Here is a 132,055-nt window from a genome sequence, read left to right on the forward strand (position 1 = left end):
TGTGCGGTGCCCCCCTCCACGATATTACACCTCGGTCATATTGTAGCGGTGCTTAGGCGAAGCCCTGCGACGGTTGAACATCAAGATCGTCACCACGCCGTCGTGCTGACGGAACTCCTCCCCGAAGCTTTGCTGGATCGGAGCTTGGGGTGTGTCTCGAGCTATACGTGTGTCAAGAACTTGGAGGTGCCGGAGTAACGGTGCTTGGATCGGCTGGACCGGGAAGACGTACGACTACTTCCTCTATGTTGCGTCAACGCTTCCGCTTCGGTCTAGGAGGGTACGTAGACAACACTCTCCCCTCTCGTTGTTATGCATCACCATGATCTTGCGTGTGCGTAGGATTTTTTTTGAAATTACTATGGTCCCCAACAGGTAGATCCAGGATAAGAAGGAAATATCCTGACAATGCAGAAATATTGACTTTGATTAAAGTCTCGGAATTGCTCTTCAACCATGTACTCGGGATACCAATGGTATCCAGCCTCAGTCATTACCCGAACCAACATGGCAGTATGGCCGGGTACATTTAGGCATCAAGTCAGGCGAACCACTTGATTCTGAGGACGGGAAGCCATCTGGAACATGATATAATACAAAGGCATTAGAATTTCTAGCAGAAATTGGACAACATAACGGCTGTAAATGCTCAAAAAGGATTTTAAGGCATTTTGCAAAGAATTGCATAGACACTCAACAACATCATATCAAGGTTCTGGGTCCATCTTAGCAACATAATGGGGTAGTAGAACTGAACTAGGCTTGTATCCATCAAACCTATAAGGTACTACTGATTAGTAACACATGAACCTGATAGAGAGAAGAGATCCTAATTCCTTAACCCCCGGTGGAAGAATATACTGACTCAAATTAGAATGCCATGATGTAAAGGAGTAAAAAGAGCCTTACGTTCCATCCCACAATCAATTCCCCTACATATAACTAAAGCATTTCTAGACTCAACATCGACCAGTTTGGCTTGGAGAACCTACAGGCAATCCGGCTCTGATGCCAACGCTGTCAGGACCCCGATCCTAAGTCACACCGATCTAGCATGTAACACATCATATCACTTTGCGGCCTCACGCACGGTATTCCCACTGGTGCCACCTTACCTGGCCCGAGACTGTTTGCACCTTTTGGCTCACGTATATGATAGTGCCGCTAGCATCCATATGACAAAGAACCCGGGCTGACATGGGTAGTCGTGAACCCGAAGTGGCGCAAACTTACAGGGACAGGCATCCATGACCCAGCATCGAACGTGTCGGTCATCAATGAGTGAATCCGGGCTGTAGCGCTGGGCTAGCAGGACTCCGGTGAACCGGGCTGTAGCGGGCTAACAGGACTCCGGTATCCATCACGTGACATTTCCCCGAAGGGACAGACACAGGAACGAAGAAGGACACATGCCGGCCAGCCTAAGTGTTCCGGAGCAGTAGCAAGCTACCATGGCTCAATGGAATCACTAGGAGACATTTCCCGGTAAGAGAGGCTACTAAGAATAAACAACTAGATAGTCAGATCCCACACATACCAAGCATTTCAATCATACACACAATATGCTCGATATGTGCAAATACAACAAGGCATCACAACATGACTCTACGACACAAGTACTTTATTTAAAGGCTCAGAGAGCCATACATATCATACACACAAGTACGGGTCACACGACCTAGCATTCAAGTCATACAATCATACAAGCCAACAGCGGAAGAGACATGTCTGAGTACAGACATCTAGTAAAATAAAAGAGGCTTGGGGAAGCCTGGCTATACTACATGGTTCTTCATAAGCTCAGGATCACCACTTGGGCCTCAGTCTACTCATCGATGTCAACGTCTACGAAGAACCCAGCAGAAGGGGTTGCAGCGTCTTCTGTAAAATGTAAATTAAAGCAACATGAGTACAAAGGTACTCAGCAAGACTTACATCAGACCCTACATACATGCACATTATCAAGAAGGGTTGGTGGGGTTATTGCAGCAAGCCAGCTTTGACTCTTGGCTAAGCTATCCTACGAGACGCCAACTTGAAATGGTTTTGCGCACTCGAGTCCACTACTCACCACTTCAATACACCACCGAGGATCCACCTCCGTCATCCTACGGAAGAGCCATCCTCGGCACTCACGCTTATCTTGAGGCTTTTAGTAGTATCCATTTACTTGTCTATGAACTGTATAGGCAACCAAGTAGTCCTTTACCGCGGACGCGGCTATTCGAATAGATGATGTTAACCCTGTAGGGGTGTACTTCTTCATACACGCTCTCACCACTTACCGCCGTTTACACGACATGTACTCGGCAACCTTCAAGCGGAAGCCCAACGTGGGTGTCGGCCACGACCTACCTAAACACCTAAGTCTCTAGTCCAGGTTTATCGCCTATTCAGGTTCCATCCGCAGGGAGCCCGACCGAGGTTTCCACATACGGCCCCAAATGATGTGTGTAGGGTTCACGAGATATGTAACGGGCATCCGGTACACCGTGCCACGTACCTACCGCATCACAGCCCACCCCGCGGGTCAGCGCTGCCCACGGCCTCCAGTAAGCTACAAACACCAGAAACTACTTGCAACTCTTGGACAGAGGACTAGGGTGAATAAGAAGCCGAGAGGGTCCATTGGTTTCGGGCCCAATGCATGGTAGTAGCTGAATCTTAAATCACACATACAGATCTCAGTGCTTAAGGTCGGCTTCAATGAAACAACCCACCATGTACTCCTACATGGCCTCTCATCGATACCTTTACCAAATCGTGTTCAACACACCAGTCTCATTACTGGCATGATCATTTCACTCTAGCCCATCACCCAGATGAACCAGACTTGACACGACTCTAAGCATAGCAGGCATAGCAAGGTAGGAACAACACATACATATGGCTCAATCAACTCCTACACATGCTAGTGGGTTTCATCTAGTTACTGTGGCAATGACAGGTCATGCAGAGGAAATGGGTTCAACTACCGTAGCACACAGCAGTTTGAATCGCGTTGTCTTAATGCAGTAAAAGAGAGCAGAAACGAGAACATGGGATTGTATCGATATGATCAAATGGTTGGTTGCTTGCCTGATGGGTCGATGCACTGATATTGTTCTTCGTTAGGGTAATCGTGGTACTCCTCGGAGGCAGATCCTGCCGCAAAGAGCACCGATACACAAACATCACCAAACAATATGCAACAATATGATGCATGCATGAGACATGGCAAAATGAGTGTATTGGGCTAATGCAACTAAGACCAGATGGGTTTGAACCATTTTGAATCAAAGATTCAAGTTTCAAACTCAAAAATGGCCCTTTTAAGTGCTTTATCTTGTTCTGCACTAAACATCAGGTTAGCTTGCTTAAACATGCATGAAACCAGTACAGATGGATAGATTGGATTTTTCTGATCATTTTTCATATATAACACTTTGCATTTGGAGCTACAGATTAATTTCTATGATTTTTTGAAGTTTGTGGTATTTCCTGGAATTTCCTATACAAAAATAATTCCAGTAAATAAATTATTACATAAGCATTACGTCAGGATGACGTCAGTGGTTCACGGAACAGTCCAGGTCAAACCTGACTAGTGGGTCCCGCGTGTCAGTGTAATTAGTTTAACTAATTATTAGTTAATACTAATCCTAATTAGTTAACAGGGCTGGGCCCCACCTCTCATTGACACAGGGGGGTCAAACTGGGCCCACCCGTGGTCAAACGAGGGGTCAGCGCGGTCAACTCACCGGCGTTTAGCCGCCGGTGAGGCCGAACGCGGCGGCGAGAGTGCATTTGTGCGTTCCGGCGACCAAATGAGCGGCGGAGGGCATCTACGTGTAGCTGGGAGCAAGCCGCAGCTCTTGGTGGTGATGGTTGAGCTCGGGGTGGCCGGAAACGGCGCCGGCGACGACCTTGGCGGTCGCCGGAGTTCGGCCGAGGTCAAACACGACGCTAGGGGCACGGTGAGGCGCGTGGAGTGGTGCTACGGGTTCCTGCGAGTGCGGTGAGTGAGTTGGACACGGTGGTGTGGCCGGTGGGTGGCCGGAGTCACGTTGGCGACGAGCTCGGCGGTGGCGCATGCGGTGAAGCTTCATGTGCTCGCTGTGATGCACGAGAGCGAGAAAGGAAAGGGTGGAAAGGTAGCTGAGCTCACGACGGTCTCGAGGAAGCAGACGGCGCGGTCGGGGACGAGTTGGTGCGGCGGTGATGGCAAAGGGGATCTCCGGCCATGGCGGAGTCGGGCGAGGTTGGTGCAGAGGCCTCGGGGCAACCGAGCGCTCGGGGCTTGGCTAGCTCGAAGAGGAGGAGGGCGGCGGAGCTCCTGGACACGGCGGCACGGCGCAGGGACGACGGAGAGCGCGACTACAGCGACTATGCGGCTGCGGCGGCGTCGGCCATGGCGCGGGAGAGCGAGGGAGAGAGGCAGGAGGAGAATGGATGTGTCCACGGGGTTCGGGGCGCGACGTGGTGGTCGTACCGGCCAGCAGAGAGGCGAGGAGAGGAAGCAGGGCGACGGGCAGCTGCGTGGCGCGCGCTAGTGCTGCCGTCGAGCACCTGCCTGCCTGCTTGGCGAAGGCAAGCAGCTCGCTGGAGCGGCTGCTGGGCTGGGCCGGCTCGGTGGGCTCGCTAGTGGGCTGCCAGTTTGTTCTCTCTCTCTTTCTTTTATTTCTCTTTTCTATTTATTCTGTAACTTTGTGGACTTTCTAAAAATACCTAGACAACTCGAAAAATCACCAAACTGCTCATGGCCACTAACTGGAATATATCCAGCATGGAACATTTTAGTTTCGGATTATTTGGGCATTCGAAATATTTTATATAGTTAAAATGCCCAAACTCAAATACTTACGATTTAATTCAAAGACCTTAGGATGACCTAGAAAATTGTGCACCACTTTTGGCAGAGGTTCTGAACCAAGACAAAAATGATGGACATTTTAGAAGGGCATTTCAAGTTCATTGAAATTATTTTTAGTAAACCCTAGTTGGTTTCAGAGGGGGCTGGGGGTTCTGTCATCCCCATTTCAAGTTTCTGTTGAAAAAATAGACATGATGCAACACTCTAATGCATGAACTAGCTAGGGTGTGACAGGTGAAATTTGAGGTTTTCAAATCAGTGGTTATGTGGGATCCCGTGGGACTTTACGGTGGTCACGCATTGCAATGCTTGGGTAGTCGATACCCTTTGCCCTTCGTCGCGGCTCACTGCTTGAGGGTCCGGCTAGCCTTCAGTTCGGCTCCTTTGTTTGCCAACCATGACTGCGATCATAAACCCTCATACTTTTATGGTGTGCGCATCGGAGTCCCCCTTTTCTCAAAAAAACCCTCCCGCACTTACCATCATTTTCCAATCGCTTGCTACAACCAAATTGCCAAGTCTTAAAAAAATTTAATGTGAGCGTGCTGATGGTAACACCCTGTGGTCGTGATTTTTTTTACAGCTAGGTTTGAAGATGGCGGAATATTCCATGGTGAAATTAAATGCCAAGAACGGTGGTGCCTTGTCGCTCCACTGTGGCAGCTGCATCTGGTGAACGCTGACCCGCCGTTAAGCTTCATTAGCTGATCTGGTAGGAGGATGATGAGGACCTGCATTCTGGCCGTTTTGTGTGTTGGATGCATCTACAATGACAATTATGGTGTTGATTGTAGTTACCTCTTGTTTTCAGAGCGGGATGGTATAATAATTTACTAGTATTGCCTAAAACCCATAAGAAGCCAAATGTCAGTGTTTATCTGGTCAAGCAAGTGAAGTTGTGTTGTTGTTACTGTTAATAGGTGATGATGGGTTTGTCAGAAACTTCAGACTAAAGAAGCAAATAGAAATTAGCAATATGTTGATGTGTACTCGTGCTTTAATACGTGATGTTATGTGTGTGGTCCATTTCGAATGTGTTTGTGTGGGAGTCTTCGCGTTTGCTCCCTTCTGAAGAAGTGGAATGACACACGAGTTAAGTTTAGTCACGTAGTCGCACTTTGCCGCGTTGGTGAAATTTGAGCGATTCAAATATTTTTTAAATCAAGTGACATTTGAGTTATTACAATCAAAGGTCACACAAGATCCCATTAGAATTGATGGTGGTCACCAATTGCAATGCTTTGTAGTCGATCCCCTTTCCCCTCCGTTGCGGCTCGTTGCTTGAGAGTCGGGCTAGCTTTCAGTTGCGCACCCTAGTTGGCAAACCATGACGGCGGTCATCCAACCTCATAATATTATGGATGTGTGCATCGAAGGCCAGGGGTGATCCTCCTTTTCTAAGAAAAAAAATACAATCCTACAGCAATCACAATTTGCCAATTCCTTCCAACAACCTAATTGCTATGCTTGCCAAAGTTAATATATGCGTGCTGAAGAAAACACCTTCTGGTCATGTTTTTTTACAACTTGTGGAGAAGATGATGGGATAGTCCAAGGAGAACGTCAACACCAAGAAGGGTGGCGCTCTCTTGCGGCACTGCGGTAGCTGCATCCGGTGAACAGTGATCCGGCATTCAGCTTCTACAGTCGTTCTAGTAGGAGGACCGGCATGACTTGCATTCTAGCTTTTTTGTGTTTTTGATGGAGCTGCAACAATAATTATGGTGTTGATAATAGTTACCTTTTTTCGGAGCGTGATGGTATGGTAATTTACTAGTAGTACCTAAAACCCATAAGGAACAAAATGTCAATATTTATGTGGTCAAGCAAGTGAACTTGTGTTGTAGTTACTGTTATTAGATGATGATGGGTTTGTGAGAAACTTCAAACAAATGGAACAAAAGGAAATTAGCAATATGTTGATGTGTACTTGAGTTTTAATATGGCGTGATGCTATGTGTGTGGTCCATTTTAGATATGTGCGGGAGACTTCACCTTTCCTCTCTTGTGAAGAAGTGGAGATGACACACAAGTTGAGTTTAATCAAGTAGGCACACTTTGCCGCAGCGGTGAAATTTTAGTCATTAAAACAGTTCTTGGGTAGTCCATCCACTTTCCCCCTCCATCGTGACTTGCTACTTGATGGTACGACTAGCCTTCAGTTGTGCTCCCTCGTTGGCCAACCATGATAGCGATCATCAACCCTCATACTCTTATGGCTGTGTGCATCGGAGTCTAGGGGTGATCCTTCTTTTCCAAGAAAAAAACCCTCCCACACTTACCATAACTTGCCAATTGCTTGCAACAAAATAATTACCTAGTCTTAAAACAGTTAATGTGAGCGTGCTAATGGTAACAACTTTTGGTCTTGATTATTTTTATAGCTGGTGGAGAAGATGATGGAATAGTCCAGAACGTCAACAACAAGAAGGTGATGCCCCGTTGCGGTGCTACGATAGCTGCATCTTGTGAATGTTTGGCGCTTTGGCAGCTCCCTATCTATCTAGTACGAGACGAACGATCTACTATATATCTATCTATCTAGAGCTCACCTTTTTTACCAATCACATGAATTTAATAGCTACTTAATGCTTTAATTGATGCTTATCTCTTGCATACGGCAGGCTATAAATAGGGTGTCACGACGCACAAGACTAAACCACACACCACAAGCATGCAAGAGCATACGTAGAGACCATAGTGGAGAGATAGGATGGCGTCAGAGATGAGCACAGACATGAAGTTCTCCGAGGACGAAGTTAGCTCACACCCGTGCATTTTCGAAGGTGAGGAGTAGACGGTTGCGCCAGCGCTATAGTCTTTGATCTTCACGCTGACGCTGGACGAGCTGCAATACTTGGCGTGCGAGGTGGGTGGGGGGGGTATTTTGGGTCCATGAACATGGATGAGTTCATGAGCAACATATGGAATGTCGAGGAGTTCCAAGCGGCCATCGGTGGTGGCTTGGTGGGAATGGAGGAGGCTCCTCTGGTGGGTGCTAGTGGAGGCGGAGGTGGCGGGGATGCAGGATGAAGTGGCGTATGCCGGCAGATGTCCTTCTCCTTGCCTCCCCCGCTGTGCCGAAAGACGGTGGAGGAGGTATGGGCTGAGATCAACAGGGATCCCCAACCAGTGCATGCCCAACCTCAGGTTGCATGTCCCGCACAGCAGCTTCCTGTCCAGCCAATGGTGGGGAATGGCAAAAAGACTTTTTGCACGATGATGCTACCTAGCGGCAACAATGGTGGGGAATGGCAAAAAGACTTTTTGCGCGATGATGCTACCTAGCGGCAACAAATCTGCCATTGATTGCTTGCATCAAGATGCGTGCAGGTGGGACCACTTTATTCATATTTTCTACTATACACTAGTATACATCAGCAAAATATAGCTAGTGGTCCCCATTATTTGTCTTTGGCGTGGATGCATGGCAGAAATATGACAGTGGTCTCTCTCTCTCTCTCTGTGTGTGTGTGCGTGTCTCTCTGTCTCTCTCTCTCTCTCAACCTTTTATTTCACCTTTACTAAATTAGATCATCCCCATCTTTTAAACCATAAGTTCCTATTTGAATTTTCTTCATATATTTGAACTTGTTATGACCGGTGCTACGTCTTGAGCTTGCATTGGTTTTTCCTTGAAGAGGAAAGGGTGATGCAGCAATAGTAGCGTAAGTATTTCCCTCAATTTTTGAGAACCAAGGTATCAATCGAGTAGGAGGCTCCTCAAAAGTCCCATGCACCTACACAAACAAACAAAGAACTCGCAACCAACGCAATAAAGGGGTTGTCAATCCCTTCACGTCCACTTGTGAAAGTCAGATCTGATAGAGATAGTACGATAAGATAAATCTATTTTTGGTATTTTATGATATAGATTGGAAAAGTAAAGATGCAAATAAAAGTAGATTGAAAGCTTATATGATAAAAGATAGATAGCATAAGTATTACGGTGGGTGAACAAATTACTGTCGAGCAATTGATAGAAAAGCGAATAATTATGAGATTATCTAGGCATGATCATGTATATAGGCATCACGTTCGTGACAAGTAGACTAACACCTGCCTGCATCTACTACTATTACTCCACACATCGACCGCTATCCAACATGCATCTAGAGTATTAAGTTCATAAAGAACGGAGTAACGCATTAAGAAACATGACATGATGTAGAGGGATAAACTCATGCAATATGATATAAACCCCATCTTTTTATCCTCGATGGCAACAATACAATACGTGCCTTGCTTCCCCTGCTGTCACTGGGAAAGGACACTGCAAGATTGAACCCAAAGCTAAGTGAGGGAATCCTAGATTAAGGGGTCCTCGGACAGCCGGACTATATACTTTGGCCGGACTGTTGGACTATGAAGATACAAGATTGAAGACTTCGTCCCATGTCCGGATGGGACTCTCCTTTGCGTGGAAGGCAAGCTTGGATATTCGGATATGTAGATCTCCTTCTCTATAAATGACTTTATGTAGCCCTAGCCCCTCCGGTGTCTGTATAAACCGGAGGGTTTAGTCCGTAAGACAACAACAAACATAATCATAGGCTAGCTCCTAGGGTTTAGCCTATACGATCTCGTGGTAGATCAACTCTTGTAATACTCATATCATCAAGATCAATCAAGCAGGAAGTAGGGTATTACCTCCATCGAGAGGGCCCGAACCTGGGTAAAACATCATGTCCCCTGCCTCCTGTTACCATTAGCCTTAGACGCACAGTTCACGACCCCTACCCGAGATCCGCCGGTTTTGACACTGACATTGGTGCTTTCATTGAGAGTTCCACTGTGCCGTAGCTGTAAGGCTTGATGGCTCCTTCAATCATCTTCAACGATGCGGACCAGGGGGAGGTTTTTTCTTCCCGGATAGATCTTCGTATTCGGCGGCTTCGTACTGCGGGCCAACTCGCTTGGCTATCTGGAGCAGATTGACAGCTACGCCCCTGGCCATCAGGTCAGGTTTGGAAGCTTAAACTATACTGCCGACATCCGTGGAGACTTGATCTTCGATGGATTCAAGCCCATGACAGGTGTGCCAAACGGTCACAATGGGCATGACCTTGATCTACCATCGGACAGTATTCGGGAGTTCGCGCCAGCGCGGGCACCAAGAATCAATTCGGAGCAGATCGTGACTTCCAAGGGCGGGTGGATGGCCCCCGCCATGGAAGCCACACACTCATCGACGTCGGAGCCGAACACTGATTCCTCCTCCTATGAGAGTGGTGTCATCGGACCCTCAGACTCGTCTCTGGCCACAGGAACCGAACCGCGTGCATCCGTGCCTATCGAATCTGATTGGGCACCGATCATGGAGTTCACCGCCGTGGATATTTTTCAGCACTCGCCCTTGGGTGACGTGCTAAATTCATTAAGGTCTCTTTCCTTGTCAGGAGATTCTTGGCCAAACTATGTCCGGCTCGAGCGGGGTGCGGACGACGAAGAAATTCGTCTCCCACCCACCACCCACTTTATAGTCACTGTCGGTCACTTAACCGACGTGCTTGACTTCGACTCCGAAGACATCGATGGTATGGACGACGATGCTGGAGAAGAACAACAACCACTGCCTATAGGGTGCTGGAAAGCCACCTCATCATATGATATTTATATGGTGGACACCCCTACAGAAAACAATGGCGATGAGGCAACGGAAGATAACCCCTTGGAGAAGCAATGTAGACACCGGTGTCATCGGCGCCGGTCCAAGCCCCGCCACAGCAAAAATAGTGATATCGGCACAAGAGATAACAATCCGGATGGTGCCAAAGACAAATACAATCTTGCCCAGCCAGGCTTCGAGCAGGCCGCGCAAGAGGATGGGCAAGCTAGCCCTAAAGAACAGGCAACTGATGGAGAATCAGAGGACGATAATTACATGCGTCTCTCCGAAGACGAAGTGAGCCTTGGCGATGAAGAATTCATCCTGCCTGAGGATCCCGTCGAGCAGGAGTGCTTCAAACGCCGGCTTATAGCCACTGCAAAAAGCCTGAAGAAAAAGCAGCAAGAGCTTCAAGCTGATCAAGATCTACTAACCGACAGATGGACCGAGGTCCTGGCTGCCGTGGAATACGGACTCGAGCGCCCTAGCAAAAGCTACCCAAAGCACAGGCTGCTACCTCAACTCGAGGAAGAGGCTTTAAAGCCCACGCTACCGGTGCATGATGCGGCTGACCGGCCACCCCATGGCCGAGACAAAGCGGCGTACCAGCCCGAAGTCCTGACCGCATCCCGCCTCCAATCAAACGATAATACTAGGGCCAGGGGCTACACGAAGGACCTGCGAGATGTATTGGAAAACAAAGCAAGACAGTCAAGATAGATCTACGGATCACGGGGACGCGCCCCAACACATGACAAGGATCGTCACGCCGGATACACTAACAAATCCAGCTGGGCCAAATTCAATGAAGCCTAGCACAGAGGCGCCGCACATCCCCTATGCTTCACGGATGAAGTAATGAATCATGAATTCCTGGAAGGGTTTAAACCCATGAACATTGAATCATACGATGGTACCACAGACCCCCGCAGTATGGATATAAGATGTTTTCCTCCACATTCACATGGCCCGCGGAGATGACCTACATGCCATCAAGTACCTCCCACTAAAACTAAAGGGACCGGCTCAGCATTGGCTGAATAGCTTGCCGGTGAACTCCATCGGGAGTTGGGAGAAGCTGGCAAACGCATTCCTTGACAACTTCCAGGGCACTTATGTGTGACCACCGGATGCTGATGATCTAATTCACATAACCCAGCAGCCCGGAGAGTCACCCAGGAAATTTTGGACCCGGTTCCTAACTAAAAAGAACCAAATCGTCGACTGCCCGGATGCCGAAGCCCTAGCGTCCTTTAAGCATAACATCCGTGACGACTGGCTTGTCCGACATCTCGGCCAGGAGAAGCCAAAGTCCATGGCAGCCCTCACAACACTCATGCCCGCTTTTGCGCAGGCGAGGATAGCTGGTTGGCTCGTAGCAACAATTCAACAAGCAATCCCGGCACATCGAAAGCCAAGGATAGCAATGACAAATCACGATGCAAAAAACACAAGCGCCGCAAAAACGGTGATAATGCCGAAGACACGTCAGTCAATGCCGGATTTAGCGGCTCTAAGTCCGGTCAGCGGAAGAAACCATTCAACAAAAACAATTCAGGCCCGTCCAGTTTTGACCGCATACTCGACCGCCCATGCCAAATTCATGGCACCCCTGGAAAACCAGCCAACCACACCAATAGAGAATGCTGGGTCTTCAGACAAGCTGGCAGGACAGACACCGAAAACAAGGGGAAGGGGTCTCAAAGTGAGGACAACGCCGAAGAGCCCCGATCACCGAATACTGGAGGACAGATGAAATTCCCTCCCCAGGTGAAAATGGTGAATATGATATGCACAAGCCACATTCCCAAGTGGAAACGTGCACTCAGGGAGGTCTGTACAATCGACCCAAAGTCCAACCCGTGGTCCTCTTGCCTGATCACTTTCGATCGCAGGGACCACCCTACCAGTATCCGTCATGACGGACCGACCGCATTGGTCCTCGACCCTATCATCGACGGATTCCATCTCACACGAGTACTCATGGACGGAGGCAGCAGCCTGAACCTGCCTTACCAGGATACAGTGCGCAAAATGGGAATCAACCCCTTAAGGGTCAAGCCCACAAAAACCACCTTTAAAGGATCATACCAGGTGTAGAGGTCTGTTGCACGGGCTCAATCACACTGGAAGTGGTCTTCGGATCTCCGGACAATCACCGTACCGAAGACTTAGTTTTCAACATCGCCCCCTTTCGTAGTGACCATCAGGCCCTGCTCGGACGAACCGCATTCGCTCGGTTCAATGCGGTGCCACATTATGCCTACCATAAATTAAAGATGCCCGGTCCACGCGGCGTCATCATGGTTAATGGCAGGTCCAAACTCTCCCTCACGGCCGAAGAGTCTACCACCGCTTTAACAGCAAGAACAACGGACGGCACCTTACAGTCGAACCTCGAGTCGAAGACTAAGCTCCCGAACACTATCAAAGGAGTCCGAACTACCGCGCGGCAGGACAGCCCCGCCCGCCCGGAGATTAATTAAAAACACTCCGGAAAAGGATAATACAAGACACATACTGTGGCTCAACCGCCAGGTGCCGCAACACCATTTCTTATGTTTTCTTTACAGGTTCACCTTTACGTAGACTATGATGGATGGTGTGGGAACAGTTCGAGCGCGTCAGGGAATCTCTAGATATTCCCCTATAATCATCCGAATACACCTCGGATCCGAAGGAAACTTCCTCACGCCGGGTATCAGCAGTTTCCGCAATCATATTTATTTTTATCACATCATCTGTACTCATATGCATTGACGTATTATGCAAATACAACATGTGGATTTACGTGATGCTCACCTACTCCTATTTATTATTTAAAACTCTTTTGTTAAAAGGCGGCTGCTTATTGCGATATGCCTTAATATGCCAGGGGCTTCGTCATGCCCATACTACGGCAAAAAAGTCCGAACACCTTTACGGTAGTCCGGCAACCCGAACTTATAGGATTATATGCATCAACTCCGAATCATGTCTTGGGTCAATAGTTGGGTTTGCCCGGCTCATATGTTTTGGTACCTTACGTTCTGCTACATCGGCTAAGGTATCACTGGGAGAATTATTGCGATTGTGTCCCGGTTCTTCCGGACGAGCACCTCAGTAGAGAAAGCCGAAAACTGATTGTCATGATGTAGCAAGAGCTGGTCAGCTGTTCAAGAGGTTCTAAAATGTTTAAGGATTCCTTCCGCATAATGCTATAAACAATGCAGCGTGTGATGGATCAGCCTTTTCCGATCAGGCGCTTATAAAGCCCCTAGTGCGGTCTTCCGAACACCAGGGGCTGCGCCTACCTTCCTTGTAACAACTCCTATGGCTAAGTGAGAGCGATAAAGCCCTATTGTCTGATTGCCTGGTTCGCTGTGCTGAACACCTCCTTTAGGGACCCAAAATTGGGATAAAGAGTGCTCAGGTTTATCCCGAACACCCCCGTACTCACTACTTGGGGGCAGAAGCCGACGACTGGCTGACTCTCAGGAATATATAAAACGGCCGCACAAGAGGAAAAACTTTCAAACAACAAGCAATAGATGATAAGAATGTCCTTGTTCAAATATTACAAAGGATGAACATGACGGTATTTATGGAAATATAATGTCCTTGGTGCATTGCTCCGCTGCAAGGTGGGCCCCTTTCAAGTCACCTTCATAATACAGTCCGGGCTTGCAGTGCTCCTTCCCCGGCCCTCCGGCGGTCCCTCGGTCATCAGCTTTTCATCCATCTTCACCCAATGCACCTTGGCACGGGCGAAGGCCATTCGTGCACCTTCTATGCAGACCGACCGCTTGATGACTTCAAGTCGAGGGCAGACACTTACAAGCCGCTTCACGAGTCCGAAGTAGCTGCTTGGAATCGGCTCAGTAGGCCACAACCGGATAATTAAATCCTTCATGGCTAACTCGGCCGCCTTATGCAGCTCGACCAGCTGCTTCAGCTGATCGGAGAAAGGCACCAGATAATTCGGTGCCAGATTCTGCATCCAGAAGAGCTTATCTGCAGTATTCCCACCTTTGGCTCGGTAGAATTGGGCTGCGTTAGATATGCTGCGCGGCAGCTCCGCAAATACCCCTGTATACATGAAAACTCAAGTTGTCAAATTTGATTTTTTTTTCATCTCCAATACTTGCTAAGTACAGAAAAAGCCTTACCAGCCGCAATCTTCCTCGCCTCCTGGATTTCCTTTAGGGCACCTTGGGCTTCCCCCGAGGCATCACTTGCGGGTTGGCGAGCCTGGGAGAGTTCGGATTCTTTCCCTGCTAAACTTTGCTCCAAGGTCTCGCATTTCTGCATGGCCTCTTGAAGCTCTCGCTCAGCCTCAATAACTCTAGCCTGATGTTTCCCACGACGAGCCTGCTCTGCCGCTGCCTTCTTCTCGGCTTCGGCCACAACCCTCCTGAGAGCCTCAATTTCGGCCATCGCTCCTAGAGCACATTATAAACAAATTTTCATCATGTACACTTATTCATTTGTGCTACATAAACAAGGTCTCTACATACCTTGAGTATCCTCCAGCTATCTCTTCACTTGGCCAAGTTCTCCTTCGGCCCGCTCCAGACTATGGCTCAGCCCGGATACTTCCACAACTTGAGAGGCGACAGTCGCTACAGATGCCTACTGGTTAAAAAGAGTGATAAATGTCATCAAGTGAGTCTCCTGCGAACATGAATTTGATCCTCTATTCGGTTGTTTCTTTTACCGAACAGTGTATCAGGGGCTACTATCTATACCATGACACTCTCCCAAAAACTCATAAAACATACCTCAAAGCCTCTTATGAGGCTGATACAGGATTCATTCAGTCCACTCTCAGCGGACTAAATCTTCTCGATCACCGCACCCATGAGGGCATGGTGTTCATCAACGATGGAGGCACCCCTCAGCGCCGGCAATAAAGTATCTGGCACCTCTGGTTGGACAGAGGCGGCTGGTGGAGCAGGCATACCTCCTCCAGTTGGCGGAGGCTGTCTGTCTGACTCGAGGACATTATGGGTCTCTAGAACCGTGTTCGGCTTGGGTCCGGATTCAATATGACCCCCGCCATCGACACCCACGAGAGCTTTCTCTCCCGTGTGACCGGCCCCAGAAGTATGGCCTCCTAGCGCCGCCTTTGCGACCTTCTCCCCTCCTCCGTGGCCTGGGTTTTTTCTGGGACGAAACCTCAGTTTCATTCCAACGTTTGGACGAGGAGGCCTTCGGGGGTGTCCTTCTCTCCATAGCGTCCGAACCCAGAAGATCTTCTGACGAGGATTGTTCGGCACGGGGCTTCGGGCTGAAAAGAATAAGCACGGCTCAGATTAGAATGTGATGCCATGACAAGTCAGGACACATGTGTGTGTTTGGATTTTATACTTACGAGTTCACCAGGGGCTCGGCCCTGGGACCCCACTCCGGGCTACTATCGGTGGCGCCAGTGGACTCCTCTTGAAGAGGAGTTTTTCCCCTCTTAGGCGAATAGGCCTCCAAGTAGTTGGAGGACGTTCTTTTCTTGTTTCCCCCTACGGGGGATTCGTCCTCCTCCTCCCCGTCCTATTCAAAGGAAGAATGGGCATTGGAGTCTTTGGATTTTGTGTCCGGGGCACCACGGCAATGGAGGCCGCCCTGGTCTTCTTGGCCTCCTTTTCGGTCTTCTTCTTCGGTGCTTTATATGGTGCTGGGACCAACATCTTCATCAGAAGTGGCCCGGCTAGTTCTTCTGGCAGAGGGGCTGGACAGTAGATCCGCCCCGCCTTGTTCGCCCAGCCCTAGGAAAATGATGGGAGATACGTTAAGTATTTTCGTCAGGATGTACGGATAGAACACATGAATTATCAAACATTCAGTTGCTTACCGAACTTGCGGGGCGGGACAGTTGGTAGCCCCGGTCCTCAGTGGAGTCCGGCCATGGTTTGTCGGACTTAAAAAGCACCTTCCAGATGTCTTTGTGCATAGAGCCAAAGAGTTCTAGGAGGGTCTGGTGCTTGGCCGGGTCGAACTCCCATATATTGCAAGCTCGGTGTTGACATGGTAGAATCCGACGAACCAACATCACCTGGACTACATTGACGAGCTTGACGCTCTTGTCTCCCATCTCTTGGACGCGCGTCTGGAGCTCTGATAGCTCGTCAGATGAAGCCCAGCACAATCCCTTCTTGTGCCAGGACGTAAGTCGCAGGGGGGACCAGATCTGAACTCCGAAATGGCGGTCAACTCCTTGCCACGCGGCTCGGTGATGTAGAACCACTGCTGCTACCACTCCTTGACGGAATCATTGAAAGTCCCTGTCGGCCATGTAACATTGGGCATCTTACTCACCATGGCACCTCCGCATTCGGCATGCTCACCGCTCACTACCTTGGGCTTTACATTAAAAACCTTTAGCCATAAGCCGAAGTGTGGTGGAACGCGGAGAAAGGCCTCGCACACGACTATGAATGTCGAGATGTTGAGGAAGGAATTTGGGGATAGATCATGGAAATCAATATCATAGTAGTACATGATGCCGCGAACAAATGGGTGGAGGGGAAACCCTAGCCCGCGGACAAAGTGAGGGAGAAATACCACCCTCTCGTGGGGTTCCGAGGTGGGGACGATCTGTCCCGCCGTCGGAAGACGGTGGCCAATTCTCTTGGCCAGATACCCGCCCCCTGAAGCTTATTGATATCCTTCTCCCGGACGGTAGAGGCCATCCACTTGCCTCCTGCTCCAGATCCGGACATCTTCGGGAAGCCTTTTTTGGCGGAGAAGAGGAGCGCTTGGGCACTAGGGCTCGAGCGGAAAGGAATGGATGAGTAGAGAAGGGCATGGGTGAAAGGGAAGGTTCTTATCCCCTTATAAAGGCAGCAAAGATCCTGCGCCTCCCCACTTGCCCTCTAAAAACGCTTATTTCTCCAAGCGCCACGATGATGGCACGGTTGGGTTACTCGCACCCATATTAATGAGAATCCCGCAATGAGGGGACACGATCTCTGCTTCGACAGGACGTGCTGATAAAACCGCCTCGCGATATGTGCGTCAATAGGTTATGAAAACAGTTGGAATAATGACTGGGCCATGGCATGACGTCATGCTATAAAAAGCTGTTAGCAGATTGGATCTGTGGAATATTGTATTCTCTTCGGTGGTATGTGGAATTTGTTTTGCAGAGCCGGACACGATTCCCGTGTTATAAATCGTCTATGGAGTATTCGGAGAAGAACACGCCTTGCAATGTCGACGACAATCTGTGCGCCGGACTCATCGTCATTGAAGCCTGGTTCAGGGGCTACTGAGGGAGTCCTGGATTAAGGGGTCCTGGGACAGCCGGACTATATACTTTGGCTGGACTCTTCGACTATGAGGATACAAGATTGAAGACTTTGTCCCGTGTCCGGATGGGAGTCTCCTTTGCGTGGAAGGCAAGCTTGGATATTCAAATATGTAGATCTCCTTCTCTGTAACCGACTTTATGTAATCCTAGCCCCTCCCGTGTCTATATAAACCGGAGATTTAGTCCGTAGGACAACAACAATCATAATCATAGGCTAGCTCCTAGGGTTTAGCCTCTATGATCTCGTGGTAGATCAACTCTTGTAATACTCATATCGTCAAGATCAATCAAGAAGGAAGTAGGGTATTACCTCCATCGAGAGGTCCTGAACCTGGGTAAAACATCGTGTCCCCTGCCTCCTGTTACCATTAGCCTTAGACGCACAGTTCGGGACCCCCTACCCGACATCCGCCGGTTTTGACACCGACACTAAGCACTTCTCCCGTTGCAAGAAAGATCAATCTAGTAGGCCAAACCAAACTGATAATTCGAAGAGACTTGCAAAGATAACTTAATCACAAATAAAAGAATTCAGAGGAGATTCAAATATTTCTCATAGATAAACTAGATCATAAACCCACAATTCATCGGATCTCGACAAACACACCGCAAAAAGAGTTACATCGAATAGATCTCCAAGAAGATCGAGGAGAACATGGTATTGAGATCCAAAAAGAGAGAAGAAGCCATCTAGCTAATAACTATGGACCCGAAGGTCTATGGTAAACTACTCACAACTCATCGGAGGGGCTATGGTGTTGATGTAGAAGCCCTCCATGGTCGATTCCCCCTCCGACGGAGCACCGGCGAAGGCTCCAAGATGGGATCTCGCGGATACAGAAAGTTGCGTCGGTGGAATTAGGTTTTTGTGGCTTGTTCTGATGTTCTCGGGGTACGTGGGTATATATAGGAGGAAGAAGTAGGTCGGTGGCCGTCCGAGGGGCCCACGAGATAGGGTGGGCGCTCCTAGTAGGGGTGGGCGCACCCTACACCCTCGTGGCCGCCTCGACTGCTTCTTGACATACACTCCAAGTCCTCTGGATCACGTTCGTTCCAAAAATCACGCTCCTGAAGGTTTCATTCCGTTTGGACTCCGTTTGATATTCCTTTTCTTCGAAACACTGAAATAGGCAAAAAAACAGCAATACGGGCTGGGCCTCCGGTTAGTAGGTTAGTCCCAAAAATGATATAAATATGTAAAGTAAAGCCCATAAACATCCAAAACGGGTAATATAATAGCATGGAACTATCAAAAATTATAGATACGTTGGAGACGTATCAAGCATCCCAAGCTTAATTCCTGCTCGTCCTCGAGTAGGTAAATGATAAAAAACATAATTTTTGATGTGGAATGCTACCTAGCAAAATTCTCAATGTAATTTTCTTTATTGTGGCATGAATGTTCAGATCCAAATGATTCAAAATAAAAGTTCATATTGGCATAAGAAATAATAATACTTCAAGCATACTCATCAAAGCAATCATGTCTTCTCAAAATAACATGGCTAAAGAAAGTTATCCCTACAAAATCATATAGTCTGGCTGTTGCTCTATCTTCATCACACAAAGTATTTAATCATGCACAACCCCGATGACAAGCCAAGCAATTGTTTCATGCTTTAGTAATCTCAAACTTTTTCAACTTTCACGCAATACATGAACGTGAGCCATGGACATAGCACTATATGTGGAATAGAATGGTGATTGTGGAGAAGACAAAAAGGAAGAACATAGCCTCACATCAACTAGGCGTATCAACGGGCTATGGAGATGCCCATTAATAGATATCAATGTGAGTGAGTAGAGATTGTCATGCAACGGATGCACTAGAGCTATAAATGTATGAAAGCTCAACAAAGGAAACTAAGTGGGTGTGCATCCAACTTGCTTGCTCATGAAGACCTAGGGCATTTTGAGGAAGCCCATCATTGGAATTTACAAGCCAAGTTCTATAATGAAAAATTCCCACTAGTATAGGAAAGTGACAACATAGGAGACTCTCTATCATGAAGATCATGGTGCTACTTTGAAGCATAAGTGTGGTAAAAAGGATAGTAGTATTGTCCCTTCGCTCTTTTTTTCTCATTTTTATGTTTTTTTTTTTCATTTTTTGGGCCTCCTCTTTATTTGGCCTTTCTTTTTTTATTTTTCTCTTTCTTATTCTTTTAAAGTCCGAAGTCTCATCCCGACTTGTGGGGGAATCATAGTCTCCATCATCCTTTCCTCACTGGAACAATGCTCTAATAATGAAGATCATCACACTTTTATTTACTTACAACTCAAGATTACAACTCAATACTTAGAACAAGATATCACTCTATATGAATGCCTCAAGTGGTGTACCGGGATATGCAATGAATCAAGAGTGACATGTATGAAAATTATGAAGGTGGCTTAGCCACAAATACGATGTCAACTACATGATCATGCAAAGAGCAATATGACAATAATGATGCGTGTCATATAAACAGAACGGTGGAAAGTTGCATGGCAATATATCTCGGAACGGCTATGGAAATGCCATAATAGGTAGCTATTGTGGCTGTTTTGAGGAAGGTATATGGTGGGTGTATGGTACCGGCGAACGTTGCGCGGCACAAGAGAAGCTAGCAATGGTGGAAGGGTGAGAGTGCATATAATCCATGGACTCAACATTAGTCAAAAAGAACTCGTGTACTTATTGCAAAAATCTACAAGTCATCAAAAACAAAGCATTACACGCATGCTCCTAGGGGGATAGATTGGTAGGAAAAGACCATCGCTCGTCCCCAACCGCCACTCATAAGGAATACAATCAATAAATAAAATTGTGCTCCAACTTCATCACAAAGCGGTTCACCATACGTGCATGCTACGACAATCACAAACTTCAACACACGTATTCTTTAAATTCATAATCACCCAACTAGCATGACTCTAATATTACCACCTCTAATATCTCAAAACAATTATCAAGTTTCAAATTGATCATAGCATCCAGTTCACTTTCTATGATAGTTTTTATTATACCGAACTTGGATGCCTACCATTCTAGGACCAATTTTATAACCATAGCAAATACCATGTTGTTCTAAGAGACTCCCAAAATAATATAAGTGAAGCATGATAGACTAGCAATTTCTACAAAATTAAGCCACCGCCGTGCTCTAAAAGATATAAGTGAAGCACTAGAGCAAAAACTATCAAGGTCAAAAAATATAAGTGAAGCACATAGCGTATTCTAATAAATTCCAATCAAGTGGGCTTCTCCCAAAAGGTGTGTACATCAAGGATGATTGTGTAAAATTAAAAGCAAAAACTAATATCATACACGATGCTCCAAGCAAAACACGTATCATGTGGCGAATAAAAATATAACTCCAAGTAAAGTTACCAATGAACGAAGACGAAAGAGGGGATGCCTTCCGGGGGCATCCCCAAGCTTAGGCTTTTGGCTATCCTTGAATATCTTGGGGAGCCATGGGCATCCCCAAGCTTAGGCTTTTTCCACTCCTTATTCCACAGTCCATCAAATCTTTACCCAAAACTTGAAAACTTCACAACACAAAACTCAATAGGAAATCTCATAAGCTCCGTTAGTGAAAGAAAGCAAAACCACCACATAAGGTACTGTAATGAACTAATTCTTTATTTATACTGGTGTTAAACCTACTATATTTCAAGTTCTCTATGTTTCATACTACTTAATACTAGCCATAGATGCATCAAAATAAGCAAACAACACACGAAAAACAGAATCTGTCAAAAACAGAACAGTCTGTAGCAATCTGTAACCCTCGAATACTTCTGGAAGTCTAAAAACTCCTACCAAAATAGGAAGTCCTGGGCAATTTGTCTATTGATCTACAGCAAAACGAATCAACGCAAAATCACGTTTCTGTTAATTAACAAAACTAAGTTCGTGCGCGCAAAGTTTCTGTTTTCAGCAGAATCAAATTAACTATCACCATAGGTTATCCTATAGGTTCTACTTGGAACAAACACTAATTAAAACATAAAAACACATCTAAACATAAGGTAGATGCAAAATTTATTACTAAACATGAACAAAAACAAAAAAAACACAAATAAAATTGGGTTGCCTCCCAACTAGCGCTATCGTTTAACGCCCCTAGCTAGGCATAAAAGCGAAGATAGATATAAGTAGTGCCATCTTTGGCACTCAATTCATAAGTAGCTCACATGATAGATTCATAAGGTAATTTAACTTTCTTTCTTTGAAAGTGCTCCATGCCTTTCCTTAATGGAAATTGGAATCTAATATTCCCTTCCTTCATATCAATAATCACGCCAATCGTTCTAAGGAAAGGTCTACCAAGAATAATAGGGCAAGAAAGATTGCAATCTATATCAAGAACGATAAAATCTACGGGCACCAAATTTATATTTGCAACAATGAGAACATCATTGATTCTTCCCATTGGCTTTTTAATGGTGGAATCCGCAAGGTGCAAATTTAAAGAGCAATCATCAAGATCATGGAAACCTAGAATATCACATAAAGTTTTCGGAATCATGGAAACACTAGCACCCAAATCACATAAAGCATAACACTCATGATATTTAGTTTTAATCTTTATAGTAGGTTCCCACTCATCATTAAGTTTTCTAGGTATAGAAACTTCCAAATTAAGTTTTTCATCAAAAGATTGCATCAAGGCATCAAAAATATGTTTGGTAAAAGCTTTATTTTGACTATAAACATGAGGAGAATTCACAACGGATTGCAACAAGGAAATACAACCTTCTAAAGAACAATTATCATAATTAAATTCCTTGAAATCCAAGATAGTGGGTTCAATGCTATTTAAAGTCTTGACCTCTCCAATCCCACTTTTACCAAATTTAGCATCAAGATCTAAAAACTCTGAATCATTGGGACGCCTTTTAACTAAAGTTGACTCATCTCTAGTCCCGTCATTATTAAGATTCATATTGCAAAACAAAGATTTAATAGGGGACACATCAATAACTTTAAGATCTTCATCATTATTTTGATGGAAATTAGAAGAACATGCCTTTATAAAGCAATCTTTCTTAGCACGCAATCTAGTGGTTCTTTCTTTCCACTCATCAATGGAAATTCTCATAGCTTTGAGAGACTCATTGATATCATGCTTAGGAGGATTAGATCTAAGTTTCAGAGAATCAACATCAAGTGAAAGTCTATCAATGTTCCTAGCCAAATCATCAACTTTGAGCAATTTTTCTTCAAGCAAGGCATTAAAATTCTTTTGGGAGATCATAAATTCTTTCACACTATTCTCAAAATCAGAGGGCATCTTATTAAAATTACCATAAGAATTATTGTAGGAATTACTAGGTAACGGTCTAGGATTAAAGTTTCCTCTACAAGCATTGTTTCCAAAACTATTCCTACCAACAAAATTCACATCCATAGATTCATTACTATTCTCAATCAAAGTAGACAAAGGCATATCATTGGGATCGAGAGGAGAACTCTTAGTTCCAAACAAATTCATACGTTCATCCATCCTTCCATTCAAAACATTAATTTCTTCTATAGCATGCACTTTTTGACTAGTATATCTTTCGGTGTGCCATTGACAATAATTAGCCATAATATTCTCAAGAAGTTTTGTAGCATCTACTAAAGTGATTTCCATAAACGTGCCTCCCGCGGCCGAATCTAAAAGATTTCTAGAAGCAAAATTCAATCCGGCATAAAAAATTTGTATGATCATCCATATATTCAAACCATGAGTAGGGCAATTGCAAATCATCAATTTCATTCTTTCCCAAGATTGGGCAACATGCTCATGATCAAGTTGTTTAAAATTCATAATATCGTTCCTAAGAGTGATGTTCTTAGCGGGAGGAAAATATTTAGAGATAAAAGCATCTTTGCACTTGTTCCAAGAATCAATACTATTTTTAGGAAAAGACGAAAACCAAATTTTAGCATGATCTCTAAGTGAAAACAGAAATAACTTCAATTTAACAATATCGTTATCCGTATCTTTCTTCTTTTGCATCTCACACAAATCAACAAAGTTGTTTAGATGGGTAGCGGCATCTTCACTAGGAAGGTCGGCGAATTGATCTTTCATAACAAGATTCAGCAAAGCAGTATTGATCTCACAAGACTCAACATCATTAAGAGGAGAAATCGAAGTACTAATGAAATCATTATTATTGGTATTGGAGAAATCACACAATTTGGTATTATCTTGCGCCATGGCGACAAGTAATCCAACGCACAAGCAAACAAAAGCGCAAACGAAAGAGAGAGGAGAAGATTGGGAAAGAGAGGGCGAATAAAACGGCAAGGGTGAAGTGGGGGAGAGGAAAACGAGAGGCAAATGGCAAATAATGTAAATGCGAGGGAGATGAGTTTGTGATGGGTACTTGGTATGTCTTGACTTGAGCGAAGACCTCCCCGGCAACGGCGCCAGAAATCCTTCTTGCTACGTCTTGAGCTTGCGTTGGTTTTCCTTGAAGAGGAAAGGGTGATGCAGCAATAGTAGCGTAAGTATTTCCCTCAGTTTTTGAGAACCAAGGTATCAATCCAGTAGGAGGCTCCTCAAAAGTCCCACACACCTACACAAACAAACAAAGAACTCGTAACCAATGCAATAAAGGGGTTGTCAATCCCTTCACGGCCACTTGCGAAAGTGAGATCTGATAGAGATAGTATGATAAGATAAATATATTTTTGGTCTTTTATGATATAGATTGGAAAAGTAAAGATGCAAATAAAAGTAGGTTGAAAGCTTATATGATAAAGGATAGACCCCGGGGCCATAGGTTTCACTAGTGGCTTCTCTCAAGATAGCATAAGTATTACGTTGGGTGAGCAAATTACTATCGAGCAATTGATAGAAAAGCGAATAATTATGAGATTATCTAGGCATGATCATGTATATAGGCATCACGTTCGTGACAAGTAGACTGACTCCTGCTTGCATCTACTACTATTACTCCACACAACGACCGCTATCCAGCATGCATCTAGAGTATTAAGTTCATAAAGAACGGAGTAATGCATTAAGAAAGATGACATGATGTAGAGGGATAAACTCATGCAATATGATATAAACCCCATCTTTTTATCCTCGACGGCAACAATATAATACGTGCCTTGCTGCCCTTGCTGTCACTGGGAAAGGACACCGCAAGATTGAACCCAAAGCTAAGCACTTCTCCCATTGCAAGAAAGATCAATCTAGTAGGCCAAACCAAACAGATAATTCGAAGAGACTTGCAAAGATAACTTAATCACACATAAAAGAATTCAGAGGAGATTCAAATATTTCTCATAGATAAACTTGATCATAAACCCACAATTCATCGGATCTCGACAAACACACCGCAAAAAGAGTTACATCGAATAGATCTCCAAGAAGATCGAGGAGAACATGGTATTGAGATCCAAAAAGAGAGAAGAAGCCATCTAGCTAATAACTATGGACCTGAAGGTTTGTGGTAAACTACTCACAACTCATCGGAGGGGCTATGGTGTTGATGTAGATGCCCTCCGTGGTCGATTTCCCCTCCAGCGGAGTGCCGGCGAAGGCTCCAAGATGGGATCTCACGGATACAGAAGGTTGCGGCGGTGGAATTCGGTTTTCGTGGCTTGTTCTGATATTCTCGGGGTACGTGGGTATATATAGGAGGAAGAAGTAGGTTGGTGGCCGCCCGAGGGGCCCACGAGATAGGGGGGGCGCCTAGTAGGGGTGGGCGCGCCCTCCACCCTCGTGGCCGCCTAGACTGCTTCTTGACTTGCACTCCAAGTCCTCTGAATCATGTTCATTCCAAAAATCACGCTCCGGAAGGTTTCATTCCGTTTGGACTCCATTTGATATTCCTTTTCTTCGAAACACTGAAATAGGCAAAAAAACAGTAATACGGGTTGGGCCTCCGGTTAGTAGGTTAGTCCCAAAAATGATATAAATGTGTAAAGTAAAGCCCATAAATATCCAAAACAGGTAATTTAATAGCATGGAACAATCAAAAAGTTATAGATACGTTGGAGACGTATCAACCGACATATTAGGGGCTTAGCCCAGTTAGTTGTGGCCCGTTTTGGAATTAAGAAAGAACTAATCAAAATTGCTCGGCTTCCTTAGGGAGTCGGGGTACCTAACCCTAGCCTCCTCCACTGCGCCATCTTCCTCTCAGCCGTTGCCTTCTCCGGCGCAACTACGGCGCCGACGCGCCACCGCCAGCGCCCATCTCCTCGCCAACCAGCCTCCCACCCCTACAACCTATGGTTCAGGCCAGGTAGGGCCCAAGATCCTACCAGTTTGGTATCAGCTAGCTTCAGTCTGATCATGTCTTCACCGCCGCCCAACCCGTCTCTCCCACTACTGGTCACCTTGTTGCCTACCACCACAACCATTGCCCACTCCTGCCCGTGCCGGGATCCTCCATCGCCCCCGCCCCCGCCGCCCTCACCATGGAGGAGGTGTCCGGGGTGCCGCGGGACCTGACCCAGGTGGTCCAAGAGATCGGCATGTTCTTGGCCGGGTCCTACGGGCCGCACCCAGATGCGCCGCCCATCGCTGCCTCCGCACCGCCGAGGTTGCCGTGGCAGCCACCGCACCAGGTGGCTTCCGCCGCGCTCGCCGGGCCGCTGCAGCTGCCATTCATCCCCACCACCGGCCAACCTTGGCTGAAGTGGCAGCCGTCGCTCCAGGCGGCCCCTGTGCCCAGCACTCCGTCGCCGCAGCAGCTGCCGCTGCAGCTGCAGCAGCCACCGTTAGTCAGCTCCGGCCCCGCATCGACCATGTCGGCAGGAGTCCCGATCCACGAGATTTGGTTCCCTCCCTCGCCGTCCCCGCTACCGGCTTGGTTCACCGAGTCATTGTCTCAGCCGGTCTACACGATTGCCTCGGGACCGCCGCACGTGCCGCCCAACAGGCGCAGTACGACGGGTCCTCCAGTTTTGCGAGTCCCTATGTTGGCCTCGACGTGACGTAGTTCCACGGGGCCCCCCCTGTGATCACTGACCCGATGCCACTACTCCGCACCACCGAGCCGTACCCCCACGACGGTCATACCCAGATGGTGTCGCACTTCGCCAAGCTTGCCTTCGCCACCTACGACGGCACCGAGGACCCCCTTAACTGGCTTAATCAGTGTGACCAGTTCTTTCGGGGGCAACACATGCTTGGGTCGGACCGCACCTGGCTCGCTTCATATCACCTTTGAGGCACCGCACAGACTTGGTATTACGCTCTTAAGAAGGACGAGGGCGGCATGCCTCCATGGGAGCGTTTTCGCGAGCTCCGCCTCCTTGGCTTCGGGCCGCCGGTACGCAGGAGCCGGTTGGCGGAGTTGGGCCGTCTTCCCTTCACCTCTATGGTGCAGGACTTCACCGACCGCTTTCTGGCCCTGGCATGCCACGCGCCCGGCGTGACGGCTCGCCAACGGGCTAGGCTCTTCATCGACGGTCTGCCGGATCATATCCGCGTTGAAATGGAGCTGCGGGGACCCCAGGACCTCCAAACGGCCATGTACTACGCCCGCGCGTTCGAGAGCCGCGTAGTGGCCATCTAGCAGGCGTCACCATCCCGGTCCGCTGGGCCGCCACCCTGGCCGGACGTTCACGCATAGGGTCGGCCTGCTTAGGCTTCCACGGCACCCCTCCCCGCGACCGCTGCACCCCTGTTCCGCCGGCTCACCCCGGCCGAGCAACTCAAGCGTCGTCGCCGCCAAGGGTTGTGCTTCAACTGTGACGAGCCCTACGTGCCCGACCATGTCTGCTGATGACTCTTCTACCTGGAGGCTGTCTATATTGAGGAGGATGCCGCCGCCCCTGGGCTCGGTGACCTGCCCGCCCCAGCTGCCGCGAAGTTGCTTGGCGACGGTTGATCACCTCGGAGAGTTTCGCAAGCGCTTCCCCGCCTTCCAGCTCGAGGAAGAGCTGTTTGTGCAGGTGGGGAGAAATGTGATGACCGGCATATTAGGGGCTTAGCCCAGTTAGTTTTGGCCCAGTCTAGCTTATCGTTATTAGGGGCTTAGCCCAATTATCTTATTAGGAGGATTATATAAACTCGTGTAGGGATCCGTTTTGAAATTAAGCAAGAAGCAATCATATTTGCTCGGCTTCCTTAGGGAGCCGGGAGACCTAACCCTAGCCTCCTCCCCTGCGCCATCTTCTTCTCAGCCGCCGCCTTCTCCCACGCTACTACGGCGTCGACGCGCCGCCACCGGCGCCCATCTCCTTGCCAACCAGCCTTCCACCCCTATAACCTACGGTTTAGGCTAGGTAGGGCCCAAGCTCCTACCAGAACTCCTGGCGCCAAGGCCTTTTAAACAAGACCTGGTCTCGCCTAGTCTACCACTGCACGACGGCATGCCCATGCTTGCTGGTAGCTGGCCCGGTAGCGTGCAAGTGCTCCCTTTGCCTGACTTGCACCTACTGTTGTTGGCTGCTGCACCAGCCAGCCTGACCACCCTAGACACTGAACATATGAATTTTTCTCTACTGAACACTTCTAATGGAATAAGACATGACTAAAAATAATTATAACTCCCTGATACAGTTGTACTCGACAGGTCATAATGCGAGGAGGTTAAAGAGGGCTGGTTATATCTAGCACCTGAAGAAGCAAGGGAAGTATTGACTGGTCTGAAGGTAATCATGCTAGGCACTATTGATGTTAATGAAGTTCGTTCTATGATTGTGTCGGTTATTTAAGTTATACATGCGGCATGATGCCAAGATGTGATACTGGACGGTACTAGTACTAGAGTACAAGTAGGATCATATTCTGTTGCATGATGCCAAAATGTGATGGTCACACTAGCTGCTACTATTACATACACTAGTCTAAAAGTAGGGTCATATGCGTGAGTGAGGCTGCTAGTAATCTTGAATGTAGAAATATGAGGTTATTTGACATGATACTTCAAATTACTATATCAGAGGGGTTGTTCAGTAGGTATAAAAATGGAATTTCTTCTGGACGACCGGTATCAAGCATTTTTCAAGGGATACATCAAGGTTGACGCACCAGGATCATAGATAGAATAGGTGGCCAAAAGAAAAGGCCATTGTTGTTAGTACAACCAACCCTACGGCTGCTACAGCCCTAAAGAATCTACATCCGGATTACTCACTCTCGTCCCACCTATCTACCATACAAATGACTAATCCACATTCACGCAGCCAGCCGCTCTCCAGTCCTGAGCCTCTAACTTGATCTTAACAAGCATATCGTCCGCCGATGCCGATGCTCCATTGAAAACAATGTCATTTCCGTGCTTCCACAGCATCCATAGCACCAGTGTTATCACCATCCATGCCTACTTTCGAAATTGCTTTTGGGGGTTGAGTGTTGTCCACCATTCAACTAGTTTTGAATCTGCAGATGGCGTCCACTCCATCCTACTCCAAGTGTTCATGATCTTGGCCCATACCTGTCGTGCTAGAATGCATCCGAGAAGCAAATGATCCAATGTCTCTCGCAGTTGATCACAGAAGGGGCATGCCGACGGGTGCGGCAACTGCCGTCGCTGAAGCCTATCCGTTGTTCAGAATCGGTTCCTTGTCATGATCCACATGAAGAACTTGCATGCGGGAGGGGGGTGTGGGGAGGGGCGGCATCTCCATACCTGCACTGCTCCCGCGCTCTCTATTCTTCCCGCAAAGTGGGCACGATATGCCAATCGCGCTGAGAATTGCCTCATGCTCTCCCAAGTCCTGGAAATGGCATCCTCAATGCCCCGCCGCAGTTCCACATGTTGGGTTAGGTCCACCAGTGCAAGGAACTCGGACAGGGCCTGCATGTCCATGTCCGGGGACATCTCATGCCATCATCCGACGATGAGGGCATGCTTGACGGTGATCTGCCGCCCATGTTTCTTTACCCTATCATAGAGGTGTGGCATTATATCCTCAATGCGGCCATCTGAGAGCCACCAGTCTGTCCAAAACCGAGCTATCTCCCCATCTCCAAGTGTGCACCTTGCCGCTGCCTTGTATATGCCCATCGATTCATCGGATACTTGTATGTTAAACTTGCTCCACGACCGGGTTGAGTCGGTCCTTTGTAGCCATGGCCATCGTGCCCTAAGTGCGGAGTTCAGGTAGCGCAAGTTCGGAACACCGAGGCCGCCATGTTCCTTTGGCGAGAAAACCTGATCCCATGCCACAATGCAGTGTCCTCCATTCACCACGCGTCGGCCTTTCCATAGGAAACCACGACAAATCTTGTTTGCGGCTGTAATAGTTTTGATTGGCAGGTCGAGCGCCATCATCGCGTGGATCGGCATGGACATCAGTGTATTTCTTAGCAGCTCGAGTCGTCCGGCTAGTAGTCTTGCTTGCCAAGCAGGTAGCTTGTCTGCCATCTTGTCAAGCATGTACTGCAGCTGAGCTGCGGTGATCTTTCGTAGCCCCAACGGCAGCCCAAGGTATCTGCACGGCCAGCCCAACACTTGGCACTCCATCTCATCTGCGATCATCTGCTTCTACTCGTCGGTGCACCATATTGGGTGCACGGAGCACTTTGACAGGTTGGTGTGGAGGCCGGATGCAACACCGAAGTCGAACAACAAAGCAGCGCAAGCCCTGAGACTCTACATGTCTGGCTTAATGAACGTGATCACATCATATGCATAGATGGAGGTGCACTTCTGAACACCCGAGGATGCGAGGGGGGTCAGAACCCCTGCCGCCATGGCCTGGTAGAGCATACATTGCAGTTTTCCTTCCATGACAAGGACAAACAGGAGGGGGGAGACCGAATCTCCTTGCCGCAAGCGTTGTCGATTTTAAATAACCTCTCCTGGAATGTCGTTGAGTAGTACTCTTGTGGAGGAAGATGCTAGAAGGCCAGAAATCCATGCCATCCATTTATTACTGAATCCCATGTGCTAGAGAATATCCAAGAGGAATGCCCAGTGCACGGTGAGGGAGTCCTGGATTAGGGGGTCCTCGGACATCCGGACTATTGGACTATGAAGATACAAGATTGAAGACTTCGTCCCGTGTCCGGGTGGGACTCTCCTTTGCATGGAAGGCAAGCTTGGCAATTCGAATATGTAGATCTCCTTCTTTGTAACCAACTCTGTGTAACCCTATCCCCCTCCGGTGTCTATATAAACCGGAGGGTTTAGTCCGTAGGACAACGACAATCATAATCATAGGCTAGCTTCTAGAGTTTAGCCTCTATGATCTCGTGGTAGATCCACTCTTGTAATACTCATATGATCAAGATCAATCAAGGACGAAGTAGGGTATTTCCTCCATCGAGAGGGCCCGAACCTGGGTAAACATAGTGTCCCCCGCCTCCTGTTACCATTAGCCTTAGATGCATAATTCGGGACCCCCTACCCGAGATCCGCCGGTTTTGACACCGACATTGGTGCTTTCATTGAGAGTTCCATTGTGCCTTCACGGCAAGGCTTGATGGCTCGCCTTGTTGTCAAGGACAACATCACCTCTGGGGGAGCCCTAACTTTAGGCCAAACTCTCTGAATAGGCAGCTTCATCATGACCGCCCGATCGGCCTTCGCGCCGACGATGACTTCTCAGGTCATCAAAAACAGCCTCCACGTCAGCTTGAAACTTACCGAATAGATGGATCCAATGGAGCTCTCCTCCCTGAACAAGCTCTACGATTGCATCGCCGCTCTGAGAGTCGATACGGATTATGATCGGATCGGGCTTAAACCCGACCAAAGGGAGATTAACTCTCCGCCGGTCACCCATCAGATAGCGGTAGTGGAGGAGCAATGCATCGATTCTTCCTCTATTTTGAGGACGAACTATGTCCGGATTCCTGAGCTCTCCGAGCCGGATACCCGTCTACGGGAGGACATGGCCTAGGCTCCGAACCTAGAATCAGACAGCCAGCCAGAAAAATTGGGCAACATCCCGGAGCCCAATCTGCCAAGCTCGGAAGCTCCTCTGCCCCTGGGTCTCAGATCGGGTCAGGGTTTGGACTTAAATCTACCCACCCACCCAGATACAAGCGATCTTTCCCACATTAGACAAGAGCCCCAAGAGACAGTGCATCACTTCTGGGCCAGATTCCTCCTTGTAATGAGCAAGGTTAAAGACTGTCGCGAGGAATATGCAATCTCATTCTTTTGCAAAAATTGCACGGACAAGGGAATCCTCAACGCCATAAGTCGCCGTGACATAGTACACTTCGCTGACTTGGAGGCCATAGTACAGAAGTACTGTGCGATGGAAAGCGCCTGGAAAACCCAAACAAAATTCTGGGATCCTCCGGCTCTCACTAAACCCCCCGTCCGAACTAAAAGGTTGCACTCTCGCAAGTCACCCGATCCAATTACAAAAAACCAAAGCCTGCTACAGGGCGTGGAACCGTATTGGAGGGATGGCTTAACAGGCCATGCAAAATTCATAGTACACCGGATACCATACCAACACATAGCCTTAGAGCATGTGGGATACTCCGGCAGGTGGCCAAGAGCGGCGAGGATATCCTCATCAACAATACCACAGAACACCATCCCACGGAAAATAACAATACAGTACTGACAGTCTTCGAGTCTTTCGCCTCAAATAATAGGCGCAAGCAAGCACTCCGCAGCCTCGTCGAAGTCTGCCATGTCGCAACAATAAATCCATGGAACGACATGGCCATAACCCTCAATGCCAGTGACGAACCTCAATTCCGAACAGTTCGAGCACCAGCCCTCTGGTCCTTAGTCCAATCGCGGACGGCTTCCAGCTTACTAAAGTGCTTAGGGACGGCAGCAGCGGATTAAACCTCATCTACTAGGAGACTCTTAACAAAATGGAAATAGACAAGAGCCCCATTGAGCAAAGCAGCACGACCTTCAGGGAAATCATCCCTAGTCGGGAGGCACGGTGTGCGGGAAAAATCACACTAGATGTGGTATGCGGCACGCCGGAGAATTATAGGTCCGAAGAAATCACATTCCAAGTCGCCCCATTTAGTAGCGGATACTACGCCCTTTTAGGGCGGGATGCATTCACGAGCTTTCAAGCTATACCCCATCACGGGTGCATGAAGCTCAAGATGCCCGGGCCCAATGGAATCATCACTCTAGCTAGTGATCTAGACGTAGCACTCCGCACCGAAAATAAAACCACCGCACTGGCCCTTGAGGCATTATCCGAAGCCCTCGCGGCCAAAGAACTAATAGCGCTGCGCTCCACGGTGGATAGGGATGACATGATACTCGACAAATGACCCAAATCGACCTCTTCCAAACCAGCGGACGAAATAGTCAAATTCCAGGTCCACCCAACGGACCCTACAAAAACAACATCCATCGGAGCACAGCTAAACCCCACAATAGACGCCGCACTGCGAGAGTTCTTGCGTGAGAATTGGGACATTTTGGCCTGGCATCCTTCAGACATGCCAGGTATCCCATGCAGGCTGGCCGAACATAGCCTAAACATACTGAAGGGATACACGCCGGTCAAGCAGACTCTTCGGCGCTTCTCAGAACCTAAGCAACAAGCCATGGGAGAAGAGCTAGCCAAGTTACTCGAGGCCGGATTCATCAGAGAAATAAAACATCCAGACTGGCTAGCAAACCTGGTGATGGTACCAAAGAAGGACAAATCCTGGCGCCTATGTGTCAATTTCAAGGACCTCAATAAGGCTTGCCCCAAGGATCCCTTCCCCCTCCCCCGCATTGATCAAATCATCGACGCTACCGCAGGACACGACTCATTGTGCTTCCTCAACACATACTCCAGATACCATCAAATCAAGATGGCAGAGTCTGATCAAGCCGCAACGACATTCATCACACCATACGGCCCATTCAGTTTTAATACCATGCCTTTCGGGCTCAAAAATGCCGGCGCAAGCTATCAACGCATGATTCAGACATGCCTGGAAAAACAAATCGGCAAAACAGTAGAGGCATACCTAGACGACGTGGTCATCAAAACCAGACACATCGAATCTTTAATAGACTACTCGAGGCTTACGTTCGACAATCTCCGAACATATGAAATCAAGCTCAATCCGGAAAAATGCATTTTTGTCGTGCCTGTCGGAAAGCTGCTGGGCTTCATCGTTTCCAATAGAGGAATTGAAGCAAATCCGGCTAAAATCCAAGCTCTACCACAGTTGGCTACCCTAACAGACCTCAAGCAAACCCACAAACTGACTGGATGTGTGGCTACCTTAAGCCGCTTTATCTCCAGATTGGGAGAAAAGGCACTACCTCTTTATCGCCTTCTTCGACGCACCGAATACTTCGAGTGGACGGATGCGGCCACGGCCGGATTGGAAGAAATAAAGGCCCTCTTGGCCGGCAACCCAATCCTGGCCGCACCAAATATCGGCGAACCCATGCTGTTATATATAGCTGCAACACATCAGGTTGTAAGCGCAGTGCTCGTCGTTGAACAAGAAACGGACGAACATAAATTCCTGCTTCAAAAGCCGGTATACTACGTATCCACTGTCCTCACCCCATGCAAGTCCCGGTACCCACATTATCAAAAGATAGCATATGCGGTCTTCATGGCATCCAGGAAGCTACGACACTACTTTCAAGAGTGTTCAATCACGGTGGCCTCTGAAGTACCACTCAACGATATAATAAATAAGCGCGATGCCACGGGCCAGATTACTAAATGGGCTATCGAGCTCATCCCGTTCGACATAATATACAAACCACGGCGAGCCATTAAGTCGCAAGTACTGGCCGACTTCATCGCCGAATGGGGAGAAGCCGAACTCCCTAAAGAGTATGGCGCGTACTCCAATTGGATCATGCACTTTGACAGCTCTAAGATGCTGGCTGGTCTGGGGGCAGGCATTGTCCTAACATCCCCCACCGGAGATACAGTCCAATATGTACTCCAAATATTATACACAGACTCCAACAACGCAGCCGAATATGAGGCTTTGTTGCATGGTCTTCGGATGGCAGTCTCCATGGGCATTCAACGCTTGGAAGTGCGTAGGGATTCAAACCTCGAATATCTCAAATAAATGGAGACTTTGACGCCAAGGACCCAAAAATGGTAGCTTACCGTAATGCCGTCCTCAAAATGTCAGCTCGGTTCGAGGGGCTCGAATTCCACCATGTGGTCCGAGAAAACAATCAAGCGGCGGATATCCTCGCCCGCATCGGCGCTGAGCGCGACCCCGTCCCACCTAATATCTTCTTGGAAAGGCTGTTCAAGCCATCCGTGGTGTGGGAAGGGGAGACCGGCAATACCAGTCCGGATCCAAACACAACCCAGATCCCGAACAATCTGACGTAATCGGAGGCTCCACCACCGAAATAACACCTTTGTCCCACATGATTATGGCTGTCATTGCCCCGTGGACAGAACCCTTCTTAGCCTACCTAAATAGGCAAGAACTCCCTGAGGACCAAAATGAAGCGCGTTGCATTGTGCGGTGCTCTAAAGCCTACAAGGTTCACGAGGGAGAGCTTTATAAGAAAAGTGCAACCGGAGTTCTTCAAAGATGCATCTCCTAACAGGAGGGACGACAGCTACTGGCCGAAATTCATGCTGGGCTTGGCGGCCATCACGCCGCAGCTCGGGCCCTTGTAAGCAAGGCCTTCCGTACAGGTTTCTACTGGCTGATAGCCCGAGCAAATGCACAGGACCTCGTCCAACATTGCGTCGGTTGCCAGCTTTTTGCAAATCAAAGCCATATGCCACCTACCGCTCTCCAAACAATCCCCATAACTTGGCGCTTTGCGGTCTGAGGGCTCGATATGGTTGGACCCCTTAAAGGAGGATGCCATAAGAAAAAATACTTGTTGGTCATGGTAGATAAATTCACCAAATGGATAGAGGCCAAACCAGTTAAAATGGCCGAATCCGGACTAGTGATAGACTTCATATCCGGGGTCGTACACCATTACGGTGTCCCCCACAGCATCATCACTGATAACGGCTCCAACTTCACAGCCGATCAGGTGAAAACTTGGTGCGACAACATGGGCATTAAGCTCGATTATGCCTCTGTCTATCATCCCCAAACATACGGTCAAGTAGAACGAGCAAATGGTCTTGTTATGAGCGGCATCAAACCCAGACTAGTGCGATCCTTGAAGGAATCAGATACGCACAAGGTCGAGGAGCTCGACTCCGTACTATGGGGGCTGCGGACCATGCTAAATCGCACTACCGGATACACACCGTTTTTATGGTGAATGGCGCAGAGGCGGTGCTATCCTGCGATATCATTCATGACTCACCTCGAGTGCGCATGTACGAAGAGAGAGAAGCTGAGCTGGATTGGCAGGATAGTTTAGATGCCCTAGAGGAGGAGCGTGACATTGCAAAGGCCCGTTCCGCATTCTATTAGCAGCAGGTTCAAAGGTATCAAAGCAGAGAAGTACATGCCAAAACTTATAACGTTGGCGAACTCGTTCTACGCCTACCGGAGAAGAAAAAGTACAAGCTCAAGCCCAAGTGGGAGGGTCCCTTCATCATCGAGAAAGTTCTCACCGGAGGAGCGTACCGTCTGCGTGATGCATCAGATAATCGACTCGAGCCGAACCCATGGAACGCGGCCAGACTACGATGATTCTACGCCTAGTGCCAAAATCTGTGTTCGTCTCCTTACCTCCGCCTTTATTTTTTAAGTTATATCCTCTTCCTCTCTTTCTTTTTTTATATAGCCTTAAAAGCTTCAAGTGTGCTTCGACCGCACACTCCTGCCGCGCTATGCGCGCTCAATATACCTGGGGGCTTCTTATACAGAAGCTTAATATAATTATCGTCTGGGCTTTAAGCCCACCACATATGTGTCACTTCTCCATATGTACCTTTTTCGCCATTATATGCATCGATATGACTTAAGTTTTGGCCAAGCTGGGTTGCCTGGCTCTTGTGTTTATGCCCTACGTTCCCGTTAATTCAGCTAGGGCATAAGGGGAGCACCTCTGTGATTGTTACTGCCGGGTCAGCCGGATGTGTACCTCAGATTGGGTGAAGCCGAAAGCTAGCGTTCTTAAGGGAATATTCGATCGATGAACAAAAGATGTTTCTTACCGACTTACAATATAAACCCCCAGATGTTTTATATCCCGCGTCTCTGTGCGCAGCTCGAACATGCACATTAATGCATGCATACCCAGGGAAAGGAACCCTTAATGGAACTATTCTCCCTGGAATATGTTTCTTACTATCCATGTAATATAACACAGCTAGTTGGGTACTTGTCTGTTCAAGCACTAATGACCCCTACGCCTGGTTTCCACGCATACCCCGGTTTTACATAACTGAGTGGGTATTTGGATACACTACGGACTATTGGGTTCGGAGGCTGAAGCGAAAAGGTTCGCCATGACAAATTATTTACAATCTGGCTAGGGACAAAATATGTCATCTGAAGTACACAGTCACTTAGACTGACTAAATTCTTCTTCTATACCATCCAACAGGCTGTCTAGCCCAATCCTGTTGGGAATACTTTGCGGCTAATGCTACCTGGTCATATACCAGACTAACGGGGATCTCTTTCCCATATGACCCTATGGGCCCGACCTTGGCTATGTGGTTCGGGTCAGCCTTGGTGTATCGCGTCTTCACCATGGCCCAGGCTTCCCTTGCACCTTGTCGGCAGGCCAATATCTTCCATAATCGAAAGCGTCGTCGGGCTCCCTTGAGCATCTCTACAAGCTCCCCATGCCTCTTGGCAGGGAAGCGGATGGCCACAAGGCCTGGGCGATACCCTGCATCACCTGTCGAACTTGTTCGTGTAGCTGTGAGAGTTCTTGCAGAATATCGCCTGCAGATCCGGACATCTCCTCTTCGGGACGACCTGTCATCATACCTACAGACATAACTCTGTTAGCCTGTTTCTTTGCCGAATTGTATAAAGGTCCGTTCGAGCACTTACTAAAAATGCCGTGTCAAAGCCTCTTGTTCTCCTTCATGGAGTCTGCAAGCTGGCCCCGAACATCTTTTAATTCAACGTCCAACCGGGTCTTGGCATCCTTGAGATCATTATTCTCTCGAATAACCTATGTAAGCACGCGCTCGCCAGCCTCTCGCTGTCGTTGAGCATGTTGCTCATCCACCGATACGATATCCGAATTGCCTCCGGGATCGTCCGCAGAATCTATTGTTAGATTTGCATCCATGCCGAATACTAGCTCGTACATGTCATTACATTCTTTTTTGATTAAGAACAAGTATTACCAGACGGGACCTTCTTGGACTCCTCCATTCCGGCAACTGCGGCCCGTAGCTGGGCTTTGCACTCCTCCAGCTCTTTAGACAACTGGGTATTTTTCTCCGTAAGAACCTATGCATACAATGATCCTCAAATCAGTTGTGCCAACTATTTCAAGTCTCAGGGGCTACTGATATACATAATTATCAGATTTTCTTACCCGTATATCCTTTACATACTGGTCCATGGCTCTGGCAAGTCCATCTTGAGCGGCTCGGATGTGCGCGTCTCCTGAGTTGAAGTCATTGAACGCCTCTTCGGAGAAACTAGGATCGCGGAGTACGGCCCGGTGACGCATGTGATTCATGGCACTCTCCACTTCGGAATTCGTAGCGGACATTCTATCCGCATCCTCTATATGAGGACCATCCGGTGTCGTCCCCACGTTAGCCTCTGCCCCTAAGTCTGGCTCTGGAGTCCGGCTGGTGGAGGCGTGGCCGACAGGCTCTCCGGACACTAGCCGGCAAGCATTTTTTCTGCCAGGAACCAAGGACATTATTATATTTTAAAGACGATAATCATGGAGCAGGTTTTAAATCATACCTCTGCGACGGTGTCTCAGTCCTAACCGCCTTCCTTTTGAGCCTACCCGGATTCGGTGCCCCTTGTTGATGAGTCACCACGGGTTCGGCACGGTGCCCTGATGGCCTTCCCTATAAGATGCAATATGTGTGCATTGGGTAAGGTGCAAAGAAGGGACCCTTCTTGGAAGTTGGGACTCCGGTTTTACTTACATGCAATGGAGGGAGTAGGCCTGGGTAATCGGCTATGATGGCCACCAAGGCACCATCACAGCTCAGCTGATAGAACGTCCTGTCAACGAGCTCCACAAATACCTCCGGATCCTCTTCGAGTCTGGGGTCGAGGGCCCGGTAAGGGTCCTCTGGCTGTGGAGACGGGCTGTGGACCTCCTTCACAGCTTTTCGCAGCTCCTGCTATGAATTAGCAAGGTAAATATTTATGATGACAAGTGCGGGAATGACTGGAGTAAAGGATAGTAGCTCACCCAGCTTGGAGGGTTATACATGGAGAATCCATCCCGTGGCTTAATACAGGTGAACTCCTCTTCTTCTACTTTGTACAAATCGAACAGAATTTTTGCCAGAGCCGCGGCGGAGTCCGGACCTTTCTGACTGCAGCAGGTGGCATCGTCTTCTCCATTGAAGTGCCACATGGGTTTCCCCCGATACTGATGTGGCCGCACCCCCCGCATTATACGAATTGACATAACCTCAATTATAGTCAGTCCTGATTTGGCCAGCGTCTTTATCCTACCCATCAGGTAAAGGACCTCTCTGTTGTCTTCCTCCTTGGGGGGCCCCGAGGGCGCCAGATGTGGCGTTTCTTCAATGGGGCATTTACAAACTCAGGAAGGCCCATCCAAATAGGGTTCGGAAGGGGGACGTCCTCCATGTAAAACCACTCCGAAGGCCAGTCTTCGGATGTCTTCTTCGGAATACCGGATAGGTATCCGGTCCCGGTGATGCGCCATATTTCGGCTCGGCTCACTTGATATATCGAACCCTCCTAAGTACGGGGTACGAGTCATAATAGCCTCTTCCATAGCTCGAAATGAGCTTCACAACCCAGAAATAACTCGGAGAAGGCAACGTAGCCTGCGATGTGTAGTATGGAGGCAGGAGTGAAGTTATGCAGCTGGAGGCGGTAGAACTCCAGGAGCCCGTGGAGGAACGGATGGATTGGAAATACGAGTCCCCGCAACAAGTAAGGGACAAGGCATACCCGCTTCCCCTTGGATGGGTTGGTAAAACTCTCCGCTTGCTCCCCGCCATTGTAAGTGGCTAGTCCTGCTCAGACGGGGATCATGTACGCAGGCGAGAGAAACCCCTGGGTCCGCAACTCTACCAATCGGCTATGGGGGATGAAAAAATTCTCCCAATCGCCTGGCTTAGTGCTACGGGAGCGAGAGGAGGAGCCGCGTCAGCCGGCCATGATGGGATGGATTTTTCCAGGCGCGCTCTGATGGATACTTGTTGGGGGAAGAAGGTGTGATTTGGATCTGAGGATCCCCGTCTCTTTAAATAGACGATTTACTTACATGGTCAGGGTGGCAAATGTAAAAATTCCCCAACTTCTCGCATTCGCTCAATGCGTGGAGGTAGCCATTATGAAGGCACAGAAGCCGAGGAGTGCAACATTAATGGGAAGCCAGACACTACTCGTTATAACAGGTACTCTGTATTTGGAGACGAACCCGCCTTGCAATGCCGAAGACAATTTGCGTGTCGGACTTATCGTCATTGCAGCCTGGTTCAGGGGCTACTGGGGGAGTCCTGGATTAGGGGGACCTCGGACAGCTGGACTATATACTTTGGCCGGACTGTTGGACTATGAAGATACAAGATTGAAGACTTCGTCTCGTGTCCGGGTGGGACTCTCCTTTGAGTGGATGGCAAGGTTGGTGTCAGCGTTCTGGGAACGGGGGTACCCAGACTTGCCTGCCTGCGGCCTGCGGCGTGGCTCAGGGAGAGGCCTAGTACGGCCCATCTTCATCAGCACATGCTCAAGACCCTCGCGAGGGGCCAATCCTTGCGGGGCGGATGACAGGAGACTTCCTCGGGCACAACCTCGTCGGGCTGGCTCACGAGGAGGCGGAGAGATCAAGGCGGGGTACCTCACGAGGTGCCCATGACGCAAGCCATGATGACCGAGGTCAAGCGGGCGCTAGGCAGGCGCTAGCCTGCGCAGGGTCCTTGTTTCCTCTTTGGTGCAAAGGGGGCAAGCGCAAGCAGGAGTATCAAGCAAAGGCAACCATTTCGGTGCAACAAGACCAAGACCAGTAGGACAGCAGGATGGAGGTCATCGTGGAGCCCAAGCCGGCGTCACCATTAGGGTCTTTGGCAGGCGAGGACCGACTTTAGTCAGGATGAGTGTACTAGATGTTCCCCTTCAAAATGGCCAATTGTTGGCGCCCTTCCCGCTCAATATTTGGTAAGAGGCCCAGGGCCTCCCTCTATAAATTGAGCTAGCCACCGCAGAGTAGAGGAGAGGAGATTTTAGGTAGACTAGAGAGAAAGAGAGGCGACTAAACTCACCCAAGCAGTTCATCGCACCAGCCAAGAACAGCCCCTCATGAGGCTGTTCTTCCTTGTACTATTCATCATCAGCCCCTGAGGCAATCCACCACACCACAAATTGGAGTAGGGTATTACACCACAATGGTGGCCTGAACCAGTATAAATCTCGTGTCCCTTGTGTTGTTCTTCGTGTAGTTTAGATCCTTGCGAGCCGACGAGACGTGGGTAGGCAGGAGGTGTGATCTCCGCGTGCACCCCAGAGTTTAAACCTTGAGGGTCTGCCGGAACCCGAAATCCGATACTTGGCAATTCGGATATGTAGATATCCTTCTCTGTAACCGACTCTGTGTAACCCTAGCCCCCTCCTGTGTCTATATAAACCAGAGGGTTTAGTCCGTAGGACAACGACAATCATAATCATAGGCTAGCTTCTAGAGTTTAGCCTCTACAATCTCGTGCTAGATCAACTCTTGTAATACTCATATCATCAAGATCAATCAAGCAGGAAGTAGGGTATTACCTCCATCGAGAGGGCCCGAACCTGGGTAAACATCATGTCCCCCGCCTCCTGTTACCATTAGCCTTAGACGCATAGTTCGGGACCCCCTACCCGAGATCCGCCGGTTTTGACACCGACACATGGTGTCGAAGGTTTTTGTAATGTCAAGCTTAAGTATCACTGCCTCTTGCCTCACCGCGTGAAGCTTCCTTGCCAACCCTTGCACCATCATGTAATTGTCGTGTAACCATCTACCTTTTATGAAAGCACCTTGGTGTGTTCCGACCAACTCTGGGACGTCCGGGGCCACACGTGTTGCTAACACCTTTCCAACAAGCTTCGGGAAACTATGAATCAAGCTTATGGGCCGGAACTCGTGGATCTCAACCGCTGTTGGCGTCTTGGGTAGGAGAGTAATAAGAGCCTGATTAATGGATGTGGGGCCGTGGAAATCCATCATGCCAAAAGCGTGGAAGGCTGCCATGACATCATCTTTTATGATCGGCCAGCAAGGTATCGAGCATTGCAAGACAAAATAATTTCTGAATGGAACACATTTATTAGCTTGTAATGCAAAAAATATGTTCTTTTGGTTTCCTCCATGGTAGTTTTGTATTATTTATTTACTTCAGAACAGAAAGTTTCTTGGAATCTGTCGATATATAGCTTGGTGCCTACTTTATATTGCTCTGCATATATTATGATATTATAATTTAATAATTTATATTGCTTCGATTCTAGGATCTGGACATACATATACACGTACTGACATACTTTATTACATTCTTGCTTTGATTATTCTCTCCTTTTATGCCTACTTGTGGTCTAGACTTTGGTAGATCTGGTCCATTTTTTTAGCATCAGCAATGCAGATTACTGAGTTACTATTTGTTGTGTATTTGATTAGTTGTAGGATGTCCGAGACAAATGCAACATCAGCATTGCAGGAACAGAATGTCCTTAAGAGAAAGTCTGATGATGTGGGATGGGAGTATGGGAGTCTAGTTGATGCTTCCAACAAGGATAAAGTGAAGTGTATGTTCTGTAACCACGTGAGCAGTGGAGGTGTTTATCGACACAAGCAGCATGTAGCTCATCTTGGTAATGTTGTGCTAAAATGCAAGAAAAACTCTCAGGAAGCTAAAGACAGGTGCAAGAAATTTCTTGAGGACGCATCTAATAAGAGGAGGGAAAAGACTGCCCGTGAGCAAGAGCTTAGACAAAGTGTGAGCATTTCTCACGTTGGAGATGACGAAGCTACTTGTATCGGAAGCGCAGAGCCACACAAGTTAGGTCCCATTGACAAGTGGGCACGGCCTATTGATCCTAAATTGACTCAAGCTGAGGCCTTGCATCAACAGAGGATAAACAAGGAACTTTGGTAAAGGAGAACACATGAAGTGCAACAATATGTGGCTAGATGGGTGTACAATCATGGTAATTAAATATTTATTTTTACCCACACTGCCATTTATTATTTACTTCTTTGCAATGTTTGACCATGGTTGCCTTGTCACTTACTAATTTTGTTTGTATTGCATTTGTAGCTATACCATTCAATGCTTGTGACAACGATGATTTCAAATTAATGTGTGAAGCCATTGGGATGTTTGGCCTTGGATTTGAGCCGCCGTGGTATAGTAATATACTAGTAGTAGCTAAGACCCATAAGGATCCAAATGAGAGTGTTTATCTAGTCAAGCAAGTGAACTTGTATTGTTGTTATTGTTTATAGGTATATGTGTTTGTCAGCAGCTTTTCAAACAAATGGAACAAAAGAATGTTAGGAATATGTTGATTTGTACTTGCGCTTTAATATGATGCGATGCAATGTGTGTGGTCCATGTGTGTGTGGGGGGGGGGAGTCTTCGCCTTTCCTCTCTTGTGAAGAAGTGTAGACGACACACGAGTTGAGTTTAGTCACGTAGGCACACTTTGCCTCAGCGGTGAAATTTTAGTGATTCAAATAGTTCTTAAATCTAGTGCAGTTTAAGCTATTCAAATCAGTGGTCACGCGGGATCCCTTGAGACTTGTAGGTGGTCACCCATCGCAATGCTTGGGTAGTCGATCCACTTTCCCCCTCCGTTGTGACTTTCTACTTGATGGTCCAACTAGCCTTCAGTTGTGCTCCCTCGTTGGCCGACCATGATAGCCATCATCAACCCTCATACTCTTATGGTTGTGTGCATCGGTGGCCAGGGGTGATCCTTCTTTTCTAAGAAAAAATACCCTCCCACACTTACCATAATTTGCCAATTGCTTGCAACAACATAATTGCCAATTCTTAAAACAGTTAATGTGAGTATGCAGATCATAACACCTTTTGGTCTTGATTTTCCATAGTTGGTGGAGAAGATGATGGAATAGTCCAAGGAGAACGTCAACACCAAGAAGGGTGGCGCCCTGTCACGGCGCTCCGGTAGCTGCATCTTGTGAATGTATGGTGCTTTGGCAGCACCCTATCTATCCAACACAAGACGAACTATATATCAACTCTATATCTATCTATCTATAGCTCAAACCTTTTTCATCAATCACATTAATTTAATAGCTATCTAATGCTTTAATTAATGCTTATCTCTTGCTACGACAGACTATAAATAGGGTGGCGTGGCGCACAAGACTGAAGCATGTAGGTGGGGAATGTCAAAAAGTCTTTTTGCGCGGTGATGCTACCTAGCGGCAACAAATCCGCCATTGATTGCTCATGTCTAGATGCGTGTAGGTGGGACCACTTTATTTTCATTTTCTGCTATACACTAGAATACACAATCAAAATATAGCTAGTGGTCTCCATTATTTGTCTCTTCCTCTCTCTCTGTCTCTCTCTCTCTCTCTCTCTCTCTCTGGTTAAACCCAACATTTTACTTCACCTTTACTAAATTAAATCGTCCCTATCTTTTAAACCATAAGTATCTATTTGATTTTTTTATATTTGAACTCCTGGCGCCAAGGCCTTTTAGACAAGACCGATCTTAAATACATTCGAACACATTTAAATTTCAACATTTCACATTCCATATGTGAACCAAAACTATATAACTAGAAATTTTTTAATACACTATTTGCATAGAAATATGTAAAAGCATCATATTTTACTAGAAACCAATGACTTTTTGAAATGAGTTAACATTTTATTTGAAAAACATGCAATTGAAATATATGTGATTTTCTTGAAACAGACCTGTGAAATGTAACATGTAGGTTCTGAATTGTGAAATAATCCCTCCGTCCCAAAATAATTGACTCAACTTTACAGTAACTTAGTACTAAAGTTAGTACAAAGTTGCGTCACTTATTTTGGGACAAAGGGAGTAGTAACCACGAAATGTGAAATTGATTTTTTGAAAGAGTGTAATATGTTTTTCTTCAAAAATGTGTAACTAAAATAGATGTGATTTTTGTGAAACATGACAGTGAAATGTAAAAATGTAGGTTCTGAATTGTGAAATACTAACAACAAAATGTGAAATTATAATGTATAAATGTGAAAATAATTATTTCAAAAGAGTGAAATATGTTTTAAAAAATGTGTAACTAAAATATATGTGATTTTTGTGAAACATGTTAGTGAAATTTAAAAAGTAGGTTCTGAATTGTGAAAATATTAACCACAAAAGTGAAATTATGATGTATAAATATGAAACTGATTATTTCAAAAGAGTGAAATTTCAAACATATGTAATTGAAATATATGTGATTTTCCTGAACCAAGCCAGTCTGAAGTGAAATGTAGGTTCTGAAAGATGAAAGAGTAACTACAGAAAGTGAAATTCTATTGTGTCATTTGAACATGTGTAATAGTTTATTTCAAAAGAGTGAAATATGTTATTTGGAAAATGTGCAATTTACTTAGGTGTTTTTTTGTGACGCAAGCCCATGAAAATTGAAATGTAAGTTCTGAATTGTGAAATAGCCACTACAGAAAGTGAAATTGTAGTGTATCATTGTGAAATAGATTATTTTGACATGTGAAATATATGTTCAAATTTAAATATGGTTAAAAAATATTCAAGTTTGATTTCATTTTAAAGGTTTTGGCGCACGGAGTTCAAATATAAAAATGTTTCACAACTGAATATACGGTTTAAAAGATATGGATGTTTTAAATGAAGAAATGGTTGGATTTATTGTGTGGGAGAAGAAAAATGATTGTGCCACACATTGTCATGCATGCATGTGAAGTACATTAGTGGGGGCCAATTGTTGAAGAGTGAGAGTGGAAATACGTAGATGGGAAATCCAGAAAAGAAATGTAATACAAAGATACTTGGCCCACATAGTGTTAGATGGCGGCTCCCTATTGGACACCACCTAGCTAGTAGGTAGCGCAACCGCACAATTTTGCATTTCGTGGGGAATGGCTATTGGGGAAACTGATCCACCAACACCTATGGGACCGGCGGACCGAGCCCCTTTCGGTTCGGCGGGGGGCGGAGGTCGCACGAAGAGCAGATCGAGGCGAAGCACACGAGCAGTTTACCCAGCTTCGAAGCTCTCCGGAGAGATAATACTCCTACTGCTGCTTGTCTGATTGTATTGTGTTCTTGCTCAAGAGAGCTAAGTGTTTTTTTTCTGGCTTCCGAATGATCTGAAACCCCCCCCCTACGTTGCGCATGGGCCTCCTTTTATATGCTAAAGGGGTCACCGACAGGTGGCAACGTAAAAAAGGGTACAAATGTAAAAAGAGAGGTGGTTGGTACAGTTACTTGTACAGTGTTTCCTACCTAACCCTGACGGCAGGGGACAAGGGCATTAAATGCCTGTCTGTGTAGCCCAAACAGTGCAGAAAAGGACCGTCAGGGGCGCCACCGCTCGCCACGATGGCGATCTTGTCAGCTTCGCATGCCACCGCGCACCGCTGGCTGCACAGCCTCCCGCCACGCGCGCCTGGTAAGGCCCCCAGAGCGACACGTTGGTGGATGCGCTGGAGCGTGGGCACAGAGTGGCCGCTTGTCGCGGCAAGTGCCTTGCCGCGGTCGCTGTCTTGTCGGGCCCGGAAGCTTGTCGCTTACCGGGCCTTGTCGGTTCGCGCGGCGCGTCGCGGCAAGTTCCTTGAAATGCCTTGGTTGGCCTTCCCGGCAAGCTCCTCTTGCCGGGGCCTTGCCTCCTTGGCTTAAATACTTTGTTCTTGAATGGCTCCAAAGGAACCACGGAGGACCTTGACGGTCGCCCGGCAAGCCTTGCCGCGGAGCGCTGCAACTGCCCGTGCACAAGTTCGGGATACTAGGGTACTCCTATTCTAGTACACCGACAGGAGCCCCCGGGCCTGGGCCACACACGGTGCCGAGCGCTGTTGGGCCAGGCCCAAAACAGGGCACGGGCACACGCGGCCTGGGTTATGCCGTATCTGACTCGGTATCCACCGCTCCCTCCCTAACAGCACGCGTCGAATGCGGCATCGTGGGAGAGGTCGTGGGTGGTTTCTTTATTTGGAAGGGCGAAACGTCCGCCCCCTCCCTCTTTATAAGCAGGGGAAACAGGGGCAGTTCGTCCATCTCGCCGTTTGTTGCTCCAACTCCAGAAATCTCCGCCGCTCCCCCTTCTTCCCGAAGCAGAAAGAGAGCAGCGCTCCGCCCCCCATTGCCACCAGCATCACCAACGCCGCCGATCTCCCCCACCACCTCCGCCATGGCTCCAAAAGCCGACAAGGGGAAGGGCGTGAAGTCGGACGAGGCGCAGCGGCTCGCGGCGCTGCGGAAGGAGCGGGCCCTCTTCCCCCCTCAGCTCGGTGCGCAGGAGCTGAGGGAGTACTACTACCTCTTCTGGTCGACGGAGACTCGAGCGCATCCGCGCACGAGGGTACTCCCGGCCGCAGCTTCGGAACTGGCTCCAAGCGGGTACCCCTTCTTCGCGTTGTTCTTCTACTACGGGCTCTGTCCGCCTTTTTCTGATTTCTTCTGCGACATTATGAACACCTACGGGTTCCGCCTCCTTGACTTCACCCCCAACGCCGTTCTGACCATGGCAGTTTTCGCACATCTATGCGAAAACTTTGTCGGAGTCCACCCAAACGTAGCCCTCTTCCGTCACTTCTTCATGCCCCGGGTCGAGAGAGGAGAGCCTCTTGCCGGAGGAATCGCTTGGATCTCGAGAGTCGGCAAGAAGGAAGCATATCTGGAGGGTGAACTCCGCAGCAAGTGGGAGAAGTGGAGAGCTGAGTGGTGTTGGATCGTCGAGGAGAACCCGCAGCCGTTCACTGCCCTGCGCCAAGCCCCAATAGTGCGCGGCAATGATTGGAGCAATGTGGCCCTGGAGGACGACAGGCTGAAGATTGCCGTCACTCGGATTCTTCACCTCAGGCTTGCCGGGCTCACTGTAGGCGCAGTTGGCGCAGACTTTCTTCGCCGCTGCATCGCCCCCCTGCAGGAGAGGGGGAGACCAGCCTAGGAGTTCAAGAACTCGGCGGATATCATGAGGCTGTGCCCAGGCCTCAATTTCAACTTCACGGTCTTGGAATTGGAAGCGATGCTTCTGGAACTGTTCAAGCGCGACCCTCAGCACCCTTTTATGTTGCCGCAGAATGTCGTTCCGCTGTGCAACAATTCTTCACTTGACCGCATCCGCGCGATGATGCCGCTGTGTGATTCGCACGGAATCGCCCCAACTTGGCAAGGGCCCGCGGATGACGTCGTGCAGGCGTTCTTCGACGACTTGGTAGAAGTGCCGGTCCGCGCTGATGAACAGAAGAGCCTCACCCGCGACACTACCGACATGGAGCTGCAGCGCATCGCCACTAGGAGGGAAGAGGCTGCGGCAGCAGCTGCCGCGAGCGAGTTCGGGTTCACCGTGGAGGAGGCCAAGGCAGCAGAGGCGGCAAGCCTTGCCGAGCGCGAGGAGTTTGCCGGCGAGGAAGATCTTGCCGGCCCTGAAGCTGAGCCGAGCGAGCCCGGCGAGGAACAGCCCGAACCTTCAGACAGCTTGCCGCAGGCGGAGCCCCCGGCTGCACCAAGAAGGCGTCTCCGCAAGGCCGGGGACGTAGCGGGGAGGCAAACGAGCCAACAGCCGCCAAGCCGAGCGACACGCTCTACCGCGGCAAGGAATGTTGCCGCGGGAGCGCCTCACGCTGCTACGGCAACTGGAGCGGGATCTTCCCGGTCAACCGCCACCGCCCCTGCCAAGCGGGCAAGGGATCCTACTCCTCCGCCTCGCCGCACCGGAGGGGAGCTGGACTTTGATCTCTCCGCGCTCAGCTCCGACGAGGAGGAAGAAGAGTAAGTTTCTTTGGTGTTCTTGTAGTTCTCCAATCTTGTTGCTTTTATCTTGTCTCTGACTTGCTTCAATCTGAACCCATTCCTTTTCAGGACGTTGGCCCAGAGAGCGGCGAAGAGAGCCAAGGCCTCGGTGATTGTCATCGAAGATGATCCCACCGTGTCAGCAGGGGGTGTGTCTGAGACCACCTTGACGGACCCTGCAGCTACTCCCCAAAGCAGCCCCCAGCGCAGCCCCCAGCGTAAGTTTATAGTTTAATTCCTGTTGTCAGGCGCGCATGGGTGCTCTTTTCTCTAATGATATCTTGACTGTTGATTTGTGTAGGAGCTGAACAACCTCACCAGGAGTGCCCGGAAGCTGCTCCCGAAGTGCCATCAGCTTTGACTACACCGCCAAGGGAGGAGTCCCCGGCAAGGGAGCGCTCTCCGGCAAGGGAGAACTCCTCGGCAAGGGACAGTTCTCCGGCAAGGGACGACACCAACGATCCTCCGGCGGTTGAGACCGCGACCGCAGATCCTAGCACAGGTAATCTTCTTGCCTGAAAACTTCACTTGGGCTCTTCTTCTTCTGAATTCCCTTTCTTGGATTTTTGCTTGACTTTTCTCCCTTCTTCGTTCTTTAGATCCATCTGCTGCGGAGCCAATGGAGACTGAGGACGCCGGCGAGGAAAGCGCGCGTGGCAGCAACGACGACGCTGCCGCCACCGAAGAAGGGGCCGGTGCTGATGAGCCCGCCGGCGAAGAGGCCGCCAGGGCTGCCGCCAGAGAAGCTGGCGAGGGGTCGGGCGATCGCACTGACGGCAGTGAGGCCGCAGGAGCACCAGGCGCTACGCCGACCGCCGATCCCTCCGCCGCTGCCGCGGAGCCAGGCTCCGAAGAGCCCCAGCCCGGCGCATACTTGAAGGCCCGCGACGGTATCTTCATCAAGCTTCCCTGGGCGTCAAGCTCCAGGGCGCCGGTCGAAGGAGAAGCTTTTGACAAGGAGGTGCTCGCCTCCGCTGGGCTGGTGCTGGTCGACGCGCCAAGCAGCAGCAGCGATGAGCCTGAGGAGGAGCGGCTGCTGCGGAAGCTGCTGTCTCTTTACCGCGCCCGCCAAGCCAAACTGGCGTCCCGAGAGGCGCTCATTGCGAAGGCGGGGGTTGACATTGAGAAGCGCGCGGAGGAGCTCCGGGGTCTCAGGCAGGAAACTCTCTGGTCCTTGGCGGAGGAGCGGGAGCAACTTCTTGAGGAGCGGAAAGCTTTCCTCCTCGAGAAGGCTGAAGCTGAAGAGAAGCAACGGCTTGTCGCCGAAAGGCTATCTGCGCAGGAGGGTGATTTGGCGCAGTGCAAGGTCAATCTTGACAGCCACGAGGAGGAGCTTGCCGCGCGCGAGCAAGCAATAGGCGGGGCGCTCAAGGAAGCAAAGGACGCCGCCGCAGCTGCCGAGGCCGCCAAGAAGGAACTGGGGATGAAGGTGGCGCAGCTGGAGGCCGATCTCAAGGCGAGCGGCGAGGAGCTTGCTGTGCTTAAGCACGAGCGCGAGAAGGACGCTGCCGCTCATGGTGAGCTGCAGGGTCTTCTCGCTGAGAGGGGCAAGGAGCTCAACGCCGCCAAGGATTCCAATGCAGACTTGGAGTTGAAGCTGGCCACGTTGACCCAGACGCTGGATGTCACCAGGGAGCGACAGGTGACCTTGTCGGAGAAGATCAAGGCCGACGAGGTGCTACTGGCAAGTATCGCCGTTACCCAGAACTCATTCAGGGAGACTGTGGAGCACTGGGACAGGTATGGAGACTTTGGAGCACTGGGGGACTGTGGAGCACTGGAGAAAGTAAAGATATGGAGCCTTTCGGCTCGTTATTGCTTACCGGGGACAGGTCCTGCACAAAGTGTCAGATAGCATGCAAGAAAGATTATAATGCATGAAATTGACAAGATGTGCGGAGCACATGAGCTTTACTTATGCACGGGATCTGCGCCCGGCTTTGTACAAAGGATTACATGCAACATCGGCAAGACTGGTACAAAAGGTGGTTGCCGGAGCAGGTTCCGGCAACCGCGCCCTACGGGTAAAACTTATGAAGATGCTCAATGTTCCAGGAGTTGCTCACCGGAATGCCCTCTTCGGTCTCAAGGCGGACAGCGCCGGGCCTAGTGACTCGTTTCACCCGATAAGGGCCTTCCCACTTCGGCGTCAACTTGTTGGAACTCTTGGCGGACTGAACGCGCCGAAGAACAAGGTCGCCTTCCTCGAAGCTTCTGGCATTAACTTTGCGGCTATGGTAGTGGCGCAAAGCTTGCTGGTATCGAGCAGCTCGTACAGCAGCCTGAAGACGATCCTCCTCAAGGAGCAGCGCGTCATCTTGTCGCAGCTGCTCTTGCCCAAGCTCATCATAAGTGAGCACTCGAGGTGACCCGTATACGAGTTCCGTGGGGAGAACTGCCTCTGCTCCATAGACTAGAGCGAAAGGTGTCTGGCCAGTGGCTCGATTTGGCGTCGTCCTGATCGACCAAAGAACCACCGGCAGCTCCTCAATCGAGTTTCTTCCGCACTTGTGCAGCCTGTCGAAAGTCCTGGTATTGAGCCCGCGCAGCACTTCAGCATTTGCCCTCTCCGCTTGACCGTTGCTTCTTGGATGAGCAACAGAAGCGAAGCAGACCTTGGTGCCAAGATCTTGGACATATTGCATGAAGGTGCGGCTCGTGAATTGCGTGCCGTTGTCGGTGATGATCCTGTTAGGGATCCTGAAATGGCAAACAATCGACCTGAAGAACTTGACTGCTGACTGTGCTGTCACCTTCCTCACTGGTTCCACTTCCGGCCACTTCATGAACTTGTCGATTGCAACATACAAGTACTCAAAGCCCCCGACAGCTCGGGGAAAGGGGCCGAGGATGTCGAGCCCCCAGACCGAAAATGGCCAGGATAAAGGGATCGTCTGGAGAGCTTGAGCTAGCTAGCTGGTGTATCTGCTTGGAATGGAACTGGCACGCTTCACACTTGGTTACTTGTGCAGTTGCATCCTGGAGGGCTGTCGGCCAAAAGAAACCTTGCCGGAAAGCTTTGCCAGCAAGTGCTCTTGTGCCAATGTGGTGACCACATATGCCTCCATGTATCTCTGCCAACAGCCTCTGTCCGTCTTCCCGGCAAATACACTTCAATTTCACACCGTTGAATCTTCTTCTGTACAGTGTGTCGTCGACAAACTGGTACATACTTGACTGCCGGGTTACTTTTTCCGCTTCTTCTTGCTCTTCGGGAAGTTCTCCTGTCCGAAGGAAATGGACAATCTGCTGTGCCCATGTTGGAGCTTGTGGCTCGACAACAAGGACTAAAGACACTTCTGCTGCTGCGGGAACATCAGCTTCTACGGCCAGAACCTATGGCTCAGCCGGAGCTTGATGTTCCCCGGCAAGCTTGCCGGGAGCGTCTGCTTCAACGGAACAAACACTAAGGTTTGCCGGAGCAGACTGCTCCTCAGCACTCTTGGTGTTGATCTTGGGGACCTTCTTGGTGGCGGCTTCGGGGAGCTCTGCCAGAAAATAGTCGCCAGAAATCTACTTTCTCTTCTTACCCTGTCCAGTTGATGGTGTTACAGATGGTTGAATCAGCTTGAGCACAAAGATCCCTGGTTCCACAGGTAACTTCAGTGCAGCGCACTTTGACAGGCCATCGGCAATGTCGTTCTGAGCTCTCGGAACATGCTCCATTTGTAGGCCGTCAAAGTGCTCTTCTAGCTTTCTCACTTCATTAACATAAGCTTCCATCAACGGACTCTGATAATTCTTGTTCACTTGGTGGACGACAAGCTGTGAGTCACCCCTGACAATTAGCTTCTTGATCCCAAGGTCTGCTACGATCCTGAGACCGGCAAGCAATCCTTCATACTCTGCAGTATTGTTGGTTGCTTGCTCCTTGGGAAAGTGCATTTGGACTACGTACTTGAGGTGCTCTCCGGTGGGTGCGACAACTAGCACGCCCGCACTAGCGCCTTGCAGCGAGAAGGCGCCATCAAAGTACATCAGCCACTCTTTGTTTGCTTCCTTGACGGGGATGCTCGTCTCTGGAATTTCTTCATCTTGTGTTGGCGTCCATTCTGCTATGAACTCTGCCAATGCCCTGCTTTGGATAGTTGAAGTACTCTCAAATTTTAGGCCAAAGCTTGACAGTTCCAGTGCCCACTCGACAATCCTGCCTGTTGCTTCTGGATTTTGCAGTATCCTCTTCAGCGGGAAACGAGTGACGACTGTGATCTCATGTGCTTGGAAGTAATGGCGCAGCTTTCTTGAGGCCATGAGGAGGCCGAAAAGCAATTTCTGCACACCAGAGTACCTTGACCTAGCCCCCTGCAGAAGGGAACTGACAAAGTAAACTGGGTGCTGCACCATTCTCTTCTGCATCTTGTCATGCTCCTGCGCAGATCCATCCTTGTCGGGACCAGAACTTGCTGGTGAAGTCCCCTGCTTGTCGCTGGATGTGTCTGCCGTGGTTGCTGGCTCGTCATCTGCCTCCCTCTCCGCCACTAACGTAGCACTAACCACTTGATTGGTTGCCGCTATATACAGCAGCAACTTCTCTTGTGGCTTAGGCGCGACAAGTGTTGGAGTGGAGGACATGTATCTCTTTAAATCCTGCAGCGCAGCCTCCGCCTCCGGAGTCCATTTCATTGGACCTGCCTTTTTCAATATTTTGAAAAATGGCAGGGCGCGCTTAGCAGATCTAGAGATAAACCTGCTGAGAGGATCTACGCAACCGGCAAGTCGTCGTACATCCTTGACGCGCTTTGGTGCTTCAATCTGCTCAATGGCCTTGATTTTGTCGGGATTGGCTTCAATTCCCCGCTAAGACACGAAGAACCCGAGAAGCTTGCCGGAGGGGAATCCAAACACGCACTTCTCGGGGTTAAGCTTGAGGTTGATCTTGCGCAGATTTGCAAATGTCTCATCTAAATCTTGAATTAGGGTCGCTTTGTCCTTGCTCTTGACCACTATGTCATCCATGTAGTCTTCCACATTTCTGTGCATCTGCCGCTCAAAAGCATGGTGGATTACCCTTGCAAATGTTGAACCGGCATTCTTGAAACCGAAAGGCATCCGTACGAAACAGTACGTGCCACACGGGGTGATGAATGCAGTCTTCTCCTCATCCTCTTCTGCCATGAAGATCTGATGGTATCCTGAGTACGCATCAAGAAATGAAAGCAAGTCACATCCGGCCGTGGAGTCAACAATCTGGTCGATGCGCGGCAAGGGAAATGGGTCTTTGGGACAAGCTTTATTAACATCGGTAAAGTCGATACAAAGCCTCCATTTCCCGTTTGCCTTGCGCACGACTACAGGATTGGCCAACCACGTAGGATGGAGCACTCCTCTGACAAGGCCTGCTGCTTCCAACTTCTTGATTTCTTCTGCGATGAATTCTTGGCGCTCCACTGCCTGTTTCCTGACTTTCTGCTTGACGGGCCGCGCATGAGGACAGACGGCAAGGTGGTGCTCAATTACTTTCCTGGGAACACCGGGGATGTCAGACGGTTGCCACGCAAACACATCGACATTCGCCCGCAGGAAAGCAACAAGCGTGCTTTCCTATTTAGGGTCGAGAGTGGCACTGATGGTGAAGGTACCACCAGTGCCAAACTCCTTGGCGGGCACCTTCTTGGTTTCTGGTGGAGCTGCCATCGCCTTCTTACACTTGCCGGTGGAGCTCAATGGTGCGTCCTCGACGGTAGCACAGCACTCCGAAGAGGTGCGCTTGCCGGAGTGGGCATCAGAACTCTTGCCGGACTTGGTCTTCTTCTTCCCCCTGGGAGCTTCAGCGGCAAGTGATTTGCGATCTGTTGCGGCTGCTGCTTCCCTGTAGATCTTGTCGGCACAGATAAGAGCATCCTTCTTGTCGCCAGGGACAGAAATGACACTTATCGGGCCTGGCATCTTCAGCATGTTGTATGCATAGTGAGAGGCCGCCATGAATTTGGCGAGTGTTGGACGGCCAAGGATTCCATTGTAAGGCAATGGAAAGTCAGCAACATCAAACGTAACCCTCTCAGTTCTGAAGTTCAACTCGCTGCCAAATGTTACTGGCAACGTGATCTTTCCCTTCGGCTTGCTCCTTCCCGGATTGATTCCTTGAAAAGTGCCGGTTTCTTTGAGCTCGCTGTCAGGGATCTGGAGTTTCTGGAGCACCGCGGAGGAGATCAGGTTCAAGCTGGCCCCGCCGTCAACTAGCATCCTAGTGACTTTGAGGTTGCGGATAGTTGGTGAAACCAACATCGGCAAGCACCCGACCGCAGTTATGCGATCAGGGTGGTCCTCAATATCAAAGATGATAGGCGTGCTGGACCATTTCAGAGGCTTGCGTGACTCGACAGGTGGTTCTGCTGCATTGACTTCCCGCACCCATTGCTTGAGTTGACGGTGTGAAGTATGCAGAGAAGCACCGCCGTCAACGCACAGGACCTCTATGGCCTTCTGGAACTCCTGCTCATCGGTTCCGTCATCGTCCATGTCTTCGTCATCGTCGTCATCTTCATTCTTGTCGCGGCCACGGGGAGGTCTTTCTCCTTGCCGCTGCTTGGCCTTGCCGCGGCGTCCTCCTCGGCCGGGACGTTTCTTACCGGATCCTCCAGCACCTTCCTGGGCTTTCTCCTTGTCGCGCCGCTCGTATTCAGCTTTCTGTTGCTCAACAAGCTGCTCGACCTTCTTGCAGCTCTGGAGATCGTGGCCCTTGGTGCGGTGGATCTTGCAGTACTGTTTGTTGGTGCCGTCCTCCTTGTCGGCGACTGCCACAGCCGTGGTAACCTCCTTGCCGGAGTTACCAGCTTTGGCTTCCTTGCCGGACTGCTCAACGACTAGAACCTCTTTGCCTTTCTTCTTCCTGTTATTTCGCCGCCGGTTTTTCTTTGCCGGGGCAGCATCCTCACTGTCAGATCCTCCTACTCCTGCATTCTCTCCAGGGAGTCTCCTCCCTTCCTCAGCACGTGCACACTTGTCGGCCAGGGCATATAGCTCACTGACGTCTCTGATCTTGCACATCGCCATCTCCTCCCGCATCCTGCGGTTCCGCACGTTCTGATGGAACGCGCTGATCACCGCGGCAGGGTGGACGTCTAGGATGTTGTGCTGTACGCTGCTGAATCTCTGAATGTACTTGTGCATGGGCTCTCCTTCCTTCTGGGCGAGTAGATGAAGGTCACTCTCTTGGCCATGAGGCTTGTGGCCGCCTGTGAAGGCGCCGACAAACTGATGGCATAGATTGGCCCAAGAGGATATGGAGTTGTCCGGCAAGTGCATGAGCCAGGATCTGACGTTGGGCTTGAGCACCAGCGGGAAGTAGTTGGCAAGGATCTTGTCGTCCCGTCCCCTGGCAGCTTGCACCGCAATGGTGTAGATGTTGAGGAACTCCGACGGATGCGTCTTGTCGTCGTACTTCTCCGGTACGTCTGGCTTGAAGTTCTTTGTGCTGGGCCACTGGACTCGCCGCAACTCACGAGTGAACGCAGGGCAACCTACCGCGTACGGCAAGTCGCCTGGTTCCCCTGGCGCGTGCATGTCAATAGAGGGTCCAGCGCGCTGGTCAGATTGACGCCGCGCTTCTCTTCGGCGCTCGATGCAATTACGAGCGTCTTCTTGTTGTCGATCGCGAAGAACTTGGCGTTGATCGCGATGAGCTCGTGGATCCGATGATGCGATGGAGTCGCTGTCGAGGTGGATCCGGCGAGTCGGCGATCTTGGCCTTTGGGGTGGAGAGTGCGTGGTGGTCGCACCCTCACCGGTCTTGTCGCCATCGGCTCGCGCCTGGCAACCCTGCCGCGGCAGCGACATGCTTGGCTGCCGTGGAGTGTCGCCGTTGGCGAAGCCGATGAGACTCTGAATGGTGGCCCTCCATTGATCGGTCTTGTCCGCCATTGGAGGGTAATCTAGGAGCAGTTGAGCTCGTGCCAAAGCTTCTGCTGGAGTGGTGGGCGGCAGTGGCGAACGGTGCGAGGAGCGGGATGTGCTCGGACTTCTAACTATGTTAGAAGGAGCAGTATCCCGTCCAGGCGACCGTGTCTCACTCGTGCCAGCATGCTGGCGTGCATGCTGGTCTTGAGCGGCCCGAGATCCACCAGCTCAATCTTGGCCCAACAGACGTATGGTACTGCGAGTACCATGACGCTGTCGGTCCTGCGCCTCCTGAGACGGGCGCGAAACATGTATGGACGCCAAGGTTTGGCTTCCTTGCCCTTGGACCTGGCGGCGTCGTGAGCTTCCTCGTCGATGTCCGTTCTTCCGCCAGCGTCCACCCCACCACCTGCTTGCTCCAGTGGCGGTGGGACCGACGCGGACGGAACAGCTGCCTCCGAAGCCTTCTTCTTCGGTGGCATGTTGATGAAGAAAATGAAGATCTAGCTCGTGTGAACGCCGGATCAGATTCACACAATCTCGACGCCCCCTACCTGGCACGCCAAAGATGTCGGGGAAACTGATCCACGAACAACTATGGGATCGGCGGATCAAGACCCTTTCGGTTCGGCGGGGGGCGGAGGTCGCACGAAGAGCACATCAAGGCGAAGCACACGAGCAGTTTACCCAGCTTCGGAGCTCTCCGGAGAGATAATACTCCTACTGCTGCTTGTCTGATTGTATTGTGTTCTTGCTCAAGAGAGCTAAGTGTTTTTTTTCTGGCTTCCGAATGATCCGAACCCCCCCTATGTTGCGCATGGACCTCCTTTTATATGCTAAAGGGGTCACCGACAGGTGGCAATGTAAACAAGGGTACAAATGTAAAAAGAGAGGTGGTTGGTACAATTACTTATATAGTGTTTCCTACCTAACCTTGACGGCAGGGGACAAGGGCATTAAATGCCTGTCTGTGTAGCCCAAACAATGCAGAAAAGGACCGTCAGGGGCGCCACCGCTCGCCACGATGGTGATCTTGTCAGCTTCGCATGCCACCGCGCACCGCTGGCTGCACAGCCTCCCGCCACGCGTGCCTGGAAAGTCCCCCAGAGCGACACATTGGTGGATGCGCTGGAGCGTGGGCACAGAGTGGCCGCTTGTTGCGGCAAGTGCCTTGCCGCGGTCGTTGTCTGGTCGGGCCCGGAAGCTTGTCGCTCACCGGGCCTTGTCGGGACGCGCGGCGCGTCGCGGCAAGTTCCTTGAAATGCCTTGGTTGGCCTTCCCGGCAAGCTCCTCTTGCCGGGGCCTTGCCTCCTTGGCTTAAAAACTTTGTTCTTGAATGGCTCCAAAGGAACCACGGAGGACCTTGACCGTCGCCCGGCAAGCCTTGCCGCGGGGCGCTGCAACTGCCCGTGCACAAGTTCGGGATACTAGGGTACCCCTATTCTAGTACACCGACAATGGCGGTTCGGTTGCGGCCAACGATCGGCAGGGGACGCTCGGAGAGACAATGTTGTAGCAGCGTGGTCCGTGGATCTTGCGCCGGTGGACAAGCGCATGTGCCGGCCGTCATGGTACATGGACACATGAACCAAGTGCAGCAGGGGCAGCAACCTGGCCTAATGATGTACCCGATGGCACTGGCCAACGACAAGTTCTCTATGATGGGCGATGTTACGGGGTTCGGCCCCAACAGGTATGCAGGGATGGCTGTGGTGCTTCCGCCACCACCTCCTCAAGGTGGGGTGGGTATTGTGAGCCCCGGGTCATCAGACGGGTGGAGCGCCATGACGCAGGCTGACATGACGAACTACATCGGCGATGGAGCGATGATGGAAAACGTCCATGATCCGGAGGATCAGTCCTCCAAGAGGAGCATCGAGCATCGCCACCGCCGCGTGATCAAGAATCACGAGTCAGCCACACGATCGCGTGCTAGGAACAGGCACTTACATTGTTGCCAAAATTGTTGGTTTTTCTGCAATGCCATTTCTGCAATAGTGGTAACAAGGTCGGTGACACGTACACACTCCCTCTTTGATAATCCTACAGGCTTATATTATGGATCTTGAAGCTGAACTAAACTACCTCAAGGAGGAGAAGGCTTGTCTAAAAGATGAGGAGGTAGGGAGCTGTTGACCAGTGAAAACCATGAGAAAAATTAGTTTTCTTATTATTTTTAGTTCTTATCGTTACTAAACTCTATCATTGTTTTGTTACAGAAGACAATTTTGTTGACCAAGAAAAAAGTGTTACGTACATTTTCCCACCATCGCGTGGCAATCCTCATACACTTGCCATCTTCTTTTAACAATCAAATTGCTAAGTTTAACATTGTTAATGTGTGCGTGCTGATAAAACTACCTTGTGTTCTTGATTTTTTTTGTTACAGCTGGTGGAGAAGATGATGGAACAGTCCAAGGAGAAAGTGACCATCTGAAAGGTGGAGCCCTATCAAGGTGGAACAGAAGCTGCATCTTGTGAATGGTGACCCGCCATTCAGCTTCCATAGCCATGCTAGCATGAGGATGAGAATGAATTGTGGTGTTGATAATAGTTACCTTTCCTTTTCGGAGCGGGGTGGTATAGCAATATACTAGTAGTAGCTAAAACCCAGAAGGACCCAAATGTGAGTGTTTATCTAGTCAAGCAAGTGAACTTGTGTTGTTGTTATTGTTTATATGTATATGTGTTTTTCACAAGCTTCAAACAAATGGAACAAAAGAAAGTTAGGAATATGTTGATATGTACTTGCGCTTTAAAATAATGCGATGCAATGTGTGTGGTCCATGTGTGTGTGTATGGGAGCCTTCGCCATTCCTCTCTTGTGAAGAAGTGGAGATGACACGCGAGTTGAGTTTAGTCACGTAGGCACACTTTTCCACGTCGGTGAAATTTTAGTCATTGAAATAGTTCTTAAATCTAGTGAAATTTGAGCTATTCAAATCAGTGGTCACGCGGGATCCCTTGAGATTTGTCGGCGGTCACCCATCGTAATGCTTGGGTAGTTGATCCACTTTCCTCCTCTGTCGTGACTTCCTGCTTAATGGTCGGACCAGCCTTCAATTGCGCTCCCTTGTTGGACAACCATGATAGCCATCATCATCCCTCATACTCATACGACTGTGTGCATCAGAGGCCAGGGGTGATCCTTCTTTTCTAAGAACAAAAAACCCTCCCACACTTACCATGATTTGCTAGTTGCTTGCAGCAACATAAATGCCATGTCTTAAAATAGTTAATGTAAGCGTGCTGATGGTAATACCATTTGGTCTAGATTTTTTATAGTTGGTGGAGAAGATGATGGAATAGTCCAAGGAGAACGTCAACACCAAGAAGGGTGGCACCATGTTGCGGCGCTGCGGTAGCTGCATGTTGTGAATGTTTGGTGCTTTGGCAACACCCTATCTATCCAGTACGAGAGAAACTGTCTACTATGTATCTATCTATCTATAGCTCACATTTTTCATCAATCACATGAATTTAATAGCTATCTGATGCTTTAACTTATGCTTATCTCTTGCATGCGGCATGTTATAAATAGGGTGCCGCGGCGCACAAGACTGAACCACACACCACAAGCGAGCACACGTAGAGACCATAGTGTAGAGAAAGGATGGCATCAGAGATGAGCAAGGACGTGTAGTTATGCAAGGAAGAAGTCACCTCACACCCATGCATTCTCGAAGGTGAGGAGCAGACGGTTGCGCTAATGCCGCAGTCTTCGATCTTCGTGCTGACGCTGGATGAGCTGTATTACTCGGTGTGCGAGGCGGGCACAATTTTGGGTCCATGAACATGGAAGAGTTCATGAGCAACATATGGAATGTCGAGGAGTTCCAAGCGGCTACCGGCGGTGGCTTGGTGGGCATGGAGGAGGCTCCTATGGTGGGTGCTGGTAGAAGCGGAGGTGGCGGGGATGCATGAGGAAGTGGCCTATGCCGGCAGGAGTCCTTCTCCTTGCCTCCCTGCTGTGCCGGAAGACGGTGAAGGGGGTGTGGGCTGACGTCAACAAGGAGCCTGACCGGTGCATGCCCAGCCTCAGGTCGTGCGTCCCTCACCGCAGCTTCCTGTCCATCCAACGGTGGGGAATGGCATAAAGTCTTTTTGCGTGGTGATGCTACCTAGCGGCGATAAATCCGTGCCATTGATTGCTCGCGTCAAGATGCGTGGAGGTGGGACCACTTTATTATCATTTTCTGCTATACACTAGTACACATCATCAAACTATAGCTAGTAGTCCCCATTATTTGTCTTTGGCATGGATGTATGGAAGAAATATGACAGTGCTCTCTCTAGTGAAATCCAACCTTTTATTTCACATTTACTAAATCAAATTGCCCCTGTCTTTTAAACCATAAGTTCCTATTTGAATTTATATATATATATATGAACTCCTGGCGCCAAGGCCTTTTAAACAAGACCGATCTTGAATATATTCGAACATATTTAAATTTGAACATTTCACATTTCGTATGTGAACCAAACCTATATAACTAGAAAAAAATTTAAACACTATTTCCACAGAAATATGTAAAACCATCAAGAAACCTACAACTTCTTGAAATGTGTAACCGTTTATTTCAAAAGAGTGGAAATGTTTTTTTAAACATGGAATTCAAATATATGTGATTTTTGTGAAACAGACCTGTGAAATGTAACATGTAGGTTCTGAATTGTGAAATAATCCCTCCTTCCCAAAATAAGTAACTCAACTTTGCCCTCACTTAGTACTAAACTTAGTACAAAGTTGCGTCACTTATTTTGGGACGAAGGGAGTAGTAACCGTAAAATGTGAAATTGATTTTTTGAAAGAGTGGAATATGTTTTCTTTTCTAAAATGTGTAACTAAAATAGATGTGATTTTTGTGAAACATAGCAATGTAAGAATGTTGGTTCTGTATTGTGAAATACTAACCACAAAATGTGAAATTATGATGTATAAATGTGAAACTGATTATTTCAAAAGAGTGAAATATTTTTAAAAAGAATGTGTAACTAAAATATATGTGATTTTTGTGAAACACGTTAGTGTAATGTAAAAGTAGGTTCTGAATTGTGAAAATATTAACCACAAATGTGAAATTACAATGTATAAATGTGAAACTGATTATTTCAAAGGAGTGAAATAAGTTTTTTCAGACATATGTAATTGAAATATACGTTATTTTCCTGAACCAAGCCAGTCTGAAGTGAAATGTAGGTTGTGAATTATGATAGAGTAACTACAGAAAGTGAATTCTATTGTGTCGTTTGTGAAACTGATTGTTTGAACATGTGTAATAGTTTATTACAAAAGTGTGAAATATGTTATTTGAAAAATGTGCAATGTAATTACGTGTTTTTTAAGCAAGCCCGTGAAAAGTAAAATGTAGGTTCTGAATTGTGCAATAGCCACTACGGAAAGTGAAATTGTAGTGTATCATTGTGAAATATATGTTCGAATTTAAATATGGTTGAAAAATATTCAAGTTTGATCTCATTTTAAAGGTTTTGGCTCACGGAGTTCAATTTTTTTTCACAAATGAATATATGGTTTAAAAGATATGGATGTTTTAAATTAGCTAAGGAGGAAGAAATGGTTGGATTTTTTTATTGTGTGGGAGAATAAAAAGTGATTGTGCCACACTGTCATGCATGCATGTGAAGTACATTAGTGGGGGCCAATTGTTTAAGAGTGAGAGTGGAAATACGAATATGCGAAATCCAGAAAAGAAATGTAATACAATGATACTTGGCCCACATAGTGTTAGATGGCGGCTCCCTATTGGACACCAACTTGCTAGTAGGTAGCGCAACCGCGCAAACTTACATTTTGTGGGGAATCGCGATTCGCTTGCAACCAACGACCGGCAAGGGACGGTCAGAGAGACGACGCTGTAGCAGTTCCTTGTTAAGGCCAGCGTGGTCCGCGGATCTTGCGCCGGTCGGCATGGTCCATGGACAGATGAACCACGCGCAGTAGGGGAAGTAGCATGGCCCAATTATGTACCCAATGGCACCGGTTAACGTCATGTTCTCGGTGATGGGCGATGACATGGGGTTCATCCACAATGGGTACGCAGGGATGGCTGTGGTGCCTCCGCCACCACCTCCTCAAGATGGGGTGGGCATTGTGAGCCCCGGGTCGTCGGATGGGAGGAGCGCCATGACGCAGGTTGACATGACGAACTACATTGGCGACGGAGCGATGATGGAGAACAACAACGCCTCGGAGGATCAGTCCTCCAAGAGGAGCATCAAGCATCCCAACCGCCGCATGATCAAGAATCATGAGTCAGCCGAACGGTCGCATGCTAGGAACAGGTACTTACATTGCTGCCAAAATTGTTGGTTTTTATGCAATACCATTTCTGCAATAGTGGTAACAAGGTCGGTGACACATACACACTCCATCTTCGATAATCCTACAGGCTTATACTATGGAGCTTGAAGCTGAACTGAACTACGTCAAGGAGGAGAAAGCTCGTCTGAAAGCTGAGGAGGTAGGGAGCTGTTGACCAGTGAAAACCATGAGAAAATTCAGTTTTCTTCTTCTTTTCAGTTCTTACCATTACTAAACTCTATCATTGTTTTGTTGCAGAAGACAATTTTGTTGACCAAGAAAAAAAATGTTATGTACATTTTCCCACCATCGCGTGGCAATCCTCCTACACTTGCCATCTTCTTTTAACAATCAAATTGCTAAGTTTAACACAGCTAATGTGTGTGTGCTGATAAAACCACCTTGTGTTCTTGATATTTTTTCTTACAACTGGTGGAGAAGATGATGGAACAGTCCAAGGAGAAAGTGAACGTCAAGAAAGGTGGAGCCCTATCATGGTGCGACAGAAGATGCATCTTGTGGACAGTGACCCGCCATTCAGCTTCCATAGCCATGCTAGCATGAGGATGAGAATGAATTGTGATGTTCATAACAGTTACCTTTCCTTTTCGGACCGGGGTGGCATAGTAATATACTAGTAGTAGCTAAAACCCAGAAGGACCCAAATGTGAGAGTTTATCTAGTCAAGCAAGTAAACTTGTGTTGTTGTTACTATTTATAGGTATATGTGTTTGTGAGAAGATTCAAACAAATGGAACAAAAGAAAGTTAGCAATATGTTGATGTGTACTCGCTCTTTAATATGATGTAATTGAGTGTGTGTGGTCCATGTGTGTGTGGGAGTCTTCGCCATTCCTCTCTTATGAACAAGTGGAGATGACACACGAGTTGAGTTTAGTCACGTAGGCACACTTTTTTGCATAGGTGAAATATTAGTCATTCAAATAGTTCTTAAATCTAGTGAAATCTGAGCTATTCAAATCAGTGGTCATGCGGGATCCCTTGAGACTTGTCGGTGGTCACCCATCGTAATGCTTGGGTAGTTGATCCAGTTTCCCCCTCCGTCGTGACTTGCTTCTTGATGGTCCGACTAGCATTCAGTTGTGCTCCCTCATTTGGCAACCATGATAGCCATCATCAACCCTGATACTCTTATGGATGTGTGCATCGGAGGCCGGGGGTGATCCTTCTTTTCTAAGAAAAAAAACCTCCCACACTTACCATAATTTGCCAATTGCTTGCAAGAACATAATTGGCAAGTCTTAAAACAGTTAATGTGAGCGTGCTGATGGTAACACCTTTTGGTCTCGACTTTTTATAGATGGTGGAGAAGATGATGGAATAGTCCAAGGAGAACGACAACACAAAGAAGGGTGGCGCCCTGTCGCGGCTCTGCGGTGGCTGCATCTTGTGAATTTTTGGCACTTTGGCAGCACCTTATCTATCCAGTACGAGACGAACTATCTACTATGTACCTATCTATCTATAGCTCACCTTTTTCATCAATCACATGAATTTAATAGCTATCTAATTCTTTAATTTATGCTTACCTCTCTCATGCGGCAGGCTATAAATAGGGTGGTGCGACGCACAAGACTGAACCACACATCACAAGCAAGAGCGTAGGTAGAGACCTTCTAGGATGTCATCAAAGATGAGCAAGGAGATGAAGTTCTCTGAGGGAGAAGTCACCTCACAATCGCACATTCTCAAAGGTGAGGAGCAGACGGTTGCCCAGATGCTGCAGTCTTCGATCTTCGCGTTGATGTTGGATGAGCAGCAATACTCGGTTTGCGAGGTGGGCGCAATTTTGGATCCATGAACATGGATGAGTTTATGAGCAACATATGGAATGTCGAGGAGTTCCAATTGGCTACAAGCGATGGCTTGGTGGGCATGGAGGAGGCTCCTGTGGTGGGTGCTGGTGGAAGCAGAGGTGGCAGGGATGCAGGAGGAAGTGGCCAATGCTGGCAAGGGTCCTTCTCCTTGCCTCCCCGTTGTGCCGGAAGACGATAGAGGAGGTGTGGGCTGAGATCAACTGGGAGCCCCGACTGGTGCATGCCCAGCCTCAGGTCGCGTGTGCCTCACTGCAACTTCCTGTCTAGCCAAAGGTGGGGAATGACAGAAAGTCTTTTTGCGCGGTGATGCTACCTAGCGGCAACAAATCCGCCATTGATTGCTTGCATTAAGATGTGTGCAGGTGGGACCACTTTATTCTCATTTTCTGCTATACACTAGTATACATCATCAAAATATAGCTAGTGGTCCCCATTATTTGTCTTTGGCATGGATGCATGGTAGAAATATGACACTATGCTCTCTATCTCTCTCTCCCTCTCTCTCTTGTTAAATCCAACCTTTTATTTCACCTTTACTGAATTAAATCATCCCTATCTTTTAAACCATAAGTTCCCTTTTTTTACATACATATTTGAACTCCTGGCGCTAAGGCCTTTTAAACAAGACCAATCATGAATACATTCGAACACATTTAAATTTCAACATTTCACATTCCATATGTGAAGCAAACGTATATAACTAGAATTTTTTTGAATAACTATTTCCACAGAAATATGTAAAACCATCATATTTTTCTAGAAACCTACAACTTTTTGAAATGTGTAACAGTTTATTTCAAAAGAGTGAAAATATTTTTTTAAAACATGCAATTGAAATATATGTGATTTTTGTGAAACACACTTGTGAAATGTAACATGTAGGTTTTGAATTGTGAAATATTCCCTCCGTCCCAAAATAAGTGACTCAACTTTACACCAAGTTAGTACTAAAGTCAGTACAAAGTTGCGTCAGTTATTTTGGGACGAAGGGAGTAGTAACAAAAAAATGTGAAATTGATTTTTTGAAATAGTGGAATATGTTTTTTAAACGTGTAACTAAAATAGATGTGATTTTTGTGAAACATGACAGCGAAATGTAAAATTTTTTGTTCTGAATTATGAAATACTAACCACAAAATGTGAAATTATAATGTATAAATGTGAAACTGATTATTTCAAAAGATTGAAATATGTTTTTAAAAAATGTGTAACTAAATTATATGTGATTTTTGTGAAACATGTTAGTGAAATGTAAAAAGTAGGTTCTGAATTGTGAAAAATATTAAGCACAAATGTGAAATTACAATGTATAAATGTGAAACTGATTATTTCAATAGAGTGAATAAGTTTTTTAAACATTTGTAATTGAAATATATGTGATTTTCCTGAACCAAACCAGTCTGAAGTGACATGTAGGTTATGAATTATGAAAGAGTAACTACAGAAAGTGAAATTCTATTGTGTTGTTCGTGAAACTGATTGTTTGAACATGTGTAATACTTTATTTCAAAAGAGTGAAATATGTTATTTGAAAAATATGCAATTTAATTAGGTGTTTCTTTGTGAAGGAAGCCCATGAAAAGTGAAATGTAGGTTCTGAATTGTGCAATAGCCACTGCAGGAAGTGAAATTGTAGTGTATCATTATGAAATAGATTATTTTGACATGTGAAATATATGTTCAAATTTAAATATGGTTAAAAATACTCAAGTTTGATCTCATTTTAAAGGTTTTGGCATACGGAGTTCAAATATAAAAAAAATCACAAATGAATATATGGTTTAAAAGATATGGATGTTTTAAATTAGCTAAGGAGAAAAAAAATTGGATTTATTGTGTGGTAGAAGAAAAAGTGATTCTGCCACACTGTCATGCATGCTAGTGAAGTACACTAGTGGGGGCCAACTGTTGAAGAGTGAGAGTGGAAATACGAAGATGGGAAATCCAGAAAAGAAATGTCATACAAAGATATTTGGCCCACATAGCATTAGATGACAACTCCCTATTGGAAACCACCTTGCTGGTTGGTAGCGCAACTGCGCAATTCTACAATTCATGGGGAATGGTGGTTCGGTTGCGGCCAACAACCGGTAGGGGACGCTTGGAGAGAGATGTGGCAGTAGTTCCTTGTCAAGGCCAGCGTCGTCCGAGTATTTGGCGTCGGTGGCCACACACCTGTGTCGGCTGGCATTTTCCATGGATAGATGAACTCCGTGCAGCAAGGGCATCTACCTGGCCCAATGATGTACCTAATGGCACCGACCAACGACATGTTCTCGGTGATGAGCGACGACATGGGTTCATCCCCAATGGGTACGCAGGGATGGCTATGGTGCCTCCACCACCACCACCTCAAGGTGGGGTGGGTATCATGAGCCCTGGGTCGTTGGACGGGAGGAGCGCCATGATGCAGGCTGACATGACGAACTACATGGGCAACAGAGCGATGATGGAGAACGGCGACGCCCTGGGCGCTCAGTCCTACAAGAGGAGGATCGAGCATCACCACCGCCACATGATCAAGAATAATGAGTCAGCCGAATGATAGTACCGAATCGAAAGCTTTTCTTCAGGAGGAAATTTCGAGGTGTCGATTTCTTCACATTAATCTTCTCGACTCTATTACTTCAACAACTATAGCTTGTTCTTCTCTGCAACAAAGATGTACTTTGGTGAAGTTCCTCGAACTCATCACCGAAGACAACATTCTCTTCGGTTGTGTATGGACCCCTTTTTTATCTGTATGTACTAGCAAACAAATCAGTCCATTCCTGTTTCTATCAACAATCTCCAAAACACAAGGTAGGCAGATATTGCACCAACATATTCAATTATGTTAGCACTGTTGAGATATTGCACTAGTGAAGGTATGAACCCTAGGCCTTGTTTTTAAGCATTGCAATACCGTTTGTGCCCACTTTTATCATTTTGCTACCTTGCTGTTTTTATCTATTCAGATTATAAAAATATATTTCTACTATCCACACTACACTTGTATCATCATCTCTGTGTCAAACTAGTGCAACTATATAATTTGCCATTGTATTGGGTGTGATGGGGACACAAGAGATTTCTTGTATTTGGTTGCAGGGTTGTTTTAGAGAGACCATGTTCATCCTACACCTCCCACTGATTGATAAACCTTAGGTCATACACTTGACTAAAATTTGCTACCATCCTTAGGTCTACAAGAATAAAGTTGCATAGTAGAAATCACACAACCATGGGTGTTACCACTGTGAACAGTGTTTCCATATGAATAATATTTTTTTATAATAAAAAAATATTGATTCCATTTTTCAAGTGCCAGAAATGATTTTTCCGTGAAGGAAGTCCATAGAATAACTTTTAAAATTATGTCTTTTCATTTTTCATCCAAATTAGACAACAATGTAAGCCCACTGACCAATTTTCTTGAATTTCTTAGTATTATTGCTATATTTCATGGATTTACTAGATTTCTAGTAAATTTCTGAACTTTCTCAAATTTGAACTACAAGTGTGATGTAGTTTGGTCCTAGAAATTGGGTAAAATCATTTTAAGCTTTTAGATTGGTGGTGTATGCATTGGGCACAACCAAAGTTGAAATTCCAAACAATTTTGTAGGAATGGTCAACATTGCAAGTTCGACCCAGAATTGGAAAATCAAAGAAAATGAAAAAGTCTCAAAAATTAAAATCCTTATGCATGGGGCCCTTTGGTGTCAAGGAGTTTGTGATAAAAATCATGAACTCGCCATACCACAAGTTTAAAAAAACTTCACAAAAATGGCATATCTAGTATGAACTTGCATGGATTTCAAGGCATATGCACATGGACCTAGCCACTGCATAGTCAATGCTAACATGTCCAAATTTGGCACAACCATGGGTGTTACCATTATGAAAAATGTTGCCATAGAAACATTATAATTTTTGTAATAAAAAATATTATTTCTATTTTTCAAGTGCGATTAATGAAGTTTTTGTGAAGGAAGTGCTAAATAAGTTGTAAAACTAGGTCTTTTCATTTTTCATCCAAAGTAGACCACATTGGTAACCCAGTAACCAAGTTTCTTGAATTTCAGAGTAGTATTACTATATTTCATTGATTTACTAGATGTCTAGTGAATTATCTGAACTTGCTCAAATATGAAATACAAGTGTCATGTAGTTTGGTCCCAAAAATTGGCTAAAATCATTTTATGCTTTTGCATTGGTGGTGTATGAATTGGGCACAAACAAAGTTGAAATTCCAAACCATTTTGCATGAATGGTCAACATTGCTAGTTTGACCCCAGATTGGAAAAAATCAATGAAAATGAAAAAACCTCAAAAATTAAAATCCTTGTGCATGGGGTCCTTTGTGTCAACTAGTTTGTGGGAAAAATCATAAAATTGCAATACCACAAGTTTTGAAAATTCAATATTACAAGTTTGACTCCAATTTAAGTAAGTTTTGCATGTTGCTGTTTTTGGCAAGTTTTGTGTGTTGCTATTTTTGGCATGTTCTGCATGTTGCACTCTATTTGAACATGCAAAACTCACTCGACGTAGGAAGTCCAAAACATAGCATACAACTAGTGATTAAAAACATTCAAATAACATATTGTTTTCAATTAAAAGGGAATACCAAATGTCGGATCCTCGGCAGTAGCTATAAGAAACAAACTAAACTACTTAATACGCTTAAGATGGCGAGCCAGGCGGCGGTGGGAGCATTGAGCATCCTGCTCAAACTGCGTCAAGCACTCATACTGCTCCACCACTATTGGGGCATTCTTGCAGCCAGCCTCCAAGTGCTCCTGGCCAACCATCTTCTCATCCTTGTGGTCCACATTAATCGCTAGATTCATGTCATCCTGAGCAAGACGAGCGATGATATATAACCTCCCGATAGCCCTCCTCTCGTGCATCCTTTTGCTGTGCAATGATCTCCAACCCCGTGATTGCCCTCCTCTTTGATAACCCACTAGTATAGGCGATAGCTTTAGCCCTTTTCGATAAATAAGAATGTCAAATCCAAAGGGAAGCTAAAGGTATAACAAATATTCCCTCAAGTTCTATCGACCACCGATACAACTCTACGCACACTTAACGTTTGCTTTACCTAGAACAACTATGAAACTACTTTGCAAGAATAAAACTACGAGTACTTTGTGAGAGTAAAGCTATGAATAAATTGCAAGGTAATAAAAGTAGATAGCTTTTGTCAACAAGAAAGTCATTTGTCCCTAGGCAATCGATAACTAGACTGGCAATCATTCTTGCAGTTTTATATGAGGGAGAGGCATGAGCTAACATACTTTCCCTACTTGGATTGTATGCACTTATGATTGGAACTCTAGCAAGCATCCGCATCTACTAAAGATCATTAAGGTCGTAAAACTCAACCATAGCACTAAGTATCAAGTCCTCTTTACTCCCATACGCAATAACCCACTTATCCATGTTCTGGCTTCAACCACTCCGACAACCGACAATAAGCAAATTATGAACGTATTGCAACACCCTACAGTGGGGACCCCTCACATTTGCGCGAGACGGAGGGAACCATAGGACAGCACCATAATAAATATACACTCAAACCAATCACGATCAACAATTAACCCATAGGACAAAACAGATCTACTCAAACATCATAGGATAAGCACATATCATTGGGAAATAATATATAGTGTTGAGCACCATGTTTAGATATTACAGCGGGAAAAAGAGAGGTTACACCGCTGCATAGAGGGGGAGAAAGTTGGTGTTGACAGTAGCAAGGTTGTTGATGTATATCGCCATCACGATCCTTGCCCCGGTGCCACTCCGGCGCCACCATGAGAGGGGGGAGAGAGCTAATACGTCTCCAATGTATCTATAATTTATGAATTATTCATGCCATGTTTATAATATTTTTACATGATTTTGGTATGATTTGATTAGAACTAACCCGGACTGACGCTATTTTCAGCAGAACTACCATGGTGTTGTTTTTGTGCAGAAATAAAAGTTCTTGGAATGCGCTGAAAATCAACGGAGAATATTTTTGGAAAATATAAAAAATACCCGAACGAAAAGCTACCGGAGGGGAGTCCCGAGGCCACCACGAGGGTGGAGGGCGCGCCCCCTAGGGTGCGCCCCCTACCTCATGGACTCCCCGTGGGCCCCCTTGACGTGAAACCAACGCCAACCCCTCCTATAAATCAAAAAAAACCCAGAACAGAAGAGTGATTGGAAGTTCCGCCGCTGCAAGCCTCCAGAACCACGAGGAATCAATCTAGGCCCTCTCCGACACCCTGCCGGAGGGGGCCATCATCATCGGAGGCCATGGGAGAGGATCTCAAAGGGGCCATCATTGCCATGAAGGCTAGGGACCAGAGGGAGAACCTCTCCGCATACATGGGGAGGCCATGAAGGAGGATGCACAAGGGGGAGAACCTATCCTCCTCTCTCTAAGTGGCGCCTAAGTGCCATCAGGAGGGGAATCATCGCCGTGGTGATCGTCTTCATCAACATCACCATCATCATCACCATCCTCATCTCTTTTCAGCGGTCCACTCCCCCGCACCCTGCTCTAATCACCTACTTGAACATGGTGCTTTATGCCACATATTATGATCGAATGATTTGTTGCCATCCTATGATGTTTTGAGTAGATTTAGTTTCTCTTTGGGTTGATTGATGATCTAGATTAGTTTGAGTAGTATATTTTATTTTGGTGTTGTCCTATGGTGCCTTTCGTGCCATGCACACGTGAGGGATTCCCGCTGTAGGGTGCTGCAATACGTTCATGATTCAAGAAGAGAAAGGGGGTTGTTGCATATGGGATAAAGGGGACTTGATATGTTAATGCTATGGTTGGGTTTTACCTTAATGATATTTAGTAGTTGCGGATGCTTGCTAGAGTTCTAACCATAAGTGCATATGATCCAAGAAGAGAAAGTTTGTTAGCTTATGCCTCTCCCTCATATGAAATTGCAATAATGATTACCGGTCTTGTTAACAATTGCCTAGGACAACTCTGCACACCGACCCATCATTATTCCACAATCGCTATTTATAATATTTAGTAATATATTCTAAGTAATGATAACAGCACCTACTTTTATACTTTAGCTATATGATACCATGCAAAGTTATCATCTTCATACCCACAACATAGTTTTATTTCTCGTTTCTAGTTGGAAGCAAACATTCGGTGTACGTAGAGTCGTACCAGTGGTGGATAGGACTTGAGAGAATATTGATCTTACCTTTAGCTCCTTGTGGGTTCGACGGTCCATACTTATCACTTCCACCTTTGGAAATTGCTATGATGATTTCGTGCACTTGGGGATTATCAAGCTCTTTTCTGGCGCCGTTGCTGGGGGGCAATAGCGTGAGGTTGATATTCTTGTGTGTGCTTGATTGCTTTCTTCACTAAGTAGTTTTTGTTTTCCATTTTTGTTTTGCTTAGTTGTGGGTGAAACATACAAAAAAATTAAAAAATTAAAATACAAAAATTATTACTTGCCGCTTTTGCCTAAAAACTTTTTTCAAAAAGAGAAGTGATTGGAAAGTTATGCATTGGATAAGTGAGGGTCGACCTTTAACACTTGTGTTCATGCTCATGGAAACAATGCAGAATTTTTCATGGAAGTTTCTCTGAAAATAATTGTCCCCTTGTATATATCCATTTTAATATAAAAATAATGTGCCAAGCTTTGGTTTTAGGATGATTAGATTGCTTGTTTGCTATGTTCGATGCAAAAATAGAAACTTTGGCTGTAGCGCGTGAATTTATATTTTTTACTGGAATATCAAATGCTTCTGAAACTTTTGGAACAATACTTATATACATTTTTTTAGATTGTCCTAATTGTTTATAATTTTTGGAGTTACATAAGTATAAGAAGTTTCCAGATTACTACAGACTGTCCTGTTTTTGACAGATTCTGTTTTGTATGTGTTATTCGCTTATTTTGGTGAATCTATGGGTAATATTAGGGGGTATGAACCATGGTGAAGTTGGAATACAATATATATAATGCTAATATGAAATTGGAATGAGTTTACAACAGTACCTAAAGGTAGTAATTTGATTTATTATACTAAAGGATCTCACAAAGTTTTTGCTAAGTTTTGTGTGGATGAAGTGTTCGAAGAACGAGGAGTTACCTATGTGAGAAGAATAAAGAGAGGAAAGAGGTCAATCTCGGGGATGCCCAAGCACCCCAAGTAAATATTTCAAGGATACTCAAGCATCTAAGCTTTGGATGCCCCGGTTGGCATCCCATCTTTCTTCTTCAACAATTATCGGTATACCTCGGTTTTTGTTTTGTTCACATGATTTGTGTCCCTTGTGTTTTTCTTTTTCTTTATGAACCATGCTAGTAGGAGATAGCCAGTCATTGATTTATAGAATTCTTCATGTGCTTCACTTACATTTTTTGAGTGTGACCTTATAGAATGCTCTTTGTGCTTCACTTAAATCTTTTGAGTATGGTTTTATAGAATGCTTCATGTGCTTCACTTATATATTTTGAGCTTGGATATTGGTTAATCTATATTAATTGTAGAATGCTCCATGAACATCACTTACATCTTTTGGGGTATGAATAAGACTATCATCAAAAGTGGGTTTGGAAGAGTGTCAACTTTAGGAAGTAATGATCCCACTATTTTGGAGGGTGTTGAATCTTAGTATGATATTTATCAAAGTGGATTTGGAGAGGTCTTGAATTTAGTTAATAATGATTCCACTATCTCGGAAGAGGTTCCAATAGATTATAAGAACAAAGTTGCTATCTATGATGATTATTGTGGTAACATGTATGCTATAAAGAATATTGTTAACCATGAAACTTGCCATCATGATTTTAATTTTCAATTGGATTATGCCTCACATGATAGTTATTTTGTTGAGTTTGCTCCCACTATTCTGAATGAGAAGAGTTTTGCTTATGTGGAGAGTAGTAAAGTTTCTATGCTTGTAGATCATGAAAAGAATGCTTTATGTGATGGTTATATTTTTGAATTTATTCATGATGCTACTGAAAATTATTATGTGGGAGGAATATATGCTTGTTGGAATTGCACTATCAAGTTTCCTCTCTATGTTCTTAAAGTTTTGAAGGTATGCTTGTTTTGCCTTCCTATGCTAGTTGATTATTTTTCCCATAAATTGTTTGCTCACAAAATCCCTATGCATAGGAAGTGGGTTAGACTTAAATGTGCTAGTCATATGCTTCATGATGCTCTCGTTATGTTTTCATTCTTATCTTTCATATGAGCATCATTGACATCATCATGCCTAGCTAGAAAGGCATTAAAGAAAAGTGCTTGTTGGGAGACAACCCAATATTTATCCTTAATGTTTTTGTGTGTTCACATGATTAGGCTACTATAGTAATCATGTTTTATAGATTTAGTTTCAATAAAGTGCCAAGTAAGACCTTTATGATGGCTTACGGTGATAGTTGATTTGATCTTGCTGAAAAACAGAAACTTTTGCACTCATTGCTAGAATTTTAAAACATCACAGAAGCGTGCTTTTGATCTGAAACTTTCACACAAGATTTATATAAAACTTCCTAGGATTTCCTAATTTTTCAGAATTTTTGGAGTAGCAGAAGTACGGTTGTTGTTGAGATCATTACAAACTATCTTGTTTCTGGCAGATTATGTTTTCAATGCATAATTTGCTTGTTTTCTAGTTTCTATGGCATATCATTTATTCAATATAAATTGTATAAATGATATGGTGCAGTAGGCATTGTGTGAGAACAATTATGAATCTTGTCTTCGACAGTACCAAACTGAATGATTTACTCTTTATCATACTAACCATCTCACGAAGTTCCGTTAAGTTTTGTGTGATTGAAGTTTTCAAGTTTTGGATGTGATATCGATATGACGAGAATAAGGAGTGGAAAGACCCTAAGCTTGGGGATGACCAAGGCACCCCAAGGTAATATTCAAGGAAGACTCAAGCGCCTAAGCTTGGGGATGCCCCGGAAGGCATCCCCTCTTTCATCTTCAAAACCATCGGTATAACTTACTCGGAGCTATATTTTTATTCGTCACATGATATGTGTTTTTCTTGGAGCATATTTTTATTTCTACTTGATGTTTGAATAAAATCATTGGATCTAAAATCTTGAATGAGAGAGAGAGAGTCCTCCCATGGCTAGTTAATTATTTGACTACTCATTGTCCTTCACTTATATCTTTTTAGAGTAGTTTCTCATTTACTCACGTGCTTCACTTATATCCTATGAGTAAATGTTTGAATGAATTAAATATCATAAATCTGAATTTATATATGTTTCTTATGCTTATACCATGGGGAGTAATGACTTCACACATAATAAGTATAGGTGGTAAATTTATTGAAAGTTAGCAAACATAATATTGCTCACTTGAACAATTCATGAAAGAATGTTGAAGGAGAAGAGATTTCACATATAAATATGCTATCTTGGACATCTTTTGTAATTGTGAGCACTTATTAAAATATGACATGCTAAAAAGTTGATGTTGGACAAGGAAGACAACTTAATGGGTTATGTTTTCTTATATCCGAACAGAAGTTATATTCTCTTGGATCATCCAACATGTTGAGCTTTCCTTTCCCTCTCATGCTACCCAAATTCTTTGCACCAAGTAGAAATGCTACCTGTGCTTCCAAACATCCCTTAAACCAGTTTTGCCATGAGAGTCCACCATACCTACTGTCGTGGAATTGTCATGTCAGATGTCCTAGTGAAAGGACTTAGTAGTGGAGCCATCACAACTAGGAAGCTTAAAGGGGTTAATCGGGTCAAAGGATGTGAGGTTTATACTGGTTCGGCCCCTTACGGTGAAGGTAAAAGCCTATGATCCAGTTTTGAGTGGGATTGCTTATGACTCGATAACTAGGGAGCGGAATCACTTGACCTAGCTCTCGATCTGATGTTACCTGCCCTGAATTGTCGCTGGTTCGTCCCTTTATATATAGAGGTCGACGCCCAGCAGCTCACAGAGTCCAGGCCGACTCATAAACAGTGTCCGGCTTGGTCTCTTAACTATTCTTGCCTTACAATACAAGTCACATACATATGGTGGTTTATCACTACGGGCCTTAAGTCGCCTCTTGGCTTTGGGCCCTTAATAAACCGCAATCTTCAACCTTGATCTTGGGCTTCAAGAATACTTGTAGATAGAACCCGCCCCATCCTGGGCGGGTCATACCAATAGTTATATCCCCAACATTAGGCCCCAAATTGATTTGGACTGGTTCATGTCAATCTTCAACACTTAAGAAAAATCTTCTGCTCTTTACTTATGAAATTTTTGTAACCCGCCATTATGTCATCCTCTGGATTTGTGGTAACCCACCATGACGTCACCTACCATAAATGCACGTTTTGTTCAATGTATCCCGACGGATCTTTATCTTGATGACCATCCCGAAAATCGAGGCATCCTTGTAGTTGGATAACTTATGTTTTTGGCCCCCTCATTTTTCGCGCTCTTTTAGTGGTCCTTCCATATAAATAGACCCAACCAGGTATTTATTCATTCTTCCCTTTCCTCGTCTTCTTCCTCTCGCCCCCTACTGTCGCTCGAGCTCCACCGCTGCCGCAGCGCACCTTCGTCTCCATCGACTTTGGCCGCTGCATCAACCTGAATCCATCCAGAGAACAGGGGCGCCCCTCCGCAACAGATCTACTGATGTAAGTTTTCCCCTTCCTGCATCTTAGATCCATGCTAGGGTTAACGAGTTCCTCTGTACAGTTCGTAGTTCATCTCAGTTCTTCGTGTCTCTTCTGCCGTGGCTTCTTTTGATCCAACAGTAGCATAGATCTCATGAGGTAGCTGTTTTGCATCCATTTTAGGCACTAGCAGATCCTCTTTATTTGTAAAGAACCCTCATTAGAATGCATGAACTCCTATTTACCATGTTTTTAGGTCTAGAAATTTTACTTTTCTGAACAGCCATTTGATCTAAAATAATAGCTGCAGTTTGTGAAACTTGTTTATGCAACACTTAGGCAAAAATCTGTACGTGTTAGATCCATCTAGCCATGGCGACTCTTATCACTGGCTTTAAAGAGGCAATGCTCAATTGATAACCTTGACCACCCATGGTGGTTTAAACAGCTTTTAACGGCTTATAGCCTATGGCGGCTTAAATAATCTTGACATAATTATCCTTATACCATTAGGCCCCTTCATAAGCTGCCATCTTGAATATGCACCGTAATATTTTTTTCCTCTCCGGCTTAAATTTGAACCGGTACTTTTTACTCTGTCTTAGGCTTTCATCACAATGGCACCGAAAGCACCCAGTTCTTGCAACTGGGTCAAATCCATTGTCACAGACAGCACACATGATGACTTTGTGAAGACCGGCTATCTGCCGAAGAAGGAAATCATGTCCTATCGTGCTCCTAACCCGGAGGAGGAATTTCCTCAGCCAAAAAAGGGAGAGGTTATCGTTTTCACGGATCACATGAACGGGGGTTTCTCTCCACCCAGCTCAAAATTCTTCGGAGATGTGTTGCACTTCTTTGACCTTCGCCCACAAGACATCGGACCCAATTCTGTGTCTAACATCTGAAACTTCCAAGTATTCAGTGAAGTATATCTTGGAGAAGAACCCAACATTTTACTCTTGAGAGAGCTATTCTACTTGAACCGCCAGAATGAGTGCGCCAACAGCCAGAGCTTAGAACTTGGTGGTGTCTCGATCCAGCGTCGTAGGGACGTAATCTTTCCTTATGCCAACCCACCGAGTCATCCCAAAGACTGGAATCAGACATGGTTTTACTGCCAAAACACCACTCCGGCTGGTGAGAACCCTCTGCCCAGTTTTTGTGCTCTACGTCTTGGGCCCAATCACCAGCTTCCTGACAAGATTACAGCCGTTGAATGCAAAACACTCGCCCCCACTTTAGCTAAGATCAAAGCTCTTCTGGGGAACGGGTTAACTGGCATCGACTTAGTCCGGGTTTGGCTCGCTTGGCGGGTCATTCATTGAGCCACCGCCCCGACTTGATGTGCACCTACACAGGCAAAAAGGATGATCCTCTATGGCACAACCCTGAAGACTTACCTGAAGATGTCATCAATGATATGACGAAGTCCTTTTGAACGAGAGCCTAGCGGATTGTGGTAAGATGGGCCTAGCCCCCTTCTGCGAAGCTAACCCGGCTCCAATGGTAAGCCGCCCATATGAACACATTACTTTGATTTTTTGATGTTTCACCCATACTCATACCTCTTGCTAACTCTCACAGCCAGGTGATAAATTCTGGAAGGTCAAATATGACCATGAGGCTGCAAAGAAAGCCACGAAGGAGAAGAAAGCCGTCAGGAAAGAAGCTGCCAAGAAGAAGCACAAGAAAGCCATCGCCTCTGACTTGCTTCATCTAGAAGATTCTTCTGAGTCGGAGGTAGACCTTGACTCTCTTGGCTCCTTTTTGAACCATCTTATTGACACTAATTATCAGCAGGAGGACACAGGAGCAAGCCATAACAAGGCTAAAGAGGTAACTATCATTTCCTCCGACTCCGAGCATTTGCCAAGAGAGAAAATCCGCAGAGTAACTCAGGAAGTAAGATTTTCACATCCCTTAGCTTATCAAGATCCTCAATTTCTTTTGAAGCGACAGATTCATGAGAGCCGGAGGCAGACCCAGACTAACAAGGATGTGGAGCTCTCCTCTGGCTTGCCAAACACCCCAAAGAAGCGCCGGAACAAGGTCACCTCTGATTTCAATCTCCTTTATCCTTTGGCAGGTCTCACTCGTCAACCACTCAATTCTTTTGACTCGGATTATCAGGAAACTTTCCCTTCCTCCGGCGACTCAATGCAGTCCAATCTGCCGGCTTTCAAGACCGCACCAGGGTAATGATAACCTTCTTATCCTGTATTCATTTCAATTCATTGAATTTGCACTAACCTTTTGATTTTATGAAGTGGACAAGCCAAGCCCAGCAAAAGGGTCAAGAAGAACAAGCCGGCTGAAGACACGGTCGTGACCGAGCCAGTACTTGGAACAGCCGCGCCTGAGTCGTCAACTCATGAGCCACCACCTGAACCAGCTCAAGATATACCAACTCCAATTGCTGACCCGCCTACTGAGCGAGCCGTTGATGGCTTAGAAAATCCGGAAGCTCCTAGCCCGGTCGGGACGGATGATCCTCAAAATACTAATGTCGAGATCACTAGAACCGGCTTTGTTGAGCCGGGAAGGCCAACCGTGCTGGCCAAGTGCTCCGCCAAGGAAGAGCTTCTGGAACACCGCTGGGTCAAACTTGATGTCACTGACTATACTCCCCTAAGTATTGAAGAGGTCTTTTCCAACTATATGAGTCAAGTGCACAACAACCGTGACATTGAAATTAACATGGTGAAGCAGATGCACCAGAAATTTGAGGTACAAACCTTTCTATGTACTTACTTATCTTTACTATGCCAGCCCCCAAGTCTATTACTTATGATGAATACGCTGTAGACTTTAGAAACTAATTTAGTGACATTAGTAACATATATGGACAAGATATGTAAGAAATCTGGCTTACTCCGTAGTCCCCAAGGGGCGGCTTAACCAGTATGGTTGAACCGGTCCTTCATATGGTTGTATTGAATAAAACATTTGAAACTTTTAAAAAGCAATATGCATTAGCCCCCAAGTGCCAAGTACTCTTGCTTGCAAAGTGCTTGGGACTTACTGTCATGAACTGCCACGTTAAGTAAAATTCTTTGGTAGACAATAGCCCCCAAGTGCCAAGTGTTTATGCTTGCAAAGGCTTGGGACTTAATATTGCATCATGTTTGTCATGATTCTTGGCCCGGTATTTGTATAGGCCGCCATGAGTCAACTTGAATCAGAAGTGTCTGATCTGAAGAACCGCCTTGAGGCCCAAGAGACGGAAACCCAAAGAGCTGACTCCATGTTTAAATTCAGCGTTTCTGAACAAGAAAAGCCGAAGAAAGAATTTGAAATGGAGAAAAAGGCCTGGGCTGACGAAAAAATTGCGTTGATTAATCGAGCTGAGAAGGCAGAGGCGGCTCTGGAAGAAGCAACCGGTGAATATCCGGGTTAAAACGCCATGTCTCTCAGATGGTCTCAGCGATCTTTGGTAAGTCGCCCTGCAAGTGTTAAATTCTTGAACCTTTCAATTGATCATAAAAATTGGAACTAACTCACCTGACAATGTTTATGCAGGCCCCAGGAGTTCAAATTTGAATCAAGATATGCTGATCAAGCTGAAGGTAGTTTATACGCTGGTGGAACAATTGTACACTGGATCTCAGCGTGTCTTAGCCATAGTGGCTTTGACAAATAAAGTGCCTACCCTCCTGGTGGATGTACTAAAGAAGCTTTCTCTGCTACCCCAACGGTTCCATGAACTAAGGCGGTCAGCTACAAGAGCCGGAGCGGTGAATGCTTTAAGCCGGGCCAAAGCTTGGCTACCAGAGTTAGACCCGGCCGACATCGCTATTGGTTATCCAAGCCTGAAGGAGGATGGTACTTCCTTTGAACAGGAAGACTTTGCCGCTTGTGTGAAGGAGGTACGCCACGTGGCCACCCTGATAGCTGACGAAGTGGATCTCACCAAGTACCAGGCGGGTTATGACGCAGAGAATAGGAGAATTCCAATGCCTCACTATAAAGTGACCAGTCTGATCCCCCCACTCCGTAAGCATACCTTCGCCCTTGAAGTTGACCCGGCCAGACTAGTTGATGATGAGGCTGAATTTGAAGCTTTGAACAACATTGACTGGTCATCATCAACCTTCCAGGAAAGGGAATAGGGCGAAGAAGCGGAGAAGGCTAACCCGGACGCTTCAGGCCAACATGAGAGTTAACCTGCCGTGGCGGCTCATTCCTGTGGTGTGCTGAAAAACAACATGAATCATTTGGACTCGGGGAGTCATGTAATAGAATAGAAATAACTTTGATTTGACCGTGCCATAATGTACGTTTTTGGTTCTTAGTACTATTAAGCCGCCATGTTATAATTTTCATCTGTTTTCCTTATGCTTTGACCAAGTCTTCTAACTGTCCTGCACATAGAAATAAATCACAAGATCCCTTGGCGGCTTAACCATAAGGCGGGTCATAATAACTTGATATTTTTAAGATAGAAAAAGAATCACAGATAAGCCTGTTGTAACATATAATGTTGAAACACAACTATAATCGTATACCTGTGACCTTTTTGAATTTGCACTGCCGGCTTATATGACCCGAACAGTAAGGGTGATAACCCAATCTTCAAAAACCAATATTTCCAAAGATATAATGATTCTCATATATTGGCGACTTATTGGCCAATATCAAGCCGGGTTAAAATTAACCACACTTGTACTTTTTAAACCTCAAAAAATTCTCAAGTCAAATAAAGGCTGCTTTCAAAGAAAACTTAAACCAAATAGAGTATAGAAAAGTTAAGGCTTCTGATTCGAATACGATCAATAAACCATTCCAAAGGGGTTAAGCTAGGATTCGAATATGATCATGTGGCACCCAGTGGCTTTGGCGTTGCGCCGATCAAGAGGGTATCGACAGCTATGTTCTCTTTAGTTCGAATACGACCTATGTTTGAACAGGAAGCCCCCTAATGACCTTGAGAGTTTTTTAATGACTCTGATTCGAATATGATCAAAGTCGGTTCCCAAAAGGGGTTGAGCTATGATTCGAATACGATCAAGAAGCCCCCTAGTGAGCTCGGCAGTGTGCTGATCAAAAGGGTACCGACAGCTATGTTCTCTTTGGTTGGAATATGACCTATGTTTGAACAAGAAGCCCCCTATTGATCATAAGGTTTAACGGCTAGATTCGAATACGATCATAAGCAGGATCAAACGGGTCAACCTAGATTCGAATACGATCAGCCCCCAAGTGATCATGTGAGATGACAATGATAATAGCAATGACATATTACCTTTGAGGATGAAAAAAGGACAGAGGTCCTGCTTTATTATTTACAATAATATATACATCATCAAAATATGTACATCATGAGAGTCGGTGGCTCAAGTGTAGTAATGCCGAAGATGAGCGATATTCCATGGTCAGCGGGTCTCCTCCTCCGACTTACGTGAGTCTTTGTGCTCTCGAACATCGATAAGGTAGTCTGACCCATTGTTCAAGTTCTTGCTGACCACAAAGGGCCCTTCCCAAGGTGGGGATAACTTGTGTGTGTTAGTTTGATCCTGGATGAGCCGGAGCACCAAATCACCTTCCTGAAAGGTTCTAGATTTAACCCGGCAGCTGTGATAGCGGCACAGGTCCTGTTGGTAAATCGCCGAGCGAGCTGCTGCCAAGTCACACTTTTCATCTAATAGGTCAAGAGCATCCTGACGCGCCTGTTTATTGTTCGCCTCAACATAAGCCGCCACACGAGGCGAGTCATGACAGATGTCACTAGGGACAACCGCCTCAGCTCCGTAAACCATGAAGAAAGGCGTATAACCCGTAGACCTGTTGGCAGTAGTATTGATGCTCCATATCACATAGGGTAACTCCTCAACCCAACAACCCGACGTCCGCTGCAAGGGGACCAAAATCCGGGGCTTGATGCCTTTCAAGATCTCCTGATTGCTCTCTTAGCTTGACCATTGGATTGGGGGTGAGCCACTGATGAAACATCAAGCTGAATATGCTCACGTTGACAAAATTCTTCAATGGTGCCTTTAGACAGATTAGTGCCATTGTCATTTATAATGTTGTGTGGAAAGCCAAAGCGAAATATCACCTTCTTCATGAACTGAACCACCGTAGCTGCATCACACTTACTAACTGACTCTGCCTCAACCCACTTTGTAAATTTATCAACCGCCACCAAAAGGTGGGTCTTTTTATCTTTGGACCTTTTGAAAGACCCAACCATGTCAAGCCCCCAGACTGCAAATGGCCAAGTAATTGGAATCATCCTCAACTCTTGATCCGGCACGTGAGCACCTCTTGAGAACTTCTGACAACCGTCACATTTACTAACCAGGTCCTCTGCATCAGCATGAGCCGTCAGCCAATAAAATCCATGACGGAAAGCCTTGGCCACAAGGGATTTTGACCCGGCATGATGGCCACAATCCACTTCATGAATCTCACGTAGAATTTCTTGGCCTTCTTCAGGAGAGACACAACGCTGAAACACCCCAATGACACTGTGATGATGCAACTCGCCATTGGCAATTGTCATTGACTTAGATCATCGGGTTATCTGTCTGGCCAAGGTTTCATCCTCAGGCAACTCGCCCCGGGTCATGTAAGCCAGATATGGCACTGTCCAATCTGGGATGACGTGAAGAGCCGCCACCAATTGTGCTTCTGGGTCAGGAACAGCCAAGTCTTCCTCTGTAGGTAACTTGACAGAAGGGTTATGCAGAATATCCAAGAAAGTATTAGGCGGCACCGGCTTACACTGAGAGCCCAGCCGACTCAAGGCATCAGCTGCCTCGTTCTTTCTGTGGTCAATGTGTTCCACCTGGTAACCCTTGAAATGTCCAGCAATGTCATCAACTTCACGACGATAAGCCGCCATGAGAGGATCCTTGGAATCCCACTTCACTAATACTTGCTGAGCCACCAAATCTGAGTCGCCGAAACACCTTACCCAGCTTAAGCTCATCTCCTTAGCCATCCGAAGACCATGGAGTAAGGCCTCATACTCAGCTGCATTGTTAGTACAGGGAAACATCAACCGTAGCACATAACAAAATTTCTCACCTCGAGGGGAAGCTAAAACAACTCCAGCCCCCGAGCCCTCCAATTGCCTGGACCATCAAAGGGAATAGTCCAATACGTGTTGTGTCGCTTCTCTTCAGGCATCTGTAGTTCTGTCCAATCGTTGATGAAATCCACCAGTGCTTGAGACTTGAGAGCCGTGCGTGGTACATACTTTAAACCATGAGGCCCAAGTTTAATGGCCCACTTGGCGACTCGTCCTGTGGCCTGTCTATTTTGGATGATATCTCCTAAAGGAGCAAAACTGACCACAGTGATGGGGTGACCCTGGAAATATTGCTTAAGATTCCGGCTTGCCATGAAGACCTGATACGTCTCTGTCGTATCTATAATTTTTTATTGTTCCATGCCAATATTCTACAACTTTCATATACTTTTGGCAACTTTTTATACTATTTTTTGGGACTAACATATTGATCCAGTGCCCAGTGCCAGTTCATGTCTGTTGCATGTTTTATGTTTCGCAGAAACCCCATATCAAACAGAGTCCAAACAGGATAAACACGTACGGAGAATTATTTTGGAATGTTTGTGATTTTTGGGAAGTAAAATCAACGCGAGACAGTGCCCGAGGTGGCCACAAGATAGGGGCCCATGCCCACTCCACGTGGGGGCGCCCCCACCCTCCTGGGCCCCTCGTAAGGCGGTTGATGCCCTTCTGTGGCTGCAAGAAGATAATTTTTGGAAAAAGATCTGGGCGAAAGTTTTAATCCAATCGGAGCTACGGATCTCCGAATATAAAAGAAATGGTGCCAGGGCAGAATCCAAGAACGCAGAAACAGAGAGACAGAGAGATAGATCCAATCTCGGAGGGGCTCTCGCCCCTCCCACGCCATGGGAGCCAAGAAACATAGGGGAAACCCTTCTCCCATCTAGGGAGGAGGTTAAGAAAGAAGAAGAAGAAGGGGGGCTCTCTCTCCCCCTTGCTTCCGGTGGCGCCGGAATGCTGCCGGGGGCCATCATCATCACCGCGATCTTCACCAACACCTCCGGCATCTTCACCAACAACTCCATGACCTTCCCCCATCTATATTCATCGGTCCACTCTCCCGTAACCCGATGTACCCTCTACTTGAACACGGTGCTTTATGCTTCATATTATTATCAATGACGTGTTAGCATCCTATGATGTCTGAGTAGATGTTCGTTGTCCTACCGGTGATTGATGAATTGCTATGATTGGTTTGAGTTGCATGTTTTATTATTGGTGCTGTCCTATTGTGCCCTTTGTGTCGCGCAAGCATGAGGGATTCCCGCTGTAGTGTTTGCAATATGTTCATGATTTGCTTATGGTGGGTGGCGTGAGTGACAGAAGCACAGACCCGAGTAAGTAGGTTGTTTGCGTATGGGATAAAGGGGACTTGATACTTTAATGCTATGGTTGGGTTTTACCTTAATGATCTTTAGTAGTTGCGGATGCTTGCTAGAGTTCCAATCATAAGTACATATGACCCAAGAAGAGAAAGTATGTTAGCTTATGCCTCTCCCTCAAATAGAATTGCAATAGTGATTACCAGTCTAGTAACGTAGTCAATTGCTTAGGGACAATTTCAGAACTCCTGCCACCACTTTTCCACACTCGTTATATTTACTTTATTGCTTCTTTATCTAAACAGCCCCTACTTTTTATTTATGTGTTCCTTATTATCTTGCAAACCTATCTTATCACACCTAAAAAGTACTTCTAGTTTCATACTTGTTCTAGGTAAAGCGAACACTAAGTGTGCGTATAGTCGTATCAGTGGCAGATAGGGCTTGAGAGTATATTTGTTCTACCTTTAGCTCCTCGTTGGGTTCGACACTCTTACTTATTGAAAGAGGCTATAACTATCCCGTATACTTGCGGGTTATCAAGACCTTTTTCCGGCGTTGTTGCCGGGGAGTCATAGCGTGGGGTGAATTTTCTCGTGTGTGCTTGTTTGATTTCTCACTAAGTAATTTTTATTTGTTGTTCTAAGTTGTTCTCTATCTTTAGTTATGGATATGGAACACGAAATACCAAAAAAAATTAGGTGTACTTGCTACTCATGGAGATGGGGAACCTAACTAAACCCTCGATGCTCGTTATGTGACAGAAATTATGTACTACTTTGATAATCCTGAGAAAACCCCATTCAACTTTGTTATGGGAGACACGTTGGATTGCTACGTCTTGAGCTTGCGTTGGTTTTCCTTGAAGAGGAAAGGGTGATGCAGCAATAGTAGCGTAAGTATTTCCCTCAGTTTTTGAGAACCAAGGAATCAATCCAGTAGGAGGCTCCTCAAAAGTCCCACGCACCTACACAGACAAACAAAGAACTCGCAACCAACGCAATAAAGGGGTTGTCAATCCCTTCACGGCCACTTGCGAAAGTGAGATCTGATAGAGATAGTATGATAAGATAAATATATTTTTGGTATTTTATAATATAGATGTGAAAAGTAAAGGTGCAAATAAAAGCAGATTGAAAGCTTATATGATAAAAGATAGACCCGGGGGCCATAGGTTTCACTAGTGGCTTCTCTCAAGATAGCATAAGTATTACGGTGGGTGAACAAATTACTGTCGAGCAATTGATAGAAAAGCGAATAATTATGAGATTATCTAGGCATGATCATGTATATAGGAATCACGTCCGTCACAAGTAGACCGACTCCTGCATGCATCTACTACTATTACTCCACACATCGACCGTTATCCAGCATGCATCTAGAGTATTAAGTTCATAAGAATAGAGTAACGCATTAAGAAAGATGACATGATGTAGAGGGATAAACTCAAGCAATATGATATAAACCCCATCTTTTTATCATCGATGGCAACAATACAATACGTGCCCTGCTGCCCATGCTGTCATTGGGAAAGGACACCGCAAGATTGAGCCCAAAGCTAAGCACTTCTCCCATGGCAAGAAAGATCAATCTAGTAGGCCAAACCAAACTGATAATTCGAAGAGACTTGCAAAGATAACTCAATCATACATAAAAGAATTCAGAGAAGATTCAAATATTTCTCATAGATAAACTTGATCATAAACCCACAATTCATCGGATCTCGACAAACACACCGCAAATCAAATAGATCTCCACAAGAGAGGGGGAGAACATGGTACTGAGATCCAAAAAGAGACAAGAAGCCATCTAGCTAATAACTATGGACCCGAAGGTCTGTGGTAAACTACTCACAACTCATCGGAGGGGCTATGGTGTTGATGTAGAAGCCCTCCATTGTCGATTCCCCCTCCGGCGGAGCACCGACGAAGGCTCCAAGATGGGATCTCGCGGATACATAAGGTTACGCGGGTGGAAATTGTTTTTCGTTGGCTCCCTGGATGTTTTCGGGGTACATGGGTATATATAGGAGGAAGAAGTACGTCGGTGGCTGCTCGAGGGGCCCACGAGATAGGGGGGCGTGCCCAGAGCGGGTGGGCGCGCCCTCCTATCTCCTGCCGCCTCGATCGCTTCTTGGCTTGCACTCCAAGTCTCTCTGGATCACGTTCATTCCAAAAATCACGCTCCCAAAGGTTTCATTCCGTTTGGACTCCGTTTGATATTTCTTTTCTTCGAAATACTAAAATAGGCAAAAAAACAGCAATACGGGTTGGGCCTCCGGTCAGGGTGGGAATGGGCCGGGTCGACCCATCGGGTCTTTGGCCCGACCCAAGAAAACAAGGCCAATGGGTCAGTCGGGTCGGCCTCGTACAAAAATAGGGCCAGTAGAGCCGGCACTGAGTGACCCATTGGGCCAGCAGGGCTGACCCATCTCCGAGTACTGGAGTCCATCGGTATCACCAAATTCATCTTTAGCTTAGCTTATACCGTTATACGGCAACTAGCGATCAGCTAATTACAGTATACTCATTAGCCGAAATATCAACTAGCTAACATTTGTACACGTACTAGAATCCATTAACCCAATCCTCCTTTATAAACCGGACGTGTAAAGAGCTGAAACTGTTGTGGTTCATTTGTAAACTTTAATTATTTCAATCATGCATGTTTAGGTCGTAATTTGTTTTACTTCTAATAACATATTTTTGAGAATATTCTATTTGTAACCACAACCAAATATTGTATAAGAAAATAAAATTTGGGTCGACCAGAAGTACCCATCGGGCCGGCGAGGCCATTGAATTTTTTGAATTGGGTCGACCCGTGGCCCCTCAAATTGGCCTCGAGGCCAACGGGGCCGGGTCCAAGGCCAGGTCCGGGCCGACCCGTTCCCACCCTAAGCCTCCGGTTAGTAGGTTAGTCCCAAAAATGATATAAATATGTAAAATAAAGCCCACAAACATCCAATAGGGGTAATATAATAGCATGGAATAATCGAAAATTATAGATACGCTGGAGATGTATCAAGCATCCCCAAGCTTAATTCCTGCTCGTCCTCGAGTAGGTAAATGATAAAAACATAATTTTTGATGTGGAATGCTACCTAGCATAATTCTCAATGTAATTTTCTTTATTGTGGCATGAATGTTCAGATCCAAATGATTCAAAATAAAAGTTCGTATTGATAAAAGAAATAGTAACACTTCAAGCATACTAATCAAAGCAATCATGTCTTCTCAAAATAACATGGCTAAAGAAAGTTCATCCCTACAAAATCATATAGTTAGGCTATGCTTCATTTTCGTCACACAAAAATGTTCCCAAATTCTACACCCCCGATGACAAGCCAAGCAATTGTTTCGTACTTAAATAATCTCAAACTTTTTCAACTTTCACGCAATACATGAGCGTGAGCCATGGATATAGGACTATGGGTGGAATAGAATATGATGATGGGGATTGTGTGGAGAAGACAAAAAAGGGAGAAAGTGTCAGATTGACGAGGATAATCAACGGGCTATGGAGATGCCCATCAATTGATGTCAACATGAGGAGTACGGATTGCCATGCAACGGATGCACTAGAGCTATAAATGAATGAATGCTCAACAAAAGAAAACTAGTGGGTGTGCATCCAACTTGCTTGCTCACAAAGACCTAGGGCATTTGAGGAAGCCCATCGTAGGAATATACAAGCCAAGTCCTATAATGAAAAATTCCCACTAGTACATGAAAGTGACAACATACGAGACTCTCTATATGAAGAACATGGTGCTACTTTGAAGCACAATATATGAGACTCACTATATGAAAAACATGGTGCTACTTTGAAGCACAAGTGTGGAAAAGAGATAGTAACATTGCCCCTTTTTATTTTTTATTTTTTCTTTTTTCTTTTTCTTTTTTTCCTTTGGCCTTTCTTTTTTTGGCCTTTCTTTTTTTTCTTTTTTCTTTTTGGGGACAATGCTCTAATAATGATGATCATCACACTTTCATTGATTACAACATAGGAATTACAACTCGAAACTAGAACAAGATATGACTCTATATAAATGCCTCCGGCGGTCTACCGGGATGGTGCAATGAATCAAGAGTGACATGTATGAAAAATTATGCATGGTGGATTTCCCACAAATACGATGTCAACTACATGATCATGCAATGGCAATATGAAAAAAGTAATGTATGTCATGATGATGAACGGAACGGTGGAAAGTTGCATGGCAATATATCTCGGAATGGCTATGGAAATGCCATAATAGGTAGGTATGGTGGCTGTTTTGAGGAAGATATAGGGAGGTTTATGTGTGATAGAGCGTATCATATCACGGGGTTTGGATGCACCAACGAAGATTGCACCAACTCTCAAGGTGAGAAAGGCCAATGCACGGTACCGAAGAGGCTAGCAATGGTGGAAAGGTAAAAGTGTGTATAATCCATGGACTCAACATTAGTCAAAAGAACTCATATACTTATTGAAAAAATTTAGAAGTCATCAAAAACCAAGCACTACGTGCGTGCTCCTAGAGGGATAGATTGGTAGGAAAAGACCATCGCTCGTCCCCGACGGCCACTCATAAGGATGCACAATCCAAGTACACTTCATGTTTCAAATTTGTTACACAACTTTAACCATACGTGCATGCTACGGGACTTGCTAACTTCAACACAAGCATTCTTTAAATTCATAATCACCCAACTAGCATGACTTTAATATCACTACCTCCATATCTCAAAACAATTATCAAGTATCAAATTGATCATAGCATCCAATTCACTTCCTATGATAGTTTTTATTATACCCAACTTGGATGCCTACCATTCTAGCACCAATTTTATAACCATAGAAAATACCATGCTGTTCTAAAAGACTCTCAAAATAATATAAGTTAAGCATGAGAGACTAGCAATTTCTACAAAATTAAGCCACCGCCGTGCTCTAAAAGATATAAGTGAAGCACTAGAGCAAAAACTATCTAGCTCAAAAGATATAAGTGAAGCACATAGAGTATTCTAATAAATTCTAATCAAGTAGGTTTCTCCCAAAAGGTGTGTTCAGCAAGGATGATTGTGGTAAACTAAAAATAAAATACTAATATCATACACGACGCTCCAAGCAAAACACATATCATGTGGCGAATAAAAATATAGCTCCAAGTAAAGTTACCAATGAACGAAGACGAAAGAGGGGATGCCTTCCCGGGGCATCCCCAAGCTTAGGCTTTTGGCTATTCTTGAATATATTGGGGTTCCTTGGGCATCCCCAAGCTTAGGATTTTGCCACTCCTTATTCCATAGTCCATCAAATCTTTACCAAAACTTGAAAACTTCACAGCACAAAATTCAAGAGGAAATCTCATAATTTCTGTTAGTGAAAGAAAACAAAACCACCACATAAGGTACTGTAATGAACTCATTCTTTATTAATATTGGTGTTAAACCTACTGTATTCCAACTTCTCTATGGTTTATAAACTATTTTACTAGCCATAGATGCATCAAAATAAGCAAACAACACACGAAAGGCAGAATCTGTCAAAAACAGAACAGTCTGTAGCAATCACTAAACTAACGCAAACTTCTGGAACTCTAAAAATCCTACCAAAATAGGAAGTCCTGGAAAATTTGTCTATTGATCAGAAGCAAAAATAATCAACGCAAAAGCACGTTTCTGTGATTTAACAAAACTATATTCGTGCATGCAAAATTTCTGTTTTTCAGCAGAATCAAATCAATATCATCATAGGTTATCATATAGGTTCTACTTGGCACAAACACTAATTAAAACATAAAAACACATCTAAATAGAGGGTAGATGCAAAATTTATTACTAAACAGAAACAAAAACAAAAAACACAAATAAAATTGGGTTGCCTCCCAACTAGCGCTATCGTTTAACGCCCCTAGCTAGGCATAAAAGCGAAGATAGATCTAAGTAGTGCTATCTTTAGTTTTCAGGTTTTTAGCAAAGTCATGCTCGAATCCGGGAGGTTCTTTATGTTTCCGTTCATACTCAGAAATTTTTAGATCTAAAGAATCCAACCGCTTATTGCAAAGAGTAATCAACATATTCATGCGGTGAAGATTTCCGCTAACACTTTTAATAGGCTCAAGAGACTTTTGTAATATTTTTGTTACTTCAAAAATCTTTGCAAACACTTGTGTTTATTCTAGGGTAGGATGTGGTCCTCCCTTTTGAGGTAGTGTTCCCACTATTCCCTCTAAAATTTCATGCGCATTACTAGGATCATTTTCAATAAAATTCCCCTTGGCAATGCAGTCCAAGAGTTGTCTATGTGTCATGTTTAGCCCAACATAAAAATTGCAAAGAAGAATTCTAAAATTCACCTCTAGTGTGCAATTGCGATAAGATTCCATCATCCTGTACCAATCATCTTTTAAGTTTTCTACTTGCCTTTACTTGAAGTGAAGAACTTCAAACTCGGGAGACATAGGAGCGGGTAAGGAACTAGCCATAACGACAAGGTAAACGATCTAACACACGAGCAAACAGAAAAAAGGCAAGCGAAAAAGAGAGGAGGAGATTGGGAAAGAGAGGGCAAATAAAACGGCAAGGGTGAAGTGGGGGAGAGGAAAACGAGAGGCAAATGGCAAATAATGTAAATGCGAGGGAGATGAGTTTGTGATGGGTACTTGGTATGTCTTGACTTGAGCGAAGACCTCCCCGGCAACGGCGCCAGAAATCCTTCTTGCTACGTCTTGAGCTTGCGTTGGTTTTCCTTGAAGAGGAAAGGGTGATGCAGCAATAGTAGCGTAAGTATTTTCCTCAGTTTTTGATAACCAAGGTATCAATCTAGTACGAGGCTCCTCAAAAGTCCCACGCACCTACACAAACAAACAAAGAACTCGCAACCAATGCAATAAAGGGGTTGTCAATCCCTTCACGGCCACTTGCGAAAGTGAGATCTGATAGAGATAGTATGATAAGATAAATATATTTTTTGGTATTTTATAATATAGATGCAAAAAGTAAAGATGCAAATAAAAGTAGATTGAAAGCTTATATGATAAAATATAGACCCGGGGGCCATAGGTTTCACTAGTGGCTTGTCTCAAGATAGCATAAGTATTACGGTGGGTGAACAAATTACTGTCGAGCAATTGATAGAAAAGCGAATAATTATGAGATTATCTAGGCATGATCATGTATATAGGCATCACGTCCGCAACAAGTAGACCGACTCCTGCCTGCATCTACTACTATTACTCCACACATCGATCGCTATCCAGCATGCGTCTAGAGTATTAAGTTCATAAGAAAAGAGTAACGCATTAAGAAATATGACATGATGTAGAGGGATAAACTCAAGCAATATGATATAAACCCCATCTTTTTATCCTTGATGGCAACAATACAATATGTGCCTTGTTGCCCCTGCTGTCACTGGGAAAGGACACCGCAAGATTGAACCCAAAGCTAAGCACTTCTCCCATGGCAAGAAAGATCAATCTAGTAGGCCAAACCAAACTGATAATTCGAAGAGACTTGCAAACATAACTCAATCATACATAAAAGAATTCAGAGAAGATTCAAATATTTCTCATAGATAAACTTGATCATAAACCCACAATTCATCGGATCTAGACAAACACACCGCAAAAAGAGTTACATCAAATAGATCTCCACAGGAGAGGGGGAGAACATGGTATTGAGATCCAAAAAGAGAAAATAAGACATCTAGCTAATAACTATGGACCCGAAGGTCTATGGTAAACTACTCACAACTCATCACAGGGGCTATGGTGTTGATCTAGAAGCCCTCCGTGGTCGATTCCCCCTCCGGCGGAGCACCGGCGAAGGCTCCAAGATGGGATCTCGCGGATACAGAAGGTTACGGCGGTGGAAATTGTTTTTCATTGGCTCCCTGGATGTTTTCGGGGTACATGAGTATATATAGGAGGAAGAAGTACATCGGTGGCTGCTCGAGGGGCCCACGAGATAGGGGGCGCGCCCAGAGGCGGTGGGCGCACCCTCCTATCTCCTGGCCGCCTCGATCGCTTCTTGGCTTGCACTCTAAGTCCTCTGGATCACGTTCGTTCCAAAAATCACTCTCCCGAAGGTTTCAGTCCGTTTGGGATCCGTTTGATACTCCTTTTCTTCAAAATACTGAAATAGGCAAAAAAACAGCAATACGGGATGGGCCTCTGGTTAGTAGGTTAGTCTCAAAAATGATATAAATATGTAAAATAAAGCCCATAAACATCCAAAAGGGGTAATATAATAGCATGGAACAATCAAAAATTATAGATACGTTGGAGACGTATTATGGATCAACGTGAATACTTTAGGGATTATCGATTGACACAAAAAGGGATACTATTATGGGATCAAATTTCTATGTTGCATTGGTATGCTCGTCAACTATGCTTGAAATATGATTATACTTGTTGCTCTAGGATGAAGGCTCCACACCTTCCCTTTTCATGCAAATTCAATGATAATAAAACCTTAGCTTCTTATGCTAATGGTGTATATGATTACTATGATGTGGAACATATAGAAGAATTTGTTGGTTTTATGGGTGCTTATGAGATTGAATCTATGTTTAAAGAGTTTGATGATTCAGTTTATAGACCTGAAAATTTTGCAATACTTAAATATTGTTATAAGATTTATGAATACAATTACAATATTGATGCATTTATTGAGAAAGTCTCTGCTGTCCAAGAAGAGACTAATATTTTGCAGGAGTCTATGGAAGAAGAAATTGATGAAACTGTGAGCTCATTGGATGAAAAAAATGACAAGGAGAGCGAAGAACAAAGGGAGGAAGAGCGGATTAGCTACTGGTTCCCACCTTCTAATGAGGGTAACTCTTCAACTCATACATTGTTTAATTTTCCTTCATGCTTACCGAAGGATGATTGTTATGATGATTGTTATGATCCTGTTGATTCTCTTGAATTACCCCTTTTTGATGATGCTTGCTATGCTCGTGGCCAAGATGCCAATATGAATTATTCTTATGGAGATGAACTTGCTATAGTTCATTATGTTAAACATGAAATTGTTGCTATTGCACCCACACATGATAGTTCTATTATCTTTTTGAATTCTCCCAACTACACTATATCGAAGAAGTTTGTCCTTACTAAGGATTATATTGATTTGTTGCCTTTTACCATTGCACATGATTATTTTGATGAATATAATATGCATGTGCTTGCTGCTCCTACTTGCAATTATTATGAGAGAGGAACTACATCTCTGCCTCTTTATGTTTCCAACACGATAGAATTGCAAGAAACTGCTTATACTATGCATTGGCCTTTACTTGGTGTGCATGAATTGTTCTTTTATGACATGCCAATGCATAGGAAGAGAGTTAGACTTTGTTGCTGCATGATATATGTTACTTTTTGCTCACTACTAAATTACAAATCAATGTTAATTAAAATTGGCTTTGATATACCTTGGGATCCGGGTGGATCCATTACTTGAGCTCTATATGCCTAGCTTAATGGCTTTAAAGAAAGCGCTGCCAGGGAGACAACCCAGAAGTTTTAGAGAGTCATTTATTTCTGTTGAGTGCTTTTATATAGTCTAAAAACAAAAAATAAAGAGGGGAACCTAAAAACTTTTCAAAAAGGAAAGTGAAAGTGATAAAGACAAGCATTGTTGAAGTGGGAGCTAGCCTTGAACTTTGTTCATGCTCACAGAAACTTTGTGAATCTTGATTACAGAAACTTTTCATCAAAAATAATTATTCCCTTGTATAATTCCATTGTATTATAAAAATAATGTGCCAAGGTTTGACTTTAGGATGTTTACAATGCTTGTTGGTTTGTACGGTGCAGGACAGAAACTTTGGCTGTAGGGCGCGATTTTACATTTTTAACTGGAACGTCAAATGGTTCTGATTCTTTTTGAACTGTCTTTCTGTACAAATTGTTTATTTTTACTAATTTGTATAGAATTTGTGAGGTAACAGAAGTATGGTGAATGGTCAGCTTGCTACAGACTGTTCTATTTTTGACAGATTCTGTTTTTGATGCATAGTTTGCTTGTTTTGATGAAAGTATCAATTTATATCAGTGGATTAAGCCATAAAAAAGTTATATTACAGTAGACACAATGCAAAAACAAAATATGAATTGGTCTGCTACAATACTTAGAGTAGTGATTTGCTTTATTATACTAACGGATCTTACCGAGTTTTTTGTTGAAGTTTTGTGTGGATGAAGTGTTTGATCGAGGAGGTCTCGATATGAGGAAAAGGAAGAGAGGCAAGAGCTCAAGCTTGGGGATTCCCAAGGAACCCAAGTAAATATTCAAGGATACTCAAGCGTCTAAGCTTGGGGATGCCCCGAAAGGCATCCCCTCTTTCTTCAACATGTATCGCTATGTTTTCGTATTCGTTTCATTCATGCGATATGTGCTAGTCTTGGAGCGTCTTTTGCATTTAGTTTTCAAATTTTTTATGCACCAGTCTGGTATGAGATAGTCGTTGGTTGATTTATAGAATGCTCATTGCACTTCACTTATATCTTTTGAGTATGGCTTTATAGAATGCTTCATGTGCTTCACTTATATCATTTGAAGTTTGGATTGCCTGTTTCTCTTCACATAGAAAACCGCCATTTGTAGAATGATCTTTTGCTTTACTTATATTTGTTAGAGCGTGGGCATATATTTTGTAGAAAGAATTAAACTCTCTTGCTTCACTTATATCTATTTAGAGAGATGACATGAATTGGTCATTCACATGGTTAGTCATAAAATCCTACATAAACTTGTGGATAACTGAATATGATATGTTTGATTCCTTGCAATAGTTTTGCGATATAGAGATGATAATATGTGGGAGGTACTAGTAGATGGTTGTGTTTAGTAAGGATGTTGTTGTTAAGGTTTTTGATTCCCGAAGCATGCACGTATGGTCTACTAACTATGTAACCAAATTGGCGTGCATTGTATTTTGATTGTTTATCTTTGCGTGAAGGTCGGGGGTGCGCGATGGTTAACTCCTACCAACATCCCCCCATAGGAGCATGTGTGTTGTACTTTGTTTCAAGGGATTTAAAATTTTTGCAATAAGTATGTGAGTTCTTTATGACTAATGTTGAATCCATGGATTATACGCACTTTTACCTTTCTATCATTGCTAGCCTCTTCGGTACTGTGCATTGCCCTTTCTCACCTCGAGAGTTGGTGCAAACTTCGTCGGTGCATCCAAACCCCGTGATATGATACGCTCTATCACACATAAGCCTCCTTATATCTTCATCAAACAGCCACCATACCTACCTATCATGGCATTTCCATAGCCATTCCGAGATATATTGCCATGCAACTTCCATCATCATCATATACATGACTTGAGCATTTATTGTCATATTGCTTTGCATGATCTTAAGATAGCTAGCATGATGTTTTCATGTCTTGTCCTTTTTTTATGTCATTGCTACGCTAGATCATTGCACATCCCGGTACACCACCAGAGGCATTCATATAGAGTCATATCTTTGGTCTTGTATCGAGTTGTAATATTGGGTTGTAAGTAAATAAAAGTGTGATGATCATCATTATAGATCATTGCCCCATAAAAAAGTAAAAAAACTAGAGGCCAAAGAAGCCTAAATAAAAAAGGGGGCCAAAGAAGCCTGCCAAAAAAAGGAAAAAAAAGAAAAAAAAGGGGCAATGTTACTATCCTTTTACCACACTTGTGCTTCAAAGTAGCACCATGTTCTTCATATAGAGAGTCTCCTATGTTATCATTTTCATATACTAGTGGGAATTTTCATTATAGAACTTGGCTTGTATATTCCAACGATGGGCATCCTCAAATGCCCTAGGTCTTCATGAGCAAGAAAGTTGGATGCACACCCACTTAGTTTTCAGTTTGAGATTTCATACACTTATAGCTCAAGTGCATTCATTGCATGGCAATCCATACTCCTCGCATTGACAACAATTTATGGGCATCTCCATATCCCGTTGATTAGCCGCGCCGATGTGAGACTTTCTCCCTTTTTGTCTTCTCCACATAACCTCCACTATCATATTCGATTCCACCCATAGTGCTATGTCCATGGCTCACGCTCATGTATTGCGTGAGAGTTGGAAAAGTTTGAGAATACTAAAGTATGAAACAATTGCTTGGCTGACACCAAGATAGGCATGAGGGGAACCTTGTGTTAAGAAAAGGGAGCATACAAGACTATATGATTTGTTAGGGATAACGTTCTGAAGCATTGATATTTTGAAAGACATGATTGTTTGTTGGGAAGCCCTAAGTATTATTGTTTTTATGTCAAATGATAGACTATTGCTTTGAATCACCCATGTCTTAATATTCATGCCATGATTAGATTTATGATCAAGATTATGCTAGGTAGCATTACACATCAAAAATTATCTTTTTTTATCATTTACCTACTCGAGGACGAGCAGGAATTAAGCTTGGGGATGCTGATACGTCTCCGTCATATCTATAATTTTTTATTGTTCCATGCCAATATTCTACAACTTTCATATACTTTTGGCAACTTTTCATACTATTTTTTGGGACTATAATATTGATCCAGTGCCCAGTGCCAGTTCCTGTCTATTGCATGTTTTATGTTTCGCAGAAACCCCATATCAAACAGAGTCCAAACGGGATAAAAACGGACGGAGAATTATTTTGGAATATTTGTGATTTTTGGGAAGTAAAATCAACGCGAGACGGTGCCCGAGGTGGCCACGAGACAGGGGCCCACGCCCACTCTAGGTGGGGGCGCCCCCACCCTCCTAGGCCACTCGTAAGGCCGTTGATGCCCTTCTTTGGCCGCAAGAAAGCTAATTTTTGGAAAAAGATCTAGGCGAAGGTTTCAATCCAATCGGAGCTAGGATCTCCGGATATAAAAGAAACGGTGCCAGGGAAGAATCCGAGAACGCAGAAACAGAGAGAGACAGAGAGACAGATCCAATCTCGGAGGGGCTCTCGCCCCTCCCACGCCATGGGAGCCAAGGACCATAGGGGAAACCCTTCTCCCATCTAGGGAGGAGGTCAAGGAAGAAGAAGAAGAAGGGGGGCTCTCTCCCCCCTTGCTTCCGGTGGCGCCGGAACGCTGCCGGGGGCCATCATCATCACCGCGATCTTCACCAACACCTCCGCCATCTTCACCAACAACTCCATCACCTTCCCTGATCTATATTCAGCGGTCCACTCTCCCTCAAACCGATGTACCCTCTACTTAAACATGGTGCTTTATGCATCATATTCTTATCCAATGATGTGTTGCCATCCTATGATGTCTGAGTAGATTTTCGTTGTCCTACCGGTGATTGATGAATTGCTATGATTGATTTGAGTTGCATGTTTTATTATTGGTGATGTCCTATTGTGTCCTCCGTGTCACGCAAGCGTGAGGGATTCCCGCTGTAGGGTTTGCGATATGTTCATGATTTGCTTATGGTGGGTTGCGTGAGTGACAGAAGCACATACCCGAGTAAGTAGGTTGTTTGCGTATGGGATAAAGGGGACTTGATACTTTAATGCTATGGTTGGGTTTTACCTTAATGATCTTTAGTAGTTGCGGATGCTTGCTAGAGTTCCAATCATAAGTGCATATGATCCAAGAAGATAAAGTATGTTAGCTTATGCCTCTCCCTCAAATAGAATCGCAATAGTGATTACCGGTCTAGTAACGTAGTCAATTGCTTTGGGACAATTTCACAACTCCTACCACCACTTTTCCACACTTGTTATATTTACTTTATTGCTTCTTTATCTAAACAGCCCCTACTTTTTATTTACGTGTTCTTTATTATCTTGCAAACCTATCCTATCACACCTACAAAGTACTTCTAGTTTCATACTTGTTCTAGGTAAAGCAAACACTAAGCGTGCATATAGTCGTATCAGTGGCAGATAGGGCTTGAGAGAATATTTGTTCTACCTTTAGCTCCTCGTTCGGTTCGACACTCTTACTTATCGAAAGAGGCTAGAACTATCATGTATACTTGCGGGGTATTAAGACCTTTTTCTGGTGCCGTTGCCATGGAGCATAGCGTGGGGTGAATTTCTCATGTGTGCTTGTTTGCTTTCTCACTAAGTAATTTTTATTTGCTGTTCTAAGTTGTTCTCTATCTTTAGTTATCAATATGGAACACGAAATACCAAAAAAATTAGGTGTACTTTCTACTCATGGAGATGGGGAACCTCCTAAAACCCTTGATGCTCATTATGTGACAGAAATTATGTACTACTTTGATAATCCTAAGAAAACCCAATTGAACTTTGTTATGGGAGACATGTTGGATCAACCTGAATACTTTAGAGATTATCGCTTGACACAAAAAGGGAAACTATTATGGGATCAAATTTCTATGTTGCGTTGGTATGCTCGTCGACTATGCTTGATATATGATTATACTTGTTGCTCTAGGATGAAGGCTCCACACCTTCCCTTTTCATGCAAATTAAATGATAATAAAACCTTAGCTTCTTATGCTAATGGTGTATATGATTACTATAATGTGGAACAAATAGAAGAATTTGTTGCTTTTATGGGTGCTTATGAGATTGAATCTATGTTTAAAGAGTTTGATGATTCAGTTTATAGACCTGAAAATTTTGCTGTACTTAAATGTTGTTATAAGAATTATGAATACAATTACAATATTGATGCATTTATTGAGAAAGTCTCTGCTGTCCAAGAAGAGACTAATATTTTGCAGGAGTCTATGGAAGAAGAAATTGATGAAACTGTGAGCTCATTGGATGAAAAAAATGACGAGGAGAGTGAAGAACAAAAGGAGGAAGAGCGGATTAGCTACCCGTGCCCACCTCTTCAACTCATACATTGTTTAATTTCCCTTCGTGCTTACCGAAGGATGATTGCTATGATGATTGTTATGATCCTGTTGATTCTCTTGAATTACCCCTTTTTGATGATGCTTGCTATGCTCGTGGCCAAGATGCCAATATGAATTATTCTTATGGAGATGAACTTGCTATAGTTCCTTATGGTAAACATGAAATTGTTGCTATTGCACCCACGCATGATAGTTCTATTATCTTTTTGAATTCTCCCAACTACACTATATCGGAGAAGTTTGTCCTTACTAAGGATTATATTGATGGGTTGCCTTTTACCATTGCACATGATTATTTTGATGAATATAATATGCATGTGCTTGCTGCTCCTACTTGCAATTATTATGAGAGAGGAACTACATCTCCGCCTCTTTATGTTTCCAACACGATAGAATTGCAAGAAACTGCTTATACTATGCATTGGCCTTTACTTGGTGTGCATGAATTGTTCTTTTATGAAATGGTTCTGATTCTTTTTGCATTGTCTTTATTTACAAATTTTTTATTTTTAATAATTTGGGTAGAAGTTTTGGGGTAACAGAAGTATGGTGAATGTTCATATTGCTACAGACTATTCTTTTTTTGACAGATTCTGTTTTTGATGCATAGTTTGCTTGTTTTGATGAAACTATCAATTTATATCAGTGGATTAAGCCATGAAAAAGTTATATTACAGTAGACACAATGCAAAAACAAAATATGAATTGGTTTTGTACAATACTTATAGTAGTGATTTGCTTTATTATACTAACGGATCTTACCGAGTTTTCTATTGAAGTTTTGTGTGGATGAAGTGTTTGATCGAGGAGGTCTCGATATGAGGAAAAGGAAGAGAGGCAAGAGCTCGAGCTTGGGGATGCCCAAGGCACCCCAAGTAAATATTCAAGGAGACTGAAGCATCTAAGCTTGGGGATGCCCCAGAAGGCATCCCCTCTTTCTTTAACAAGTATCGGTATGTTTTCATATTCGTTTCGTTCATGCGATATGTGCAAGTCTTGGAGCGTCTTTTGAATTCTGTTTTCAATTTTTTTATGCACCATTCTGGTATGAGATAGTCCTTGGTTGATTTATAGAATGCTCATTGCACTTCACTTATATCTTTTGAGTATGGCTTTATAGAATGCTTCATGTGCTTCACTTATATCATTTGAAGTTTGGATTGCCTATTTCTCTTCACATAGAAAACCGCCATTTGTAGAATGCTCTTTTGCTTTACTTATATTTGTTAGAGCGTGGGCATATATTTTGTAGAAAGAATAAAATCTCTTGCTTCACTGATATTTATTTAGAGAGATGACAGGAATTGGTCATTCACATGGTTAGTCATAAAATTCTACATAAACTTGTGGATAACTGAATATGATATGTTTGATTCCTTGCAATAGTTTTGCGATATAGAGATGATAATATGTGGGAGGTACTAGTAGAAGGTTGTGTTTAGTAAGGATGTTGGTGTTAAGGTTTGTGATTCCCGAAGCATGCACGTATGGTCTACTAACTATGTAACCAAATTGGCGTGCATTGTATTTTGATTTTTTATCTTTGCATGAAGGTCGGGGGCGTGCGATGATTAACTCCTACCAACCTCCCCCCATAGGAGCATGCATGTAGTACTTTGTTTCAAGGGATTTAAAATTTTTGCAATAAGTATGTGAGTTCTTTATGACTAATGTTGAGTCCATGGATTATACAAACTTTTACCTTTCCATCATTGCTAGCCTCTTCGGTACCGTGCATTGCCCTTTCTCACCTCGAGAGTTGGTGCAAACTTCGCTGGTGCATCCAAACCCCGTGATATGATATGCTTTATCACACATAAGCCTCCTTATATATTCCTCAACAGCCACCATACCTACCTATCATAGCATTTCCATAGCCATTCCGAAATATATTGCCATGCAAGTTCCATCATCGTCATATACATGACTTGAGCATTTATTGTCATATTGCTTTGCATGATCTTAAGATAGCTAGCATGATGTTTACATGGCTTGACCATTTTTTGATGTCATTGCTACGCTAGATCATTGCACATCCTGGTACACCGTCGGAGGCATTCATATAGAGTCATATTTTTTGCATGAGTCTATGGAAGAAGAAATTGATGAAACTGTGAGCTCATTGGATGAAAAAAATGACGAGGAGAGCGAAGAAAAAAAGGAGGAAGAGCGGATTAGCTACCCGTGCCCACCTTCTAATGATAGTAACTCTTCAACTCATACATTGTTTAATTTCCCTTCGTGCTTACCAAAGGATGATTTCTATGATGATTGTTATGATCCCGTTGGTTCTCTTGAATTACCCCTTTTTGATGATGCTTGCTATGCTCGTGGCAAAGATGCCAATATGAACTATGCTTATGGAGATGAACTTGCTATAGTTCCTTATGTTAAACATGAAATTGTTGCCAATGTGGATACCTTTGCTTGGACTCAATAAGCACCTCACTGATATAATAAACCGGCCATTGAATCGGATGCTCTTTGCCAGCCTCCTTGCGGTCCACCACAATGGCCACACTGACAGCCCGTGTGTTAGCAGCCACATATAATAATACTGGCTCCTTATCAATGGGAGCGACAAGCACCGGCGGCTAAGCTAGCCGTCTCTTCAAATCTTCAAAGGCAGCATTGGCAGCGTCACTCCAAACAAAGTCATCTAACTTCTTCATCATTTCATACAGTGGTATGGCCTTCTCACCTAACCGGCTTATGAACCGGCTTAAAGCAGCAATACGACCCGCCAAACGCTGAACATCATTGATGCATGCTGGCTTAGCCAGAGAGGTGACTGCCTTGATCTTCTCCGGGTTAGCCTCGATGCCCCTGTTAGAAACCAGAAAACCCAAAAGCTTGCCTGCAGGCACGCCAAAAACACATTTGGCTGGGATAAGCATCATCTTGTAGACCCGAAGATTGTCAAAGGTCTCTTTCAGATCATCTATCAAGGTTTCCTTCTCTCCGGTTTCACCACAATATCGTCCACATAAGCATGAACATTGTGCCCAATTTGATTATGAAGACAATTTTGTACACACCGCTGGTAAGTCGCCTAGGCACTCTTGAGCCCAAAAGGCATAGACGCATAGCAGAAGGCTCCAAACGGAGTAATGAACGCTATCTTCTCTTGATCCTTAACTGCCATCTTGATCTGATGATAACCAGAATAAGCATCCAAAAATCTCAAATGCTCACAACCCGTCGTAGCATCAATAATTTGATCAATACGAGGGAGAGCAAAAGGATCAGCCGGACAAGCTTTGTTTAAATCCGTATAATCCACACACATACGCCAAGTGCCATTTTTCTTAAGCAAAAGCACCGGGTTAGCCAACCACTCTGGATGAAAAACTTTAATAATGAACCCGGACGCCAAGAGCCGGGCTACTTCCTCACCAATGGACTTACGCCTCTCCTCGTTGAATCACCGAGGAAACTGCTTGACCGGCTTAAACTTTGGATCAATATTAAGAGTGTGCTTAGCGAGTTCTCTCGATACACCCGGCATGTCAGAAGGCTTCCATACTGAACTGCTTAGATGAATCGCCTGGAACAAAGTCAACAAGTTTAGTATCATCGGCCGACTTAAACTTCATTACCGGTTCATTCTCTGTGGTTGGCTTTTTCAAAGACGTCATATCTGTCGGGTCAACATTGTCCTTGTAGAACTTCAATTCTTCTGTCGCACAAACAGATCCAGCATAAGCGGTATCACCTTCCTCACATTCCAAGGCTATCTTCTTACTCCCATGCACTTTGATGGTGCCTTTATGACCCGGCATCTTGAGCTGCAAATAAAAGTAACACTACCTCGCCATGAACTTGGCATAAGCCTGCCGCCCAAAGAGGGTGTGATACAGGCTTCTGATTTTGACCACCTCAAAGGTTAGCTTCTTCGCCCTAGAATCATGCTCATCTCCAAAGGCCACTTCCAGCTCAATCTTACCCACTGGGTATGCCGACTTACCAGGAACCACTCCATGAAAAACAGTGTTGGAAGTCTTAAGATTTTTGTCAATCAAACCCATGCGGCAGAAGGTCTCATAATAAAGGATATTAATGCTGCTGCCTCCGTCCATGAGCACTTTAGTGAACTTGTATCCACCAACCTGAGGTGCTACCACCAAGGGCAAGTGACCCGGATTATCAACCCGGGGAGAGTGATCCTCCCTACTCAATAGAATAGGCTTCTCAGACCATCTCAAATAATGAGGAACTGCCAGCTCAACAGCGTTCACAGCCCTCTTATGAAGCTTCTGGTATCGTTTACACAAACTGGTGGTAAGCACATGATATTGCCCACTATTCACTCATACATCTCCAACGTATCTATAATTTATGAAGCATTCATGCTATTTTATTATCTGTTTTGAATTATTACGGGCTTTATTATACACTTTTATATTACTTTTGGGACTAACCTAATAACCGGAGGCCCAGCCCATATTGCTGTTTTCTTGCCTATTTCAGTGTTTCTAAGAAAAGGAATATCAAACGGAGTCCAAACGGAATCCAAACGGAATGAAACCTTCAGAAAAGTTATTTTTGGAACAGAAGCAATCCCGGGAACTTGGAGTGCAAGCCAGGGAAGCGTCGAGGAGGCCACGAGATAGGAGGGCGCGCCCACCCACCCTGGGCGCGCCCTCCACCCTCGTGGGCCCCTCGAGGCTCCCCCGACCGCCTTCTTTCGCCTATTTATTCCCATATGCCCAAAAAACAACAAAGACGAAGATAGATCGGGAGTTCCACCGCCGCAAGCCTCTATAGCCACCAAAAACCTCTCGGGAGCCCGTTCCGGCACCCTGCCGGAGGGGGAATCCATCATTGGTGGCCATCTTCATCATCCCGGCGCTCTACATGATGAGGAGGGAGTAGTTCACCCTCGGGGGTGAGGGTATGTACTAGTAGCTATGTGTTTGATCTCTCTCTCTCTCTCATCTTCTCTCTATGGCACGATCTTGATGTATCGCGAGCTTTGCTATTATATTTGGATCTTATGATGTTTCTCCCGCACTACTCCCTTGTGATGAATTGAGTTTTCCCTTTGAAGGTATCTTATCGGATTGAGTCTTTAAGGATTTCAGAACACTTGATGTATGTCTTGTCGTGCTTATCTGTGGTGACAATGGGATATTCACGTGATCCACTTGATGTATGTTTTGGTGATCAACTTGCAGGTTCCGCCCATGAACCTATGCATAGGGATTGGCACACGTTTTCGTCTTGACTCTCCGGTAGAAACTTTGGGGAACTCTTTGAAGTACTTTGTGTTGGTTGAATAGATGAAACTGAGATTATGTGATGCATATCGTATAATCATGCCCATGGATACTTGAGGTAACATTGGAGTATCTAGGTGACATTAGGGTTTTGGTTGATTTGTGTCTTAAGGTGTTATTCTAGTATGAACTCTATGATAGATTGAATGGAAAGAATAGCTTCGTGTTATTTTACTACGGACTCTTGAATAGATCAAGCACAAAGGATAACTTTGAGGTGGTTTCGTACCCTACGATAATCTCTTCGTTTGTTCTCCGCTATTAGTGACTTTGGAGTGACTCCTTTTTGCATGTTGAGGGATTGTTATATGAACCAAGTATGTTATTATTGTTGAGAGAACTTGCACTAGTGAAATTATGAACCTTAGGCATTGTTTCCTACCATTGCAATACCGTTTATGCTCACTTTTATCATTAGTTACCTTGCTGTTTTTATATTTTCACATTACAAAAACCTATATCTACCATCCATATTGCACTTGTATCACCATCTCTTTGCCGAACTAGTGCACATATAAAATTTACCATTGTATTGGGTGTGTTGGGGACACAAGAGACTCTTTGTTATTTGGTTGCAGGGTTGCTTTATAGAGACCATCTTCATCCTACGCCTCCCACGGATTGATAAACCTTAGGTCATCCACTTGAGGGAAATTTGCTACTGTCCTACAAACGTCTGCACTTGGAGGCCCAACAACGTCTACAAGAAGAAGGTTGTGTAGTAGACATCAAGCTCTTTTCTGGCGCCGTTGCCGGGGAGGTGAGTGCTTGAAGGTATATCTTTAGATCTTGCAATCGAATCTTTTTGTTTCTTGTTTTATCACTAGTTTAGTTTATAAAAGAAAACTACAATAAGTTTGTCTCATATGCTTCATCTTTTTAATATCTTTCATGAGTATGATGAAAAGGAAAATTGTACTCATGTGCTAGAAAAAGAATGCATTAAAATGTTTGGTACTATATCTTTGTATGATGAGCATGATTGCAATGTTGTTAGTATGAATTCCTTGAATATCCATGATCCTAATGATATGAAAAGCCACAAGCTTGGGGAAGTTATGTTTAATGAAGATGATATTTGTAGTCCCCCAAGTTTTGATGTGCAAATTTATTACGATGATAGAATGCCTCCTATTTATGATGGTTATATTGATGAAAGTGGGTCTGGAAGAGTGTCAACTTTAGGAAGTAATGATCCCACTATTTTGGAGGATGTTGAATCTTATTGTGATGATTATGAAAGTGGATTTGAAGAGGTCATGACTTTATTCAGTGATGAATCCACTATTTCTAAAGAGGTTCCAATTGATTATGAGAATAAATTTGCTTATGTGGAGAGTAGTAAAATTTCTATGCTTGTAGATCATGAAAAGAATGTTGTAGGTGCTAGTTATTATTGAATTCATTCATGATGCTACTGAAAATTATTATGTGGAGGAACCTATGCTTGTAGGAATTGCAATAATGTCAAGTTTCCTCTCTATGTGTTGAGAATCTTGAAGCTATGCTTGTTTTGCCTTCCTATGCTAGTTGATTATTGTTCCCATAAATTGTTTGCTCACTGTAACATCCCAAATTTTCAATTTGGGATGTTATACAATAGATCATTATTGCACATCATATTTATTGCATTTTTGCCTCGATCCTAAAAATTCTACGCAACTCAAGGACCCACGGAGAGAGTTGGGGATTTCGTAAATTTCATATTTGAGTTTTCTCAAATTTTGGAACTAGGATCATTTGATTTTATTTATTTTATCTTCAATTATTTCAAATTATAAATTATGAGAGAGGGAATAAAATGAGTTTCCCAAAATAAAGAAATATTGAGGATTTAATAAAAAAATCAAATAAGATTTTATTTTAGATTTTATTGCTATTTTATTTTAATTTAGGAAAAATGTGCGTTTTTCAAAATTGCATTTAGGCCCCAAATAAATGTTCATCTTGTCCGGCTTGATTTTATAAGTGGGGGAAAATTTATTTCGGGATTTTTGGAGTCCCTTTAGTATTTCTTTCATTTGTTTTTCTGCGCGAAAATTATTTAAAAAAAATCCGAACCGACTATGTCGGGATCGGCCAGGACTCTCTAGCCGGGGCCTTTATATAGCGCCACCCCGGGCCGCTGTCAGCCCCAGCCCACCCATGCCGCCGCCGCCGCCCCAAACCCTAGCCGCCGCCGCCGCCTGCTGTCGTCGCCGCCTGCCGCCCCGTGCCGCCACCGCCGCCGGAGCCGCCGGCGCCGCCGGAGCCGGACCTGCACGCCGAGGTTGACCCCGTCGTCACCGTCGTTTGTTTTTTGTTGAAAAACCGTTCGGTTTTTCTGTCGGTTTTTTTATCCGTTTTTTTATTAGATCGGTTTTTTCGGTTTAGGTTAACTAGCGAGCGTTCGCTTGTTCGTTCGTTTTAACGAACGAGTTCATTGTTTAGATCCAGATAACGAACGTTCGTTCATTAATCTGTTCGTCGTTTTCTCTATTTCTTGGATTTATTCCGCGATTTTCTGATCGCGATTTCTGATCTGATTTTCGTTTTAGTATAACTTTTCGCTCGTTTATCGGAATCAGGCGATTCAAGCGCCTAGAGTATTGTCTCGAAACCCTCTTTCTGAATAATCTACTCAAACAAGTTTTTGCTTCTGGAAAATTTTACTTAGGTCCAGATTAGTAAACGAAGCTTGTTTCTTCGCCGTTTGACTTTCGTTGCTTTGTTCGATTAGATTCTTTTTGCAAACCGGAGTTCTTAAGTTGAACTTTCTGGTTAGATCTCTTATTTGAGTTTTACGTGTGCATTAGATGAGTACTTATTGTATGCTTGTTTGTTTGTTTGCGATAGAGTACCCGGATTGCGCCGCTTGCTACTTCGAATCTCTAGGTTTCACGGATCATCAGCAAGGCAAGTAACACTTTGATCATACCTCTTTACTACCTAGTTTTTATGCATTAGATCAATCCTCAAACAATTGCATGATTAGGATGTGATTAATATGTGGGTTTTGGGATGTAGATGAGGTAGTACCTATCACCTGTTTATTATCAAACCCTTGGGAGTTACTTCTACATTTGCTTATTATGCCATGCTATGCTAGTAGACGTGGATTGGGTGAGTGTATCCATGACAGATGTGAGATTGTTAATTAATGGTTTATTTCAGGTGGCAACTTTAATACACATCTGGGTGGATTGAGGCACCTGGGTATTCCAGGATTGCCTGTTTGTTTTTGGACCGCCACCCAGGCTAAAAGGGATCATAAGATTATTCATGCTGGAAACTTCTGTGTGCAGCCACATGCTATTATGGGCTCTAACATAGTTGATTAAGTCGTGCGAACTCTTAAAGTGGTAGACTAGCAGATGTAGGGGAAAGTAGGTGTACAGGTCTACCCATCGTAAGGTACTAGCGCTTCTAAAAGATTATGTCTCGGTCATCCATTTCTCAAACACCATGTAGTGTGAGAAAACCAACGAAGGAGATCGAGTCATGTGGGGAAAAGTGCACAAACCTTGGCAGAGTGTATAGAATATCATGATTAGCCATGTCCCCGGTTATGGACGTTTTGAGTATCTAGTACTTGGATTATCATGTGAATCTCATCATGTTACTTTATTTAATATTGTTGGGTTTGTTTAATGATGATGTTACTTAATTGGGATTGAGAATGCTGTCAACCATTCACAATGTTTAACAACCACCATGATAGTTAAATAAAATTATTCCTTTGCAGTAGGGAAAAATTGGCTTTATGCAAAAACTGTAACCATAGACCACCAGCCATATATGCATGTAGTGTAGCATTATTCTTTCATTACTCTCTATGTGTTACATTGCCAGCATATTCCATGTGCTGACCCGTTCCGGGCTACAACGTTCATGTTGCAGACTTTTCAGACGACGAGTAAGATGCCTTAGGATCATGGTTCTATACTCAGTGATGACGTTGGAGTTGATGGACTCACTTTATCTTCCAAGCCTTCCGCTATTATCGTTATTAGATGGCCTTAAGGCATATTTATTGTAATAAGCTCTCTTTGGATACATTCGATGTAATAAGTGTGTGATTGCTACTCTGTTATAAATCCTTCGAGTATTGTGCATGTCAGCATTACTGATCCAGGGATGAAACTGATGCACAGAGATCAGACTGTTTGAGGTCTGGTCGCTACAAGATGGTATCAGAGCACACGCTGATTGTAGGACCCGCCCACTAAGCTAAAGCCCTAGATCACTATTCTCTCTTCTCATTTCTGACTCCTCGTATTTTCTACTCTCTTTTAGGATGGTGGATGCAAGGAACAAGTTCACACAACCGGATGAAGATACACCCTTTGGACGACACTTGAAGGAAGTCATTAGATACCTGAACACCGGAGTACTAAGCTTCACCGGGACCTACAACGCCACTTTACCTGAAGAGGAGCGCTGGATGATTCAAGTTCAAGTTCCAGGAAGGACATGCATGCTCGTCACTATGCCCATAGAGTTTTCCTTTGATGCACCAACCTGGAGTCTAGGAAAGAGCATGGCAGCCCACATCACCATGGGACGTATTGGAGACGTTTACCACAAGGAGATTAAGGATACTATCTACCAGATTTGTGGGTGCCGAGATGATCAATGGGAGATGATCAGCACCAGGAAGGACATGTCAATTGCAGCTTTCATCCAGGAGTTAAACCAGCACATTCGACGCTAGGAGAACCAGATGTGCGTAGGCATGATAGATCTAAAAAAGGCCATGACCAAGATCATGGAACTGGAGAAAGAACTCAAGTCTACACGCGATGGATATGAGGAGGAAATAGCAACGCTAGTAGAGAAGAATGATGATCTAAAGAAGAAGCTAAGAGTGTTTATGGGATTTCCTACAACTGGAGAAGATGAAGATTGCACTTGTCTAGAGAGCTACATCATCATCGACGACACCGACTCGGACCCAGACGATAGTGATGATGACTATGTTGACGAAGCTGGAGCAGATATCATGGAGTCTTCATTGGAGCAGTTTTTCTAGTAGACCACCATAATAGTAGTAGTATTTTCCCCCATGTATCTAGTAATGTTTGAGCACATTTGTAACGATAGATAGACCGTTGTATGCCCTTGCTTGATTGAATGAAGTGTTTTGATTGCAATTTGTCTCATGTGCATATGGATAGTGTTCTCCCTCTAGACCTCATTCTATTCTGTATTCTCATCTTTTCTAAACCCTCAGATGCCTCCGAGATGCGAAAATGGATTTTCTTTCCCACCAGAGCTCACTCAGTTGATCCAGCAGCAGAATGCCTTGATGCAGTTGTTAGTCCAGAATCAGAATCAGGGGAACGACAACAACAACAACCCACCACCACCACCACATGTTGATCACTTAACCCGTTTTCTTAGGCTGAATCCACCGGTGTTTTCCAGTAGCACCGAGCCGATTGTTGCAGATGATTGGCTTTGCAAGACAGCCAGGGAGTTGACCACTGCAGGATGCACAGATGCGGAGAAGGTGCGATTTGCCGCACATCAGCTTGAAGGACCCGCAGCATCATGGTGGGAGAATTTCACAGCCACCTATCCAGTAGACACTGTCACATGGGATCAGTTTCAGCAGGCTTTCTGTACTGCTCATGTTTCAGCAGGAGCTATGGCCATGAAGAAGCGTGAGTTTTGCAACTTATGCCAGGGAGGACGTACAGTTGGCCAGTATGTGGATGACTTCAGTAAGCTAGCACGTTATGCCCCAGATGACGTTGCTATGGATGCAGCTAAGCAAGAGAAGTTTCTGGAAGGACTGAATGATGAGCTGAGTATGCAGCTGATGGTAGCAAGTTTCAATAACTACCAGGAGTTGGTAGATAGAGCTCTCATGATTGAAGGGAAGCAGCAGCAGATCGAGAACCGCAAGAGGAAGTATGGACAAGGGAAGTACAATTCTGGAGCTCAGCAGAAGCCACGTTTTACCCCGAAATCGGGAGGACAATTCCAGCATACCCATGGAGGTGGTAGCTCACACAACCATAATGGTACCAAGAATGGTAACGGGGATGGAGGAAGCAATGGCCAGAACCGTACCAATCCCTCAACACCAGCCAAGAGAGATTTGAGTCAAGTCACTTGCTTTAAGTGCCAGAAGACTAGACATTACGCCAATGAATGTCCTAAAGATCAGAATGGAAATAGCAATGGAAGCTCGGAGAAGAAGCCAAACCCTTTCAACCGGGGACAGGTGAACCACGTTAAAGTGGAGGAGATTGAAGCCCAACCAGATGCAGCATTAGGTAAGTTTTTGGTTAAGTCATTTACTGCACTCGTTCTTTTTGATACTAGTGCATCGCATTCATACATATCAAGGGGATTTTGTGGATAAGTATAAACTGCCCACCAAGGTTCTAGGAACACCCATGTTAGTAAGCTCACCAGGAGCGGAGTATATGGCCAATCGAGGATGTTTTCAAGTGCCGTTGAGTATAGGCAAGCATGTCTTCTCCTCAGATTTAATAATTTTGGAATCTCAAGGTTTGGATGTGATTCTTAGTATGGATTGGCTATCGATGTACGGAGGAAACATCGATTGCGCCAGTAAGTCGATTTTGCTTACTACCCCAGAAGGGAGAAGGATAAAGTATGTATCAAGACATGAGCCGAAGAGGATGCACGTAAATTCCTTATCAGGAGTTGTGCAGGAGGAAGTACCAGTAGTGAAGGATTTTCCTGATGTATTTCCAGAAGAGTTGCCAGGCATGCCACCGGATAGAGCCATCAAGTTTTTGATTGAGATTTTGCCAGGCACAGGACCAATATCTAAGAGACCGTACTGGATGCCCGCTAAGGATTTGGAGGAAATTAAGAAGCAGATTAAAGAGTTACTGGATAAAGGTTATATTCGCCCAAGCTCTTCGCCTTGGGGATCACCAGTACTTCTAGTGGAGAAGAAGGATGGATCATTGAGGATGGCTGTTTACTATCGAGGATTGAATGCAGTAACAATCAAGAACAAGTAACCACTGCCGATGATTAATGATCTATTTGACCAATTGCAAGGAGCAAAGGTATTTTCTCAGATCGATTTGCGATCAGGATACCATCAATTGAAGATTCGAGAGCAGGATATACCTAAGACAGCTTTTACCACCAGGTACGGGCTATATGAGTATACCGTTATGTCATTTGGTCTGACTAACGCACCTGCCTATTTCATGAACATGATGAACAAGGTGTTTATGGAGTTCTTGGATAAGTTCGTCGTGGTGTTCATTGATGATATTTTGGTCTACTCAAAGAACGAAGAAGAGCATAAGGAGCATTTGCATTTGGTATTGGAGAAGCTCAGAGAACACCAGTTATACGCCAAGTTCGGCAAGTGTGAATTTTGGTTAAAGGAAGTTGGATTTCTCGGACATGTTATATCCGGAAAAGGTATAGCAGTAGACCCCACCAAAGTTGTCACTATGACAAACTGGGAAGCACCAACAATAGTTGGAGAGATCCGGAGTTTCCTTGGACTAGCAGGATACTACCGAAGATTCATTGAGAATTTCTCAAAGATCGCAAAGCCCATAAAGGAATTGTTGAAGAAGGATACCAAGTTCATTTGGACTGAGGAATGTGAGGCCAGTTTCCAAGAATTGAAGAAACGTTTGGTTACCTTGCCAGTGTTGATTCTGCCAGATCAGAGCAAGGATTACGAGGTGTATTGCGATGCTTCACGTCGAGGACTTGGAGCAGTGCTTATGCAGGAGGGGAGAGTTGTTTCGTATGCTTCATGACAGCTTAAACCTCATGAGTTGAATTATGCCATGCATGATTTGGAGTTAGCAGCCGTAGTGCATGCATTGAATACATGGAGACATTTTCTTATCGGAAATCATTGTGAGGTGTACACGGATCACAAGAGTTTGAAGTACATTTTCACGCAGAAGGAGTTGAATCTCAGGCAGAGGAGGTGGTTGGATCTCATCAAGGATTATGATATGAGATTGCATTATCACCCGGAAAGGCTAACGTAGTAGCCGACGCGTTGAGCCGTAAGAGCCATGTCAACACACTCATGACCGGAGAGTTACCGAAGGAGTTAGCCGAGGACCTTCGTGAGCTATGTTTAGAGATAGTTCCGAGAGGCTATGTAGCAGCATTGGAGATTTAGTCGACTTTGATGGATAAGATAAGAGAAGCCTAGAAGACCGACAAGGAAATTGCCGAGATAAAGGAGGAGATGAACAAAGGAAAAGCTAAAGGTTTTCGTGAGGATGAGCACGATACCTTATGGTTTGAAGACCGTGTTTATGTGCCTAATGACCCGGATATCAGGAAGTTGATTCTACTGGAAGCCCATGATTCGCTGTATTCGATTCACCCAGGAAATACCAAGATGTATTTGGATTTGAAGGACACTTTCTGGTGGACCGGAATGAAGAAGGATATTGCGGAGTATGTAGCAGTTTGTGATGTATGTCAGAGAGTAAAGGCAGAGCATCAGAAGCCAGTAGGATTGTTACAACCATTGCCGATACCCGAATGGAAGTGGGATAAACTAAGCATGGATTTTATCACGGGATTGCCTAGGACTCGTTCAGGCTATGACTCAATTTGGTTTGTAGTCGATCGTTTGACGAAGGTAGCACATTTCATTCCAGTGAAGACAACTTACACCAGTGCTAAGTTGGCCAAGATATACATGACCAGGATGTATGTCTGCATGGAGTTCCGAGGAGCATTATATCAGATAGAGGAACCCAGTTTACCTCAAAGTTCTGGAATCAGACTTTGGGTACCAGGCTAGAATTCAGTACAGCTTTTCATCCGCACACAGATGGAAAGACCGAGAGAGTCAATCAGATTTTGGAGGATATGCTGAGAGCTTGTGCGCTAGATTACGGATCTAGTTGGGACGACAATTTTCCATATGCAGAGTTCTCTTACAACAACAGCTATCAATCCAGTTTGAAGATGGCCCCTTTCGAAGACTTATACGGAAGGAGGTGCAGGACCCCGTTGTCGTGGGATGAAGTTGGAGACCACCAGATGTTTGGACCGAATTTGATTAAGGAGTCTGAACAGAAAGTGAAGTTGATTCACGACAGGCTCAAGGTAGCCCAGTCCAGGCAGAAAAGCAATGCAGATTCAAAACGCAAGGAGATAGTTTACGAAATCGAAGATAGATTCTATCTTTGTGTATCACCACTTCGAGGAGTTAAGCATTTTGGAGTTAAGGGAAAGCTAGCACCGCATTTTGTGGGACCATACAAAGTTTTGGAGCGTATGGGAGAAGTTGCCTACAAGTTGGAATTGCCCGAGGGATTGTCAGGAGTCCACGACGTGTTCCACGTTTCTCAGTTGAAGAAGTGCCACGCAGAGATGGCTGATATACCGCTGAGAGATACAGTGCCGCTAGAGGCGATTCAGTTGGACAGTAATTTGACCTATGAGGAGAAACCAGTTAAGATTCTTGAGTATGCCAGCCGAGTCACCCGCAGCAAGGTTATCAAGTTTTGCAAAGTTCAGTGGAGCCACCACACCGAGGATGAAGCCACCTGGGAGAGAGAGGAAGATTTGCTGATGGACCACCCTCACCTATTTTCTAGCCAGCCCGAATCTCGAGGGCGAGATTCATCTTAAGGGGGGTAGGTTTGTAACATCCCAAATTTTCAATTTGGAATGTTATACAATAGATCATTATTGCACATCATATTTATTGCATTTTTGCCTCGATCCTAGAAATTCTACACAACTCAAGGACCCACGGAGAGAGTTGGGGATTTCGTAAATTTCATATTTGAGTTTTCTCAAATTTTAGAAATAGGATCACTTGATTTTATTTATTTTATCTTCAATTATTTCAAATTATAAATTATGATAGAGGGAATAAAATGACTTTCGCAAAATAAAGAAATATTGAGGATTTAATAAAAAAATCAAATAAGATTTTATTTTGGATTTTATTGCTATTTTATTTGAATTTAGGAAAATGTCCGTTTTTCAAAATTGCATTTAGGCCCCAAATAAATGTTCATCTTGTCCGGCTTGATTTTAGAAGTCGGAGAAAATTTATTTCGGGATTTTGGAATCCGTTTAGTATTTCTTTCGTTTGTTTTTCTGCGCGAAAATTATTTCAAAAAAATCCGAACCGACTATGGGCCGGGATCGGCCAGGACTCCTCTGGCCGGGGCCTTTATATAGCGCCACCCCAGGCCGCCGCCAGCCCCAGCCCACCCGAGCCGCCGCCGCCGCCCCAAACCCTAGCCGCCGCCGCCGCCTGCTGCCGCCGCCGCCGCCGGACCCGCATGCCGGGGTTGACCCCGTCGCCGCCGCTGTTTTTTTGGAAAACCGTTAGGTTTTTCCGTCAGTTTTTCGTTGGTTTTTTTAGATCCTTTTTTTATTAGATTGGTTTTTTGGTGTAGGTTAATTAGCGAGCATTCGCTCGTTCGTTCGTTTTAACGAACGCGTTCATCGTTTAGATCTAGATAACGAACATTCGTTCGTTAATCTATTCGTCATTTTTTCTTTTTCTCGGATTTATTCCGTGATTTTCTGATCGCGATTTCTGATCTGATTTTCGTTTTAGTATAACTTTTCGCTCGTTTATCGGAATCAGGCGATTCAAGCGCCTAGAGTTTCGTCTCGAAACCCTCTTTCCGAATAATCTACTCAAACAAATTTTTGCTTCTGGAAAATTTTAGTTAGGTCCAGATTAGTAAACGAAGCTTGTTTCTTCGCCGTTTGACTTTTGTTGCTTTGTTCGATTTGATTCTTTTTGCAAACCGGAGTTCTTAAGTTGAACTTTCTGGTTAGATCTCTTATTTGAGTTTTACGTGTGCATTAGATGAGTACTTATTGTATGCTTGTTTGTTTGTTTGCGATAGAGTACCCGGATTGCGCCGCTTGCTACTTCGAATCTCTAGGTTTCACGGATCATCAGCAAGGCAAGTAACACTTTGATCATACCTCTTTACTACCTAGTTTTTATGCATTAGATCAATCCTCAAACAATTGCATGATTAGGATGTGATTAATATGTGGGTTTTGGGATGTAGATGAGGTAGTACCTATCACCTGTTTATTATCAAACCCTTGGGAGTTACTTCTACGTTTGCTTATTATGCCATGCTATCCTAGTAGACGTGGATTGGGTGAGTGTATCCATGACAGATGTGAGATAGTTAATTAATGGTTTATTTAAGGTGGCAACTTTAATACACATCTGGGTGATTGAGGTACCTGGGTATTGCCTGTTTGTTTTTGGACCGCCACCCAGGCTAAAAGGGATCATAATATTATTCATGCTAGAACCTTCCGTGTGCAGCCACATGCTATTATGGGCTCTAGCATAGTTGATTAAGTCGTGCAAACTCTTACAGTGGTAGACTAGCAGATGTAGGGGAAAGTAGGTGTACAGGTCTACCCATCGTAAGGTGCTAGCGCTTCTGAAAGATTATGTCTCAGTCATCCATTTCTCAAACACCATGTAGTGCGAGAAAACCAACGGAGGATATTGAGTCATGTGGGGAAAAGTGCGCAAACCTTTGCAGAGTGTATAAACTAATCATGATTAGCCGTGTCCCCGGTTATGGACGTTTTGAGTATCTAGTACTTGGATTATCATGTGAATCTCATCATGTTACTTTAATTAATATTGTTGGGTTTGTTTAATAATGATGTTACTTAATTGGGATTGAGAATGCTGTCAACCATTCTCAATGTTTAACAACCACCATGATAGTTAAATAAATTTATTTCTTTGCAGTGGGGAAAATTTGGCTTTATGCAAAAACTATAACCATAGAGCTTTCCACCAACCATATATGCATGTAGTGTAGCATTATTCTTTCATTACTCTTTATGTGTTACATTGTCAGCATATTCCATGTGCTGACCCGTTTCGGGCTGCAACGTTCGTGTTGCAGACTTTTCAGACGACGAGTAAGATGCCTTAGGATCGTGGTTCTATACTCAGTGATGCCGTTGGAGTTGATGGGCTCACTTTATCTTCCAAGCCTTCCACTGTTATCATTATTAGATGGCCTTAAGCCATATTTATTGTAATAAGCTCTCTTTGGAGACATTCGATGTAATAAGTGTGTGATTGCTACTCTGTTATAAATCCTTCGAGAACTGTGCATGTCAGCATTACTGATCCAGGGATGACACTGATGCATAGAGATCAGACTGCTTGAGGTCTGGTCGCTACACTCACAAAATCCCTATGCATAGGAAGTGTGTTAGGCTTAAATGGGCTAGTCATGTGCTTCATGATGCTCCCGTTATGTTTCAATTCTTATCTTTTATGTGAGCATCATTGTCATCATCATGCCTGGCTACAAAGGCATTAAAGAAAAGCGCTTGTTGGGAGACAACGCAATATTTACCCTTACTGTTTTTGTGTGCTCACATGATTATGCTACTGTAGTAATCGTGTTTTATAGCTTTTGTTTCAATAAAGTGCCAAGTAATACCTTTAGGATAGCTTACGGTGATAGATGTGTTGATCCTGCTGAAAATCAGAAACTTTTGCACCCAGTAAATTAGTTTTGATAATTCACATAAACATGCTTCGGATATGATTCTTTTGGATCTGTATTGGTACACACACTTCTTATGACTTCCTAATTTGGTAGGATTTTTGGAGTTCCAGAAGTATACGTTTGATACAGATTACTACAGACTGTTCTGTTTTTGACAGATTTTGTTTTGTATGTGTTGTTTGCTTATTGTGATGAATCTATGAGTAGTATCGGAGGGTATGAACCATAGAGAAGTTGTAATACAGTATATATTACACCAATATGAATTTAGAATGAGTTCATTACAGTACCTAAGTGGTGGTTTTATTTTCTTATACTAACGGAGCTTACGAGTTTTCTGTTGAGTTTTGTGTTGTGAAGTTTTCAAGTTTTGGGTAAAGATTCGATGGACTATGGAATAAGGAGTGGAAAGAGCCTAAGCTTGGGGATTCCCAAGGCACCCAAGGTAAAATTCAAGGAAAACCAAGAGCCTAAGCTTGGGGATGCCCCGGATGGCATCCTCTCTTTCGTCTTCGTCTATCGGTAACTTTACTTGGAGCTATATTTTTATTCACCACATGATATGCGTTTTGCTTGGAGCGTCATTTTCTTTTGTTAGTATTTGCTTGATGTTATTTATAATAATGTTTTGCATCTTTATTTTCAATAAAAATCTCAAGGATAGCCTTTACCATGCTTATTTTGCTAGTATACATGTTGCGGTTTGAAAACAGAAAGTTTACCGTTGTTGCAAAAATTCCCTAGAAAAGTCAGAGAATGGTATAATGTTGAAACTTTTTGAATATTGAGCTCTGATAAATCTTATATAGTAAGGTCTCATAAGTTTTGGAGTTATGTAAGTATGATGAATCTTGCATTCTTTACAGACTATACTGTTTTGGCAAATTGCTGTTATGGTTGCATTGTTTGCATATGTTTGCTTGTTTAATGATTCTATTTGAGGATAGGAGTATTAAATATGCAGAGACATTTAATATGCAATGTTGAATAATAATTTTAGTGATTTGTTACAGTAGAAAATGATAAGGTTTTGCATTGGTTTATACTAACCTACCTCACGAGTTCTTGTTGAGTTTGGTGTGGATGAAGCTTTTGATAAAAAGAGAAACCATGATATGAGAGGAATTAAGGAGACACAAAAGTTCAAGCTTGGGGATTCCCAAGGCATCCCAAGATAATATTTCAAGAAGTCTCAAGCATCTAAGCTTGGGGATGCCCCGGTAGGCATCCCACCTCTTTTCTTCAGCAACTATCGGTTAGTATCGGTTGAACCTAAGTTTTTGCTTCTTCACATGAGTTGTGCTATCCTTGTAGTGTCATTTTATCTTGCTTTGCTTGCATTTTTAATAAAATACTAACATCTGAAATTCTTAAATGAGAGAGAGTCTTCACATAGTTACATAACTATTTAACTACTCATTGATCTTCACTTATATCTTTTTGGAGTAGTTTGTCATTTACTCGTGTGATTCACTTATATCCTATGAGTAAATGGTTGAATGAGTTGAATGTCATAATTCTGAAATTATACATGTCTCATTTGCTTATCCCATAGGGAGTAATGACTTCACATCTAAGAAGTAGAGGTTGTAAATTTATTGAAGGTTAGCAAGCATTGTATTGGTCATTTGAACAATTCATGAAAGAATATTGAAGGAAGAGAGATTTCACATATAAATATACTATCCTAGACATCTGTTATAATTGTGAGCACTCATTAAGTATGACATGCTAAAGAGTTGATGTTGGACAAGGAAGACAACATAATGGGTTATGTTTTCTCACGTCTTAGTTAAAGTTTATTGTCCTGGATCATTCAAACATGTTGAGCTTGCCTTTCCCCCTCATGCTAGCCAAAATTCCTTGCACCAAGTAGAGATACTACTTGTGCTTCCAAATATCCTTAAACCCAGTTTTGCCATGAGAGTCCACCATACCTACCTATGGATTGAGTAAGATCCTTCAAGTAAGTTGTCATCAGTGCAAGCTATAAAAATTGCTCTCTAATTATGTATGATCTATTAGTGTGAAGAAAATAAGCTTTATACGATCTTGTTATGGAAGCAATAAAAGCGACGGACTACATAATAAAGGTTCATATACAAGTGGCAATATAAAGTGACGTTCTTTTGCATTAAGACTTTTTGCATCCAACCATAAAAGCGCATGACAACCTCTGCTTCCCTCTGCGAAGGGCCTATCTTTTACTTTATGTCTTTACATTATGCAAGAGTCAAGGTGATCTTCACCATTCCCTTTTTAATTTTATCCTTTGGCAAGCACCTCGTGTTGGAAAGATCCTGATATATATATCCAATTGGATGTAAGTTAGCATGAACTATTATTGTTGACATCACCCAAAGGTGAATACGTTGGGAGGCAACACTATAAGCCCCTATCTTTCTCAGTGTCCGATTAAAACTCCATAACCATTAGTATTGTGTGAGTGTTAGCAATCATGGAATACTATATGATAGTTGAGTGTGTGGAGTTTGCTAAATCAAATCTCTGACATAGACCCTTCCTGAAAATAAGATGAATAGTAATTGTTTGATGACTAAGAATGAAGTTTTCTAGTTTTCAAGAAAGTTTATGGTCTATGCTTTAACATGTGAATAGCTTGTTACTTGATGTTGAGAAGTTTTATGAGATGAACTACCGTTATGACATATAATCATGCTAGAAAAGGTGATTGAAATTATCATTGATGAAACTTGTGCACCTTCTAGCATTCACACTTCATAAATTCTTTCTTTTATCATTTACCTACTCGAGGACGAGCAGGAATTAAGCTTGGGGATGCTAATACGTCTCCAACGTATCTATAATTTATGAAGCATTCATGCTATTTTATTATCTGTTTTGAATGATTACGGGCTTTATTATACACTTTTATATTACTTTTGGGACTAACCTACTAACCGGTGGCCCAGCCCATAATGTTGTTTTCTTGCCTATTTCAGTGTTCGAAGAAAAGGAATATCAAACGGAGTCCAAACGGAATGAAACCCTCGAGAAAGTTATTTTTGGAACAGAAGCAATCCCGGGAACTTGGAGTGCAAGCCAGGGAAGCGTCAAGGAGGCCACGAGATAGGGGGGCGTGCCCACCCCCCTGGGCGCGCCCTCCACCCTCGTGGGCCCCTCGAGGCTCCCCCAATCGACTTCTTTCGCCTATATATTCCCATATACCCTAAAACATCAAAGACGAAGATAGATCGGGAGTTCCGCCGCCGCAAGCCTCTGTAGCCACCAAAAACCTCTCGGGAGCCCGTTCCGGCACCCTGCCGGAGGGGGAATCCATCACTGGTGGCCATCTTCATCATCCCGACGCTCTCCATGATGATGAGGGAGTAGTTCACCCTCAGGGCTGAGGGTATGTACCAGTAGCTATGTGTTTGATCTCTCTCTCTCGTGTTCTCTCTATGGCACGATCTTGATGTATCACGAGCTTTGCTATTATAGTTGGACCTTATGATGTTTCTCCCCCTCTACTCTCTTGTGATGAATTGAGTTTTCCCTTTGAAGTTATCTTATCGGATTGAGTCTTTAAGGATTTGAGAACACTTGATGTATGTCTTGCCGTTCTTATCTGCGGTGACAAGGGGATATTCATATGATCCACTTGATGAATCTTTTGGTGATCAACTTGCGGGTTCCGCCCATGAACCTATGCATAGGGGTTGGCGCATGTTTTCGTCTTGACTCTTCGGTAGAAACTTTGGGGCACTCTTTGAAGTACTTTGTGTTGGTTAAATAGATGAAACTGAGATTGTGTGATGCATATCGTATAATCATGCCCATGGATACTTGAGGTGACATTGCAGTATCTAGGTGACATTAGGGTTTTGGTTGATTAGTGTCTTAACGTGTTATTCTAGTATGAACTCTATGATAGATTGAACGGAAAGAATAGCTTCATGTTATTTTACTACGGACTCTTGAATAGATCGAGCAGAAAGGATAACTTTGAGGTGGTTTCGTACCCTACCATAATCTCTTTGTTTGTTCTCCGCTATTAGTGACTTTGGAGTGACTCTTTGTTGCATGTTGAGGGATAGTTATATGATCCAAGTATGTTATTATTGTTGAGAGAGCTTGCACTAGTGAAAGTATGAACCTTAGGCCTTGTTTCCTACCATTGCAATACCGTTTACGCTCACTTTTATCATTAGTTACCTTGCTGTTTTTATATTTTCAGATTACAAAAACCTATATCTACCATCCATATTGCACTTGTATCACCATCTCTTCGCCGAACTAGTGCACCTATACAATTTACCATTGTATTGGGTGTGTTGGGGACACAAGAGACTCTTTGTTATTTGGTTGCAGGGTTGCTTGAGAGAGACCATCTTCATCCTACGCCTCCCACGGATTGATAAACCTTAGGTCATCCACTTGAGGGAAATTTGCTACTGTCCTACAAACCTCTGCACTTGGAGGCCCAACAATGTCTACAAGAAGAAGGTTGTGTAGTAGACATCATTCAGCTGCTTTGGATGGCTCTGGTATCCACCCTGCTGCTGTTGTTGCTGACCACCCTGGCCAAATTGCTGATTATGACCACCTTGATTACCCTGAGAGTTGTGAAAATTGGAATTTGAAACACCGCCTGGGCCATGAAAACCGCTGCCACCTGAGCCGACGCCCTGCCCTTGATTACCGTCGAACATGTTGGAATTCTTGAAAACCTTCATGATCGTACAGTCCTTATATAAATGAGTGGCCGGCTTCTGCTGAGTGCCATGCCTTGGACAAGTCTCATTTAGTAACTTCTCAAGCATTGGGCTTGACCCGCCGGACCAGGGAGGTGGTCTCCAATTACATCATTGATTGTTACCCTGCGCATTGGTGTTAGCCACAAATTCCAAGCTACCATCAGCCTTACGTTTATTACCTCCTTGATTTGCCGGGTTATGCTGAGGGCCCTTGCCGTTGCCATTCTTCTTTCCCTTCCCTGTCTTTTCATCATCAGACTCAGGATCCTTGGTACTATCAGAGTCAACGTACTTGACCAGAGCCGCCATCAGCGTACCCATATCATTGCAATCGCGCTTGAGCCACCCAAGCTTCATCTTCAGAGGATGAAAACGACATTTTTTCTCCAACATTAAGACTGCAGAGCCGGCATCCATCTTATCAGACAAATGTATTATGACCTTGACCCGGCGCACCCAATGGGTTGTGGACTCGCCCTCCTCCTGCTTGGAGTTAGTCAAGTCTACAATTGACATCGGCTGCTTGCATGTATCCTTGAAGTTCTGAATGAACCGGGCTTTTAACTGTACCCATGAACTGATGGAATTAGGTGGTAGCCCCTTCAACCAAGTGCGGGCGGTCCCATCCAACATCATGGTGAAGTACTTGGCCATCGCAGCATCACTAACCTCCAGTAACTACATAGCCATCTTGTAGCTTTCAATCCATGCCCCAGGCTGTAAGTCGGCTGTATAATTAGGTAGCTTCCTAGGTCCCTTGAAATCCTTGGGCAAACGGTCGTTACGCAGATCCAGCACCAGACAAGGGACACCTCCGGTCCTGGTGGCCACGCCTGCCTCAATAGAGGTCGTCGGATAAACCGGAAAAGGCTGGTAAGCCGTCAGCTGAGCCGTTGATAACCCACAAGTATACGGGATAGTTGTAGCCTCTTTCGATAAGTAAGAGTGTCGAACCCAACGAGGAGCTAAAGGTAGAACAAATACTCTCTCAAGTCCTATCGGCCACTGATACGACTCTACGCACGCTTGACATTCGCTTTACCTAGAACAAGTATGAAACTAGAAGTACTTTGTAGGTGTGATAGGATAGGTTTGCAAGATAATAAAGAACGCGTAAATAAAAAGTAGGGGCTGTTTAGATAAAGATACAATAAAGTAAATATAGCGAGTGTGGAAAAGTGGTGGTAGGAGTTGCGGAATTGTCCCTAAGCAATTGACTATGTTACTAGACCGGTAATCACTATTGCAATTCTATTTGAGGGAGAGGCATAAGCTAACATACTTCCTCTACTTGGATCATATGCACTTATGATTGGAACTCTAGCAAGCATCCGCAACTACTAAAGATTTATTAAGGTAAAACCCAATCATAGCATTAAAGTATCAATTCCCCTTTGTCCCATACGCAAACAACCTACTTACTCGGGTCTGTGCTTCTGTCACTCACGCCAGCCACCATAAGCAAATCATAAACATATTGCAAACCCTACAGCGGGAATCCCTCACGCTTGCGCGACACGGAGGGCACAATAGGACAGCACCAATAATAAAACATGCAACTCAAACCAATCATAGCAATTCATCAATCACCGATAGGACAACAAAAATCTACTCAGACATCATAGGATGGCAACACATCATTGGAAAATAATATGAAGCATAAAGCACCATGTTCAAGTAGAGGGCACAGCGGGTTGCGGGAGAGTGGACCGCTGAATATAGATGGGGGAAGGTGATGGAGATGTTGGTGAAGATTATGGAGGTGTTGGTGAAGATCGCGGTGATGATGATGGCCCCCGGCAGCGCTCCGGCGCCACCGGAAGCGAGGGGGAGAGAGGCCCCCTTCTTCTTATTCTTCCTTGACCTCCTACCTAGATGGGAGAAGGGTTTCCCCTTTGGTCCTTGGCTCCAATGGCTTGGAAGGGCGAGAGCCCCTCTGAGATTGGATCTATCTCTCTGTTTCTACGTTCTAGAATTCTGCCCTGGCCCCGTTTCCTTTGTATCTAGAGATCCGTAACTCCGATTGCATTGAAACCTTCGCCCAGATTGTTTTCCAAAAATTATCTTTCTTGCGGCCAAAGAAGGGCATCAACCACCTTACGGGTGTCCCACGAGAGTGGGGGGCGCGCCCACCTGGAGTGGTGGCATGGGCCACTCTTGTATTCACCTCGGGCACCGTTTCGCGTTGATTCTTCCTCCCAAAAATCACAAATATTCCAAAATAATTCTCCATCCGTTTTTATCCCGTTTGGACTCCGTTTGATATGGGGATTCTATGAAACATAACACATGCAACAAACAGGAACTGGCACTGGGCACAGGATCAATATGTTAGTCCCAAAAATAGTATAAAAAGTTGCCAAAAGTATATGAAAGTTGAAGAATATTGGCATGGAACAATCAAAAATTATAGATACAACGAAGACGTATCAGCCGCCTGCTCAGCCGCCTGCTGAGCCGCCCGCTCAGCCTCTTGACGTATTATGTCCTGATCCACCAAGTTAAAGGCTCCATTGCGCGCCGGGTCATGCCCGCCCGGCTGGTTACGGCGCCGGGCGTTGCTTGAAACGGCCGCCGAGTCCATGTGCCTGCTATATCTCGGGCTCCGGCTTGGACGAGGGGTTGAATGAATCATGTCCCGGCTATATGAGTATGCCTCATACTATGCTAAGGCCGTCTGAAGAAGTTCCCTGACCCGGCGGGTTTCAACCATCATCGGAGAGTCGCCCTCCATCGGGAGAAACGCCAATCATGCCGCCGCCACGATCATGTTCTCCAACGGGTTAGAATAATGACCCTATGGTGTCGGTGCGTACTGAGGTGGAGCAGTATTCATACGGGGAGGCCCCATCACCTGTGGTTGAACCGGCGTCCCAACCCCAGGTGCCGCAACCCGGTCTATCTCTGGCGGATTACTGGGCCCTGCACCGGGTGTATGGAAGAGGTTTCGAGGATCATAAACCGGAGGGAGCCAAGACTGAGTCTTCTGGTATCTTCTCCACATGACCTCATTGGACGTGTTCTGATCCATCGTGAGCCAGAAAGTCTGCGCCTGAATCTGCTGAGCCTGAGCGTCCAGAATCGCCCGCTCTGCTGTCATCCTGACATCTTCCGCTGCCAGATCTTCCTTAGCCTGCACTATATCTAGTTTCAACTGCTCCACTTCCGCATCATGTTGAGCTTGATCCGCCGGGTTGACTGTGGCGGTTAACAGAGCGGTCATCTTATCCGTGAGATCCATCAGCACCTGAGCCGGCGAGCGCACAGGGCCTCCTGCCCCGGCTGCTGCTGACCCGGAGGTTATTGCTGCCGCGGTTGTGGAGTCTTGAGTAGGTTGCGTGCCGGCCATGAAGATTCTGGATGGCTCGGCGGCTCAAGGAGATCCGGAATACTGCTGCCATCGGAACAGCCCCCAAGCCCACCGTCTTGTAGTTGATACAACGAATCTGTCTTGCCTCTAGATGACTCACCATTAGAATAGATGGCCGTCTCACCACCAGATGCAGATCCTTCAGAGAGCCCTCTGTGGATGCATCCCACAAAGGCACACTTCACAGCAGGCAGATCCCGGGCGGGTCTCGCACGCTGAGCCGTCTCGACGAGGTCGGTGCAGATGTCCGGCTCAGGGCCCGGCTCGCCGATCTTGCCGATGAAGACGTGGATTCCGCCAAAGGGGACCCGATACCTGTACTCAATTGAGCCGGTGTCGGGACCCCAGCCCGTGCCATTGATGTAGAGGTTGCCACAACGACTCTTGGTCATCCGGCCCACAGCGTATCCCTTGATCCCTTCAAAGCTGCCCTTCAAGAACTCAAATCCACCATGCGCTGGCCCCATGGTGGGTGCCAACTGTCGTGGAATTGTCACGTCAGATGTCCTAGTGAATGGACTTAGTCATGGAGCCATCGCAACTAGGAAGCTTAAAGGGGTTAATGGGGATAAAGGACACAAGGTTTATACTGGTTCGGCCCCTTACGGTGAAGGTAAAAGCCTACGATCCAGTTTTGAGTGGGATTGGTTATGACTCGATAACTAGGGAGAGGAATCTCTTGACCTAGCTCTCGATCTGATGTTACTTGCCGTGAACCGCCGCCGGGTCATCCCTTTATATACAGAGGTCGACGCCCAGCGGCTCACAGAGTCCCGGCCGGCTCATAAATAGTGTCCGGCTCGGTCTCTTAACTATTCTTACCTTACAATACAAGTCACGTACATATGGAAGTTTATCACTATGGGCCTTAAGTCGTCTCTGGGCTTTGGGCCCTTAATAAACCGCCATCTTCAACCTTGGTCTTGGCCTTCAAGAGTACTTGTAGGTATAACCCGGCCCCTCCTGGGCGGGTCATACCAATAGTTATATCCCCAACACCTACCTATGGATTGAGTAAGATCCTTCAAGTAAGTTGTCATTGGTGCAAGCAATAAAAATTGCTCTCTAAATATGAATGATCTATTAGTGTGAAGAAAATAAGCTTTATACGAACTTGTGATATGGAATAAATAAAAGCGACGGACTGCATAATAAAGGTCTTTATCACAAGAGGCAATATAAAGTGACGTTATATTGCATTAAGATTTTGTGCATCCAACCATAAAAGCGCATGACAACCTCTGCTTCCCTCTGCGAAGGGCATATCGTTTAGTTTTATCTTCTACCTTTATACAAGAGCCTTGGTGATCATCACCTTTCCTTTTTACAGTTTTTCCTTTGGCAAGCACTTTGTGTTGGAGCGATCCGGATATATATATATATCCACTTGGATGTAGGTTTCATAAAGTATTATTGTTGACATTACCCTTAAGGTAAAAGGTTGATAGGAGAAACTATAAGCCCCTATCTTTCTCTGTATCCGATTAAAACTTTGAACCCATAAATATCACGTGAGTGCTAGCAATTGTGAAAGATTAAATGATAGTTGAGTATGTGGAATTTGCTAAATGAAATCTCTTACATAGACCCTTCCTGAAAATAAGATGATTGCAATTGTTTGATGACTGAGAACATAGTTTTTAGTTTTCAAGAAAGTTTATGATCTATACTTTAACATGTGAATAGCTTGTTACTTGATCATGAGAAGTTTTATGGGTTGAGCTACTGTTATGATATATAGTGATGCTAGAAAAGGTGACTGAAATTATCATTGATCAAACATGTGCACTTGCTAGCATTCACACTTCATAAATTATTTATTTTATCATTTACCTACTTGAGGACGAGCAGGAATTAAGCTTGGGGATGCTGATACGTCTTCAATGTATCTATAATTTATGAAGTATTCATGCCATGTTTATAATATTTTCCACAATTTTGGTATGATGTGACGCCCCTGATTCAATCGTACACTAATCATACATGAAAATGTGTACGATCAAGATCAGGGACTCACAGGAAGATATCACAACACAAATCTAGACACAAATAAAATAATACAAGCTTTATATTACAAGCCAGGGGCCTCGAGGGCTCGAATACAAGCTCGATACACAAGAGTCAGCGGAAGCAACAATATCTGAGTATAGACATAAGTTAAACAAGGATGCCTTGAGAAGGCTAGCACAAAAGCTACAACGATCGAAGAGGCAAGGCCTCCTGCCTGGGACCTCCTAACTACTCCTGGTCGTCGGCGGTCTCCACTTAGCAGTATCCGTCAGCGGTGGCATCTGGCTCCAGGGATCCACCATCCGGTTGCATCAACCGAAAAGAAGAAAGAAGGGGGAAAGGGGGTATTAAAGCAACCGTGAGTACTCATCCAATGTACTCGCAAGCATCAGATCTATACTAAGTATGCATTGGTACCAAATGAAAGGTTTGAATCAGTGGACTGAACTGCAGAATGCCAGAATAGAGGGGTAAGGCCTAGCCTATCAAATACTTGCATCTTCAAGCAGCTCCGAGCATCTTGCAACATGTAAGAGAGTAAAGAAAAGCAGTTTAATTAACAAACATGTTGTAACATTAATGCCCAGATATCCTTCCTCGACTCCCTGCGAGAAAGCAATCTCGGAGCCACATATCTCAAGTATCCATTTGTAGTTGTATAAGATCAGGATATAAGTCTGAACATCTGTTACCATAGACACAGCTATTAATAGATAATCTTCCCTATAGGGGTGCACCACGTTTTCCAACAACCTTGATTACTCTGGCCGGACACACTTTTCTGGGTCAATGCCCAGCCTCGGAAGATCAACACGTAGTAGCCCTACCTAGGCTCAGCACAGAGGTCCCTGTCGGTCTACATCCTAAGCACTCTGGGGTCTTGGGCCCATCGGCCATAGCACTCTGGGTCGTTGTGCGACGAGCGGGGACGAGCACCACCTCATATTGGATGGCACTGGCCCGACATGCCCACGATGCTGAACTGGACGTTTGACAAAGCTTCGGCTGATACTACGACGTCGAGGCCCATAACTATTCTTGTGTGGTGGTTAGTGTGTAAATGCCAGAGGCCAACTCAGAACAAATACCCATACCATAGTGTATTATCACTACAAGAAATATGTCAACTAGTGAACTTCTGCAGTGACCCTGGAAGAATTGGTCATAGATCTATGACCATTTCAGACCAATTGGTCAAAAGCTGTTCGGGGGGCTCCAAACCCTAAACTATAACGACCATTTTGGTCAGAAAGGTCGTAATTTCCTTACACCAAATGGTCATAAAGCAGATAACACTGGCCCGCTGCCTTATTTCTAGCTGATCATGACCAATATAGATGGTCACCACCTCATCAGTTTTGCCTATGTGTCATGTCCATGTGGCAGTTTTTGCCCTAGGTTGTGAAGCAACCTATATTCCTATCATTTCAAAAATTCCCAAAAAAATCTCATAAATTCTTTGGGTCATATCTTCATCAAATATGTAAAAAACCTTCCTTTCCTAGTTCAAAAATAATTCAAAAAAATTCATTTTCCTATTCTATTCAGAAAAACACTTTGTGAAGGAAGTACCACTTTGGCATGTCCAAATGGTATCCATTTTCTATAGTGCTTTCCTATTCCCAAATAACCATCCTCCACCAAATGCCAGCTCAATCCATTCATTATTTTCAGCCCAGCTTCAACATTCGTATTTATGTCCAGTGTGGTACTTTGCAAAGCAAGTACCACCTAGGGTCCTCCTTTTGAGTTGAAGTTTTTTGAAGACGGTCTTCTTAGTAACTAATCATCCTCAGCCAAAGCTCACGCACATTAGCCATGTGAATTTCCCGTACCGCTAATCAAACACTTGGCTGCTTATTCATGTTTGAGCATCGATCGGTCTCCTTGTGAGAATCTTATGATGTGATTTTCTTCCTAGCACCTACCTGGGGAGTTCCCAAACCACTAGACATGCCTACGCCGCCCAGAACACATGGTAATGCCACAGTCACGCGGTGACCACGTGGGAGGCATGCTAGTTTACGCGCTCTAGAGTTGGAGCCCTCGGCCACCGTCCAAACATCGACGTGTCGCCACAAAACCATGTATTTATGATTAAATAGGTACTTATGTAACTAGAAATGATTTTTGGAAAAAATAAATAGTAAACTATGAGGCAGCTGCAGTTCAAATTTGACCCGCTTCCTGCTGAATCAGCGGGAATTTGTCTTATTCACCAGAGGTGGATCAAAACTTTTGACACCCAACCATTTTGTCAATTGTACATTATATATGGCCTAGTATTTTATAAAATTAATTAGGTCCAATTTTGCAACAAATATATGGTAGGTCCATAACAAAAAAACTCATTTTGGGCACTCGGAAAAATGGAAAATGAATTTTTCGCGCAAAGAAAATGAAAACTTCCTTAGGCAACATTGTTTGTCATTCCAAGATGCACCCTTGTGCACGATATGAGGTCATTTGAAAAAACTATGCCATGAATGTGGCCATAAGATTGATCATTTGGCTTGATAGCCATGAATCTTCACGCATGATAGCTCATTTCTGAGAACACTTTTTAAAAAGAATTGTCGTATTATAAGTTTATTATTTTTGCTGGGAGCTTCGCCACATATAATGACACAATGCGAAGGTTTCCCAATTTTTTGATTCTTTTTGAATTTTTTATGTCCGTTTCAAAATGCGGTCAAAACGGCGGGAATGACCGTTCCCTAGCTATTAGTTGAATCTGGGAATTTTTTTGGTGTTTCTCTGATTAAATAGATACTTGTGTACCTAGAAATGATTTTTGGAAAAAATAAAGAGCAAACTATAAGGCAACTACAGTTCAAATTTGACCCGCTTCCTACTAAATTGGCGGGAATTTGTCTTTTTCACGAGAGGTGGATAAAAGCTTTTGAAACCCAACCATTTGGTCAATTGTGCATTAAATATGTCCTAGTATTTTAGAAAATTTATTTGGTACAATTTTGCAACAAATATTTTGTAGGTCCTTCATAAAAAAAACTCATTTTGGGCACTCGAAAAATGGAAAATGGATTTTTCGTCCAAAGAAAATGAAAACTTCCTTAGGCAACATTGTTTGTCATTCCAATATGCACCCTTGTGCACAATATGACATCATTTGAACAAACTATGTCATGAATGTGGCCATAAGATTGATCATTTGGCTTGAAAGCCATGAATCTTCACACTTGATAGCTCATTTCTAAGAACACTTTTTAAAAATAATTACCGTATTACAAGTTCATAATTTTTCCTGGTAACTTGGTCACTATAATGACGCAATGCGAACGTTTTCCAATTTTTTGATTTTTTTGAATTTTTTATGCTCGTTTCAAAATGCGGTCAAAATGGCGGGAATGACTGTTCCTAGCTAGTGGTTGAATCTTAGAATTTTTTTGTGTTTCTATGATTAAATAGATACTTATGTACCTAGAAATTATTTTTGGAAAAAATAAAGAGCAAACTACGAGGTAGTTACAGTTCAAATTTGACCCGCTTCCAACTAAATCGGCAGAAATTTGTCTTTTTCACAAGAGGTGGATCAAAACTTTTTACACCCGACCATTTGGTCAATTGTGCATTAAATATGTCCTAGTATTTTAGAAAATTGACTTGGTACAATTTTGCAACAAATATATGGTAGGTCCTACACAAAAAAACTCATTTTGGGCACTCAAAAAATGGAAAATGAATTTTTCGTCCAAAGAAAATGAAAACTTCCTTAAGAAATATTGTTTGTCATTCCAATATGCACCCTTGTGCACAATATGCGATCATTTGAACAAACTATGCCATCAATGTGGCTATAAGATTGATCATTTGCCTTGAAATCCATGAATCTTCACACGTAATAGCTCATTTCTCATAACATTTTTTTAAAATAATTATCGTATTACAAGTTTATTATTTTTTCTGGCAACTTGGTCACATGTAATGACACAATGCGAAGGTTTTCCAATTTTTTTGATTTTTTTTGAATTTTTCATGTCCGTTTCACAATGTGGTCAAAACTGAGGGCACGACCGTTCCTAGCTACTAGTTGAATCTTGCAATTTTTTTGTGTTTCTATGATTAAATATATATTTATGTACCTAGAAATAGTTTTTGGAAAAAATAAATAGTAAACTATGAGGCAGCTGCAGTTCAAATTTGACCCGCTTCCTAGTGAATCGGCGAAAACTTATCTTTTTCATGATAGGTGGATAAAATCTTTTGACACCCAACCATTTGGTCAATTGTACATTAAATATGGCCTAATATTTTACAAAATTGATTTGGTTCAATTTTGCAACAAATATATGGTAGGTCCTTCACAAAAAGAACTCATTTTGGGCACTCGAAAAATGAAAAAATGATTTTTTGTCAAAAAAAATGAAAAATCTGCATATCGACACTGTTTGTCATCACAAGATACACACATGTGCACAATATTCATTTATTTTAACAAACTATACGTGGTTAATATGTTGAATTTTTGCCCTAAATAAGAAGATAAAAACTATAAGAGAACATAAGCTGAATTATGATTGGTGGAATCCGTTGTGGCATGGATCAATGACGTGGCAAACATCCGTCCATCCGCCCATCCATACATCCATCCATCAGTCCATCCAACCCACTGCAGCCTCTCTCTCACGTGTGTGAACCCTAGCCGATCCAGATCCCTCCCCGCCCCCACTCCTCT

The 132,055-nt window shown here is 44.8% G+C and overlaps 3 pseudogenes; all 3 read left to right on the top strand.

Moving 5' to 3' along the window:
• Positions 1-7,565: 7,565 nt before the first annotated feature.
• LOC119279765 lies at positions 7,566-59,873 on the top strand (annotated as a pseudogene).
• Positions 59,874-60,108: 235 nt separating this feature from the next.
• LOC119279767 lies at positions 60,109-64,230 on the top strand (annotated as a pseudogene).
• Positions 64,231-64,458: 228 nt separating this feature from the next.
• LOC119279768 lies at positions 64,459-67,199 on the top strand (annotated as a pseudogene).
• The last annotated feature ends 64,856 nt before the right edge of the window (positions 67,200-132,055 follow it).

The sequence above is a fragment of the Triticum dicoccoides genome, chromosome 3B, assembly GCF_002162155.2.
Source record: "Triticum dicoccoides isolate Atlit2015 ecotype Zavitan chromosome 3B, WEW_v2.0, whole genome shotgun sequence".
Classification (NCBI taxonomy): Eukaryota; Viridiplantae; Streptophyta; class Magnoliopsida; order Poales; family Poaceae; genus Triticum; species Triticum dicoccoides.